We start from the raw sequence: 143,777 nt of genomic DNA on the forward strand, positions 1-143,777 counted from the left end.
CCCGCGCTCATGCACATCCATCAATCTCGGGCTCCGGCGCATATATCACGCGGACGTGATGCGGACTTGGCTATCACTTCAACCCTTTACTTGATGTTCTTAGGATAACCTTATAATCGTAATTAAGGCTGCTTTATATAAAGGTTTTTCTTCCGAACTCTTGGCCTAAAGACTAAAAACGTTACGGTGATAATAGAAATGGTAATGTTATTATCACGTTATTTCCTTGGAATACAGCTTAGGTTTATTAAATGACACCCGCGCTCATGCACATCCATCAATCTCGGGCTCCGGCGCACATATCACGCAGACGTGATGCGGACTTGGCTATCACTTCAACCCTACACTTGATATCCTAGGGTTAACAAATAAATATAATTAAGGCTGCTTAGCATTAGTAGGCTTTTCTATTGAACTCTTAAGCTAGAAGGGACTGACTGGTAAGAAGTGAAGGGTGTTTCGCTGAAAATACAAGCAACGAATATTTATCCACAGTATTTTTTCAAGAATATGGTGACGACACAAATCATGCGTTATACAATTTACAAGTTCACAACACACGCGTTAAATAAGAAAGCTTCAGAATGCTAATAAAATATTTTAATAAAGAAACCAAAATAACATTTATTATTTGGTGATACAGTGTCAATCTGGGATATCTAGCACTATCTGTGTGAAAATTGGAACTAATATTTATTGCATAATGATTTCACTATTAGCTTATAAATTGTAAGTTATTAATAAAAAATACAAATTATTATCACGTAATTTCTTTGAAGAACAGAATTAATCGCTCCTGACACTTGCATCAATCTTGAGTTCCGAGTGCACATATATTGCGTACGTGACGCGGACCTGGCTATCATTTTAAAGGGTTAACTCTCTCTTGAAGAGTCCACGGGATACTCTCAGTAATGCTCTAAGGTTGAGTTGCACCATCTTACTTTAACAGTACCTAACTATAAACATAACAGGTGTTTTTGTTTGGAGTTTGACAGACTTTTGATGTTTGTTAAAGTTAAAGTTAAAGTAAGATGGTGTAACTTAGCCCAAGCTTCAAAGAAGAGAGCTTGCATTGCATTGATTTCATAAACTCAAAGAAACTTTTGTATTAACTTATTCACACAACGCAAGATACAGCTGAAAAAGGTTTACTTTATAAAAATCTTTATAAAATATTGGGACATCGTAAATATTCACCTGTTTTTTTTTGCCACTTAATGGTTTGGATTAATGGACAGTTAATGGTGTCAAACTGGAGATTGAACATTCAACTCCCAGATGGGACACATAAAGTGGTAAAGAGTTCGTATCGGGTTGTTTTCGACTAAAACTTGAAGTATCCTGAATGTCATAAGAAAAATGATTCGTATGGAAGAAACATATTCATTCAGGATAATTAAAGTTTCAGGTACTTCAGTTACTGACGATTCATAAACAATACTCTTAGGGTGAGTTGCATCATCTTACTTTAACTTTGACAAACGTCAAAAATCTGTCAAACTCCATACAAAAAGCACCGGTTATCGTCATAGTTACCGTTAAAGTTAGCTGGTGCAACTCAGCCTTAGTAATTAATAATAGATACGATATCTAATCTAAGATGTAATTATTTTATTTTAGGTGCTTTAAACTAAAATTGAAAGACATGAGTCTTAACGCGACATTTAAGACTGACTTACATTTAGGTGCTTTGATAAAAAAAAAAATGTTTAGATTGCCTAATGGCCGAGCATCTGTTTCAGTTTGACTGTGATGATTTAGAGTGGCAGCCTAATTTGATTCCTAGCCAACTTAATGCACCTAATACACTTAATACATAATACGAGTACGTAGTATTTAACCACATGCTCCCCGCTGCACAAACTAGATTGAAAGTTGCCTCTTATCATACGATGTTTGCCCTACTCCAGCTGAGCGGATACATAGTTTGTCATAATGTGAGCACTGAGCCACGATACAGAGCGGGCACAAAAGGCCCCCCGCCCGATGCGCAGTTGATAACTAACGTCAAACCGGGAGATCATAGTACGTAGCACTACGTGTATGGGTTACGTAGGCTTATCTTCTAGTAGTATTGTAAAGATACCAGCTTCTTCCCGTGCTCTACCTTATTAATTTTTACGTTTTCACTTTACCAACATTAGAAATATGATAGGTTAGCTATACAAACTTTTCATTCCCAATTTCTTTAATTTTTGAGTATTCTAATAGAGATATTGATATCTATCTCAATGCCAACATTAATTATGCCTGATTAGTTCAGCGGCTTAGGCAATTTTAGACAGATAAATTCTATGATAAATAAATAAATAAAATAAAATAAAAATAAAATAAAATAAAATTCATTTATTTCAGGCCAGGGCCCATAAAATTTCAATAATAATAATAATTGCATTAAATAATTAAAATCATATTAAATCAATAAAAATAATAATAATGGAGACAAATAAATTAAATTAAAAATTAAATTGAAAATTAAATTAAACATTAAAATAATAAATAAAATTACAATCTAAATTTAAAACAAATACCTAAATTTAATGAAGATGATGATCAGAATGTATAATATTAGTATACCATTCCCCATAAAGTACCTGTTGTTAAATGTTCGAGTATTTACGGTTACCCCATAAATAAAAATATTTCGTGCACTGGTCAATTATGTTTACCCTCGGGGTTCAAAGATTACGCAATACAAACATCACGCATCAACATTACTTTATAGTTTCAGTTAATTAAATGTTTGTCACCTGTCCACACGAATTAACACTTTACCTCGGCGATACGCCGATCATCTAATGTCTTTTCATGATTTTCAGGGATGTCTTTTAGTAAGAGCTTTTCGTTTTATTGACAACTAGCGACCGCCCGCGACTTCGTACGCGTGGATCCCGTTTTACCCCCTTAGGGGTAGAGTTTCGTAAAATCCTTTCTTAGCGCATGCCTACGTAATAACATCTACCTACATGCCAAATTTCAGCCCGATCCGTCCCGTGGTTTGGGCTGTGCGTTGATAGATCACTATGTCAGTCAGTCAGTCAGACAGTCACCTTTGAGTTTTATATATATATAGATATTAATGTACTTAAAATTAGTGCCTTAATACCGCTCAAAAAAGAGTATTCAGTGTATAATGTAGAGTTTACAAAACATATTGATTGTACAGATATGTAACATTTTCTGGTTTATGGCTTTTGGTTGTTTTATAAATTATAAAAAACTACTTGAAGTATAACTTACCAGTAGAGGTCTACTAAATGTTTCAAATCTTTAAAGCTCTGAAAAAGATGATCCGTCATCCGTGTACATAGTATGGCATGGAATATTGCTATGGGAACGAGAAAGTCCTTGCTCCTTGACTTTACTATCTTTACACGACTCATTCGTTATTGCACTAAATTATAAATTACCAGACGGGTTTGTGGTGCAAAATAAAATGCAATAGCTATATAGAGTGCTTTTAGCTTTTTAAACCTGGGCACTAGATACCTAGGTAAATTTGACTTAAAATTAGGCACAGGTATTCTTCACATAGAGCAGATTTTCGCGACGCCATTAAATATGATAGGTATCGTATCCACAGATGAGTGCGGCGTGGGTTGTTTAACCTCGGCTGAAAGGTAGAGCCATAAACAATGCATTTATATCGTACTATGCTCGAACGTGTCAACAACATTGTTGCGGTAGTAGGGTCCGCTCCAGAGCGCTATTACCGCAGTAATAGTGGTATTAGTGGTACTCTGACTGACTAATATTTATGTCATGTATAGGTGAGTATAGACTAAAGCATTTACTTGTAACAGAACAACGAGCCGCTCTATGAAATGTTATAAGTGTATCATCTATCGCGAACCAAACGTCGTACCTACATTTTATCTGTATTGTACCATTCGTAAGAATGTTACATTACATAGAAATGCTCGAGAAAATGCTCTATTCTCTCACTTTATTTGATAACTGCTAGATACAAAACTACATAAACAGTTCTATAATTAAAACGGGATCATCCTTTACATAGAGTAATAGAATTTTCCATGTGCCGTAATTGTCTTAAAATTTCTCTTTAAATTCCATCATAATAATAAGTCTATTTACTTTTCAAGCAATGATAAACAGCTGGTTTCGGGGAAGGCTCATGTATTTTTAAAGATTCGCAAGTAACTTCTACCTATACTTAGCTTTTATAATTCCTTTAAAATGAACACCACTTAACGAGTTTCTTTTACTAAGTAGGTTCATCGTTACATAGATGATGGGATGGAGGTGCTATTTGAAAACACCTTATAATATCGTAATAGCAAAAATTTTTTGGTTTACGCCATGTATGACAAAATATTACAGACTAGGCATAGTTTTGGCATAGTTTTTAATCTAACTAATCGATTCTGTGTGAATATTAAATGATAACTACATTTTAAGAAGGTTATATGAAAAAATATGGTTAAATCAAGCAAGAGACATTTAGTATAACTATCGGTGATATCAATCTTAAACTCAAGTCCCCAAGATACAGGATTACCTAGTTTGGGGACTACTAGTAAGCTGTATATTGTAATCTTTGGTAATAAAGGTTTTTATTTATTTTATTTATTTATTTATTTATTTATTAATCATATTTTTTCAAATCGGATCTCAGATTTGTTGAGTCATGGATTTTTTTGATATCAGTAACAAATATGATATCTGCAACAGGGCATCGTAGCTGAGGCTGATTATAATCACGCACTCGTGCACCCTGTGATAGTCTAGAATGAACTATTAAAGCTTTTGGTAGGCCACAGTAAGCATCCAACAGTCATGGACCAAAATCGAATGTTGTCTCAGGGAGAGTGCGCGCGCAACACCCGCCCCACGCCGCACCGGTCCCACCGTCCATTGATGATCTTCTTTATCTCGATAATATTGAAATTACTCATATGCAAAAATCGCCCGTATGCACATTTTTGCATCGTATAATGGTTGAAATGAGGTTTAATTGGTGTATTGGGTAGCGAGCAAAGCCAGCAGGGCATGCTAAGAGCGGCTGAGGGCGCTGGCCGGCGTTTCGCTAGGTTTGGGCGTCGCTTCGTCTCGGCTTTCGGCGGGCGGTCGGTGCGCGGCGGCGCGCGGGCGGCCGTGCGCACGCCGCGCGCCACGCACGCTTGAGCGCGACCCAGTCCGCTCTGACGTTTAGCCGAGCCGCCGGTGTCACCCTGTCGCACGGTTTTCTCCGTGCTCGGCACATTTTCTGCGCACTTTGATGTATCGTGACAAGCGTAGAGCGGTCGGTCGGCGTCGCTAGGAGTCGGTCCCCCGGAGGCGGTGCGAGCTAGGCCCGGGCACGCCGGCAGCAGCTGGTGGTGTTTACACGCCGCGCCTGCAGCGCCACCGCCTCTGCCGCGCTCGCCGCTCCCGCTCCGCGCCGTGTGCGCTCGCTCGCTGCAACATACCAACAACCCCTCATTTACTATTCAACGCTGTGAATTTTTAACTTTGCGAACGACCGACCATAGAGGTATTTAAATGCTTACTAAACCCGAATCTCATCAGAAAGAACAGTTGTAGTGCACATTAGTGTCGCAGATCAGAACATACGCATCGAAAACCAAATATTCATAGACCATTCGAGTGATATCACGACTTCATAAATATGGGTGCTAAAGAGAGCGTGGAAGCTGCTAAATTTTCTTCGCAAAATTGGAACAATTTCGAGGTTCGTAGTACCTTTAAATTAATTTGCACATGGAGTGTTTGTTACCCCTCTCCCTCCTCGTGAATGTCTGTCTTATGGACATCTTACCTTTAAATAAGAAATGAGCTAACGTATTGTGAGATTAAATTAAACTTTATGCACATTAAATTTGTGTCAAGCAATAAGTATTATGCATGTTCACATTTTGTTTGAAATAAATTGTTATTGTCATAAAACTGAGAACTTAAACTATCTGTGTACTCATCGAGTGTATGATTTGGTATTAATTAGTGTAATGAAGAACTATAGTTCTATAGTGGCATTCAGGTGGTAGAGACAGTCGCTATATGACTTATCAAATAGGTATAGCGATATACTATATCCGTTAGTACGATCGGTGCACGGAGATGAGAGTATCCTATTACACTAGTCCGCTTATATCTTATTCATTCATAACGATAGTTACAGGACTGCAGTCCTGTGGACAATTCTGTACCTATCAGACGAGAGAAAATGGTAGAATGTAAGGAGTCAATAACAGGGATAACAGCTGCAACTTTAATCAATAACTCCATTCTGGGTCCTGACTCTACCTCGGAAAGGGACGTTTCGATTTACTTGGGACACATTGGCATTTACAAACACATTATCATGTCCATCATTCTGATTCTTGTAAGAGAAAAATCTTAATCGATCGCATAGGTCATAGACTGTTAATGAAAACCCACGGACACACTAGACAATTACGTTATCACCTTGGATGCTAGGAGCTTTATACTCGTATTAAGTGATCGTGATACTGGTTGATATTATATTCGATGCGGCGTGAAGTGTGTGGGTATACCAGTATGCGCGAACCTACGTAGGTCGAATTAGTTCAGTTTGAGCAATCCGTACCTGCAAAGGTAATAAATCATGCTTGATGGTTCAAGGTGCAATGGCAATAAAACGGTCACTGTCCTGAAAAGGTGGGATGCTTATTAGTTCCCCTGACCAATACATGTCACGCGTCAGTTAACTCGTACGGCTTCTAAACCTTATCAAAATATTGAATAGGTTCAAATCGATACGCCTTCTAGGTTCCGCTGTTACTTTTCCGTAATTGATTTTTTTTAAATACTGAAGGGTCAAGAGGAATACGACCATAGTATAATCTATAAATGGGTAAAGATTAAAGAAGTCAAAACCTATTAAAATTGTTGTAGATCTTCAAAAGAACTTATACAGAATCAAGCTATTACTAATACAGTTATAGGTAGCCACCTAGTGAATTATCTAAGAAATCTCGATTCTACATCTATAAATGGTTAAAGATCGTTTGACCTAAATCCCGTTGGCTGTTGCATAGTTTCATAGAAATACTTGGAAAATACCTGCACTTTTCCAATAAATGCTCATTCCTTTAGGATAGAGCGAAGATTGTAATTAAAATTAGATTGTGAAATGTCTTTCGTAGAATTTTAATGACTTGAAAGTTTTATTTTACTTGAAATACAATGCGTAATCTAAAGGCATGACAGTATTAAGATGCTATGAGAATGATAATTAAGTACAAGCATCGGGCATGTTTACTAGTTTTATAAAGATAGCTCGATGATGCCATTTGCATTCGCATTTAGCATTATTTTATAGTTGGCTCTTCTAAGGTGTGCCGGCAGGCGAGACCTGTGAGTCATCAATATAAATCACAATTGTATATATTTTATTCGAGCACAACCTTCCTTCAGTAGACTTTTAGATAGATTTACACCGTTGTGCCTTAAAAGTTTTGTAAATTAGCTAAAAGGTGTACATTTAAGTGTAGTGTCAGGTTTGATGACCTCATTTAGCGCAAACTTTGCGCAAAAGTGTCCTTAATGTAGATGCATGGCAGAACTGCTTAACAAAAACTAAACTAAAATTATTTTACTTACAAATTTAACCATCACTGAAACGCTGTAATTGCACATTGTTATAATAATTGTATCACCTTAATTTGTAAAGTGATGTTTAAATTTTAACTGCATGCTGTTAAATAAAATCACTAAATAATCATTACACTAAAAATTTATACATGTTTACATTAGTTAAGTTTTATTTTAATTAACATTACGACTTTTATTAATGTCACGAGATATTTTTAGAAGATATTTCAGTTACAATTAGTTTTCAATTGTTCAAATATTGCTTAGATTACTAACAAACAACTACAGGCTTAAAATAGTGTACAATAGGTCAAGGTTTTACAATTTGCCTGATATTTAGTGACCGTTTGTCAACAAACAATACCTCATATTTGCAGATTGCGTGTGTTCATTGAAAACAAAACACGAGCTGTGTAACTTTACAATTAGAGATGACGAAATCTGTTTAGTACTAAAAATATTATTTTGGTACTAATGTAACCAGCTTATACGGAAGTAGGTACATAATCTAGTACATATTATTTTATTTGTTTGTACTCCGTAAAAGCCTGTTTTTATAAGGTTCTGAATTAAAGCTCTATCTAAAATAAATACCACGTATTACAAATTACATAAGCTTTGTAATTTTGGTACCTAGATGATTGTGAATTTGTGATAGCCTACAATGGGGTTAACTAAGAAAAATAGTGGTTAAAATTGCTTTTTATTAAAAATGTTTGTTAATCATTTCCAAGTTCTATATTTGTCTGTGTATTGCAGCATGGCGTTGTGAAACATCCATATAGGCACGGAACCCAGCGCTCGCAGAGTCTCAACCGCGGGCACTCTTTCTCGCGCACCGATGGCACCTGGTGACATCACGGGACCGCGGGTCAGTACCCTGGATAACCTTAAAACTACATCTTAATATAACCGTAATATAGTCCAATTTTGCACAGGCGACAGCACAGAAGCAATTTACTGTGGTATCTATCTTAGTTGTTGTAATAGCGGCTATAATGCAAAGTAAACTCAGTCTGATGTGCTACCTACTATTAATACTTGAAGAACTTATGGAAACTTCTGAAAAGCCTGCCACTAACAGGGTTTCCTACTGAACATTAAGAATGGTGTCTTCAAGAAAGGAAAGTTAAGTCATACTTTTAGAGTAACGTAGGCAGCACGGTTTATTCCCGTTGTCCCCACCAGACTTGTACCCACCAATTTAATTCGCTTCAATATTTATTATCAAACAAACATCAATTTACATGATTGCTACAGAACAACTCTTTGATCATTCGGAGAGATTGGTGCATCTACTATTAGACCACCAAAGAACAACGTGGTATAATCAGATTAGACGGCATCTCATGGAATTTTAACATCAGATTTAGATTTAGCTTTATTAACTAACATTTTGTGTAGGTAGAAGTTAATACTGCTTAACATTTACCAAAATATTAAACTGTCTTGGCACACCCACACCATTAGCTTAGCTTTACCTATGAAATTAAACTAAGGAATTTATGTCCTAATACTACGATGAAATGACTTAACTTTAATAATAATGTGAATTTATTTATAAAGGTCATTAGACAAGTTACAAAAACTGTGAAACATCCCACGATCTTGTTATAAAATAAAATAAATATGGTGCATGATTCAAAACGTAGGTAAAAACATAATTTCAGTTTCAAGCATAGGTATCTTCTTTTTCTTCTTTTCGTGTCGACAACAAACCTACACAGTGTCAGCCCGAAACTCCAAAGCATAGGTATTAGAGGCAACCATTCAATGGTTGAACTTCAATATTTAGACATAACACTCATCCCTGTTTTCACCATCAATCCATAATTTTTAAGTGACCCATAACAGGAAATTTGTTTTCTTAGGGGTCACTTAAAAATTAGGGATTGATGGTGAAAACGGGCATCAGTCTACTCGTATTTTCCAATTGAGTTTTGAGTATTTAGGTCCTAAGATTTCAGAATAATTTTGATTGCGAAACTAACACAGCTAATAATTACAGGCAGCATAGTGCAGTGCGCCGAGTGCGGCACGCGCACGATGGGAAACAAGCTCTCGTCGTGCTCCTGCGCGCCCATACTCCGCAAGGCGTACCGCTATGAGGACAGCCCGTGGCAGAACTCGCGCCGCCGCGACGGACATCTGTTGAGGTACTCCAGCCAAACGTGTAGCAGATGGGCAATAGGTTTTTGTAAGGTTCAAGCACGCGCATGATGGGAAGCAAGACAAGCTCTCGTCGTGCTCCTGCGCGCCCATACTCCGCAAGGCGTACCGCTATGAGGACAGCCCGTGGCAGAACTCGCGCCGCCGCGACGGACATCTGTTGAGGTACTCCAGCCAAACGTGTAGCAGATGGGCAATAGGCTTTTGTAAGGTTCAAGCACGCGCATGATGGGAAGCAAGACAAGCTCTCGTCGTGCTCCTGCGCGCCCATACTCCGCAAGGCGTACCGCTATGAGGACAGCCCGTGGCAGAACTCGCGCCGCCGCGACGGACATCTGTTGAGGTATTCCAGCCAAACTTATAGCTGATGGGGAATAGACTTTTATAAGGTTTAAGCACGCACATGATGGGCAACAAGCTCTCGTCGTGCTCTTGCGCGCCCATACTCCGCTATGAGGACAGCCCGTGGCAGAACTCGCGCAGCCGCGACGGATATTTGTTGAGGTACTCCACTACTCCAGCCAAACGTGTAGCAGATGGGTAATAATCTCTTACCCTGTTAAGAATTTTGGAGTTCATGGTCATCAGGGCGTATCGACATGAGGACAGCCCGTGGTTGAAATTGCGCCGCTGGGACGGATGTCTGTTCAGGTAACCTAGCCAACATATAACTGATAGACAAGAAGCTTGTTTCCTCCGCTATGAGGATCAGTGTACCTACCATGAGTTTACGATAAGTGTGCTCGCTAGCGAGTACGTCAAAAATCTCTATGAAGATTTTGTTTCTTGAAAGTAGCCGCTAGGGGCGCTGAAAAATATGTCATACAAGTAATGTCATTTTTTTACGCAGTCGCTAGCGAGCACACCTAACGTAAACTCATGGTAAGCACACAGGTGTTAGGAAATAATGTTACCGAATTTTTCTGTCTGTCCCAATGATGATACATCAAAACTTCATTACATCTCATGGCCACAACTGTAAGAGCTGTGGTGTAAGATAGTAATCAAAACTAGAAAATACTGCAGTTCATGGTGTCGTGCTCTCTGATAACTGCAGTCTACGCTTGGACGTTATGTGTAACGTTAAACGTAGATCTTCCGGACCTTAGTTTTATGATAGAGCTGCCTGTTTTTTTTTATAAAACAATAAATTTTAATACTCGATATCGATTAGAAATTACATATTCATATTGGCTTTAGAACGGAATATAAATCGAAGTATCCTATCCATACCATAGCCGCTACCAACCGTGCGATGTGGAAGTCATTGGGGGAGGCCTATGTTCAGCAGTGGACGTCCTGTGGCTGAAATGATGATGATGATGATGATCCTATCCATTTCTGAGCTGAAAAGCATAGGCAAAATAATCAATCTACCTACCTACCATACACCCTACGGTAAAAAGGTGATTTTCTCCATTTATTAAATATCAGTAGCACATTTTGATTAGATTACCCTAAAACTCTGAGCAGACATCGGTATCAACACATGATCAGACAAAAATGTTCGGATTCATCCAGTGACCCATTTTAGGTACGAAAATAGCTTATGGAGCGAATAAAGTTTTAGAACGTTGTTGGTATACGGTATAATACTCGCAGCATACACGAAACACGACACAAGATTTAATTAATTTTGGTAATTGCAAAATCTACCCTCTCTGTGCTGCAGTTCGTGTTCAATGATAAAAAATGTATGGAATTTCTCATGCGGATTGCACGCCATTCGTGTCGGTAGGACGCCGGAGGACCATTTCGCTCCCAACACACCCACATAGTCACGCGAACAAGAAAATAGCGCAAAAATGTTATTTCGTGAGATTGAATAATATGTTACCAACGAGTTAGGAAACGAAATTAACTTGAACTATAATTTATTGGCTGACCTAATTAATGTAGGTAGGCACTTAGTCGTCTGCGATGAGTGCCAGAAATGAAGTTTTGCGGTACTGAGACGTGGACTTTGATGAATTTAATAATAAAGTGCCAGGTTTTATGAACGGTTTTGCACTTTCAGCACTAATGACAGTGCAACATCGTAGATAGGTTTAATGGAAATTCTTCTTCACCGTATTTAGTTGTTTGGGATTATGATTCTTTCTTATCTTGTACTGTGTCATGTGCAGGTTAATAACTATTTTACATTAGTGGAATTTTGTCACTTAGAAAAAAGGTATACTTGTGGAATTTTGTCACTTAGAAAAAAAGGGTACTTGTTAATAAGATTAATGTTTTCGTTTATAAAGATTTAATCATAAAATGTATTTTTTTTAACAATTAGGTTTTTAAAAGCTCTTTTTTCTCGTAAGCTATTTGACTTGTAATTTTTTACTTTTCGAACAACAACAACAGGGTGGGCTGAGAAGCAGCCGCAGGAACTCGGTTACTTTCACCACATCAGTCCGATCATAGAACGATACACGCTTAGGTTTGTACATGAGGTCCTAGGCCTGGTTCTGATACAGCAATAAATATGCTGTTAATATGGTTGCTGGGCACTTCTCGTACATTTGCATCAAACCGTAAGCGCACGGTTACTGCCTAGTGCCTCGTCATTGAGAACCACTCAGAAACAGCGTAGTCAATTTGATAAAAAGTATAACATTTTTCTGGACCTTAACTCATGGTAACTTTAATTCCAGACTATGGGCGGAAGTGTTCCACGTGTCAGCCAGCGGCGCCGGCACCGTGAAGTGGCAGCAAGTGTCCGAGGACCTGGTGCCCGTCAACATCACCTGCGTCCAGGACTCCCCGGAGTGCGTGTTCCACATCACCGCCTACAACTCGCAGGTCGACAAGATCCTGGACGTGCGACTATTGCAACCTGGTAAGATCATTTTAGAATGTTTTACGCTTTCATGGTCACTAATAATAAAATAATAAATTGACGGGATTGCTACCATGCATATCCATATCCAATGCGTAACCAAATAGAGACAGGTGAGCACGTACCTACGTCAAAAATTTCTACAAAGTGAGCAGGCGGAAGAGTCCCCAATAGTACCTTATTTACGAGCCTCCGATATTTCGGCACTGTTGCAAGCTCCATGATCACGAAGTAACTGGTTACATGTCAAAATCAATTTTTTTTTATTTTTTTTTTAATATTCTCAAAANCCAGCAGTGGACGTCATTTGGCTGAAAAGAAGATGAAGAAGAAGAAGATTATTTTAGAATGTTTGAAGCCTTTATGGTCATTAATAATCATCAGGTCATTTAGTTAGTATCCACTGCAAGAGCACGACTCTCTAATTTACCAGAGGCAAATGGAAGATTTGGCCTACACTCCCAACGCTGGCCAGACGGGTTGGGGAGGCAATAATAATAAATAATTATTGACGGAATTGCTACCATGCATGCATATCCAATGCGTAACCAATTAGAGACAGGTGAGCACGTGACCGAGCGATGCGCCTACGCCAAAATTTCTACAAAGTGAGCAGGCGGAAGAGTCCCCAATAGTACCTTATTTACGAGCCTCCGATATTTCGGCACTGTTGCAAGCTCCATGATCACGAAGTAACTGGTTACATGTCAAAATCAATTTTTTTTATTATTTTTTTAATACTCTCAAAACTAAGGCCCGACGGTATGTCATTAATTCCTGGTCTAAGGGTCGGGCATTGGTCTGGGATGCGACTTGCTGCGACACTCTTGCCCCCTCCCATGTGCCTTCCACGTCGAGGGCTGCAGACGCTTCGGCTGCTTCAGCGGAATCTTTGAAAAAAGCAAATATTCCGCTTTAGACAGCTGCTACCGTTTTGTACCTTTCGGCGTGGAAACGCTGGGACCTTGGGGCCCGGAGGCCAAAAAGCTTTTCACTGAGCTTTCCTCCCGCATCATCGAGGTCACCGGTGACCAGAAGGCCGGGTTCTACCTTGGCCAGCGTTTAAGCCTAGCGATCCAACGCGGAAACGCTGCCAGCCTTTTGGGCACCGCTAACCTCACCGACAGATCTGGGGATAGGGATACTTTTTTAATTTAACTTTTATTTTCCCTTTTTTGTAAATATTGTATTTTTTTGTGTATAGTATAGTTTTTAAGTTTGTAAATTACCTGTACAAATTTAGTTTGTTATTGTTTAATAAAATTGGCAGTTTTGAGAGTATTAAAATTCAAATTAAAATGCAATAATTTATGGCATGGTAGCAATCCCGTCAATAATAAATTATTCCATTTTAGAATGGACTTTAATTCATTCGTTTCAGCAGATTTTAAAGACCTAGTCCTAACTTTTATTATAATCAAAGTTGTAATGGTTAAAAAAACTGATAACATTCTACCTGGCTATCGATGCCGTAGAATGCTAGTCGATAATTTGATTATTTGGTAATTTTGTAATAATTAATTGAACTGTTGTGATAAACCCACCCACAGGAGTGGGTGGGTTTTAGGAAACACAAAAACCTATTATTTAAGCTGGAGGAGTAAACGGGAATATTAGTCGTTTAATCTGTTAATCCTTATAAAACACTGGTTTGCATGACATCAATCATCATAGAACTACCTAAAAGTTAGTGTAATTCCGAAAATGTATCGTAGATACAAGTATTTTACTGCCCTTTTAAAATGTTTCGGTTCCTAGATCTAGTGTAGGCGAAAATGTTAATTCCTTTTACCAGAAATGCTAAATCTCCGAAATAAGTACATGAAATATTAAAATTGTTTAGTTTAATGTTTAAAATATGCCTGTTCTGCAGATCATAAAGTCGCAATGCAGGCGCATGAATCTCAGAATTTACAATACGTACATTCAAAATGAAGAATCTTTAAGATTAATCTATTATTCTGAGCACTATATTGTACAGATATAAAATAGGATAAGATCAGATTTAATATAGCTAGTGGAGTGATGAGGGACCTACATTTACGAGGGCAATTTGAAAGATACTCCGGCAGCCGCTGTAACCCAGTTTTAAATTTACACTGGATAATAACTCGAGTAATCATTCGGAATTTCCAGAATAAAAGTACTTGTTAACTGCGGCATGAGGGAGATACAATGTAGTCTGCATTTGAATCGCGGTACTGCCCTGGATTTTCATATTTGGTAACATGAATGTGACTGGTTTAGGTTCTCAGTACTGGGTAGTTGACATCTCCAATCAAATTAATATTTTTGTGAGCTATTGCAATGCGATTGTACTGGAGGTATGTAGCTGTTATAGCAATATTAGTGTAACCTATGATGGTAGTTGTTTGTCAACTTAATTGACTTATAAAGCAAAGCATAATAATCAATATTACGGCTAATTGGAAAATAACAAGGTTAACAATACAATACAGTTAAAGCGTTTTAGGCAATAGTATCAAATTATCCATTTAATTAGGTATTGATTATATTGGTATTGATTGTAGTGATTTGATTGAGTTTTATCGAGTTTTTAAACTATCTTCTTGTACACACATTGTTACTTCAAGTTGAAAAGAAGATCAACAGCACGAAGAAAATGAACATTAAAGCAAGCACAGCAAAGTATACGAATAGTTTTAGTTGCCAGAGAACTTTTACGAGGTGTAAATAAAGTATGAGCTGGTCGAATCGAAGTGTTGTTTGCAATAGCGTCTCTACCAATCAAACAAAACCTAAAATCTTGCGACCAGCAATAATTGACTTGCGTAGATAAAAAACTTTTTGCCATGAGAAATAAAGCTAGTTAAACACAACACACATTACTACCCAAGATGTTTATTAGTAATAATATTACATAGGATAAGCAATATTGTCTACTTCATAAAATTTTCGGATCTCAAACATTATCTTATTATGGACTTTTATAAAAATTACTTGTTCCTTGATTTTACACTGACTAAAGTAAAGGCTTAGATTGGCATAGGAGACACTGCTACAATTAATTCAACCTTTTAGGCACCCGGATCGGACAAGCCTCAGAATGCTTCGTGTATTGGAAGGACCCCATGACCAACGACACGTGGGGCCTCAACTTCACGTCGCCCATCGACGCCAAGCAATTCAGGGAGTGCTGCGTAAGTTGTCCAGTTACATCATTGATACATAAACAAAGTTAAAACAAATTAATCATCAGAGTGTAAAAATGCATCACGAAGTCTAATCCCCGGTTTCTTTTCATATTAAGTTCATACTTTAGTAGAAAATGAGTACGCTTAAGCTCAAAAATTCAATAAAAGAATCGGGCTTACTGCGTTATGATTTTACAGTTGTTTATTAGAGAGAAAATCTTTAAAAATATGAATTTGCGTAACTGAAGCGCAAAACCACTATGCACTGTACCTACCTAGAAGAAAATCGATTTTGTCATAAACTACCTATTCAATTTTAACCTGTCCAACCAACCAATACCTGAAACTCGGCTTCGTAATTTGTGTTTTACTCAAATGATTTAGATCACAAAAGTATAATATTCATTTTTAACTCGTTTCATTTCTTTAGTTTACCTATTGGCTTTTACCTACACGTATCAGTAATCTGAATTAATTCAGTTGTCTTCATTACTCGACGTCTCATCATTAATCAACAAAATTTTCTCATTTCGTAGTCACCATCGTTTAAATTCTCCCGAAAGGCATCTTCTAGCTACAGCCTAAAGCTGGAACCTCCCGGCAACAAGCAGAAGTTCAAAGCAAAGAGGAAACCACTCTCCACACCAGCTAGTCCGAATCGATCCAGGTATGAAAAATCCTAATTTTTATTCATTTAAGAATAATATACATAAACTAGAAATACTACGGAGAATATTTTTCATATAAAATGTAACTTTTTGACTATTTTAACTGCGGCTTGATGTAAAAGATTAAAAAGTGCCTTACTTATAAAAAAAACACTTGAGTTTTCATGAGTAAATGGATGAATGGTATAAGTAGGTACTTATCGTAGTAATTTAAAGTATTTAAAATAAAGGTTTACAAATGACTAAAAACCCTTGCAATGAGGTCAACTGTTTTCAATTTCATCAAGTCACAGCATCTTATATTCTGTTTTAGCTTGACGTATGGACGCGAACCGCAATGCACCTGCATGACTCAAGAACAGTATGCCAGACTCCGGGCTCAAGATCCTCGCTATCGTAAGTGTCTTGGTTACTTACTTGTCTTGTATACGTTCTCTGTCCTTAACTAAGTGATGTTCATCGTAATAAATGTTTCTTTCTTTCTTTCTTACTTAAAGAGTTGAAGATCGTAGGTACACGTTAGTACCTTATTTCAGGAATACACTTTTCAAGCAACCTACCTGCTAATTATAAAGTAGATATTTTTGTAGACATGCTAAACGCCCGTTTTATACTTTGGCGACGTAATGTGCAGTGAATAGAAAAACACGTCCCATTAGCACCTTTAAAATTACATTTATTTATGGAACAGGTGTATGTTTTATCAGAATTTTTATTGTAACGTCAAAAGTACAGTAAGTATTTAATGTAGCAGGATTTCGTGCAACAACAACATTTACTTAAACACCATGTTGATGACAAGGTGGATCAATCTGATAAAGGTAGCAGGAAGGCGTTGGATTTGGATATAGGCCGCTACCAACCAAATATCTTTGGTTTAGTTCAGCAGTGGACGTGCTGTGCCTGAAATGATGATGATTATTGGTTGTTTCTAAATTTAAATCAATTCAAATCAAAAGTTTTTGCGCTACTTCTACTCAGCACTGGCCCATTTATTGTCCCGAAGCAGTGGTAAGGGTTAATATTGGGACGTGTAAAAGTGCTTTTGAAAAGCCTACTTACAAAAATAAATGAGATTTACGAGTTTTTAAGATCTATTTCCATGAAGTCTTATAAGAATCTACCTTAAATTAAACATGTTTTTTTTACGTAAATGTCGATAAAAGTGTTCAAAACTATTTTCAACCTAACAGGTTCCTCAACTCTTCCTCGCACAACGGCCCGCGCCCTGGAGGCCGAGGCCGGCTCTGCTGGAGGGACGGCCAATCGCGCCGACAAGGTGGCTGCGGCTACGTCATCCACCTCGCTCTACGACAATGTGGCCAACGCTCAGCCATCACACCAGGCCCCGCCTAAACGTAAGTATATGGATAGAGTTGTGACCAATGTTTGAGACCAACGTTGGTGTATTTGCAGATACTGTCAACAGTTCAAAAGCAACTGCAGCAACTTTACATTCGTTATTTTATGGAAAATTCGCTAATGCGAAACCAAAATACTAAGGTCCCATCTTAACGTCATTTTGAAGTTAAGTACATATTAAAGCAGCTGTTACGTCAACCACAAAGATAGATCACAGAAACTAAAGGGAGATGTGATAAGGGGGCGGGGCCGGTGTCGCAGCAATATTCCCAAAAACAAAACACATTGCTGCAGACGTCATAATGTAAACAGTTTACATTGCTTGCGAAGTACTAAAGATTATTCGAACGTTGAGTAGTGATACCGCAATCGATAATGAGCACATATTTTGATTACTTTGTATGTGTCAATTTCTAATGCGACACCGAGTTTCGAACTCAGCGCATTAGTTGGCATCTCTCTATATCTCTATGCAAATAAATCTCCAGTAAAAGCGATTTGTCGTAGCGATTAGTCGTGCGATACCGTCGTAGCTATGTTTTGTTTTAAAGTCAATGACGTCTAGCACTCGAATACCCACCTACCTACCTACTTGAGGACAATGCTGCAACAAACACGGCATGACGCGAATAAGATTTATTGTTCTGTTAAATATTATCTTTATCTATTGTTTCAGCTGCAGCTCGCCAGTCCGAGCAGCAGCCTCCGGCGCGCCCGGCCAAGTCGCAGGAGACGTCTACCATGACTACAAACACTTCCACTGCGCCGAAGACCGTCACCGCTTCGGTTGGCACCCACAGCGGCAGTACTGTAAGTTTTCTATAATTATTTGAGAAATTCTATATGTATAGAATATCTGAGTGGTAAGCTGTTGAGACAAATAAAATAAAATAAAAATAAAATATAAATAAAATGACTGGTACCCTGTCAGTACCATTATATGAAATGTTACTTCGGAATTTCGTCTAAGGTAGGTATTTAGTGAATAAGTACAAGTCGTTACTAAAACCCTGTTTATATTACGAAATATCATTGATAACTACTGACATATCTTTAGCGAAAGAAAAAATGGTTATTAACTAAAACCTTACATTCTCGGAGGAAATACAGGAGAGTGCGGGGGAGCATAATGTAGCCCTAACTATTAGTCTTATACTCGTTACAATGGCAGCTAAAAAAGTTATATTGGTCCCAAGCGTGACTCCAACCCACTTGATTAGTTTACTGAAGATTCAGGTTAGGCGGCCAACAAGGTATTGTAATCAAGAAGTCCACTAACCAGTCCATCGTTATTCAATTCCAGACTACAGAAGAGACTCAGATTGCAGCTGGTGCCAATACAACTCAACACGGGCAAGATCTGAAGTCGGAGGGAGTGCAAGCGGGAGGCACTCTGACCTCCTCGAAGTCCTCGGCTACTTCCACACGCTCGGGCAAAGAACATCTGCAGCACATGCCAAAGAGCGTTGATTATGGCGATGGAAATGAATCGGTAAGCAGTTCTAAATCCTACGAGTACTAATAATTTATAAATGCGAAAGTTTGGATGTCTGGATCTTTGTTACTCTTTCAAGCAAAAACTACTGAACGGATTTTAATTAAACTTTACAGTATTATTATTATAACCCAGAATAACATTATGAGCTATATTTATGACGATCTGTGACAAACGAAATTTCACGCGGGTGAAGCCGCGGGCTAAAGCTAGTTAGGTATAAATAATGCGGGATAAAACCCGGTCAATTAGCTTGCCGAAATGGGAATTGTCGACTGTCTATTACCATTAGATTCGATTGGATAGGCTTTCCCTTAGGTACTTGAAAGTATGTACCAATTTACATTAAAGTCCTTGTTATGACTTTGTTTGCATTACAATCTTTAGTTCTCGAAAATTTAAAAGCTCTCCAGAATTCAGGATTTTTAAAATCACAACGGAAAAGTTCTATATATCACCTCATGGAAAGTGATGATCAGACCGAAAGCACAAAACGAGCTTCACTCAAAATCCTCTACTACAGAGGAACTGGATAAAATACTAGGTAAAACAAGCTTTACAATATTTACATTGTACAATAATACTAACATTTATTGCAGGGTCGAGAGTCAGAGCGGCACTCGGCTCACCACCACAACGTGATCAACAACAACACTTCGGGCTCGCGTCGCACAAAATCTAAGAGCACCGAAGACATGAATATGGGTAAGTTCAATAAAATACATTATATACATTTACTTTGGACCGACGACCTGATAATGGTAGCAGGAAGGCGCTGAATGCAGGCCGCTACCAACCGTGCGATGTGGAAGTCATTGGGGGAGGCCTATGTTCAGCAAAGGACGCCCTGTGGCTGAAATAATGATGACTATGATGATCCAGTTACTTTGTGAATAGTTAAGTAAGTCGCCGGTGAGTGACCTACTCGTCAAATCGACTACCCCTTTTTTGGGAGCACACTCACCTGAAACAGTAGAAAGTCTTGTCTAGATTAGTTTACTACTCGTAAGTGGCATTATAATTGCATCGTTCATGGTAAAACCATAAACAACAAACAACGCGTGATACCTATTTCTTTCTATATCTTACTCGCTACATTTTCTGAGTTGTAACTAAGCTTTTATGTCATGTGCAGCAATGCAAATAAATTCGCACCGATTCGGGTTTCAGTAAAGTAGATAAGGATGGCGGTCAAAGACTTTGCAAATATTAAAGCAGAGACATCCATCCCTCTGGCTCGCATCGCACCTAAATAAGGTTTGAAAATGACAGCGATAATCTCAGGCTCTCAATTCTTAACCATACCATTATCCAGCAACATAGCTAATACTTTTCTTCTAACCGATCGTCTTTGCATTTCAGATTCCAGCACCCTCAAACGCATGCTGAAGCCAATGCCCTCTACCGAGAGCCCCGTGACCTCTCCAGAGATGGGGCGCCGTCGGTATGGGGGCGCGGGGCCCTGCCCCCCATCGTGTGGGGCGCATGGTCACCGCCACCCGCAGCACCCGCATCACGGGCACTACTCGCACATTGTCAATAACAACAGTCGGCAGAGTTCGCAGCGGTATGTAGAAAACATTAATTTGACACTAATTTCAACATTCCACCAGCTCGCACTAAGCGTTTCGATGACTCTTTTATAATGCGAACAGCTAGGGAATGCAATTCGCTGCCTGCTGCTGTCTTTCCTGAACACTATAATCCGAGCCTTTTCAAGGCGAGAGTGAATAGGCACTTACATGGCAGATATGGATCATCCTAGACTGCATATCGCTTAACATTAGGTGCGATTGCGGTCAAATACCTGCCTTGTTTTGCATAAAAAAAAACATTAATTTGGCCACTTTGTTAATAAGTCAGCGTCAAACGTACCTATGGCGGCGTCAACGTCTGAAGGAGACGATAACAGTACATTTTTATAGTAAGCATTGTAACGCAGTCTACGGCGTTTAATAGGAGACCAAAGCATTATACCTACTAACCTCTGCTAGGTTTTATTCTGTTACATAAAGTAAAAAATAAAATATCGTTATCAAATGGGTACGTGTAGGTAAGATTTACAAAAACAATTGCATACCTAAATCAGAAAGATTTTTCATAACTTCAGTGAAATGTCTTAAACGAAACCGTGACGAAAATATCTTACCTTTCAAGTTTTTCGGCAAAAGTCTACGCTTCCAATATACAAAAATGCATCAACTTGATTTGCTTACTCAAAACTATACTAATTCAAAATAGTTACTTGCAAAAATTTGTATTTTAAAGAAGGGATACGAGGATAAGATAGTAAAGCTTAAGTAAGGTAATAATTTAGACCTTCTTTGGTTGAGCACTATAGCTGGAACGTAACTGATGATATGCCGTAACTGACACTAACCAACTATTATATTGTTTTCATTCATAAGGGTTGTTAGACCCCAAAAAAATTTAGCAATCCCTGGTATGTACTATGCAATTTAAATATATGAAATCCGTATCAAATTGATTTGGATTCATTGACAATAATATACTCATATTTTACATTTGATGTAAGTTACTCGTTACATCGTAGGCGTTGGTGTTACCAGTTATTAATTTACGTTCATCGAATTCCCGTCAAGATGTAACTTTACTGGCTCTTCAATTGAAGGGTTATAAAATTTTAACCTTGTTTTTGGATATTCTAAACTGTGGTTGCCCGTACGTGGCCTCCATTTTAGAATCTTGCATCCATCGGCCATTGCAAGCCAGTCGTCCATTGGGGGAGACCTATCTTCGCCAGTTGACGTTCTTTAACTGAAATGATGATATTAATTAATACCTACTCGTTCCCTTAGCCGTGGAGTGGGGGTCGGCGCAGCCCCAAGTGGGTACCCAGGCCGAGGGCTATACCTAGAGTTGGGCGGCGGCGAGCGCGACATGTCCCCGCCGTCTGACAACGTGATGTTCGACAACCAGTGCTACGCCACCACGCCGTCGTCATCCAACGGGAATTCGGATCAAGAGCCTTGCCAGCGCCGCGACCCGAGGCAGCATCATCATGGGGTCCGTATCTATTCTGTTTATTTAAAAGTAGTTTTAGTATAGTTCTTGCAACTCACGAAGGCGAGTGAGCTTTACTTATGTGTGTACGTGTATACGCACATAACGATATTGTAATTTTGTAATGTCTATCAAAACTTTTGAAAAACGAACAGTAGCGAGCCACCACATATGTAAAGCTCACTCGCCTTCGTGAATTGCAACAACTATTCCAGCTGAAGTACAGTCAATCAGTCTCTGGCTGTCAGTGTAAGCTCAAATTATAATTTACGAATTGGTAGCGGACTAGCGGCCTGCATCCAGCGCCTTCCTGCTACCTTTATCAGGTTGTCGGTCCACCTTGTGGGTGGACGTCCCACGCTGCGTTTTCCGGTACGCGGTCTCCATTCCAGAACCTTGCTACCCCATCGGCCGTCAGTTCTGCGTACTATGTGCCCTGCCTATTGCCACTTCAGCTTGCTAATCTGTCGGGCTATGTCAGCGACTTTAGTTCGTAGGTACATAATGTAACTCATTAATAGACGTCGCGTTAAGATCCGTGTCTTACTATTTTAGTTTTACCCAGATTGACTGTCCTTTAGGCTTACATTTTAGGTAAGACTCTCTCGATCCTGGGTTTGATTCCCTGTTAAGAGGCTGAAATTTTAAAATTTATTGGTTTCTAGAAATCGTTCCTATTTTGGTTATGAAATTAAAGGTTTAATTCCAAATTGTTTGTTTGGTGGCAGATGGCTAATACTGAAGGTTTGAAGTCTTAATAAAAGGAAAAATTAGTGGTCAATGAATAGAAATCACACTACTCGAATATCTTGGATAGGTGGTAGGTAGGTACTACAATGAATTGGAAAATGATATGTTTTTAGCTTCGGCGATGGTGATGGCGTTGGTTTGGCTGAAGCTTTACGTCATTCCAAGATAAAATCAATCACGATGATAAGTAGCAAGATTTTTGCAGGAAATGAAATTTAAGCATCAAATACATTATTTTGTTGGTCGTACTATCTTGATGGTCGTCTTCATCTGCACCATTCATGTCACTGGTCTCTATTCTCTAACAGCCGCGTTCTTGGTATACAGGGTGGGTGGGTAACTCTGTATTGGTGCGTGAACAAACAAAAAAGGATTGATTGTACTGTGGTGCTATCCAAAGTGGCCCTAGTGCCTCAACACAATAAAATCTCATACGTGGTGGGTTCTCTGGAGTTCTATATTAAAAAATGTTTGCTAAATAAATATCAAAAAGAACAAGAAGAAAGTACATTTCTACCTACCCTACTTATTGCAAATCAATAAATATTACGAGATGGGTTTGTTTGTTCCACTTGTCAGATGTAAGAACCGCAGTAAACTGCATAACTACATACTAGGTATACAAAGAAGCATGTAGAATTAAAGGTATTTACCTCGAGTCGGGAAACTGATATATCCCACGCACAATAACACAGATGTTGTCGTGGTTGCGGTTAGATGGCCCCGAGAGAAGTCTAGATTGATTTAGAATTGTGCAGTTCTTCAGCGCTCTTGGCAGTGGATATTGTTTCATTACAGGCCCCAGGACTTTATAATTGGAGCGTCAAAACTTATTTTGTGTAAGAAACTAATACAGTTTGTGAGTGATTGTTCTTTATAGAAATTGCGTAAGGGAGACAAATAAATGTCTAAAGGTACGGTACAGGTTGTAATAATAGCCTGTGCATGAAGATAACGTAACAATCAATTTCATTTGAGATCATTTCGCTTTACTCATCTTCAAGAGTAAACAGTTTGCGAATTTGAGAATTTAGGTCCTTCGTACCTTCCTGCGCTGAATTCACTACTTCCCCTTTCATTTTACCTGAATTTATTTACTAATCATAAGTGATTTGTCGCCAGAAGCCCTGCCTCTCGCGTCAGGCGTCCCAGTCAAGCGCCACACCAGCTCCGGGCTCACCAACCTCCCGCCTCCTGCTGGAGTATGAGATGCACCTACGGAACACCCTAGCAAAGGGTATGGACGCCGAGAGTTACAGTCTTCACACATTCGAAGCTCTGCTAAGCCAGAGTATGGAGGACTTGGGTGAGATTCACTTTTTAATAATCCCATGAAACCTACACGAGTAGAAACTTGATTCGCTTACAGAGGATTAGGCGACGTATCCTAGATATTTAAAAAAAGACTACACTTATAAAACACATCTGAAAAAGTAAACACTTGATTAACTGAACATCTTGTTCAGTGAAATAACAAGTACAATGTAAGAGTGGTCACAAATTGACAGATTTTAGCAGGTGCACCAAGTCCGTGACAATCGGCTCGTTTTCTAGATTGCTCTAGCCTTCTCGATTTTTGGAGATGCTGAGTAATTTTCATTGAAGAAGTCAAATCAGGCGTCACCTTTTTTGAACCAGATCCGACAAACCTAATGGTATGTGATCAATAAGGCTTATAGTTACTGTTGTGTAGCACATTTCACAGGACTGGACGTATAATATTCTAAGCTTCATATAATTATCAAACATGTTCCTTCAGGAGTAGCATTATCACTATTTGGACCTCATTTGGACCGGTAGCTGGTAGCCTCACCAGATGTAACGCATCTGCCATATCATAATTAGGTTATTTTTTGTTTTTTGTAACCGTGGTAAAATTATCTAAATTTTTTGGTTCTAGAACGGATAGGATATCTACTCTCACTACAAGAACCTATGAATAACTCGCCTGGTATGTTAAACTAAGTTTTAATAACTTACATAGATGTTGTCACCTTTATATTGTTATTTTTGTATTACATCATAGTGTTTTATGCGCAGAATACAACGACAACATGCCACCTTCGAACCAACGAAGCCCTTACCCATCACGAAGACGTAAGTATATTTTAATATGGATACCAATTATGTCTATTATTAAGAGAAAAATATAGCTAGTTTGTTTCACGTATTCCTCTTTCATGGGCTTTGTACCCATAGGGTGTAAATATGCCTTCCACTGTTATAAATCTGAAGGTGCGTACGGATTGCGCGTACCCTGGTGCGCGTACCCTGGTACGCGTATCCGGAACGCCTAGTCCATACATAACATGGACTGATCCATACATACATGGACTAGGCGTTCCGGATACGCGTAAACTGAGTACGCGTACCAGGGTACGCACCTTGACAGTAGGTACACTGTATCACATCAACCGTTATACTCGTAGGTAGACAGTTGATATGCTCACAGCATGTGTATATTCGTTGCTGATACCTATAAGTAACGAAATGGGAAAATTCTTTGAATTAAAAAATTGGAATACAAAAAACACAATAAAGACAGAAGTTTATTTGTTTGTTCGATTACGAATGTAGCGGATAGACTAAGGTTGAGTTGCAATCCCCTAACTTTGACCGTAACTTTTAGCCTAGGAGCAGACCACCGACTTTTAGTTGGCCAATAGTTGAGCCCAATTTTAATTTGTATGAAGAATCGGCCGATGTCAAATCGGTGTAATGTGCGCACTTCCATACATGCCCATACTGATTAACTGACCGACTAAACTATCGGCCGACAAAAAATCGGTGGTCTGCGCCTAGGCTAACGATAACCGGTGTATTTTGTATGGAGTTTGACAGATTTTTGACGTTTGTCAAAGTTAAAGTAAGATCGTGCAACCCAACCTAACTGTAGGGACGTGGCCAGTATTTTTATGAACTTCACTATGAGTCTTGAGAACTATGAGGTTCACCAAAAAGTTGTAGCAACCAGCACACCTATACACGTCCAGCTGATATAATGATGATGATGATGATAAAGAAAAGATGATATTCTTCAACCAGGACCAGCATCCCAGTGCTCTGGTGGAGGCAGCCGGTCGTCTACGCTGCCGCTGCCGCATCGATTGGGCGTGGAGAGGCAGCACAGCGCTCGTTCTGATCGGGACGGATACTACAGGTAATTTGAACTACAAGAACTCCTTTTATGTTCATCTGATCAATTTCGTTACGGGTCCAATGACAGTTAACTTTCCCCGGGACAAACTTGACCTTCACTGGTTGGGTTTTTATTGGCGGTCAAGCTGTAGATCCTGGTTACACAGGAGTTGCAGCGGTAGGAACGAGAGGTGAGAATAGTCCCGTACAGGTAAATTTACTTAATCACAAAATAATTTTAGCGGATACAACTGTTTGATACATTTTGTTTGTATTATTGAGCTTCTCTTCTATGACTCGTCATATCTGCGACCGAGATGGATGTATTATGATCACCTATTACAGTTTGCCTCTTAGTTCTGCATCTATTAGGTAATGCCGTCTCTATTGGGGGCGATATATTTTAGATCTTGTGGGCTTTGGATGTGCTCACAGTATGAGGATGTGTATTGGGGTTTTGTCCAAAGAAACATGAATTTCATCAGGCATAACTGCTGGTGTTATTCCCACCTCAAGTTCCCACCACTGCAACTTCTGTGTAGTCACTAGCCTAGGATCTACAGCTTGATCGGTAATAAAAATCCAACCAGTGAATGTCAAGATCGGCCCGGGTGAAAGTTGGACTGTCATTGGACCCGCAACGAAATTAATCAGAAGAATTTAGGAGGAGTTCGAAGTTAATTTTCGACTTCCATCCATTGGTACGCGGATGACAGGTGACAAACAAAGGTTTAGTAACCTATTAATAAGAAAAGATATGCACCACGAATAATAAAAATCAATTATGGGAACCTATCTTTTGAGCTATTAGCTACCTGCCAATAATACTTTTTACAAATTCGCTTAAAAGCACGGAATTTTTTTCTTGTCGCGACAAGATCGGTATAATAATTGCAGAAACAAAAATGTAGGTGTTGTATTGAATAAGGATTATGTCACGTTCATGTTTCTAAACTGAACAAACAATTTAATAAACATAAGGGCAAAAAAATCAGGCCCTGTTTGTATTTCAACTATTACAGCTAAGGCTAGAATCTGTGGGCAGTTTAATTTTATCAATAATCAAAAAATATTGTATTAGGAGTTACAACATAAAGTTTTCAAGTAGGTACAAATTACACCGGTCAACAAAAAAAAATTTTTTTTGCGCATGGATTTTACTTATTATATTCTGACTAGCTGACCCGGCGAACTTTATTCCGCCTTAATGGCAATAAATAAGCAGACTTTTTTTTTAATTTCGAACGGGATAAAAAGTATCCTATGTCTTTCTCCTGGCTCTAAACTACCTCCCTGACAATTTTCAGCTAAATCGGTTCAGCCGTTCTTGAGTTATAAGTGGAGTAACTAACACGACTTTCTTTTATATATATAGATTATATAAGCAAATTTATATAAAAAAGTGCGATTACAAATCGAAAATATTTGCTTTTTAAAGAGTTATAGCGATTTGAATTTTCCATCTTCATAGTAGAATGTCTCTAAAGATGCACGTCACATTCTCATTGGGATATATATTTATAGATAATTATGGAAGCTTATTCACAAGAACAAGGGTCACACTTTCATTAAAATATAGTGGGATTTGAGAGACGACGTTACCAAGGCCAGTAAACTGAAAGCATGATAGGGTTAGATTTTTATGAGAAAAATCTTCTATGGAACATGACAGGAAATTAGAACTTTTCATTTTTAATAAATATTTGGACTCTATTTTAAAGGACATTGTCAGAAACCGCCTAAAAAACCGCCAAAAAACATTAACCCATCATAATTATTTTCTATTTTTTTTAATACATTAAGCACCCTTTCGTTCTAATGGACACTTAAGCATTGAAAAATTAAATAAATAAGTCTTTTAACGTTTATTCTATAATACTATTACAACTTCCGGACGTTTTGGTGCGTGGCATGGTCTAAAACCTATCAAGTTCCATAATTTTTGCCGATAAAATCTGTACGAGGCATTACCGTACTTTATTGCTGGGAGTCCATGTATAGTGATGTTCCTGCGGCCATCATAGACAATAAAATATCGATTTTGAAAATAAAATAAATCGATTAAACTGCTTTGAAGACTAGATTTGCGTTAAAAGCTAAAAAGATATTGACANAGGAGTATGACGAATAATTGTACCAAGTTTCGTTAAAATCCGTCGAGTAGTTTTTGTTTCTATAAGGAACATACAGACGGACAGACAGACAGACAGACAAAAATTTTACTGATTGCATTTTTGGCATCAGTATCGATCACTAATCACCCCCTGATAGTTATTTTGAAAATATAGTTCATGTACAGAATTGACCTCTCTACAGATTTATTAAAAGTATAGATTTAATTTTGGTACATCTCGATATGTATTGTCCCAAATCCTTGCTTAATTTTATACCGGGCCCAGAAAAGACATTTCGTCAGAAATTAAAACAAGGAAAATTAACCTTTCTTTCATTGTTAAAATCTCGCAATGAATGTAAAAAGGTCAATCTCAAATCACAAAGAGAAGAAAGCCTTAACAAAACCCCATTGTACTTTTATATACTCTTTGAATCTGAATGTTCAAAGAGCTTTCGATCCAATATCGTTGTCTATCTGAAATGACTTTAGTTAAAGTTCTTTTAATGAAATCACATCAATGTTGATTCCAATCTAAACTAAAATGGAAATATTTACTCGTAGTGAATGAGTTGACTCCAACTGGAGTCTTTGAAGGTTTCCTAAAAGCTGTAGGTAAATGTGAAAAAAATCTCAAGAAAAATGCAGATTACAGTCTCAAGATAATTCATAGACATATTTGTATGTAAAGCATCATTTTCTAACCGATTTATTTGTTTCAGTGACCGCAACGAACTAATGCGAGAGCGTGAGCGGGACCGGGAACGCGAACGTGGCTATTTGAGTGACCACAATACCAGGTTTGTATTTATAAATAAATAAATCAATTAATTTAGTTCCTTTTATCAAAAGACATGACGATTACTTGATATCATCTTTGTTACATCGATTCAAAAAGAATACAGATAGAAAGTACCTATTTAATTGTCTCAAAATATGTGACGATTACATGATAGCACAGTGTACAACAGTGAGACAAAATGGTCTCAATTATTGCAGGAGACCAACAAATCTTGTTATTCTGCTATTATAGCCAAAATACTATTACTTAGGCTGAGTTGCACCATCTTTCTTTAGCTTTGACAAACGTCAAAAATCTGTCAAATTCCATACAAAAAGCACCTGCTATTGTTACGGTTAAAACAAGGTGGTGCAACTCAGCCTTATTATTTTGCACTTTAAATTAAAATTAAATTGGCTAGTGAATAGGAATTTTCATAGTTAAATTGTTCCAGGGATCGCGTCAGAGACCGTGATCAAGGATACTTGAGCGACCACCAGTCAAGGTATGTTAAGTACATACCGTTATTTTTAATACTGATTCCAAGTCAACCACAGACCACTGTTGGAAATCGTATATCTTGATTCCAGCGCACATGTAATGGCGCTATATTTTAGGTACTATATTTTCATTATTATTTTATTGATTTCCAAAAGCAGAGGGAATAATTGCGGTCTGCAAAAAATATTTTATCTATCAAAAAAAGGATGAATGATTTTGTAGGGTAAGGGTGGAACCTAATTACTTAATTGACAAATTAATTTTAGTATAAACATTATGAGAGTAATATGAAATCATATTAACTCGGCGTTCATTGAAATTGGGTCCAGTTAAATAAGGTAAAATTGGCTTTATGAGAATTTTCCGCTCATGAAAACGGGAAGAGTTTGTATGAAGAAGCTCATCTCAAAACATGGGATTTTTTTTAAAATTTGCGTAGGATATGGACACGTCGCTATACACGTCATCAACATTCCAGCATTATTATAGATGGTCTAACTTGGCGCCACTGTGCAAATAAAAGCCTAGTGAAATTCTAGGGCTCCAACGAAGTTTTACCATTTTCATCTTGATGGCTTTCATTATTTGCTACGATTTACACAATAAATCTCACACTGTAACTAGTTTCTGATGAAGGTCATAGTATTACCACGCGTATCTTTAACCGAATGTAACATTCAGGTTTTTAAAAGAAAAGCATAAGATTTTCTTAAAAAGGCAATTACGAATCGGCAATTGTTCTACTAGTAGCTTGTTTTTATTGTTTAAAAAATAATGAATGAATTGGCCGCAATTAACAAATAAGAAGGTGGGACTTTAAGCAACTATATTTTTTCAAGTTATTTAAAAAAAAAAGTTTGAGATGTGACTCTCAATGCTACATTTTTTCAAATTCAAATTCAAACATTTATTGCATAGAATAGGTATTTTACATATGAGGTCTTATAATATAATTTACACAGTGCTTACTATTCTGCTAACATTTTTAGCATGCAAAATGGTCATTAAAAAAGTCATTAATGTTGTAGATACAGCAGTCTATCAGCCAATTTTTGAGATTTCGTATCATTGCATTAGTTGACCCTGTCTTAAATATCTCTGGGATTTTATTATAAATTTTTATGCACATACTGTAGCAGCTTTTTTTGTATAATTACAATTTGGTGCACAAAACAGGGATACACCCATAACATACAAAACGTTCAAAGCAGGTTACACAGTATAACTGTTGCAGCTCCTATAACAAGTGCACACCACGTGCAAATCGAGTTAATCCGCGTGAAATTCAGTTTGACACAGATCGTCGTAAATTAGAGCCTATATGTTATTCTGGGTTATAAACAATAATACTGTAAAGTTTCATCAAAATCCGTTCAGTAGTTTTTGCGTGAAAGAGTAACAAACATCCAGACATCCAAACTTTCGCATTTATAATATTAAGTAGGAAAGTAGGATATATAATTTTAATAACTTAGTAAGTGCGAGTCATCTTAAACTTGAGATCAAAATTTGGGATTGCTAAGTGTAGGCACGTGACTAAGTTTTATTTTGTAGGCACTCGTGTGGAGCTGTATTGTATAATATTAAGTCCTAAGTGTCCTACAATCATAAATATTCCTAGGTATTCTTATATTAAAGAGCCTTTTTGGAATGACTTACCATAATTTAGACTGTTTATTAAACCTACACTTTATAATATCTACACTTGATATCAGGCGTGTTTGAGTATTTTATAAATGAATTCTTTACTACTGGAAAAGTCTCTAATACATTGAAAATGTTTATACGTATATGCTATTTTATTTGAATTAAATTAATATCAAATTCTCTTGAAAAAAGAATTTACTTACATGCTAACATTTCATTACATATTTAAATTTTTTGGACTCCAACTTATTATACTGTAATACATAATATCATAATATTCCTACATATTTTTTATGTAATAGCAATAAATATTCTACTCGTAGGTAGATGAAACAAATATTCGTAATAACTTTAATACAAACTCAAGATCAAAACATTCTAACTAAAATATAGGTATTTTAATGTTAATCAAATTCTTTGCTAGCGGGTCACATTTATAAGTAATAATAATAATTTAATGGGAAAAATGTGATCCCGGGAGGACAATGTTTGACCGGAACGAATTAAGGAGCCTACGCGGAATTCCGATCCCAAAACTTTTAAATGGTCGAAGTTTTATGAAGACCCATTTAGTAGTTATAACAAACAATGTGAAATCAATATGGAATTCATAATTCCATTTTGGATAAACATTCTGGAATTTGCATTTACAGTTAGTTTCAATAACGGAATACTTACCAAAGTAATATACGCTCGCTCACATATTGAATCATTTTGGACCTTTACGAAACCGTTCCATCTTTTTCAGCCTTTAAAATTCAGCGATGGAATATTTCCAGGCAAAGAGAGCCAATTTCGTTCCAATATGTCTACAATCAACAGTGCATCCTTATGCTACTCCGCCCTACTTTGAACAAGACTGCAATTTAAATCTTTCTTAGAACTTCAGCTCTCCGTAGCCTTTATGTACTTTGAACGGTCAGTTTGTATACTACTGTATACTAGCACGATGTTATTATTAATAGGACATAATCTTACTTCCACTAATTCTGAGTTTCTCTCTACGGGAACAACGTTGAATTTTTAATCACGCTGGCTTAATGATCTCGAGTTTAATCTTCCACTTCGCAGATAATCTAATAAGGATAATATCCAAGCACGTATATATTTATAGCCAGAAGCTAAAATTCGGGCTTTACGAGTAGCAACAATGGATTCCGTAACGAAAAACAATTTTGTGCGATGGCTTTGTTTATACCTATAGCTATTGTACAAATCCGTGTAGGTACTTATCTAAATCGTGTTGAATAAGATGAACACGAAACACTTTGTTTATACTTTACTAGCGGCCGCCCGCGACTTCGTACGCGTGAATCCCGTTTTTCCCGCTAATTCCCGTTCCCGTGGGAATTTCGGGAATTCCTTTCTTAGTGCACCTCTACGGTACCTAAGCTACGTCCCTTCCAAATTTCAAGTGCCTACGTTTAGCCGTTTAGGTTGTGCGTTGATCTGTCAGTCAGTCAGTCAGTTTCTCCTTTTATATATTTAGATACGAGTTTAACTGCAATAATGACAAAATACACTACAGTTTATAAGATACTACTGTTCTATAAAGTAGGTAGGTACCTGCATAAAGTTAACATAGGTACTTCCACCCATTTTTGTTCTAACGCCCGTATTCATAAACGATGCTTGCTTAAGTGAAGCCCCAAATTTGCGTTGAATAGCGTTGAATAGAGCTCTGTGATTGGTTTATGTGTCACCCTGTGCGTCCACGAGCACTGTGAGGCCTCATAGTAATGTTATATGAATATGGGCGTAAGACTTCCACGCCTATATGAACACAATGGTCTAGGTTGCTTTACCTCTAAAAGGTTTCTATCCAAGTGTTATCGTAACGTCTGAGTGTGCTAATGCTTATGAGACTAGCGTTAAATCTTCAGGTCAGTCAAACAAATCATTTTGTATGAACATTTCCAGTTTGGTTAAGCAGGACCTTGCAGGCTTGAATCAAATAATCAGACAATCAGGTTGTCCAAGAAAATAAATTATGTTTTACACTGTGAAATAATGAAACCGTTGCGTTCAAGTAACACCTACTTAAAAATAAAACAGAATTCATTATGAAGCTTAGAGACAGAGGCTACAAACATTGCTTCTAAACCATTAATACCTAATTCTTGTTTGCAATGTAAATTACTCTGTTTGTGATCCTCGTTGTTCTTATAAAATTGTCTACTTAGTATGTGTAGGCGGATTAGAATGCGAGAGCAAAGATCGATCTTTAGTATTGAACAAACAGCACAACAGAATCTGCTAAGCCCTTAATGCTCTTTGTAGCAAACTTTTATTTTATTTCCTTCGTCGTCTTATCCATTTATTGTCTTTCGTTTCGTTTAGGACTTTTTCCTCTCCTGTATTTTCTTGTGATTTAATTTCTAAAGGTCTCGAAGGAGTTTTAGATTTCCCACTGGAGTTGCTTGGCTTCCTTCCTCAGCTCACAGGTACAAGTACAATTAATCACTTTCAAACAGAATCCATAAACATTCAAATTGTTCTTTTATTTCTCCTCGGCAGAAGGTTTGCTCGGCGGTGAGAATTAATAATTCAATATTCCAAAATTGTAAACAAAATGGATTCTTGCTTTACTGTTTTTGTAGGTATGTGCATTTAAAAGAAACTAGATAGTGCCTACATAATAATATCAAACTGATTTACCTTTAAATTAAATTCAGATTCAGTATAGGACTCTCGTAAGTTTCTCAAATCATAAGCTAAGTACATTTTCGTACTTTCAATGTTTTTACATAGAGTCCAAACGCAAGTGAAAAGAGTTTATTTTTCCTCCGTAAATGTATACAAATATAGATATTCAGTGAACATTCACCCACTACTTTGTTTACGTGCGGATATCCCGAGTAACCTCATTACCTTTCCTAGGGCATGTCCACATTGGTTTTCTAAAAATAGATTTTTGAAATATTAAGGTAATAATATGACATTCTATCTACCAAACTACTACCATGAAAAAAATAATAATGACAGGATAGACAAGTGAGTGATCTTGAATCCTCATTAGTTTCTCAAATGCTGTCATTCTCAAAACTACGAATTCTCTTCAGAAATGCAAGATCATCATTATTATTTAACTTCGCCATTCGTAACTTGTTGAAAATCGAACAAAGCATGTGCTCGGTGTCCCAGTTGGTAGAAAACATTTTATCGGCAAATGACACTGCAATCGTCTACAAAAGTTCTGACACGAGTCGCCTTTCGCCCTGGTATTGACCGTTACGACTACTTTGTGTGTGCAGTGTCAAGCGCCATTTTATTTTCAAACCGTGATGTTAGTAGTGTCTCTTTAGTGAAACCACATGCTTGGCAGCGTTTTCAGACGCCAGCAAAAGTTCGCTTTGCAAAGTAATATTATAAGGTGGTCAATATTTAAGTTATAACAAGGTAAAATCAAAATAAATAGTATAAGTATTACAGAGTTAGTCATAGACCAAACTAGAAGATAATTTATTAAAACCTTATATGATAAAAAGGTTTTTATAAATTCTCTCTAACTTATTCTCATGCAAGGAAATCTAATTGGCTGTGCTTTAGCTACTTTATATTATAGTAAAAATAGTTTCCTATATAGGTGGTTGCTGTTGTGGACAAGGCTTTACAGGCTTAGCGCAGTCTTGCAGACCGTAGTTAGCATATTATCGTAATAGTTTTCTTTTATGCCTCCCAAGAAAATGGAACGGATAAACGTAATCCGGGATATCCTCGATAATAATACGTATTGGCGTATTAGCACACCTTCTTATCGATTTAGGGCGCTTGAAGTCCACCATCGAGTTTTGAAGGGTTCTATCCTCATAATAATTTGAGCATTACAGACAAAAAGGCAGGAATATATGCAAACGACTATCAGTGTTATAAAAGGGTTGGTTATATTCATAAGACCGTGCAAATATTTGGACGAGGATCGCATAAATTGAAATTGAAATATAAAAACCTAGGTAATCAAATTACCTAATACCCGAACGGTTTCGTATTTTTTAATTAAGGTGACAATATTTTGTTTGAAGAGTATGACTTTATCATGTGACATAATATCGTCCTACTAATCACGGCACAATTATTGAAACGTACCTAATTAATACAAATGATAATGGCCTCTTGTTTCAATTCTAATCACTTGTCGATATAATTAATTCCTAGGTATTAGCAACTGACGGTCAGATAAGCTATGGTTTGTACAATAATAATTTCATTAATATGAAACATACTCAGAGGGAGTATGATAACTGTGATATAACTGTTAACTTGACGTGTAAAAGGTCAATCTCCAAAAATAAATAAAGTAGAAATAAATATCCTTGGACATTTTACACTGTGCTTCTAGTCCCAAACTAAGCAAAGCTTGTACTATGGGTACCAGACAACGGATAAAAACATACTTAAATACTTTTTTTTTGTAAATACATACTTATTATACATAGAAAACACCCAGTCCAATACAAACAATTATTTCATGCACACAAATGTTTAACTTTGTACTGTGCGGGAATCGAACCCACTACCTCCGGAATAGTAGTCGTTTCGAACCGCTACACCAAACGACAATATAGACCAAAAGACCGCAAAGATGTTATGTTATAATAAAAGTCAAGGATCGACTAAATAAAATAGGTTACGATCCCCAACTTTCGAGACCGAATGGGAAGGAGGAAGTTTTTCTAAGTCAACCCTGGTTATATTGATTTTCTATTCAGTTTTTTTCGTGGCGTCGTATCTGAATACCCATGGGCCTAATACCCGGGACAAAATTAGCTAATCGAGTAGCAAGTTATTCTGAGAATATCCTTGAAAGAAGGGTATACAAACCATTTCCAGGCCATCTGCTAAATGGACTTGCGGAAATGAGATATCTTCTCTTAAATGCGGCAACACAGTTTCTGCATTTAGATAGTGACGATGAAATATGTTAAACATGATGTTGGATGAATCTGGCTAGCGTAAGTCACAGTTGAGTAGACCTTTTTTCTCTCGAAAGTGTATAAATAACCATGTTTCATTGTAACTATTTTTGAAATACATTAAATGAACCATAATGACGGAATAAGCACGCCCCAGTAATATTTTTACTTTATTAATATTACTAGCGTTTCAATTATTGAAAGTACACTCGGAATTAAATTAAAACCGTGCCTCCAAGCTATAGAGCCAGTAACGTGACGCGCAATGACACCCGACGGGCTTCGATAAAGGATAATACAATGCTTTTAGTCCGAGGCTCACTCGCATTGATTAAATAAGCGCAGACAGCAGCAGACTGGAGAATCGAACATTCATTGTTTATTTCACACTGTAGTTGCAGTTCAATACTAATTAAAGGTGATGATTGCAAAACTGATTTCCTTGGCTACATTATCAAAAAGGATTAAAGGGAAGTTCTGTAAAAATTAAGTCGCCAAACCTCGCAAGATTATAAAAACTTAGTTCCACGAGATCATCAATGCTAGAAATATTGAACACCTTCTTTCTATTAGGTACCTAGGTAAGTTTTTTTATGTTTTCAATATGTTGCATTAGCATAGGTACCTATCGATATTACCATACCTTTGATCAATCGGAATTAAATTCATTTATTGTCGTTTGGTCCACCCTGATGTATGAAAAAGTGGGTCGCATACCCTGTTGGGTACCCCTAAACTTGTAAAACTTCAAGTTGCTTAGTGTGAGGTGATAGATTAGTCGTGAACTGTGAACATGTGAAGTGGGTGAAGGTTAAAGAATATTTCCCTAAAAAACACAGAGGCCCGGGCATATTCACGAATTATTTATAAGGCAAACAACGTATGGAAAAATTTCCAGTAAGTTGATATTTTCGTAACTAAAGTCTAAGATTCTTTTGAATTTTTGGTATCCTGAATAGACCCAACGTTATGTAGTTCGATTCTGAGGAACAAGGCTTAAAACATACGTATATTATGTGGATGTGTGGTTAGTTTGGATTTGCAATCTTCACTTCATTTGCATGTTGGTTGTTCGAGGTATACTCGTACATAGTGTTAAAATAATAGATCCAAGCCCGCTGTGAATAATCCGACGCGAAACGACGACGCTGCTCTCGACTCGAGTACCACGGATGCGAGACATTGATTGGATGGCTTTTTATTATCGTATCGATTACACGAAACATCGATGGAAATAGAGCGGCACAAGACGAGTAATTTATATCAATAACGTTAAAATCTTCATTAATCACTCGCTTTCTGCTTAATAAATCATTCACGAAATTACATAAAGTACTCAAAGGTTTTGGGGGAGAGAAACGCAAATGGTGTGGCTTCCTAATACATATGATCTATACATATTAATGATGGTAAGCATACTGCGATTCAATAAACATAGACATAGCGGAGTTTCAAGTTCTACTCGTATGTTCGGTGATTTTCGAATGCAACAAATTTTTTGCGCTCGCAGACTTCACTTAATGCATAAGGCATTAGTATTCCATTTATGATAGCTAATTTTAAATATTTCTGCTTTTAGTTTGCTAATAATTCATATTTGATTTTAAAATGAATATTTTTGCTTTAACTTACTCCTAGGATTTATTCGTAATATTTGCATCGGTTTTTTTTGATAAAACAAACCTATCCATCTCTACGAAATAGTGTTCGCACAGAATGTTCACTTAGTTTTCTTTGCATTCATAATAATCAAAATGTTCATCACAGTAAAAATATTCCACGATACTGGATACTAAAAGGTTATGATGCAACTTTCGGAGTAGGCGACGAGAAGATAATGGGTTTTACTTTAGGCTTCATATTACCTTTTGTTCGGTATGATGTGGGATGTTATTTTGATGAACATTATTAATTATTCGGCTAGATTTTAGTACTAATAGCATCATTATAACTATCGATACTTAGCTTTAGATCATGTTTAAACTGTTATTGAGCGTAATTTCGTATTTGCACGTCCTTGAGTATTATGAATCAGTATACAAGTTATATTGGTATTGACAAAAATACGAAAAAGCTCTCGGCAAACATTAATCATAAAATATCATACAAACTGTTGACCCACTAAAGCTAATACAAAGATTGAAGATAGGACTGGTATTCAAGAGACCGTAAACAATTGTACAGATCTACTGAGGTGAGGAAAAATGAAGATAAAAAAAACTATTACAGGTCCTACCTAACTACATTTTGTTAGAAGGAAGTGTGTTTATTTGTGATAGTGATTTATAAAAGTAGTTTATGTACAGGTGTAAGGTCCGCTATATGGTCTGTTCTCTCTAAGATTTTTTTGAAACTAATCCATAATCATAATTAATGCGTCTTCATAAGTGTTTTATTGTCGACGGATGTTGCCTTACGATATCTCGCCATCGACCTCTCGACTACTACCTGAACAGAAAAAAAGAAGAGATGGTGCCTTAGCCACTTACTATACGATAATTATTTTTGCGCAGTTTCGTGAGCGCTTCCCGATGCGCGTCGTGCATCGGCGAATCTGCGCGTGCGGCGTGGTACCGCCACTCTGATGGCTGGCGCGGCGCCCCCGCCCCCGGCCCGCGGCGCTCACCCTGGGACTCCCTGCCCAGCCTGCGGCATGAGGGCAGCTTGAACGACTCTGGCTACCGGAGTAACAGAGCTGACAGTTTTGAACAAAGGTAAGTAAAGCGTTAACCACACCAAAGCGTGCAGATCGCCATCGCAGGCGCCATGAAAGGCCAATGACAGGTCGCCGGAACCATGACAGTTCTCGCGACCTGTCATTTCCCTGTGATCGCGCCATGATCGCGCCGGCGATGGCGACCTGCACGCGTTGGTGTGGTTGAAGCATAAAATAATAAGTTATAGTATATTTGAAGTGTCGAGATATTTCACAGCACGTTAATGCTACTAGCAATGGTTGTGTTGCTCAGGATAATCAAGTAAGCTGGCACGACGATATAAGTCTTCGATTTTTTTTTAGATAATACTTGAAGAAAAATAGTTACATCATGCTAAATGGGATATGTTGTGAAGGCCTATTTTCAACGATACCTACTTATGCTGGTGATAATAAAGTTGTTATAAGCTTTGAGCCTCTCACGTTTAATCACGCGGCTGACAGTACAAATAAAATATTTCATTCAACTGTTTTTCGAACAAAGGACATGTCAATTACCAAGGCTTTTTGCAATTTCTTTGAGGAGGCGAGAGGAAATTTCCTATCATTCGATCTTGAAACTTTTACCAAAACACTCTTGTCTGTTTTGGAGCGTTCCGTTAAAATAATAATAAACTCCATATTCATAACGTAGAGATTTACAATCATGCATACAATGTATTTACCTCTATGCTGCCACGTTGGTGCTCCTGGGACGAACAGACCGGCCATTCCAGGAATCGCTATGAATAAATCTGGTCGAAATAATCGTGCTGACAGTTTTAAATAATGGCTTTGTCAATATCATATTCTTAATCTGAAAATGGTATGGTATATAAAATGGTAAATCGTATGTTACGTTAAAAGCATTTCATAATAATGTACATTTTGTTGGCACGTGAAGCAATTCTTTGTAATTAGGTAATAAACTGAATTCACTCTCAACTAAAACCTATTTTAGGTAACTACACTTTTATTCTGAAAAAGAACTTTGCAAGGAAATATAGCAGAATGTTCACTAAGGCTGAGTTGCACCACCTAACTTTAACCGTTACTATAACGATAACCGGTGTGTTATGTATGGAGTTTGACACATTTTTGACGTTTGCCAAAGTTAAAATGAGATGATGCAACCCAGCCTAAGTAAATAAAATTATGTACCACCTAATAGCGTGTGTTTATTACATGCCTATAAGTATTTACCTCGCTACTCACCCATAAATACTTCAATCGGAGTGATTGATCACTGTTTACGTGTCATCGAACTTAATGAATCATCGTGAAAATTCGTTCCGTTAGCGAGGATAGTATTTTTCTTTTTTTTTTATAAACTACTATCGTGCTCTCAATTTGTTTTTCGATACGACAGCCAAAAATATTTTTCGATAAAAGGTAGGCATTTTTATGTAACATGTCTTTAACCTTTCACNCCTTTCTGTAACCTTTTTCTGTCTCGTGAAACCTAAGTGATCATTCCATTAACAATGCTGTAAGAAAAAGTACAAATTGTCATTTATTGTATACGAAACAGCGCTTAAAACTCGATTCAATTTCAATTATAGCTTCTGTCTCGTGATTGCTCTAAATATTGAAATTCAACCAATCTTTTTCCAAGATTTTATTCCGTTTGTTCCTGAACTTTTTCTTTTTAAAATATACAATTGTTTGTCTTTTGTAATCGATTTAACTTCAGAGAATATTGTGCGGTACTGGAAATAGAAGTTCTTGTGTAACACAACAACATACCCATTTCGTTTTTAATAACTCGCAGTACATTGGTTTCGAACAGTAGATATAGTTCTAAAAGCCAATTACAAAGTTTGATTAAAGGTCCCGCACCGTATAGAAAGTTAACAAGTGTCAGTTGATTGCGCAGTGTGATAAATCATATGGAATTCGTCAACTGAAAACCCTTCTTTTTGTCTAGGTCTGACTCGAATTCAAAGCTTTCAATAACTACGGTCCCCAGCACTGGAGAGAAAAGATCTATTTGAAGGTCGACGCTCTTCGACACAAGCGTTTATTCTAGAATTTTGGAGTAAAACTAAAATAGAAACCTTTTCATGTCTAACGAAATCAGTGTTATCTTACGTTGAATATTCATTCAAATTGTTTTCACTTTTATCTTGATGATGTCTGCCAGAAGAGTAACATTAGGTTTTTGTAAATTTTACCAACGTAGATAACAATAAAAACATAGCGTTACTAATATGTCTATTTGTATAAGAAATTATAATAATACAGTTGAATAATTTGTTGATCAGAGAAATCCACATTGTAGCAAAATTTGACTTTGTCTAGGTATATCTATAAAGCTCACCAACTCACTCACACACTCATCACGAAATTTCAGAAACTACAAGTGCTAGGAGTCTCAAATTTTGCATGGGGGTTCCTTACAAATGGATACTAATATTTTAAAATGTATTGGCATCTAAGTACCTAGTCTATGTCATTATTATTTAGTAGTTTAGTTCAAATGACGAATAAAGTGTTTTCATTGAAACATTGCCTTGTTCTAGGGGCGTGTTCGACCGGCAAGACAGCGTTCGTTCAGAGTACACGAGCGACCGTGAGTCCGGCAGATACGGGATCGTGCAGCAGGCGTCCATCGACAGCACCGACTCCAGGATCTGCTACCTGACCTCCAGTGAGGTAAGGAATACTCAATGCTATGTTAACCTTCTCAATCCAGACCTGAAAGTATCTTTATGGCAAAGGGTAATAGTAATTAGTGGCACGTGCCATCCAATACATGGTTCATTATTCTCAGGTGAAAATTACTGTCACCTTTGAAACGTTTTACATTTGTTTGAGGTCAAAAACTATGAAAAATTTAAACTTACTGTTTTTGATAATTACTTTTAGAATACGCCTGATTAGCAAAAAGTATCAGAAAAGTTTTGAATTCTTTGTATGGTCTCTAATATCTTCAATGTTAGTAGTTTTATTTCTCTTAACTACGAATACTATACCTAAGGAACGGCAAAATTTTTGTATTGCTTCATTACAAAAAGTATTTTCAGCATTAAGAAATAAGTGCCGAGTATAAAAAAAACGTTACAGTTACTAGTCATTTGCTCGGAATAGTGTTCTGAGTCCAATTGCCAGCCCGAATCTCCCAGCCTAATAGTCCGCGTCGTGGGAAACTACAATATGGTTAAGGTTCCCGTTTCACTTTACGCACATTTCAGGCTAAAGGTTTTTCTTAGGGTTACTTTCAGGTGGGAAAAAGCGGGACTTTCTTAAGAGGGAAACCTTCCTCTTAAATATACGTCTCCTAATCCAAAACGAATCAATTTAAAGACGTTTTCAAGATATATATCACTGCATGTTTATGATTTTGTATGTTTAAAATGATCAACTTAACTCAAAAGATATTTTTTCTCATAAACTAACGCCCGTATTCACAAACACTACTATGAGGTCTCACAGTGCGCGTGGACGCATAGGGTGACACGTGAACCAATCACAGAGCTGTATTTAATGCTGTGCATTCAATTTGCTGCTTCACTTAAGCAAGCATCGTTTGTGAATACGGGCGTAAGTATTAAAGAAAATATTTGCGCCTGTGTTGCTCAATAAACAAAGTCTCATTGTATCATTTATTAGCTACAGGAAAATATACAGGACTCTTGAGACTTGAATATACTTACACTTGATCGCGTTCTATTATCTCCTCTTAAATTCCAACAGTTTCATCTGGAAGGAAAAAAAGCAAGCTTTTAACTACAAACGAAGGCGAAGATTAGGGATTCACCAATGTAAACTCTTATGTTTTTGTTTCGCTACTATAAAAACAAAGTGTAACGAGAATAGTAGTAAAAGTGGGAAACGTGTCTGTTCACAGTTCTCTCGAGAGTAAAGTCAAAGTCAAAATTTGTATAGACTATTTAAATAGTACTTACAAATCGTCAAATATTTTGCTCTTAAGGAGCCTCTACATATCTCGTAATCTTTTTACCCTACCAGCGCTTCAAGACCAACATTTGGCAAGTGCTGAGAAGACGCGCTGCAACAAACTCAGACACCACTGTCTGCCAGTTCATATAACTTCTTCTTCTTATCGGGTCGACAACAAACCTACACAGTGTCAGCCCAAAACTCCGCTACAAGAGTGGCGTTGTCAGCAGCATTAATTAAATCCTCCTGCGTTCAGTTGCTCTGGCACATGTGCTTCATCGACTGGGGAATAAAACCGCACCTGCACTCCATGTTTGAGCCATCCAAGAATCCCCACCTGACCAGATTGTCCTTACTACCGCCAACCTGCGTCCGAAGTCTATTTAAAGACTTCCAGCTCATGTCCAGGTGGAGGACTCTCAGACATATGGACAAAAGGCAGCAATATAACTTAACTACTCTACATGACTTGCTCATTTCGATCGTGAAACTTATAAGAACTGTGTACAGTCGACAGCACATCAGACTATACATTTTTGTTGCAAAATAACACCTGTTCCAAGGACATAAGATGCCACAGTGTACGAATATACCTGCGTCTATACTTATAATAGTGTGTGTGAGTTTTCCTCCCTAGCAAAAATGATTCAATACAGCGATCACGTTTAAGAAGTAATACAACTTATTGTATCGATGGCTGCGATGGGTTGTTACTCACTTACTCAATTTGTGCCCTTTCCCCTTTAACTGTGTACTTATCTTGAAGCAAAAGTAGAAAAGTATTTCTTTCAAGTATTAGGTATGTTACCTTTCAAACAACGCGGTTGTTACCAAAATATGAAACTTTTGAAAATGGTTTTTATGAAACAGCACACTAATTCAAACGAGAGGTATCAACACTATCAACCATTTTCCATTTTGAAGTATATTACAATTTTCACTACCGTGTTAAGGGATATATTAAAAACAGGCGCTGTCATATACCCGCAAAAAGTACAAATAGGGTATTATGTCCATTTCTACGTTGAAACCGTCCTTTTGTAGCGAAGGTCGGTCTTTTGGCACAACCGAGCGCCGCGGGTGGTAATATTATTTTCTTCATACAATGCTCCTAGTAAAATTATGAATATCAATTTTGGGCCACTGGAAATACACTTCCTTTATACAATGTGAGCTGTTCTTAAAACTATTTTATGTTTTTTTTGTGTATAGTATGAAATAACAGCCACACGATGCGCTGAAAGCTTTTTCTTCGCCAATAGGTTTTTTGACACCAATCAATCGTTATAATCTTGATTTGATCTTTAACTGAATCTTTAGATGATAGACGAAAAAACGATGGCTCCCCCAACATCGACAATTTCAAAGTACCCTAATATAAAATATCCGATTAAGCTAAAATTCTAATTTCCCTCCCTCGCCGCTTTGACACAGCACTGAGGTACTTGTTTTTCTAGCGCCAATCTAATCAGAATTCTAATTGAGAACCTAGTTGAGGTCCCACAAGCTTCCGATAATACCTGACTTACAAAACCCATCGTGCCGCAGCTGCAGGGAAATTGCAGTTTCGGGTTAACTCTCTCACACTGCCGTTCGCCTGCATACACTCGAACTATGCGAACACAGGATTAATTAATTTGAAGTGTCGAGTTACGCTGTGAAATGATTTATTAGTACTAGCGATGCACCCATTGTAGAGCCAAGAACTACGAGACTATTGGTTTTCTGAATAAAGCCACCCTTTTGTTGGAACGACATAACAGAGCCAATGGAATCTCCACACGTCTTGGCCGATGCGATTTAAAACGTACTCGCACACCTTTTTTGAAGATACGTGACACGTGTGCTAACGTTCCGATAAAGCTGTGCTGATGTTTGTGCTTATAGAACGCTTACATTATACTCGCAAAGTCGGAAATTGAGTCTGTTAGGTGTTTTTGTTAAAATGAGTCGCACGTATAAGGAAAGTTAAAACATTGCTTATTTCAATAAGGCATTTTTTGAAGTCAAAGATTTTTACATTTACATGGAAGATATTTATGTTTTGGCACAACTTATGAGTTAAAATATTTTAATAAAACAAAAAAAAATGTTTTCCCAAACTTTGAACAGATGGGCGGTAAAATTCGTAGTCCAGTTGACTGTCGTAATGGGTATACCAATTCGTATATGTTCCTAGAAGGTACATGAGATAAACAACTGATCAAATAGGTACCAACTTTTATATCATGTTCAAGATTACTAAGAAAACTAGAACGCTCTACCGATAAAATGCTCTAATGCTCCATCTATTAAAATTTCTATTTTTATTCAAGCTCTATCCTTTTAACTGTGTTTCGTAGCAAATCATTTTCTAATAATTACGAACTGAAATACTATTAATTAAATATTTTTAAAGAATTTAAAATTGTAATTTGAATAGATAGGTAACAAAGCAAACCATTAGCAAACATTTTAAATAAACAAATCTTAACACTGTCTAGACTCTCTACCTACGTACTTTTCCATAATTAGCTAATTGGCTAGCAAGAGTTAGCTATATCACTACATTTTTTAGCTATTGATTTTTTCTTAGAAATGGCTTTCTATGTATATTTTAGGAGAACTACACTCAGCGGCACAGAATTTGGCCCAAGCCTAAACAACCAGATATGAGGCCAAATAGGCGTTGTATACCTAAGTTTCGTGTGACGTGTTAACAGAACATTTGTTTTTGTTAATTTAAGAGGCTAGATTTATAAAAAAATGCGTCTATTTAACTTTTTTGACTCTAGAAACGCATTTCGTTGCTGGAGCGTAAAGAGTACGGGTAAGTTTAAATTCGATATTAAATGTTGTAAGGGTTTGGCATTTCGTTTTTTGTTTTTAAATTAATCTTAGGGTTATTCTCGTTTCCATAATTTGAGAATAATGCTCATTACTCCAGCTCAAGTTGCTCAAATAGTGTTGCTTAGAAGTCAAGGGCGTATGCAACGGGAGATGGCTGAAACTTTCAATTCATGGCGGACAAACTTAATACGTTGAGTGCGAAACCAGGTCTATAGACCTTGTGTACGTCTCGCTTACCGTGCGGCTAAGAAAATTATAGTCTTTCTTGTCGTGCGAAAGGCATAACTTCAATTGGGTCCGGTGTAGGAAAGTGATGAATATATGTCTATGATGTATTCTTAAAATAGAATCCAATGATGTACCTACCTTAATACCAGGTTTTTAGACCTGGTACCGCACGGAAGTAATAAAATGTCTTCACAATGCGAAACCAGGTCGAAGCACCTTGTACCCTGCGCACCTGGTACCGCACCCCACGCTAGCTTCGTGCAGCCAGTGTTGCCTCGCATTCGTAAGAAACGCACATGTCGACATGGCGTCAAGAGAAACAAACAAAATCAAAACTGCAAATTGGTTATAATTTAATTTGCTACACGATTGATAATTTAAATAATGTTTTTCGTGACAAACATTTGAAGTTGTAACTAAATGTTATTAAATAATATGTTTTCTTTAAATATAGCTTATTTAAGTATTTATGCACGTATGTCTTATTNAACTTCTCCGATACCTACGCGAAGTACTACTTACGCTTTCTAGAGAACATGCAAATTGGACGTTAGACTAATGGAGTAAACTCTTTATGAAAACTGTCTGTTTGCGTAGTAACTCTTCTCCGCACCTTCTCTATACACTTCCACGGCCGTCTGGAGCTCTTAAGGTGACTCTGCAATTACGAACCATAGAACTTTACTCCATTAGCCTTGCGTCCAATTTGCATGTTCTCTAGAAAACGTAAGGCGCACTTCGCGAAGGTATCGGAGAAGTTCTGGTTCTCGAGCTGGTCTTCGAGTATGCAAGTTATGATCCTCCATCCTTCTTCTTAGGTATTGTGTGCTCACTGACATTCACTGGGCTTGCTGTTTGTAAACGCTGGCGTATCTCAAACGTAGTGAGAGCCCGATTTCTTGATATTGCAAGCACGATAATCGGGTCATCGCGGGCTGATTTACACCTTAATTCCCCATTTCTCGGTCTTTTTGTGTAAAAGGCGGTCTAGTCATGCCTTTTTAACGTATATCTTAAGTTTGTCCGCCATGAATTGAAAGTTTCAGCCATCTCCCGTTGCATACGCCCTTGACTTCTAAGCAACACTATTTGAGCAACTTGAGCTGGAGTAATGGGCATTATTCTCAAATTATGGAAACGAGAATATCCCTAAGATTAATTTAAAAACAAAAAACGAAACGCCAAACCCTTACAACATTTAATATCGAATTTAAACTTACCCGTACTCTTTACGCTCCAACAACGAAATGCGTTTCTAGACTCAAAAAAGTTAAACAGACGCATTTTTTTATAAATCTAGCATCTTAAAATAACAAAAACAAATGTTCTGTTAACATGTCACACGAAACTTAGGTATACAACACCTATTTGGCCTCATATCTGGGTGTTTAGGCTTGGGCCAAATTCCGTGCCGCTGAGTGTATATCAGTGTTGAGCGTAGCGCGAATTGGAATATAAGAAACTGTCCTTGTTAGGTATATTCTAAGTATGCAATGTATAAGTATCAGGTACTGTATGTAGCAAACAGGCCTTGCAAAACGGCTTACCTATTGTCGCTCCGAAGCGAAGGCCGCGGGCTCGCGGGCGCTCGGCAGCGCTCGGCCGGGCCTGCGCACCGCGCCGCGTCGCTGCGCCCACCTCCTCCAATCGTATCCTGGACATAGCATCAAAAATATTATTTTGAGGTTAACTTCTCCCACTTTCAATACAATGAAAAAACAATCGTGGGACCCAAACGCTTAGATACCTCCAAACACAGCCGTGTCGAATGTCGCGAAAGAGAACGTTAAACCGAAAACTGAGACGATTTGTTTGTGTAAATACAAAGCTTTTACTGTCAAGTGCACGGACAAAGAAGATTCGCATCGTCCCCGCTACGATTACCTCCTGTAATTGAATCCATGGTTGTTGCAGCTAAGACTGTCCTGAACTGTTGTGAATATAAACACTTTTTAACATATCCAATGTGTCAAAGTGAAGTCAATTCTAGGCCTATGTAAAGTGAATTGTTGACATACAATCAATCCGTACTTCCTCTACAATAATTATTGAAATTAGACAAATTTTATCTATTAGAGTTCCTGCTTGTAAATCGCTTGATCCACCTGTGATATTTCTTATTGTTAATAAATGTTTTAGTGTGACTTCTAAAGCTGCCAATGTTTATAAAAACGCAACTCTTAGAGTGATAAATGTTATATTATTGTAATAGTATATTTATCTAAGTTATCGAAAGAGATTGAATAATCAAGTAAAGACTTTGCATAAAGATATTTGCTGTTGTTAGAGAAAAGAATAGATTCTTATATTGAATAAATATATATTTGATAATAATAACAATACTAATTAAGAACTGAAGATTTGAAGAATAAAACATGATGCTATAAATCTGCATGGGGGCCATCAAATCAAAGCATGCGGTGTTTCTGAAGGTATTTATTAATTAGGCATAAGAACACAAATAGTACCTATATTCCTCGCTATTCTTTAATTAGCTTTTTCCATAGTAAATGTTGCAGGGATGTTGTGAAAACCGTGATTATTACTGATATTGTCTGTGCCTATTTTGGTTAGTTTGCGTTGGTAGTTTCATTATAATTTCAGTGTGGGTTGGCACAACAAACAGCGTTCCTTATTCACAAGATCCATATGTATGCATAACTTATATTGTTGGCTGGTTGGTACATTTTAGAACATCATGCTCTGACAATATCCCAGTGACATAAAATAAGACTAATGAATCAGAATACGTAAATCCATTAGAGAAAACTTAAGTAGAGCAAGAAAGAACGGATTATTTTAATAATGTAGATAATAATATGGTAACGACTAGGGTGGTAATTAAATTAATAAGTGTTCTTAAATTCATAAAAAATAATATTCTTTTTTCAGGTGAAACGTTACTTATTCCAAATAATACTTTAGAATAGGTTGAGTAACTTATTATCAATTTCAAATATTTTAAAATCAGATGTTTTTCTTAAATGACTTAGTAAACATTCCATATTTTATAAAAAAAATATTCTTTGGAATTATTTTTAAATTATCGAAATCTGATATACTTTTACGTGCCGTAAAGTCAAAGTTATTATTTTTGCACTAACGTATTCTCATAATTAGACTGAAGATTTCAAAATTCACCGACTCCTCAAAATCAGTTTTCTTGGTCATTTCTATTTATGGCTCTACTTAGGTAATCATACTATGCAAGGGCATTTCTTAAATAAAGCCACAAATGTAGGCCAAGGCTCTCCCTCTTCCGGGGGTTGCAGGAGTAAACAAAGCGGGTGCTGAGGGAATGTAATAGGCCCTCATTTTAAGCCCTCTATATCGAGCGAGCAATGATACTTCTTCTTGGAAAAATAACTGCATGGATTGTGGTGGGGTTTATAATGAAAATGCAAAGCCTTCCTTGCATATTTTTTGGTGAATTATACATTTGCGTGTTTTCAATGAAAATAAAATACCCTTGCTTTATTCTACTGTGTATTTAAACTCAGCTATAAAATGTACCATTATAAACATAAACACATCGTCGGACTAATTTTCAAACTGCTTATGTCCATTTGTGCAAACTTTACAGGAAGAAATAAAAACTGTTTATTTTTCATACTTAAGATACTAATTGAAATACAATGCAGCAGTTTGAAAATTAGGCTGACGACATTAAAAAAATAATAATATGGTGATACGGGGACATGGGGTTAATAATTTTCTCATTAGAATTTCTAGATGAATATTTTGAGATAATTGATTGCGGTTTTCCTAAATAACTACAATGACCTCAAAAGCTTTAAGCTCGATTAATATAAAATGAAGCAAACTCGCTAGCCTCCAATTAATTACTCTTCGTCTATGTCTAAGTATATAACTCCTATTGCATAGAAACTAAGTGAGTTAACTAAATTATCAAGACCGGGCGCTTTTAGTTCACAAGTAGGTCGTCTAAAGTGTATTTTATTAATTTGCGATCGATCTCCATTATTACTCTGAAGTGGGACAATATCCGGTATCCATCCAACCTTATAGCCTTTTCCTTTGTAGGTACATACCAGCAATTTATTGCCATAAGCTTTGTTTTCCAGGAAATGTAATTTTCATGTTTCAGTAGCTTAGTCACTGATAAGTATGAAGTTTCCGCATTCATTTCTCAGAAGAGTTTATTTCAGACATTTTATTTGTACGATTTGGCTACTCTGTATCCTTGTTTCATATCTATACAGTGTGCTTTTGGATCTACATCGGGGGGCATAAACATAATAATACTCGTAATACAAACATCTCTACATGAAATTGAGTTTACGATGTTCATTTGAAAGTATGTATAACAATAAGTTTAAATGTTACTGAAATTGCAATTATCTTGCTATGGCATTACTTAATAGGTTTATAAGAGAGTTCCCATTGCACTGCATATTACATAACGCTATCACACTTATAAGTCGAACTTTAATTTAAATAATCGTACTTTACGTTCATAAAAAGCCAATCTCCATAAAAACAAAGTTTTAAATAGGTAAAAGTTGAAGCATTTTCGGAAGGTTTTATACAAGTTGTACAAGATACGACAGTTTAAAGTTGTTTATGAACAGGATCCGAAATTGGTAATGACTTGACGAGATGCCTCGCCACCCGCGCCCGTCGGCTCGTACAAATCGTTTTACAAACACGTGGGGGAGGGATCGATGTTAGAACTTTTACATTTTTATACACATTTTTTAGAAAGAATATTAGTAAAGTAAATACATAACCCCTCGTGGCAAGCTAGATAAATGTGTTAGTGTTATGTTCTTAGAATCTGACACGTAACCGGCTGTTTCACATTTAAATAGTTGTTACATTTTAAATTCGTCATTTGTGCAAGTAAGGGCCGATTTTTCAATCGTCAAATATCTTTTATCTGAAGAATAAACTTGTCATTTTGACATATTTTCCATACTGAAACTGTCAATGTGCCAAACTTATTCTTCAGTTAAAAGTTATCCGACGATTGAAAAATCAGCCCTAAGTTGTTTAAATTATGAGCTACTTTTAAAAATGGCGTCAATTAGAATTCTAATTAGATTAATGCTGCACCGAACTGTCTGAAACCCGCTTTAGAGTTTCAGCTTTTCTTGAGACGCTCAAGTTTAATCTACAATCAAGTCGAAATTCAATTCTGTAACTGACCTTAATTTTGAAATTCATCAGCATAAGTAATATGTTCGACTTGGAATCGAGTTCTGAGCTAAGTTTCTTATATGAAACTTTCTTATAGCAATGTGGATAGACCTGTCATAAATAGCTAAGTAAATAATTTTAGGGTTCAGGGTTAAGTTAATACATACATAAATAAATTTATATCCATTTATAGTCTACTTTTATCACATCTTATGTAAAGAACTTTCATCTAGCTACCGATATAAGTACTATAATGTACTTGTGGCTGTTTACATGAAGCTTAACAATATACAAACATATTTTCTCAGTAGCAAGAGATCTTTTTGTAAGAAAAACCCAAACAGATTTTAGTTTGTCGCAGAAAAAACTAGCACAGATCCCTTGGGAATCGTGTAAATTCCCTGTATAATCGATAAGTCTGTGTTACACGGGAATAATGTTAAAGGGTTTCCAGAAGCGGATCAATAGTTTCTGAAATACTTTACTAAGAAATTGTACATTCAAGTATTAACAAAACAGATATTAAAAGTATCAAGTACTCATAATAATTTGTTTTCTCAACAATCGAAATTGATTTAGAAAAATGAGTCGATTTAATAACTTAATCTCTATTTAAAGCCTACAAGATTTGTTTAATTCCATGAAAATTACCTAAATCCGTGTTAAAGTAATTATAAAAAGGCGAGGCAAGGCAATCTTTTAATTATTTATTACTTTTATCCGTGATCCCACTGGGTAATGAAGAGTCTGCGCTCTAAGCTTATTATGATAACAGCCGTCTTGGGCGTTTTATCAACTTTAAGACATAATTAAGGAAAAAAAAACATGCTAAATCTCACTTTCCTGTAACCTTCAATCCCACTTGATTTGCTTTGTAAACAACAATACGAAATTGCGATCAATGTTGTATGGTCAAATAATCTTTAAAAACAATTTGCCACCGTTTCATTAAGAATAAGGTAGGTATATATGTATATGGTGTGTGTGTTATCCAATAATCCATTAATCAGATTATATTATGTATGTATAAAATACTCGGAACATCGTCATTAATTACGATTTCGTAGTAATCCGTATTAATAGATGAATAGAACGAAGGAAAAAGATTTTTCTGAGTATCCCGTTGTTATGCACAAGAAGACTTCTTAAGAGCCATACATTCTAGTCACTTACAAAAACTATTGTTGCAATGTCGAGAATGCTTTAGTGCATTAAGTTCGCCTTATGTATAAATTTATCATCATCATCATCAACAGCCCTTTACAGTCCACTGCTGGACTATGAGCCTCCTCCACTATAGTGGAGGGTTTTGCCATAATCTCCACGCTTGGCAGGCGGCATTTATCTGGCATTCAAATTTTTAATAAAAAATAAATAAAATAATAAATGTCCGTTAAGAGAAAAGGAATAGTAGTATTATCAAGCTCGTATTCGTAGTTATTTTTAGTGTTGATAATTAAGGATATAGTCCAGCGCCCCACTGAAACCTTAATGCGAACCGGGTGTTTATTGACATTAAAAGGTGTCGCTCCCCAAAATAAATAATTCGTCTTATTTGTCGTCGCCGCCCCCCATTTCCTTGTAACGGGATCCTAAAGGTCTAATGTTTATTCTTGGACCACCGCGAGCCACCGCATGGCCAGTCTAAATTGTGTCAGGGTCGGCCTATCGATCCCGCTTCTTTCGCGTCACCCGACCCACCCTGTATGGACTAAGAGCGGTCCAACAAAACAAAGCAAAGTGTTGTCGGGAACCGCATGCGATTTCTTTGAATCCTCTTTTGACAGCATCTCCACACGTGTCTTTTGTCTTTTTAATTTAAAAATCAGCCGCAAGTTTTTTAAAATCAAAACATGCAGCAAATTATCTGCTCTACCATCAGATTTGAATCTATTAATAGCGGTCAAAGACTTGTTGATGACACCAAATAAAACGGTTCGTTATTAAAACGAAGAATTTTAATTATTGAAAGTATTTTTTGTCTTCCAAGAAACAGCTTTTGTCACCTCTGAAACAGTGAAACACATTTTCGTTTATGAATTTAAACCTGAAAATATGCCGCTAATTACAATCATCGCCGTGCAGAAACCTGTTTATTTTACATTTTCTTTTCCTGCAAAATAATGATAAACTCGAATTAAATTTGGATGTGTCTGCTCTGCCCCTCGGCCCGGTATTTGCAATCAGCTCCTAAACCAACAAACCAAATTGAACGTGTGAAATCACTGAGTGAGCATCGTAAATCCCGTTTCGCTTATTGGTTTGAGCAAATGTTTTATACGCCCAAGTTCGGTTAATTAAGACGGACGACAATGTATTTATTCCAAACCTATTTTGACTAAAAATTTTAAAAAATAAAGGTTACTGCTTGTTTGTGGTGCAAAAATTTTGCTAGCAATGTGTTTAATACACAATACATATTGAGATCAGATAATACTTAATAATACTCGGAAATGTCTGCTCTTAAAGTTTTGGGCTGCTTTGTTTTCTCTAAGTAAACTTTTGCTATTACATCCTCTTAACAAAGTAATTTCTATGTAATTTAAATATAGCGAAAGCCGGAATAATAGACCACAGTTCCACGTATTAAACACGGAAGATCTACACAAATTATATCTATGTTGGAATTGAACATACAATAAATAGTTAGTCCGAAGCTGTTACGTCACTGTATCGGTATACTACGGTTATACAGTGGGGACAACATCGTCACTGGTAACTAAATTATTCTGTTCAGCTGTGCGCGTAAATGTCCGGGCCAGTGAATATCCGTACTGGTTCTGATTTAGTGCTAACTCCAATATTCTTAGTATCCCCAAGACGTTACTGATGTTAGTGGCCGGCTTTATGGAATGCGAGTTTATGTTCACTTAGTTCAAATAACATTTGGGAAGGTCTCTTTAAATAAGTAAGAAGTTAGGTTTAACTTTTTTTGTCATGAAATACTTTCATGATCGAATAACGTATATCTAAGGCTAGGTTGCACCATCTTACTTTGACTTTAACAAACGTCAAAAATCTGTCAAACTCCATTTATAAAACACCGGTTATCGTTATAGACTAGTATATTATCTGTGTTTATAGTTACGGGGTCAAAGTTAGGTGGTGCATCTCAGCCTAAGTTGCAACAATTTAAAAGTTTAACTACCTACGAGTGTGGTATTGTCTACCTACTATATTTAGGTTCGTTTATGTCATTGTCTCTTGATTTACCAAAGCAACCAACCAAAACCAAACCAAAGCATTTACATTCCATGTTCGTGCTGGGAGCGAACTATATCTCACTGGAACAAAACAACTGACAAATTACGTCGCGATAATGTCTATTGCGGCCGTTTGGGATAATTAGTGGACGGCAAAGGAGTATTCGAATGGACTGCGTGTTAAATAGATGAATATAAGTTGTAGAAGCAATAAAGGACTTTATTTATTTTTATATTTTTTACTCTTTATTGTATAGTATGTTTGTATAAACTGACAATGAAAAAAATTTATACTGTTTTTCTTCTAATTAAACTACCAAAAGTTTAAAAAAGCACTCTGATTAATTCGCAAAAATTTAATTAGGAGTTTTAAAACGTCTAGTTTGTATAACATTTTTATTTACGGCTGTCTTTGAGTCTATAGTAACTCTAAATTAAAGCTGAGTTGTACCACCTAACTTTGACCGTAACTACCTACTTTGACGATAACCGGTGTCTTTTGTATGGAGTTTGAAAGATTTTTGACGTTTGTCAAAGTTAAAGTAAGATGGTGCAACCCAGCCTAAGTATCATAATTTTTCTAAACACGTTAGCATTTGATTTTATTCCAGTAGTATAAAATAAACAACAGTGCTCGATAAAATATAGCATAGTAGGTAAACCTTACAACACCAGCTTAAAGCTTTAGCTGAAATTTTCAGCTTAAAGCTACGTTGGATCGAGCTTTAATGACATTATAACTCTCTAAGTAGCAGTTAGAGGCTTCCAGCGCATAACCGGTGTGCAGATAAAAAGTTAATATATCCAGATACTATAAAATTCCAATTCTGCTTCGGCTACCCACGCTATCACGAAAACGAGATATCAGATTATAACTTTATATAACTTTGTTTAAGTTATAATAACTTGTCTTGGTTTACTGTTCCCGTTCACTTCAAACATTCCCAGTAGGCAAATTCTAAAATTATAACCCACTTACTAAGGTTTACATTATCTATAATAAATGCTTTTGTTTCTATTCTATTTTAGGGACAAAGGTGCAAGGAAGCCTCCGAAATTACTTTCTTAATAATATTTCCTTAGGAATGTCCCCAGTTTGTACGCGTAATTAGTAATAGCCTTTTCGGGACTTTCAGTATTATAATTAAGAAGTTATGTTCTATTAAGTGAGTACAAAAGCTTTTGGATATCATTTTCAAATAATACCGAGTATGAGATACTCACAATTTAGAATTCCAGTAAATTGTACTCGTAAATGTATATTCAGTTGAAACTTGTTTCGTAAATGTAGAACAATTCGTTAGCAAATTAAAACGTACAGCTATGGTACGGCTAATTTAATGATTGTATCTTGTAAGAAAAAGGAATCATGACACCATCATGACGTATGGCTAAAATATTCCGAGTGTCAGTCTGAACCCTTTGTATCCCAAAACGATCAGAAAACGTAACGTCTCTCATACCCTAGACGCATGAACGTCATATAAAGAATAAATAAGTCAAACAAAACAGTTTCAAGACAAACATAAAACATTTTTCATCGGTGGCTGGATAAATGGGTGGGAAAACGGCTCAACATGATGTATTTCCGCAGGAAACATGTTATACGGCGAAGACAGGGTATATCTTGTAGGTAATGTGTACGCTATTTGCAATGAAAGCCTTTGGAGAGGGATTTAATAGTGCTATTTCTCACTTCTAACGAGATCCCTTAGCTTCATGGAAAAAATACATAAACATATAATAAAACTACTAGTGTAGTTTTGGACTAAATCAGTAAAAGGGTCAAAGTAATAGTCCAAAAATATCGTTTCTCCTTTTTCTTGTGATTAATTTCTTTGCTAATGACTGCTGACTGGGATAAACTTGGCCTTCACTGGTTGTATTTTTATATTTGCGGTCAAGTTCCAGATTTTGGCTACACAAGTGATCGCAATAGGTAGATGTCTTAAGTAATCTAAAAGTAATGTTAACATGAACACGAAGATATTCTCTAAAATGACTCATAGGACAAAGACAAAGTGACTTTGGAGTCATAACATCTTAAGTGAAACATAAGACGAGATGCGTTGAACCAAAATGACGTGTAATATATTGAGAAAATCACAGCTTTTAATGTGTGTTTAGAATATTGGGCATTCATATGTGATCTAATTGATGTCACCTTCAGTTTCACCTAAACTATATTTTTCTGTAGGTGTAGAGTACTGTAGGTACTATCTTCTCAATTCACACAAGAAATATGAAACATAACGTAGGGTAACACGAATTATTAAGAAGCCATAAGCCAAACAAACATAGGCTGACGTTTTTCGACATTATTTACGAACTCTATCGGCTTACGTCGTGCGTCCTTCTAGGTTTTCTTCCTTTACATAAATTATTAACACACCAGACAGGTCCAAGATGGGTGAAAATGACTTTTTTGGATGCTCATTTTAGACATAGCATTTTAAAAGTTTTTGTACATTTTTGTAGGCTTGTTATTGTTACATGAAAACTTGTATGAGTTTACCCGTTTTAGTAACCTTTATTAACCGTAATGATAGATTTTAATAAGTATACTTTGGTTGTTACAGGTAAGTTAATAAACAAGAATTGTATGCGCTTTTCGGCAACAACAGGTAAGTGATTGTATAAGCTATAAATTTTCAGGTTGAAAAGGCTGAAGTAGGTAATTCATATTGAATTTATGATGTTAATATTCCTGAAAGAACAAAGGTAAGTAATAAATAAGTAGTCTGTTTAGAAACATGCTTCTTTAATTTTGATACTAGAATTGAAAATGAATTTAGGAATGGTTGACTCATTTTTAACTTCTACTCTCTCAAATAATTTATAAGAGCGCCCGAGCACAATATTGAGCTATAAATGTGACATTTAAGAAACATTTTTGTAGCTGGCATGTGACATTTTAATATATTCGTATCTGCGTCCATATCAGTTGTGTTTTCATAAATGCCTGCGAGGGAAAACATAAATCTCCATCGCTCATAATTCATCTACTTAATAACACGCAAGAGGCATATTCATAACTTTAATATGGACAAACAACGGACCAAGTGCGTGCCAAACAAAACACATGTAGACATGAGTACCTTGTAATGTATAAGTTAATGGCCTCGAGAAAAATAAATGCCCAAAGGAAGTAAGTTTACAGCTCTTTGACATTGTTTAAGTTAATATTTTAAGAGCGCATTTTTTAATTTACTTCTAGATTTGGAAATACTAATATGTATAACATTTGGCTTGCTTATCGTTGTTAGTGTGTTGCAAGACTTATTTTATCAGCTAGTTTACATATTTCATACTTGAAAGACTAAGTAATACTTTTAGTGAAGAAATAAAATTCATTTAGGCTGGGTTGCACCACCTATCTTTGACCGTAACTATGACGATAACCGGTGTTTTTTGTATGGAGTTTGACATATTTTCGAAGTTTGTAAAAGTTAAAGTAAGATGGTGCAACCCAGCCTTACTCATTTAGGATGTGCAACTGGCTGTATCTAAAATGAATGACATTTATTTCGGCTTATTTATTTCGTTATTCAATTCAGTTTGTCCCATTGAAGAATAACTTGTTCGGAAATTAAACCAATGAAGCCTTAATCAATTTCGTAATGGAACGTCCAAATTCAGCTTCTCTAAACAAAATGTCATCTGAACATTCAGAGCACATCGCAGTACAGTTAACAGGCTCTCACTTTGATTTTGTGCGTCATTCCTTTGATATTAAATTTGGCTTCGTCACGTAACGGCGAGCGTTCTGCCGCCCCCGCTGGCACTGATTGCACGGCGGCCGCCCAGCGCCCAGGCCGCAGCCCGGCACTACGCCGCTCCAGCCCGGACGCTGAGAGCCGCCGCTACGTGAATGCAATAAAGCTGTCCTGCTCAACGAAACAGTAATGGATTTCAGCGCTTGTGTTAAAGCCATACAGGCCACTCTACTTGATCCATACAGTGACGTCGAGGGCGGGCGGCGCGGGGCGCGCGCCTCACGCCTGCGCCTCGCTCCCAGCGCCATATTATTCTCTTGTAACGTACTCTCGCTTCGTTTGCTCGGTCAATTATCTTCACCGTATTGAAGCTACGATATAACGCGACATAATTCCCGTTACAATTCTAATAAAAAAACACCGCTTTTCACGACTCGAGAAAATTTCCTCAGGTTATTGTTGCCTGAGTCAATACAGGAGATATTAATTGTACGTGAAGTTAAATTAATCACGTTTGCTAATATAAGCGTGGTAGCACCTTTGATCTGAGTTTTGTTCGGGAAAATTCTGAGTGGCAGGAATGTAATTAAATTGATGACGATGTTCAGTCAGAGAAGCGGCAATAATTTATGATTCATTAACTTCACCGTGTACGTACTTTTAGCGACTTTGACAACATGATGACATGTTATCGCGAGGATGTAACTTTATGAAAGACGCGAAGCAATTACAGGAAAAATATTTAATTGAGCTTGATATGCAGCCCTCCAATAATGGACATTGATATTATTATAATAACGCGCCTCGCAAAAGTTTTAACAGCATGATATAGGCCGTAAGAACAGACAATGCATGGTGATTTTCTACTTCATTCGAAATGAAACTTCTTTATTTGATTTAGACCAAAATTTTGAACGCCGAAAAATAAAAAGGTAGCAGCACTCACCTCAAGGGACTCTTTACACGTCTTCTTAACTCTTGAGGCCTAGTGCTTCGAGAGGAAAATATGGTAGCGGGAAGAACCCGGAAACAAACTATTACCTACTTACTTTTAGTTATCACGATAATATTTATACTCTTTCATAAAATTTAAAGTATTTTTATGAATCTCAAAGTAGAGATAATTTATAAAATTGACGAAAGATAACAATATTTATAACTAAAGAAAAACTTGTCTCATTACCAGCTATTATGTAAGAAAAAACAGCAAAAAAAGTACAAATTGGCACCAGACTACATTATCCCTTGAACCTTTAAATTAACATTTGAAGGAATCATGGACGACATGGACGTTTTTGGGATTCAAATCGTATAGTTTTATGCAGAAAGCGGCCATTCGCGCGTAAATCAAAGTTTTGTAGCTGTTCTTCATTAGAAATACATACACACAAGGCTCAAAGCGAAAGCTCGTCTGAATCTGGCGGACTGCGCTAAGCTATTTATTCACCAGCAGGCTTCAAGTGCCCGAAATGCCGCAATCAGCATCTAAAGGCCGGATTGCTCGAAAATAGGTTAGAAGGCTATGGAGTGAGCTAAGTAAAATGGACCGCTCTGCCGCTTGGCTCATAGTAAATATTTTGTACAAGCTTGAATAGTGGTTCAATGTACGTACTCGCTATTATGATCCACGCTTCCTTTGACAGACATCTTTAACAAAAGCCAAATACGAGAGGGTTCTATCACTTTATGATACACAGCTGCAGCTCTCTTTACAAATCAAGAAAGAAAATTCAACCTCAAATTTAATCGTTTGAATTCTAACGCGCAGTTTAAAAATAGTTTGAAATGAATGGAACTGTAACAGAAATGATATACATAATATCAGTTTTACTGTTTGTACCTACTTATTGTTTTCGTCACAGTTGTGTTGCAAAAATTTGCGAAAAAGAAAAATCAAGACATGCCTATTGATGTAGTGCTAATAAAACGGATCTAACTACATAATAAACAGTTTTTAAAGGCCTATTTAAGTACACCAACAACATAACATATAAAAAATTACAAAACAACTTATAAATTAACTGCTCTCAAAAAATAATGTGCTCATTTAGCTATATCACAAACAAAATAAATAAGGAATAATAGCATAACATTATTATACCAGTATGTCATCAGTGGTAAATAGGTACATATATGAATGATGTTTAATTTTACTGATGATAGAAAGTGTTTATTTTTTGTAGCAAAATATTTGAAGAGCGGTAGATGTTTTTTAAAAATCTCAAGTAAACTACAGAGGCTTAATGTCATTTACCCATTGCCGGTATTGATTGTGAAAACGCAAGCCGTTTCTCGCAGACGACTGAGTGATTATTATTATTGGAAAAGTGTTAGGTCTCTTCGCTAGAAAACGTAATTATAAACTCAACATTCAGTTCTGTGTTTTGCATTTGTTTGATTCAACGTTACACGGAACTGTTGGGTATTCAGTTCTATTCGTAGAACTGTAGGTAAACCGCTTAACCTATGCTGTAGCATTTGTAAGGGGTTTGTTTCGAGGAACCTGGTGTTTATTTATTTAGTCAGACCATTAAGTAGTTATGAACTGAACTTGTTACTATTTATAATATGAATATCCAAACAGAAAAACAGCTTAAGGTATTCACTTTATAGAATTGGTTGTGCATATTTATTTTCCAAATGAAGCTTGAACATTAGATTTTTGAAACAATGCCATTCAAAAGCAAATCCGTAGTGTTTACAAAAATACCGCGGCGGCGTTATTTTGTTTCCATTAAGTTAAGACAAACATTTTCAACCTTATGGAAAAGGATGTTTGTACAATACAAATACACCCCGGTGGAACCGCTATAAGTTTCTACATATTCACCCAAGTAAATTCTTTCAAAGTAAGTAGGTACGCGAAATAATAATATGCTTACTTTTTTGCGATTCTTTTAATTCCACGCGGGGAAAGCTGGGGGCAGAAGCTAGCAATAAAGAAAACTTACAAATTTAATGGAAGATTTAAATGTTCTTGGTTGGTGAAATTACTCCTACTCTATTTATGTATTAAATTATGAATCTATCTATTCTACACTAATATTATAAAGCGGAAAGATTTGATTATGTGTTTATATTGAATAGATATCTGAACTACTAGAACGATTTGAATAATTATTTCATAATTAGAATCCTACATTATTTCTGATCAATGATCGAACGTAGGCGGTACGAAATGCGCCGGGTGAGCTAGTTGTTAATAACATAGAAATCGGGTATTTTCATCAATAACTCGATGCTATGGATGAACACGTTTTAAATACATATACCATTCTTGAAATATAAATACTACCCGCCACTGACAGAAATACCATCGAAAATAAAAGATCTTCCGAGACATATTACAGGATCTTCTAGCAGACGTAAATTTTCACTTGGCTGGCTTCATTGGCAAGTTTTCAAATGAAATGTGTTAAAATTGAAAAAACTTTGCGAAATGGGTGCATATTTAAACTGTTTTATGCACGTTGGGGTCTACAAAGCTTAAAGAAGTATTTATTCCGTAAATTGTTCTGTCCTTTCTAAATATTTCCGCAAAAAATACTATCGTATGCCGTTATCATCTCGAATTATACAGTCGCCATAAAAGGTGCCATTACATCGGCCGCTCTGCCATTCTACAATTAGCTAGCCGAAAAGTGAGCAAAAATCTAGATAAAATATATTTCACTAAGCGATTACGACCTCGTGCCAGTAATAGGGCCAATAATGACAGTACTAATTTATTCCTTAAGTATTCCGATTACAGCTGACTAATTTTAACGAGGCCCACCAGTAAGACTGAAAAGATTATTATTAAATATCGTTTCTCCTTCTTACTTAATTTAACGATAAAATGTAACTGTATTAGGTATTCCATTAACGTAAACAAGCTGTGTAAATTTGACAAAAACGACAACATCTCGATTACAGAAATAATGAACCAACAACGATAGGCTACAGATTTTATTGCAAATTAAAATGTAGATAGGTAAAACAATCCTAACCGAAATTGGTTTGTAGATTGGGTTACGCCGGCTAATTGGCAGGGTGTGTGAGCCACTCTAACCGGCACCCAGCTACAGGCTAATTGTGTAAATACCTACCACATGCACACATAAGTACTCGATACGTGGATAGAACTACATAGTGTTGTTGCTCTGCATTGTACGAGTATTAGCGTATTTATCACAAAACTATTTTTCGAATAATTTACCTTTCCAATTTGTCTTAATGGTTATAGATATTGTCTAGAGACATTGACCTTAGATAAACTGGCGAAAAAGAAGACACGATTATTAAACCATTTGTATAGAGTCATGAAAATATTTGTATAAAAAGTTTCAGCGCTCATAGTTACAGAAATTGTTTTACTCGTGATTTTACAAACTGTCTCGCTTAGAATATAAGCAAAGAATAGATATAATAACTCTATTGTACTGGTTGTTGGAAAGAATAAAGAAAAAACTCTGTAGCTTAAACAAAAAGGGTGAAAATGATACGTCCCATCAAGCCCTTGAGGTCAGTCCTAAGCCACATTATCAAGCTACACTAAATGAGTTTACAATGGTGAGCATTATACTCCTTATTCCCACAAACCCCTTTGTTCGACCCGTACTTATCATCGTATTAAAGTCTTTCATACTTTTCCGCACATAATCCATACCATTTCTTATAGTGTCTTAAAATATCTGATATTTTTTCAACGTTTAGTCTGAATAAAAATACTATCTTACACTTGAATTGGCTTATACAGAATGTAAGATATAGAACATGATAATCATGTAATGAATTTGCTCCTTAGGTTTTTCCTACATTTATCAAAGCCGAAGCTTTTAATATTTTAATTTATTTTCCTACTATAAAGCTTCAATACAGTATCAAAGCTAATCAAACGGTTAAACATTTTGCCAAAATAAAGGAGTATTTTTAAAAACAAATCATATTTTTAGTGTGATGAGTTTTCTTGGAAAATTCAATTTTCAATAAGGAAACCCAGGCTTTACTTAACTGTCAATAAATAATCTGTCTTAAACTTTCTGTTTAATATCTTATTATACAGTAAAATTGTATAAGAAATAACGCGCATGTTACCACACAAGAAAATCAAAATACGATAAGTAGCTAATCTTTTTGAAAGCTTGTATAAATATTGTTTGGTCGCAACACGGGACATTCGGCTCGCCCTAATATTACACAGGCTCCCTTCGCAGACACATTACCCGCTTCATCGCACATTCCACTATCTGTTATCAAAACATAAAAAATGTATTGCCCCGAGGTAGTAACATATTTTCATATTTTCCCCGAAGACACCGATTAAAAATGATGAACGATTATGACTCTCGTTCTTGAGATATTTATCAAAACACGTAATGTCGATATCACAAGCGGAAAACGTGATATCAATCAATAATAATCTGATGGCGTGCCCTGGATTTCAAGATAACCGCATAAAGTGTATCCATGTTGCAAGCTTTTTCATGCTTTTTTTCTTTTCCATCGTAACGAGATGGGAGGAATATTTTCTGCGCCAGATATATCCTAGCATCGCTTGACAGCTGTGCGATAACACACTGTACTATGTTGTGTGTTATCAGATTAAAGAAAGCGTAGTGAAACCTTATTTAGTTGTCAAAGTACAGTATGATCATAGCCACAACTTTGTTCACCTAAAACTTAATACATTGTAGGTATGTATGACGATTAACATTCACGAGATAGGACGTGACTTATGACAATATTAAATTAATTATTAATCTCTGGGTACCTTGCGTGTCTCGAAAGTTATGAGAGTTTCAACTATTTCCAAATTCTTGTCAATGTATTCGAAATCAATGCCTCTAAGCCGCTGGTAAGCTGGTTTAGAACTGCGTACCTACTGAAGGTTATTACAGTAACTTTGAATTCACTTTACTATTCAAAATGTGTCCCAGCCTACCAACTTGATTGATATTTACTAAATTAATATTCTAAATTCATTTCAATAGAAATCAAACCTTGGAATTAATCTAAACGCCGCGCTGTGTCACAATTTCAGTCCATCAATAAAAAACTTAAGTTCAACTCGTTTCACAAAACTGATGGTTGCAAAAGCAAGTAGGTTCCTATTAATAGAAAATAGGCATAGAGGACGCCATTGACCTTGAGCCATTCCAGTTTCTAAACTTAAACGTATCGGCGTACATAGACATAAAACAATCAAAGGCCAAATCAACTTGAGGAAATTCACCAATGTTATCGATAAATAACATACAATTTACGAGTATTTTTTGTAGAGCTGAAATGTATGTGTCGAAGTTTGTTTAGAAAAATATATCGAGTGGACCCTTCCTTAATTTTTCAACAATAAATTAAACCCTGGCTTGATATATTAGTAGGTGGGCGAAGCGAGGCACACGGGCGCCGCCCGCCCGCAGGCGCGCGTGCTCCGATTCCGCCCGAGGACTTACGATCGTTTCACTCCGATTCGTAACGAAGTTCGACGATCGCAAGCACCCGCCGTCGACGCGTGTTGGCCAGTCGCTGCGGGGGCCGCCAGGGCGTTGAGTCGCTTCACTGTGCCCGGTGCTCGGTTATGTAACTCAAAAAAACTTATTTATTTATTAACATAAACAAATCGACCCACCAAAAATCGGACCCACAGTACTGCTGGACATTCACTGAACAATGAACTAAAAACTACTTTTATTATGTGTAGAAGTGATGTGTACGCCTATCCTCGCGGCAATACCACGTCGGAACAGGTTTATCATTTCGTTTGAAAAATTCAATTGAAATGTCTACGCAATCTTTCGTATATCCAATAACAGGAATACCAACCCGAGTTTTGTGTTGACCGATAGGCAATATATGGATTTCAAAGCTTTTGTTGCTAAGACAGTTTGCTCGTGTTTACTCTGTGTTTAATTTGTTAAGGTTGTTTTATGATTGGATTGTGATTATAGTCATGATTGAAAATGAATGGAATTAGTTTATCGAACAGAGATGCATCTAGGTTGTCGGTAGAAAGTTTTAGCTTGAGTTGTGTTTCTAATTAAAAGAACAAATAGAACAAAACCAATAGGAATTTGGCGCAATGCAGGACGCTGGATGAAAACGTCCACGCAGTTTGCGGTGACTCATTCCGAATCCATAATTGCTTAGTCGATTCAATATGCGATGCAATTTCGACGAGAATAACATTGTGTTGGGACTTATTATCAGATTGTAATCAGTTTACTTGTCTGAAAGCTGATTAATCAATGTTTAACAAAAGTAACGAACCGTCAATGTGTACAATGTCTTGTTAACTAGCATTATTTCTATAATAACACAATTCTTAACGATGTTTTATATTCAGCATGTTATAATAGTGTTAGTTAGTTTTTTTTACTGACAATTGACTAATTGTTTTCTTTGATGCAAATCAAGTCGAGTATCATCATAATAAGATTCAAAAGGTAATCAAACTTAGGTAATTAAAATGCATTTATGAATTATATTAAAGGTTTTTCCAATTAAGGCAAATCTATTGTTTAACCTCCATCAGATTATTTGTGGAAATCATTGGTAGATTCAGACGACTTTGGATTAATTTCCACCATTAATTTGCCTTTTGTCCTGAATAATCTGCGAGGATAACAGCTGGCGTTTATACTTCGTATTATTGTGTACAGCTATAGCTTTGACGGATGTTGTTAAAGATCTTATTGGTAATTAATGTTTTTATGGTACAGTCATAAAGTTAGTATGCCCGTTATCATCGATTAATTAATCTTTTTAGTTTGCTAAGTATACCTTAATCTATTCTTGAAATTTTTGGCACAAATGTTTTAGTATTTTATAGCCACTCTTACAAATAACAATAAAATATCAAAGCTTTTTTGAATTGTGTAAATGAAATCACTCAAAAGATACGATTGTAACAAATTTAATTGCTTAATCTTAAGAAAAATTACACCATTTATCATTTACCGCGACAAACTCGATAGAGGCAAAAATAGCAATCTGGAAAGGTTAAACGATAGCAATTTTTCAGTTCCAGTGGGAAATTAAAATCCATTAAGCGTCGGCCTCAACTTATTTGCCAGTTTGCGACTGACTTGCCTATAATCGTCCCATCTTGTACACGGTATGTCGTAATTAAATGCAAATCAAAATGTGAGACGTCTCGTGTAGACATTATGTTCGCTCAACCTGATTTGACTCGCTTGATTGTTGTCTTCGTTTGTACTCGTGACATGTTGAGCGGAGAATTAATACGATATATGAAGACAGTTCTAGAATATACGTATAAGATTCTTGCTAGAGCAGTACTTAACCTTTTCTAAACTGAAAATAGGGGCAATACTAAAAGTAGTTGCACATTTTACGCCATTCCGAAAGCACTTAGTGGCTCTTCATATACGATATAGCGCGGCTTGCGTAAGAATGTTACTTTTCACTAAAACAGTTTCTTGCAAAGAAAAATTTTATGCAAAATGTGTCGGAAAAGAGTTATGCATTCAAAACATTCATTGTTAAATTACAATTTCTTCAAAAGTTCTGTGCCAATTTTAAAAGTTTGCTACAGTTGTTGGCAGAAGCTTTCAACTCTTCATGCACTGCTAGTTATTTAATATACTCAACTATATCTTAAAGTTCTGCATACTGAGATATGTTTTAGGGTACCGTACGAAATGATACTACAGTCCCGTTATATCCGTGGCTTAACTCTGTTAAATAATTGTGATTAGCAATAGTTAAAGTGAAAATAATATAATGGAAAATATTAAGATTACGAACTTGAATAAAAAAGGTTTTCTTGTTGATTGCTTTTGATTGATTTGTCGATCCTATTGCATCCCTAATTTGTATATGTATTAGTGAAATGCCACTGTACTTGGATAAAAAATAAGTAGCAATGAAACTGATGGTGTTATTTTTATGTTGTTAAGCCTTATTTAACATTATAGCCACTTTACTTATATTATAAACTAGCTTTCTGTCTGCGGCTTCGCCCGGGGTTTCCGCCCGAAATTATTCGAATTTTTCTCGCCGTAAAAACAATCCTTGGACTTCAACGAACATTTTAAAAGAAGAATTGGTAAAATTGGTCCAGGCGTTGTTGAGTTATGCTCTTACCAACACATATGCGGGTGTCTATGGGCGACGGTAATCACTTACCATCAGGTGATCCGTTTGCTCGTTTGCCTCCTATCACATAAAAAAAAATAAAAAAATTTGCGATTCATAATTTTTATATTATAGATTATATCTATACGGAACTCTACCCCAACACGCAACTGACTGGTTATTCTTTTGCTCAAAAGAAAAACCAACTCAACTTAATTCAGCAATGTGGAACTGAATATTATTATAAAGTTAAATAATGCATGAAAGTTCTTGCTTCTAGTTCTTCAATTCAAAATCAAAACTATCTTGGAACTATTTGCTGATAATCACAAAGCAATATGCCGATATTGATATACATTCCGCAAACTCTACCACGGTGTTATGAGATTTTGAGTGTCTGAGAAACCATTATTAATCAAAAGCCTTGTTATCATAAAGCACTTATAATAGTCACTTTCAAACCCCTAAGGTATAATATTTCATTTTAACTGTAAAAAAATGCGTAACAATAAAATGTTTACGTTAAGGCTTTAAATCGCATTTGAATTTTTTACATGGCTTCTCAAGAGTCCGACAAAACACAAAATTCAAAAGATGTGGGAGAATCGGAAAGACGGTTTGCTCATCAGCGTAATTTTGAGGACCAGATCAGATTACACGACTCGTTATAAAATGAGGTTTTACAACTGTTATAGGTCGTCAAGTTTAAGCTCGTTTCCGCCTTTGTGATGGCATTAGTAAGATCGTTTCGGACATTCTAAAGTTCTATTGTTTCTATTACCGTCGTTATATAAAACGGTCGATTTCGGGAACAGTATTCTGTGAATGCGGCCCAAACTTTTATATGTATTATATTAGGGATGTTCGTAGTATCGTCGGACCAAACGTGATGTCGCTTTGGTGCGGTTTTTCACGCCCTACTTCACATGGGGAAGTTCGCGCTGCTATTAGCGTAATTAAAACACGACCATGGTACAAAAAGATACTCATCTGTCATATGTGTCCAACTTACAAGTAATGCCGTCCGCTTCACGGAAACTTCAAGATGGGAAAGTAAAGCGAATAGCTTATTAATCATCCTTTTGTTGGGTAAAGGTCTTCATTATTGTAATTGAGTTAGCGCTCCAGTGACATGGGTGAGACAGAGCTAAACGAATGTGATTTCTTTATTTGGTTTTCTATAGAAGTAATAAGTTCGATTTCCATTCACGAACCAATAGATCTATAAACTGTTTGTTTAATACATATAAAGCTATACTCCCTCTGTATCAGAGCTAATGATACCTACTACGCATTATCAGCGTTCAATTATGACATGCACATATTTATCTACGAACCCTTGTCCACAATATTATCTATTATAAAAATGGTGGTTATATAAAACCGTCCGTTTGTTTTGAAAAAGTCACAGCTGACAATTATTATTTTTATCGGACAGCTTGTTAACGTCTCTCCCGGGAAAAGCCACTTCAAATGCAGACCGTGCCGATTTCATCAGCTCCTCTATTTATATCGTGATTTTATATACAATTTATCTTATCATCCTTTCGTTTGACTAATTGGCTACATCCATCTGGTTTTTCGTAAGCTAGAAATGTTGTCTCATTCAAACTCGTGAGAATTTAGGCTTTCGCAGAAACTACTTTTGTCAGAACAAAAAATAAAATACTAAAAGGAAAATAGTCAAAGTAATAATAAAATATATCCCGTAAAGTCGTTAATTTGGCTCTGTCAACTTTATCTTATGTTACTAGGTTGCTATTACGAGTAAAACTACTTTTAGACATGGCTTAATCAAGGAAAAAATTAACACGAAGCCACTGTTTGATCCCACCGCAGCGACTTGTATGCTTAAGGAAAAAAATATGACAGATTAATATTATATTTGGGTGTATACTTGTAATACTTACTTTTGTGAGCATTAAGGGAATAAAAATAAGTAATCACAAAAAGTTTTTTTACAAAATAAAAAGATAATGGATGAGAAAGGAGACACCATCGATTTGAAGTTAATACATGTAGAAGATGTCCAAAGTGCCGAACAAGGCTTTGTAATATCATTATGCCAGCGATATATCATATCGTTATGTGCCTCCTTTCAAAGTTGAGTCTGTAGTTCGATGGGCTCGCCCCTGGCTAGTCATGTGGGTCAAACTCATAAACTAGTGCTGCCGTCTATAACGACTCTTTTGGGTCTTACCTAGCTTGATCGAGTATTAAACAGTTTTGCATAACTTGTCGTTTGTTTTGTTTAGAATACAATTGTTCGTAGTTCAATTTGATGAAAATTCCTGAATGAAGAGGTTTGTTGATAGAGCTTTGTAGTTTAGCTAGATGAAAATACATGGTTGAATGAGGAAAATGTCATGGTTCTTAAGTTGGTACTTCTAATAAATAAGCTACTTTATTTATTATAAATAGTTATCAGCTTTTTTGTGATATGATTTTTTAATTTCCCCACAGCTTTTAATTTTATACATACTAAGAGTACTATACGTATAGTAGTACGTTTACAATATTTATAATACTTATTTTCAAGGTTTTATTAGTCAATACTTCAGTCAAACTCTAGCTTTGGATCTTGGAAGACTACCAAAGACCATTAGCTTATTCATCACTATTTTCGTAAAGCTTTTCAGTTTCCCTGCCCCATTAATCAAATATTACAGGATTTCCTGTTTACACGTTGACAGGCAATAGGTTAACTTGCATCAAAATAAATGTATTATACCCATGAACGTCTTACAACGGAAATATGAAATCAATTTGTACTCCTGGCGCGCTACCAGCGAAACGGCAAACAACCCGGACAACAGGTAGAGACCATAATTCAAGCTAAACTTTTCTTACACAGAACTTATGAAGTTTAAAAACATCCATTATATGCGTTTCTTATCGCTCGAGCTAACTTTCTTGTTTATCAATCTGTTCTTGAGTTATCTGAACTATAAAGTGTCCCTTTTGGATTTAGTGCTAGCTGTATTTATTAGTACCTATTGCATAACTTGGGTAATCTACATAAACTGTCTTAGCAACATTAAGCTGAAGTAACACCTCAATTATAGCTACCATGATAAAACATAGCAATTAGTAAGAGCAAATACGTATTACCAAAACCACTCCAAGTGTTCAAAGCAAATTCTGTTAATATAGTCAAGTAATATAATGAAGTGATAAAAAGTGCTACCAAAATGACTTAGTGGATTAACTAGTACAAATGTAAGCCGTAGCGGGCCTGTAAACGAAGAGCTTGGAAGAGTGAAGGAGAGGCAGCGGTGTAGGCACGTGATGAGGTGACGCACGCGCGCCGGCCGCCGACGCCGCTCCTCGCCAATGATGGTGGAGACGCACCGCGCGCCGCCGCCCCGCTGCGCGCGCGCGCCCGAGCCCCGCGCCAAGCCCGCCTCCGTGTCCGCGCCCCCCTCGCTCGCCGGCAGCGGCACCGTCATGCACCTGCGCCGCCGCCGGCACAAGACGGTCCACTTCGGCGAGAACCTCCTGATGCAGGTCTGCGCCGACCGGGCCCACCTGGCGGCTCTCGGCGCGCGCATCCCCGACGTCTCCTTCTGCCACAAGGCGCACACCGGCCTCCGCAAGGGAGACGCCCGCTTCTGCTGTGTCGCCCACCACTGCTGTCTCGCCGCCGGAGCCCTCGTCGCCTTGACCTCCAACGGGAAACCCAAACCGCGGAGAGAGCGCAGCGGAGACTCACACTCGAGCGGCGGCGAAACCGCGGACAAGGGAGAGGGCGGCGGCAACCCGGCTGCTAAGGAGCCGAAACGTAAAACTAAGCATCATCACCACCACCACCACCATCATAAAATTCACAACTGTCCATATCACGACGTCGCTCCGCCGCCGGAGGAGGAGCCGGACGAGAAAGCTATCGTCCCGAAGAAAACCGTTTCGCCTTATCTCTATATACCTAGTAAATTAGAGCCGAATGTGCAGCAGTTGTTCAGTTTTATTGAGAGCGTGCTGAGCGCGTGGGCCGCGGAGGAGGGCCTGACCAGCACGGGCGAGTACTCGGAGCCGGACGAGCGCGTGGTGCGCCGCCGCAAGCTCAACAAGTACAAGCGGCGCACCGACGTGCTCAACATCCGAAGAATAGTCTACGAGGTGTCCATTTTACAAGGCGCGAAGCTACTCGGCAACGTGAGATTTCGACACTATCATTGGAAAGGAACTGCGCAGACGTGCAATGAAGCCTTTCTTAGGAAGGTAAGATTATTACGAACGCTTTATCGTCTACGCCTCCTTTTGTAATTTAGGTAATAAAGAAAACATAATTACCGATTTACATAACATATAACAAAACAAGCAAGTTGTACAGTCGCGGAATGAAAAGGTTCGTCACCTTAGTGTCGGTTTTCGCTTGCACTAGGTACTGTAAGAGTCAAACCTGCCAACATAACAGTGCAAGAAACAGTGCTGCTAACATTGAAATAAATATGACGTTTGCTAACGAATAAGGTTTTGCTTGTTTATTTTTCTATCCCATCAGTGCAATGCAATGGTGACATTGACCAATTGACAATAGTTTTTTTTTTATTTAATAGAAATAATAATGGCAGTTAGAACCAACAAGAAGGTTTTAGTTTATCAATCATAATAATCTTCTTGACAAGATAAATCGTCAAACAACTTTGATCTGAATAATTTTGAACTTTACTGACGAACAGTTAAAGATTATTTTCTCTAACTCAAGATTATTCTGTAACATAGTTTCAAAAGGTAATATGTGCGTAATTCGTTGAAGGAATCAATTTGAAATCTGACGAACCTTTTCATTCCGTGACTGTACATTTAATAATAAAATCAGGTCGTTAGAAATGTTTCAAGAGCTAAGCATACGCTCACGACGTACTTTGTACTGAAGTACCCTCGTCTTAACATTACACGAAGCTACGGTTACGAAATTTGAGGGCAACCAAAGTTTTCCTTGATGAGCTTCCTTTAGCTAAATTAGAAATCTCTTTAGAGGCACTAATAAGTTTGCCTTTATTATCTTATCACCATTAGGCAAGTCATGAGATAGTAGACATAATTGAATATTCGAGAGAATATATTACGGGATAATATTTTATGACGCTATGTTAATTATGATATTGTTTCATCTTGAATTCATATGAAAGTATACACGAGTAAGCACCTTAATATTTCTTTCAGTTTAGTAAAAAATCTACCAACATTCTACCAATACATGTTTCAATACACACGTAGGTAGGTACTTAGTTGCTTGTAGATAAATTACATGAAATAGTTTGATTAATTAAGGCATGCGCGTAGATCTAAACAAAGACCTGAGCTTCAAATAAATCCACTGTCTGCCATTGTGGCATTAACAATAACCCCCCACAATAAGTAAGTCGGAGATAAAAAGCCCGTAGAAGGTAGATAACATTTTGACCTTATTTTAGTTTCCTCCCCGGGAAACTGCAATTTCCTTTTTTGCTAATGAGGCCTTTTATTTTTCTCTCTGTTAGAGTGTATAAATATTTGCCCTACATTCTTTATTTGCTAGATGTATTAATTGCTTTCGTAAACCTTCAAAGTACTAACGAAGTCGTTGTTATGCTAATGCCCACTCATTGTAAGAACTCGATTTTTGTTATTACAAAGCTTAAAGAAACAAATTTATATCTGGCTTCATAATTTTGTTCTGAACTCGAAAGTACTGCTACTGCCACTTGTTAAGTAGCAAAAAAGCATTTTACAAAGTCGGAAAAAAGTCACGTTATTCACATACATTACCTCGTAACAATGACAAAGTTATATACAGTTTTAAAGAATGTTACAAATTCATTTCGCACTTAGCTTCTAATTCTACTTTATAATATCTTTCGTGACTTTTCGGTTTTATTCTAGCTACTTAACAGATATAAGAGCCAATCATGTTAAGCGGCGAAGCATATTTCAGTTTTGGGAACAGATAGCTCCGCGGCGGGCAAAGTTTCACGAAGACTGGATGATTTGCAAAAGTAAAATGTTCCGTGACTAACAGTTTCCGTGCAGGTATGATGGCGGATACATTAGCTCGCGGCAGCTTAACGATCCCAATGTAAAAGTTTGTTTCAGAACTACGATTCCTCGTTAACTAAGCGGGCTCAGTATTATACCTGTAAATTTCCGTGTGGCTCGGAGGTGCCAACAGCGATTAATATTAAATGCAATATAATTTAGCAAGACCCTTCGTGTGGCAGCTTTCAAACTCCAACCAGAATGTAATACCTACCGTTTGACAAGTTTTATTTGCTTCCACTGGCAACATTTCACTAGAACACTTTATTAAATTGCTGGTTTCAATATGTCGTAGGTTTGTCAATATTAATGAGAATATAGAATGTCCCTTAATCGTTGATTTTCTCGTTGAATCCAACATACAGACATTTTTGAACAGATTTATAACTACGTAGATAATAATACAACAGAAAGAAATATGTTTTACCCGTCTGCGCGACGCAAAGGAGTGGTGTGTTTTTTGATTATTTTGAAACATATTTTTAAACAAATACTTAATTTTGAATCGTACTGTTATTAAAGTCGCATCCGTACTTCGTTTAACTTGAATTTCAAACCATTAATATTACATTCTCGGAATAAACTATGCAAGTAATAACTAAGGAAATGAAACTAAAATGAGACGCAAAGTATTTAACTAACCTTTTTATCCCTCAGTTTGTTTTCAGCGGAATTTAATTTGCTCTTTGATGAAAATCTTGGCTAGAAAAATGTTTCAAAGATGCACTACCAACCTGATACCTCAAGTACAGTTGCAAAAAAGAACAAAGGATTAAAGTTGAGACCGTCGGATTCTTGAAGATTAAGGCTTGATTTTGCTTCCTTCTTTCTTATGCTTGCACATCCTGTGTTTTATAAATTTTATAATGTAAGTAATATGAATGTGCCGTGAATTCTTTTTTCCGTGAAAAGCGGAAGCGAGGGCGCACGGCGGGCTGAAGGGCCATCGAGCCGAGGGCCTCCGAGTCGCATGCGCCTCAAAGCAACTCTTTCCTTGTTGCATTGTGTCGTGATCAAAAGCGCAAGAGACACCGGCATATATTTCTCATAAAATTAAGATTTACATGCGGAAAATGCAAATGGAAATGCAAATACTTGAGATCCTGTTTTGAAAAGAATAAGGAAGGTAGTAAAACATTTCGTGCATTAAATATTCGTACCGTCTCGTTTATCACAAACGCGACAGTAAAAACTTTTTGATTACTTAAGTGCGATAAATCATAAAGTTGGCCCCTACCCGTATTATCGTTTTAAAGACCATAATTTGAATTCCCTTAAAAGTATTTCAATAATATGTAATTCACGATTCACGCTGTGACAGATTTTTTAGGTTTCAGCTTAAAAGATTTGCTTTGAAAACTTGTTTACCAAACAAGTTTTCAAAGAGATCTAAAAAGCATTAGACCGGTATCATGTTATGAAACTGATGAGGCTCGTGTTAAGTTACCTCCAGCATGCAAATGTCTTGAATTTTTAATTACTTTATTTTAAAAGGATTTCGAGAAAATAAATTCTCGGTAGAGTAATGAAAGTCTCGTTTAACACTCGTTCCTGTGCTTTGCGCACCTCCGCTGAGGGACGGAACAATTTTCCGAGGTGGAGTGGGGGGAGGGGGGTCGCGTTACACAGTATGAATGTGCTAAGCATAACTAAACGTAAAGTTGTTACACGCGACAGGGCTAAAATGACGTCTGGCTCCCGACGTATTTCAACCGTCATATTATTATAGCGACTATTTCGCTTGTAGAACGATTCTTTCGCACCTTGAGCTGTAAAATTTTACAGGATTTTCTTAAGTCGTAACTTTAAGAACCAAAAACAGTTTTATATCTCTGTTTGCTAGGAGTTGCCATTTGAAAGCAAGCGAAACAGAAGAAAGAAAAACTAAACGGTCCTTAATGATGATAATAATGTCAAGGTTTAGGAAGTAAGTCAGTACATATTATCTGATCTCTTTGATGAAACTTTAATTGAAATGCATTAAGACCAAAAAACTCTTTGAGGTCGTGGATAGAATTAAAGTAAAATCTACTAAGCAGTAAACAAATTTGCTCACGGTTCGGATAACACGTTTTACTGAGCTTAAACGTCTTTCTACAAACCTTAATTCAAACTGAGACGGTACAAAAACCGGCTAAGTTGGAGTTACTATGAAGAGAGTTCCGTACATTTTAATATTTCTAGGTAGCAGTTAATTTATGTTATCTTGCAGTCAATACCGAAAAATGAGGATTTCTGAAAGTTAACTTCCCTTTGTCTTCGCTGTAAACATCTTTTTACTGTTCTTTTCCATCATTTACACAAAATAAATTTCTCAGTGAAGTAGTTTTTAAATGCCAGAATTTCTACGGAACGGAAATCAGATTAAAAATGGCAGTGACATCGAACGGAATTATTTTTATAACTACCTAACTTGTACGGAACCCTGACACTGGCTGCCTTGGACCAGATGAAAAGCACTTTCAAAATTATTTGTGCGCCCGCCAATTTTACAACCATGCTCATTTCTCAATTCAAATTAATTAGGAACTTTGCTCAGGGTGCTGTTGGCGGTAGGATTGCCGATCAACTCGCAAACTTGGTACGGGTAATGGTTGATTTGCGGTGCGAAATGTACAAACAAACGCAGAGGAACACGCCTGTAGCCGGCAGCAATTAATAGCCGTGTATGTACAGTCGAACATCTAATTTTATGTATACTTTTGTTGCAAAATCGCACTTAACACAATAGTAAGATGTTATAGTCCTTACCATAATATGCCGTAGGCTAGGTCAGCGTCTAATAGTTCGTGACACCCAAAGTAATCAATAAGTTCGCAACACACCTTTGTTACAATTGGTTTTTTTTTTAATATGATCTTTTGTTATGCCTCGCAAAAGGTGCTATTGGATTACTCCAGTTGCAAGACGGTGTGCTATTTTTTGGATATAAGTTGGATTACATTCTATTTGTTGAATTCCTTTAGGTGATTTATAATATAGGTGATGAATTTTTGAAAGCTTTTGATGGTCTCTTCTTTTTTAATTAAATCTGTAAGATTATATGGTTCGACATTGAGCATGGAGGAAGTAATTTCGTGATTTTGTCGTTGTATTACAAATCGGGGACATTGTGTTAATAGGTGCTTCCACGTTTGAGAGGTTTGGTCATAGGGACAATTCTCATCGGCGACGATGTGAAAGCGGTGCAAATATGATTTGTGATAACCGTGATTGGTTAACACTCGCGAAATTTGGCCGAACGATCTTAGTGAACTCCTGCAAGCTGTTATATGTAGGCAGAAGAGATCGTGTATGGACATAGGTGTTGGGGTCCATATAAAGATTTTCGGCCAAGTCAATTGGAATGGTTGTGTTGTCAACTTTTTAGCTACTTTGGGTGTCACGAAGTATATGACGCTGACTGTACATACACATACACATACAGTATCAATACAGGTTTAACGATATGTCGAGTATAGCTACTATAAATTGTGCCGCGTATAACATTTATAATTTAATATTACACGAACAAAGCTTACCGAGAAAAACTAATTGTTATGAAATCGTATTCCAACAAACTACGGATTTAATAGAGCAAATTGTACGCTTTCAGATGGCATTAAAATCAATACTTAATTATTCGGTGTGTTGAATAGGGGCGCAAAGAGGAACGTTATTATGAAGCACCTAATTAAATTAGTAGCATCGCTGTATTTCCGTTTATTATTATTTTGATTATTTTCAGCTCAAGCTTAATTCCCTGAAGTCTTTCTTTAAGTTAAAACCATCGCGTTTGACTACGAACACAAAAGATATTGAGTAGCGAATATAAAAAAATAGTTCGTTCGTTCGTTTCAGCTGAAAGACGTCCACTGCTGGACAAAGGCCTCCCCCAAGGATTCAGTAAAAAAATCGTTATTATTTTTATTATTTTGTTATTAAAATCGTTATTTAAAATAATGTTCTTTTGTACATTAATAAACATAGACATTATGACCGTGACCGTCTATTCCCTGTCTACACCGTGACCTGTCTTTGACCGTCTATTTGTTTTGTCACCTGATCTTAAAGGTTAATTAATGGATATTAAGTTACCTTTTAATATTGAAACCCACACCGCATGAGAGTGTTGCTGACATAATTATATTTATATCGGAGACACAAAAAGTTTCTGAACGTCTATCAGAGATATTTTCAGCAACTAAGAGCGTTGAGAAAAATGTGTATAAGTTACTTTGTGATGAGATACACAAGCTTGAAATGTTACTTATGTAGGTACTAAAGATTCACAGATAATTTAATGGGTATTATTTTTGAAGATCCACCCTCCCCAACTCGACTAGTCAGGCAGCATGGAGAATTGGAGAGTGTAAGCCAAATCCTCAATTTGCTGCTGAATTAAAGAGAGTCTTGCTCCTGCAGACCAAATGATCTGATGATGTTTACTATCGGACTCCTGCAATATAAACCAAATGACCTGATGATGTTTATTATTGTCGTAGATATCGGATGACGATCGCATGTCGCTGACGACGGCAGTGTCGGACGAAGAGGACCCCGGCGAAAGCGCGATGAACTCTCCCTACAAGGGCAAGCAGACCGGCGCCGCCGCCGCGTCTTTCAACTGCACTGGTGCCGTCAGGAAAGCTGGGTAAGTCTTATTTTTAAGGCACTGAATTTACACATCAGCAGTTGCATCTTCTCGGCCACACACATTGCGATAAAATTCGGGCGACAGCGTAGTACTTCTGACAGTTCAAATTGAAAAAAAGCACCGAAATATACGCGACTACTTGGCTACACATTGCAATAGTGCGAATCTTCGAGATATTGCCATATTGTGTGTGGCCTTGCTTTGCCTCTAGTCTACTTTACAATTAATACAAGGAATATAGGTAGGTACATACCAGTATGAAAGAATACAGTAACAACAGGTTACTTTAAATAGCATTACTACTGTAGAAAATAATGTGTAAAATTACTTATTCTCTAAGGGATTGATGTCTAGAAACTTTTAGAACTTAGCAAAGTTGGTAAGTACTAATATGTTCATACTAGCGGCCGCCCGCGACTTCGTACGCGTGAATTCCATTTTTCCCGCTAATTCCCGTTCCCGTGGGAATTTCGGGAATTCCTTTCTTAGTGCACCTCTACGGTACCTAAGCTACGTCCCTTCTAAATTTCAAGTGCCTACGTTTAGCCGTTTAGGCTGTGCGTTGATCTGTCAGTCAGTCAGTCAGTTTCTCCTTTTATATATTTAGATACTATTATTCTGTAATAACACCAAAAAGTCGTAAATCAGATTTGCTGTCGTAGGTACTAAGAACTAATGATTACTTAAATTACGGACGTTAACATCTTTCTATATTATTATTATTATTTCGATAGTAACACCTCAAGCAACTTAATATTCTCAATTCACAGCCCAGCTTTAATTAAATACTTAACTTTTATAGCCAAATTCACATTTACGATGAAACACAATAGCGATTCAACGCAGCATGCTACTTTCAGTATCAAAGCCTATGAACACTTTTAACTTTTAAATGGTGACTGTATTTCGAATAGTATTAAAAAGTCCACTGTAAATTCCGCAGATATTGTTCACAACCCGCAAGGTAATATTTTATAGACTCGCTTTTATAAGTTGAAGCTCAGAGTTTTAAGTTAAATATTGACTAAATTGTGCAATTTCAGTTAGAATGCGTTCGTAGAAATCACTAGAGGTATTTTTCATAGCTGTTTGAATAAGATATAAATCATAATTTTCAAACCCTTTTCAGAACATCGTAGATTTGCTGAATTTTTCACATAATATCTAAATTATCTATTGTGAACGTATAATACCTACATACATTGGTTTGTTCAATTTACCCTGTCACCTGTATAAATATTGAAATACCTCCACAAAAGCGTATTAGAATTTCAATAGCCTATACATTAGAATTAGAATCATCGTATAACAATACATGGTCCATTCGAAGGACCTATTTTAATTTGTCTTTTCCTTTGAGGGTATCCCTAGGATCATGAGTCCCCTTGTTTATCACATTATTATGGGATATGGCAGGGACCAACTGACACGCTATAACGAATTTATTGCCGATAATTAAATAATATTCTCCACGAATAAAATCAACTCCGCATTGATAAAACTACCAACCAACATTATTCGAGATAATGGGTTATCCATTATGGCTTTTAAAAAAGGCTCTTTGGTAATATTATCCCATCCCCCACGCCCTGGTGCATTTTCACGCTCGTATGAAAGCAAACAAAAAGTTGAATAAAATTCTTCTCTCTCTGAAGATTTAAAATAAATGTAAGTGAAACAAGAACCGAAGGAAATAAAGGCGATGTCGTATACCGTCAACGAGTTTCTGTTAGAAAAAGCTTACGGCGTCCTTTATGTTCCTTGAGGCTACAATTTCTCTTCCATGAATCCCAAATGACCGGAGGGAAATCTTAGCCATGACCCATTCAACGGGGTTGTAAAAGTCAGGTAAGTATGAGAAGTCTGGGGGAGAGACACTTCAGCGAGGCTCCGCAAACTTTTCAGATAAAATACTTTTAACTGAACCACGTTCGACATCAATTATTTTATCATGACTCGCTAGAGTACTTACATAGAGTATTGGATTTGACTTAAAAGCCCAAACTGGGAAAGCCCTTTTGTCGGAATTTTGATTAAGTTTGTTCGTCCTATTGGCAATTAATTTTCTATAACTTAAATTAATATAAGCGAGTCAGCGTCCCGGTAAACTGTAAGTTCAGCGGTTGCCTAACTTTTAATAAATCAAGCTTATTCACCGTGCTTATTCAGATTAGTAATTAATTTGTGCATTAAAGGGTACTATAATATATGCGTGACATTCATTCTGGGGTTTGATTAATCGCTGTTCTCTTTACCTTACGCCCAGTAAGCTGTAATTTCGTGAATAATGGCAAAGTAAATCAAGATATAAATCACATTCCAGCAAAAATACTATTTTCTTTTAATACTTCTGATGTTATAAGAGTATATTTTCTCTTTCTCATAATAAATAACGGATATCCCGCCCAATTGGTAAACAATAACCTACCTACCGATTTTTCCTATATAATATGGAAAATATATGTTTTATGTATGAGTGTCATTTAAAATTTTCAGACTACACGATCATTGCAGCTTGCCAAAGCATTTTCCCGCAATTTGGTTTGAAAAATAGCAGGTATTTTGCGTAGAGTTTTCATCCCGCAAATTTACCACATTATTTTGCGTAATAACGCGTAAGCTTTATGCAAATTTTTACTTAGCTTACCAAAATACTGATGAAAGGCAAAACGGCTCAATGCTACCAAAATTTGTTACTTCAATAAAACACTCGAATTTATGTATCGAAGGATGCCAAAGGATAATTTTATCTATTTCGTTTCTCCAATAATCATGGAAACAACCGACTTATACAACTTGTTGAATAATGATCAGATATTGGCTGTATTTATTCCAAGGGTTTCTGGTTATCTAATTTTATTTGCAATCCGCTCTTCGTTTAATTTTAAAGGAATTTCAAGACTGACGCTGAAACTAAAGGTAAGTTTAAAAAAGCAAAGTAAGCTCTCTCTTTGTAATCAAGTGATTGCAATGGCGTAGGTACTCCACTGTAGATCGCTTTTGCGAATCACCTTATTTTATAACCCGAAATCTTTTCTACAAAAACGGTAATTGAAACAGTTTTTGCGTAGTTGTAGTTTTCAATAATTTAATCAACAAGAATTTTAATTAAATGTAATACGTACTTTTTCACTAAATTTATTTATAGCATTATGGTGAGATTAGTTATGGTGTTTACGTCGTAGTCGATGTCAAAATTATATCACTTTTTCAAATTTTGACATCTTACGATGTCGTACACAAAACGATAAAAATTTTAGTAAACATTGGTGATTCATCCAATGTTATAGCAGCTTCAAACACATAATGTTCACACGTTTACTATGTCTAACAGTGAATCATCAATTTCTACAATTTTCCATGTAAGAACCGATTTCAAAGTGTCCAAGGAGAAAGGACAAAAACGAGCGCCAACTCCGGTGAACGTTATTATATGGGCGATGGAAATCCTTGGCAAAAGGACGCGGGGAGTCCCCATCCACAAAATACGGTCCCTCATAAAGAAACACTTCGTGCTGCCTTGCAGAAAAAGTGATGTCGACAAGAAAATTGACATGACCGTTATGTTCGCAGTTTACTTTGGCATCCTCGAGAAAGCGAATAATTTATTCTATCTGAAAAGAACGGACGTCCTATTGAACGAATCAAAGACGAAATTAACGAGCTGATATTTCGTGATTTACATAAGTATTTGTCGATACGGCTAAACATTGTAAAATATGCTAAACAATGAATAAAAATCGTATTTGTCCTACTTTTCGTTATTTCTTCATTACATTTCCTCTCCTTCATGAATAAGAACAGATGCTTAGGGTGTGTTTTGTCAGTAAATTAATTACTCTTACCTTAGTTTCACAATCGGGTATTGTTATTTGATTAATTGTTTAGATAGCGCTAATTTTATGTATGAACATATTAGTATTTACGCAATCGGTTAGGTGTTGGTTCATTTAATTCAGTTTCAAGTAGATTCAATTACTGTAATTTAGTAATCAACGTAACACATCTGTTATTTAAACAATTTTCCGCGTAAATACATCGAATTTGAAACTGAGCTGAAACCAGAGTGAAACCCTTGATTTTAATTCTTATTATAATAATTTCGAGTAAAATCAAGGAAGATTGTTTCATAGGAAACAAATGAAATAATTACATTATCCTACTTATTTTATCCAGGGTTTACGTATTAAAATTCTTATTGAAATACTTCAATAAATAACGTTATTAATTTGTCACACTTTAAATAAGTTGGATTAAGTATTGACCGTTGTTACTTGTTATGGGTACCTACTCGTTAGATACTTTTACATAATTATACCAATCTTACATATACCAATGATTTACTCGCAATAAAATTAAATAAACTTTAAGAAAATTTCATTCTCCGCACAGATTTTTGAGCGTGAAGAAGTGGTTGCTCCGCAAGAAGCATCAGATAGAGCTGGCCCGCAAGCGCGGCTGGAAAGGCTACTGGGTCTGCCTCAAAGGCACCACACTCCTTTTCTACCCGTGCGATTCCCGCGAGGGCCGGTCAGTCGAAGCAGCACCGAAGCACCTGATCATAGTCGACGGAGCAATAATGCAGCCGATTCCAGAACACCCCAAAAGGGACTACATTTTCTGCCTGAGCACCGCATTCGGTGACGCCTACCTGTTTCAGGCACCTTGTCAGGTAAGCACAACTTTTAATAATATCGAGGGTCAGTTTCGCCGGTTTGGATAAAGTTTCAGACAGCTGACATGTAACGGTTTACAAATACAGTACAATTTACCGGTGTCTTAAGTTAAGCCAGATATTTATTTGTCTCTAACTCTGGATTTGTTTAACAAAAATGTTAAGTTAATCTGGCAGATACGTTATGATAATTTAAGCTATCAGGCACTTTATTAGCAAGCGATGAAATAGGCCCAACTCATATTTGACATCAAAGATTCATGCTTGAAATAAATTTATTTGTTTGGAAGACAGATGGAACAATAAAATGTATTTCCACCAAAGTGATACCATGATTTTTAGAATCAGATGTATAAAATATTATACAAATTCTCTGAAACTGAGTTAAAGCAGCATACATATTATAATTATCTTTTCTGAGATACAAACTGAAATCATTTAAAGCCACATTCCTGTTTAACTTATTTTGCTCTGAAACTTTTTGTATTATTGGTATTAAATTTAACTTAGTAATGATATTGCTCGCTATATTTGCCGTGGTTCAAAACTTTGGGCAGAGCGGTCGAAGTTATATCTCCCATGCTCAGTCAACTTTGACGTCAATGGCTAGTTAGGCAATGCATTCCCGTTCCCCTTTACACTAAACTTGATAGTTTAAAACTATTGCCGTGGTTTGGAAGTATTTACCTATTCCACATTTGGTACGTCAGTTTAAACTGTTGTACAACTAACCAGCCAACCAACAGATTGTACAATTCCCATCGGAGCAATGTATTGCTGCACTATGATAGAGTTATTTCCGTAGGTGGAGTTGGAAAATTGGGTGAACAGTATACATAGTGCCTGCGCCGCGGCATTCGCTCGCCACCGCGGGAAAACTGGGACACTTCATCTGCTCCAGGAAGAAATATACCGCCTCGAGAAAGCCATCGAATCTGTGAGTACTTTACTTTTTATAAACATTTGCTGTAATCATCGTGGAAGTTCGAAATAGGAAAAGTTTATTTAACTTCATATTTTTCCAACATTGCTAATCCATCGGTATTTACTTTTAACTTCTGGAAAGATCGAAAGGATTCTTAAAGTTTATTTTTATTGTGTTCCAATATCCGAGATCTATTAATTTGTAAGCTTGGATTATATTTCGATAACCAGGCGATAACAATAAGTGTATGTAATAAAGTTATATGAACTTGGTTTACAATTCTCACTATCCAAAGTTACACATGCCATTATTACTGTTCCGTTATTATGTTGGTATGAGTTCGTCATAGTTTATCGTCACTAACAATTTGAGCCAAAGTCAATATAGCTGGAAATGAAAACGTGCTGAAACAAGAATACTCACTGAGATATTATGCACAGCTCGACCCTAACTGCTGCGCATCGCGCATCGGTCTGAACTAACAGAGGCATTGTTTGACTGGCACGAATCTCTAACTACCTTTGCAAATCTATCTCTTCACGACGCTCGACTCTATGCCAACCTCGCAAGGGTCAATTTCAAATGTTCCCCGTTTCTCATTGCACGCCATAAACCTTCGAGTACAACGTAGCGAGGCGAAAAGCATTCCCCATTTATGCAGATAAATTTATTGCTTGTACCAAGCTCGTCGTGAATATGTTTACGGGCGAGAACTTCTTTCGACCCCCTCCCTCACCAAAAATTGCTGTCGCATCCACGTTCATTTTAATAAAATTTGCAAGTACAGCGGCAAAATAAGGTTTCGTTCCATCAAAACAGGACGGGAAGAAAATTTACATGATCCTATGTAGAGCGTCACAATCGCTTATGCAACTCTCGAGATTAGATCGCGGCCTCGTATCGAACGCATTCCATCAGATAACGATTCCTATTCCAGTTCTATTTCCAGCACTCCAGCAGGGTAATTTACATAGGTATCACAAATCATACACAGATAACACAATAAGGTGGAAACCAACGTTATCTGTTATTTTCATGATTAATATTTTAATAAATCGAGCGCATATTTACCTAATTAGTTTTACTGATTAATCCATTGATACAGGCAGCCGTTCATTTTCTCGCTATAGTGCTTTTGTTAATTGGAACCATCCATTAATCAAGTACTAGTACCGATGTAATTTAATAATGTATTATCGTGTATTATTGAGGATTATCAGATACCTGTAATAATACTTATTTATGTTTTTCATTAGATATACATGATGTGGGTGTGGTAATCCGAAAAAAATATGCTCAATTGCTTATGCGTGAAGTAGTAAAGAACTTTATATATTTTTAAGAATAAAGTACTTCTTAAACAATGTAAATACATACCATGTCTCTTGATCCACATATCTTAAATACATTCGTTTGTTTCAAGTGGATTTATACTAGACCTTATATCCACTTATGTTGGTCCTTCTATCCAGGTTACAGATTAAATTACAGGACCTTAATCAAGTTATCCGACTGAATAGTTAAATTAACTGAAGCATTCGTCAAACGCAAGTGCCCTCAAAGACGTGATAGGCATAATATAGCCATCGCAACGCAGGCCTTGTGCGGTCGGTAGCAAATCGCGCCAATTTCGACCCCGCCGGGTGACCGCAGCACGCATCAAAGCCTTTGTGGCCGCTACCTACAGCCATCTACAACACATCCACCGCACACCATACATGCCTCGTCGACCGCGCTAACTACCCGGTGTAAATAAGGGAAACCGACACGTCCTATCTAATTCGAAACGGCATTTAACAATGACAAGTATTTACAACTAGGTACTTACTTTCCCGGGTCGTCGGCAACTTTGTTTAAAGTAGGTATAGTTCCATTCGAAACAATCGAGGAAAACCGCCGAAGTACACCTACGAAGTTACACACGTATTCTGATAAAGAAAGTTGTATAACTTTATTACATAATTCGAAACAGACGTTGTGTGGAGGAAATCACACCAATTTCGGGCCCGCCCTAAGTGACCTTAGCACGCTTCAGAGCTCTTGCGGCCGTGATACGTGAAACTACCCGGTGTATGAGGAAAACTCTAATAAGATAACTGCTGTGCGGCATATTGATACGAACAATGCAGACTTTTTGTCGATATAACAACAATGTTGAGACAACATTAACAGATTGCTTAGTATGGCGATAATTTTCTTTTACACAATATAATTTAAAATGGTCTGGGTTAGCTATCCATAGAGGCACTTGTAAGTACCAGCTGTCATTGAATCCTGTCTTTCACAACTGTGAACAATTACTACTACTAGAGAGTTCTTAAATACGGCAAGGGGCACTATTTGCTAAAGATTTTATTTAAAATTAAACGTTTTAACACTTTACAAATACTTTACTATAATCACTATCGACTCAATAATAAAACAGCAATCAAGAATTTTAAATGGCTTTAGGAACTGTAAAGCATCCTACTTATAGTAGACTGCACTAACTCAATGGAACATTCATAAAACAAAGACATATTGCCGGCATTGTTACTTGCACATAATCAATCCTCGTCGATACTAGTTCGTGGAGACTGACCGCAACGCGAATCAAAGCCTTTGAGGGCACTACAACTACAACGCAACCACACTAACTAGCCACGTAAATACAGACCAATACCATATCGAAATGATAACGAAGTTACGAACAAAGTTGAGGTAAACGAATTTAAATTCTGCAGCAAAATTCAAAGTAGCGTAATTAAGGTGGGACCACATGGTCGTAGTTAGAAACAATCTATTTTATCACGCGCGATAGTTATCGCAGGCAGGTGGGCACGCGCCTATTAATATTCATGGGGACGTCAACCCGCGTCCGAGTGTCGGGATATTCAAAACAAGTTACAAGGAACGCATGCCTGATCAATGTTTCAACGAAAAGTTGGACACCACTGACGAGTGGTGATTAGAGATGTAAAATGACTGAATCTGAACGGTCACGGCTGTCATAAACCATAAATAATCGGTCATTAACAGTCAAATTTAGTCAATTTGACTCAAATATTAGTGTACCAAACATGCAATTTTAAATTAAAGATCATAATTAAAAAATAAAACTATTTTTTAATTATGAGAGAATAAGACGGCATCAAAGTTAACATACGGGGCGATGCAACATTCCCATTTCGCATATTAGTGCACTGATCGAGATGTACTTATTTTTTCAATTTAGAAATGGTAAATGTTTAATTGTAATAATTAAAAACCACTTTTTTGATTCAATATGGAAGTAGGTACTAAACATTTACTGAAATCAAACTGATTTAATATGATCATTTTTGACCTTTAATGACCAGTTTTTGACCAATTTGGCTGTAAACGACGGTTAGTCTAATTCCGCAACTATAGTCATTTTCAACACTAGTGGTGACTGTGAATAACGGGATCCCTAGCCTTCTAGTCTGAAATGGTTTGCATTGTTGCGTAATTAAGCCCGTGATAGTTTCACTGAGTTTGAAAGTTAGTTTTGAAACGAGTATTTTTTCAGCGAACCCGTTTGGCTGATGCTTGGATTGTTTCGACATCACGTTTTTGAAATATCCGTCGAAAACAGATACATTTTCATGTACTATGTATAGATTTTTTCGTTAGCAACTTACTTACCTACCTACTTGCGGTTATTTTTGTAAAAGCTGTGAAGTTTGTATTTACTATTAATAAGGTTCTTAAAATACCATTATTCCGCAATACCTACTCAGAAGGAAGTGAAATAGAAGCTGAAATTTTATTATATTTTCCTGTTTTTCCTATACCTATTTAGAATTTTCTTGTTAAATTACAGTCGAATGATCACGTTTATTTACGAATAAATTGTACCTTTAAGTACCTTTAACACCCTCATATAAGTTGTAATGTAAGTTACATAGTAATAAAGAATAGAGAATGAACCTTTTGTCCATGGGATATCACATACCATTAAGGTTTACCGTGAAAAATGGAAGATCTAACGTCACTAAATAACCATTAACTCCATACAGGATCACAAGCTAAAACATATGGCCGACCTGCAGCAGTCCGTGGTATCAGACCCAGAGACGCGTGCGCAACTCGCGGTGCAGATGTTACAGTGGGAAGAGAATCTTGAGAGGCTGCACTGTGAACAGTTCCGTCTCAGGTGCTACATGGCCAGTCTTCAGAGTGGCGAACTTCCTAATCCCAAGGTAAGTTATTAGAACAATTTGTTATTTTTAGAGTCGTCGAAATTATTCTTCTAATTATGAGATTTCCCCAAATGCTGCATGAAAAGATTGCTCCCAATTCAACTTCAGTCGACAAATCGATACTTCTGCCGAGCGATATGATGGACGGGAAAAAATAAGTCTAGTTTAACAACTTCCAAATAATTATCTTCCCATCTTTATCCCGTCTTCGGACTTATCAGTCGACTTATTTTATTATACCCGACGTTTCGCACAATCGCCTCGCCAATAATGACTTCCGGTAATATGGGAATCTATAATTTATCACGCGGGAATAAGGCGAGGGTGCGTCAATCGTGAAATGATTTCATCAAGGCTACTGAGAAAGGAAATTTGTGGTACCGCTATCAAATTGACAGTTCCGCTGACCTCCCGCCTCCCGGCTGGGGCCAGAATCTGTTACGTCACGCGACCCATGTCACGACACGTCATAAATGGCTTCCCAACACACGAATAATGAAATTGTCTACGATTTTCTCGGAAATAGGTTTGATCAACGGATATTCCAATATCCTTTCGCCTTTACCTGCTATTTTTAGAATAAACTCAATTTGGCGTGAGTCATTAAACTGGGGCTTTTTGCATATGTCGGCTTAGGGTAAATTCTTTTTGGGCTATAATGTATTNATGTGTATTTGGAGGGCATGCCCCTTAATGCCAGACTTGAGTGAAGGTCGTCCTGTTTTGGGGTGTTAAGAGGCTTACTTGAATTGTAAATTTAATGAGATGTGCTAAAGGAGGGGTTTTTTGCAGAGTCTCCTCACACACGTGTCCCGTGGTACGAAGAGTACCCTGAACAAGCTGGGCGTGTTCACCGTGTCGTCTTTCCACGCGTTCATCTGCGCTCGCTCGCCGTCGCTCCTCAACAATTTGCTGGCTGGCCGTGGTGCCACAAAACGGCGGGCGCCCAACCTTTCCCGATCCAACTCTGGGTCCAGCAGGCGATCTATGCAGGTTAGTCCAATCACCAAGACATTTCAAAGAAACCTTTTTAGATATTTTGACTGTAAATAGCAGTAAAAAGATGTTGTAGTGTTTGAAATCCCATATTAAAGCAGAAAAATGTGCGATCAAAGTTTTGAAGGCACACGAACGTAGTCGCAAGAGTCCACAAGTAGTACACAGGTTTTTTCTGTCTGTCTATTAATTCTAGTAGGTAGGTCACAAGCATAATTTTAATCTACAATATACTAGAAACCACGCCTAAAGCCAATTAATCCATTGTAATCCAATATACCTATTACTCTTTGCGATTTATCATAATAGCGTACAATTCTGCTTATTAATTACTCCATAATTTAATATTGAAGACCGTCAAAGGATTCGCTGCAATTCATTACGAGCTAAAAGCTTATCCGGTCAGTAGTATTTGATTTCGCAGTAAATAATACGTGAAATTATTACTTTGAATTAATAATTTCCGCTCGAGAACCGAATCATACATTAATACCCTTTTAATAATAACTAGCTGACCCGGCGAACTTTGTTCCGCCTTAATGGCAATAAATAAGCAGACTTTTTTTTTAATTTCGAACGGGATAAAAAGTATCCTATGTCCTTCTCCTGGCTCTAAACTACCTCCCTGACAATTTTCAGCTAAATCGGTTCAGCCGTTCTTGAGTTATAAGCGAATTAACTAACACGACTTTCTTTTATATATATAGATGATGTGTAATATTTGAACTTATTTTAATTTCTACTACTGACTTCCATTTTCTAGAAACTCCAAAGAGTATTTGTATAAGTCATAGCCCTATTGCATTTATTAAAAGAAAAGTTTGTGTATAGTACCAAAAATGTACATAATAATTTAGTAAATGTACCTTTTTCATTTAATTTCTAAAGAAAGTAATTAGGATCAGGTGATCAAACACACCACGTGACCAGAATACTTTCCTACAGCACGGTAGGTATTACCGTGCCTACAGTAAGTACTCCGGGAAATTTGTTTTTAAATGTTTGTGTTATGCACAAAAAATGTAGGGTCAAAGTATGAAACAGCGATAGCGAAATATTCCCATCGGGATCGGATATACGCCGACGGACCGTGTTCAAGCTTACGCGCAGCTCTGTAAAAGACTTCCTGCATGAAAATCAAATCGGTGTAAACAATTTGCGATTGAGAAATCACGTCACGTCCACTCGTAGCCCATCCAATCGGATCCGGGCTGTGATGCGAAATCACAATCTGCAAGTAAGCTGACACGACGAGCTAGATAGCCTGGCTTAAAAGTTTAGGTATACGATATTTTAAAGCGTACGGATGCCCTTTTTATCAAAACCCAGTCCACGAATGTAATAAATCAGTCTCCTCCAACAACACGACTGTTTAAACTCATTTCTTGGTACCGAGAAAATTTATAGGCTTCCAATATTATTACCTTAATGGAAAATTCCATGAACTTCGTTTCACAGACTATTAAAATTTCTTAATATGTTTGCAATCATCCAGGGATTATCTTGAAGAAGTGAGACGTTACCAACCCCGTGTATCTGGAGCACATGTTGATAGTCCCCTGGGAAACCAACTGTAAAATCCGGGTATCGGAATTCTCGACCCGAGATTGTCGGGATTTTGAAAAGTAATTCCAATCTCAATTGAGGAATTTCGTTTGGGATCACGAATATCAAAAAGTAATATAATATTTTATNTTTTTTATTGCTTCAAATACTTTAATTCTACACTCGACACAATGGGAGAGATGATGGAGATCAATGAACAATTAATAAAATATGTGTATCAATACTAGTTAGTTTCTTAAAAATAATTATTTCAGGTAAATTCTGAAGACTCGGTAACCATTTCTAATAAATATGTTTCAGTGTTGAATATGTATTAATGAAAGGTCAAGTTCAATCAAAGACAGGAGTAATTAATTTATGAATTGAATAGTAAGTCCAACCTTTTAAATGTTTTTAAAAGGTTGTAGCAGTTTACAGTGAAATTCTTGAATCTTTTGTTACGTTATTTGCCAGGATACACCGTCACAAGTGGGTAGGTACTTCGCTGGGAGTTGTCCGGACGCCACGTTCAATTAGTGAGCTAAAATCAAATTGGAAATGCCAAAGTAGCGTGGCGCGGTCCCTAATCTGGCTCGAAGGTATTTCTGTCACGAAAAGACACTATTAATCGCAGGCCGTTGGATGGTACCGATTGCTAGTCATTAAGTGCCTTAAGTTTTAGAAACTCCGTAAGCATATTAGAGTAGAATTCCTGTTATTTTCTCTCCCAAAGCTTTGTCGCATTTATTTTGAATATGTCTTTGCCAATAAAGTTTTGATTTATTTTCGAAATACCAATTTATTTATTTATTTAAAGACTTTATTGCACACACAACAATGTTCTGTACAAAAAGGCGAGCTTAATGCCATACGTCATTCTCTACCAGCTGACCTTGAAAATGACCAATGTCTCTTGAAAACCCGTATTGTACTCCGGTGATCCCTTTGTATGCTTTTGCAACATTCGTTTTCGCTATCCCACCTTTGTTATGCTCGGATCACTCGTCAGCCAAAACATCGATATAATATTTCAAAAGATCTCAACGATTATTTACTTTAGTAAGTAATTGAAATTCAAATCAGTCTACTACTCAAGAAGATTACAGAGTATAAACTGCCGATAGCCACTTAACATTTTAACTAACTGTATATCTACGGCTGCCCGCATCAGTCGATACAACGGAACACCTTTACATATTTATAAGCACAAATCAGCATGCCCTGAACTGAATAAGTCAACATCCCAAAATCAATATCGATACAAAAGTTCGTTTCCTGAATAACTTGTTTCTTATTTGTGGCATTTGATTTGAATAAATTGTTTTACTGTGTGAACTCGACCGAGAGAGATCTGAAAGCAATATAGTCTGATTACTTATGTTAAATTATGCATCAAAACAAAAGTGTAGGCGTAGGCTGTTAGCCGTGCCTAGCCTTCACACAGAAACAAGAAACTCAGTTAAGTTCTTAGTTTATCGTATTAACAATTATGAAGTACGCTTGCTCTACACCCTCCAGCTACCTCTAAGACTTTGGAGCTAAAGGATATCTCGAGTTAACTCGTAATCTATGCGGGTTGTGAGAACGTGATACTAAATGGAGGAGGGCATGGAGGTTGCTTAAATTTAAAACTCTGTCGTTAATTCAATTCACCCATTTTGGAATGAAAAACGTATCAGATTTATAAATAAGCTTCGTAACATTTAATCCTAGATCGAACGGACACAATCTACGGATTGATATTGACGTTTGTTTTGTGCAAAAAGTGTTTACCCGGAATTAATCCTGAATTCAGCGAGCTTTTACGCTGCAAGCTGTAATTTGTGTATCAAATATTTAACGGGCTGGACTTTCGTGTTCAGAGCATTGAACAAAATTCTTTTCGGAAATGTGATACACCGATATACAAATATTTCTCCGCAAACGGAATTCTTCAGGCATTTATTTTTTTTCACATGAATTATTAGCTACCAAAACTTTAATTGATTTAAAAACTAACCATTATTTATCTCCTGTTTTTGTAAAAAACCTACAAAGTGTTTTTAAATCTCTTAGGTACCTATCATTGGATTAAAGGAATTTCGTTTCTGGTCCCTTTGAGAATAAGCAACTCAACAGTAGATGCGCATTCGAAGACAGTCATGTCTACGATTGCTATGCTCTTGCAACGAAAATATTACTCTGATGTGCTGTCAACAGTACAATAAAACAAAACCACTCCTCCAGATGTCGCGCGACGACGGCGAGGCGGCTGTCCGCGTGTCTCTTCCCGAGGGCACCACGGCTACGGTGGGAGTGCGTGAAGGCATGTCGGTGGAAGAATTCCTGGCTGCAGCTTGCGCGCGCCGATCGCTCAACGCGTTGGAGCACTTCGTGCGCGTCAAGAAACGCCGGGACATGGAAGACCATAACTACTTCGTGCCTCACCGCAGCGATCTCATCGAGACTTACGTAAGTTTTCACTCCATTTTCAGTCCACTGCAACAATGATTAATATCCCTTTTGCACCTGGCTTCAAGGAAATCGTTTTTAAATTCCATAATGAATGAAAGAAATCGAATCAAAGATGCTGAAGTACCGATATTTTTTATTTGCATAGCTTCAAATCAATTCTCCTATTGCAGCAGTTTTAAAAGCATTGCAAAAGCACAACAATCGCCATAATATGATAAAATAATCACTATTGCATATTAAGAAGGGTCTAGCTTCATATCTTTTTACCTACAACAGGCACAAGAAACGAATGCGAATTTTATCGCGGTCGTTTAGGCGAATTTGTGTATCAAAATGCGATCGAGTACTACAACTATTACTGTAACATTACTTTTTTAAATATGATTCCGTCCTTCGTGTTCGTCGAGCCTTTGATTCAATCAAGCCTTAGTAGACGCCTATAGAATCTCACAAAGTCTAATACCAGGATTGTGTTCTCCTTTGCTAATTAAATAGGAATCACGATAAAAGAAAAATGCTTTAATCTACATTTAGGCTGGGTTGCACCATCTTACTTGGACTGTAACTAACGTCAAAAATCTGTCAAACTCCATACAAAAATCACCGGTTATCGTTATAGTTACAGTCAAAGTTTGATGGTGCAACTTCGCCTTAGGCTGGGCTGCACCATCTTATTTTAACTTTGACAAACGTCAAAAATCTGTCAAATTCCATACAAAAAACACCGGTTGTCGTCATAGTTACGGTCAAAGTTAGGTGGTGCAACTCAGCCTTAATAGAGTAAATCTTCCTAAAAGTTGCACTAACATTTATTATACCCGTAACTTTAACAATAACCGGTGCTTTTTGTATGGAGTTTGACAGATTTTTGACGTTTGTCAATGTTAAAGTAAGATGGTGCAACCCAGCCTTAATCTTGTATGAATTAACCACACGACACGATGCTCAGCCTAATTTGTCTAAGATTTTTTTTAACAAAGTCCTCATATATAACAAATTATTTGTATATATCCCATGGACATTTGTTCAGGATAAAAGTATATGAACTGAAGGTTCATGTTTCAATAAAGGAGAACATCGCGAATAGGTATATTATAGATATTGTAGGGTTTTCAAAAGATTTATGGTGGCAGGATGACTCGCCATAAGACACTTGGGAACCCTCTTGACTGTTGCAATAAAGTTCTTCACAACGAATGTTTAAATCAATTTGAAGACTTCCAATTAAAGTATTTAAAAGTCTGTAAAAGCAGATGAATAACTTAATCCTTTCCTAAAACTAGAACCAAAAGGCAGCGCTGTTACTCGGTTAGTTTGTTCAAACTGAAAGATTGAACATAAAACGAACTTTCCACTCCTTTATACAAAAAAAACACATTGCATATTACAGTAGATAAAATTGAAAAGTATGAGCGAGGGTTGTACAGGAAATAGGGATAGTGGATATTTATTAAACATTAAACACACATCAATAATATTGACTGGCATTTTGTGCCACCCTCGAAGTGCTCAATAAAGTATGCACATGGCCACGGTACACAAATTTATCTCCGTAGATAAGCGGTAAACACCTGCCATCCATCCCTTGTTGTGTGAAGATTGATATCGTTGTCATAAAGTGGTCCTAACACCAATAATTGACCAACAACAAACAAATTTACTATAGTTACTGAGGCAAAATGTTATTAAACACGCAATATCATAATAATGTTTCACAGCATCCACACAAATATTTAAAAAAAAAACTGTAGGCGAGTATACGTAGTACTTTGTTCAGTTAATTGAAACAAATGAGTTTAAATTTATGATCATGAACGCTTAAGCTGGCATGTTAAATTCGACTAAATAGAGAATTAGTAGAGTGATCGTAACGATACCGTCTCTCTGAAAACAGGGCGAGTAATTAAGTTAATGACGGTGCCTTGTAGTCGACAAAACCCCTGTGGAGCGATTTCTTTAAAAAAGCGCAAAATTAGCATTTTGTAGAGAAACCTGGAGACAACGCGGAATGTTCCGCCGCGGTGCGTGTTAAATTACAATATTAAGCGAAACACAGGGCAGAACGTGCCGCAATTTTTTTAATTAAACCCTCCCAAAGAACATTCACGGAAGCAAGTCAATGTAAAAATATAAATGTTTTGTGACCGAGATTCCGGTGAGAAGGGTCTGACAGCGAGTACCTCCGCTGCGTCACAGATTGTATATGCTGGACTGCAGAGGGCTATCACAAAGTTCTGCCGCTGTTGCTAAAACAACGAGGAAGGAATGTAAAATTCCTCTGAGCAAGTTATTTTTACTTCATTTACTAAGTCAATAAAAAGTTCAATATTTAACTTAGCATTCCAGCGGACATGGTAGCGAGTGCTCTTCGTTGATTTCGAGATAGACTACTACGAGTAGTATTTCAGTGCGTCGAGATTTGCCTTTGATTGAGGTCTGACAGAAAAAGATTCCCTTTGATTTGGATTTATTGTACCTTGAAAAGCGGTACTATTCTTTAGAGTGGATCGACTGTTGAAGTTACATACTTTTTTCGACATTATGAAACTATAGCACTTTTATATTTTTTTGAGACGAGGCTTCCTTTGTGTAGATATAATAATATACAGTTGCGTGCTGTCATAAAACTTTCCTTCGATGTCGAAACTTTAGGCGTTTATCGCGTTTTATTGCGATGCAGAAGTCGTATTTGTGTCTTGGGACTTATCTCGGTTAAAAATGTTGTTGTTAACCTGACCGCAGTAAAGCAGAATTTATCTTTAGCGAGTCAAGTCGGCCATTATGTCGGGGCGAGAACGCCCAACTATCCGGCGTAAACCCGGCGGAGGGCCGTGGTCTAATCCCTATCATCAATTTTCGACCTCCCTCGCACCATGTGGACAAACTGTCAGTTTATCTCCTTCAAGTGATCATGACTGTATATTTCACATTACCCTACCGCTGTCAACGAACCCCGGCTCTACAATGCTATACATCCAATCCTGTCGACCACGTCCATAATTTACGAACCTATTGACATTTTGCCGATATGTGAAAAGTCAATCGAATGCCATATTGAGTTCGAGCAAAGGGCAAACATTTATACCAGTCTTTATTTAACTTAGCTTTGCAATACACACCTCAGTTACACATCAAAATAAAAGGTAAGGGAAAATTCTTTCAAATTAATTTACTGGTGAAAAGCCGTTTTGTTTGAAGGCCATTTTTTAAATCGTAAGCCATTAATTAATTACTCGCAAGTAATTCATTTTAAAATGGCTTACAATGGCGTCCCCTTTTAAGTTTTGACCAATTTAAAAGCACTTTGATTTTTGCGGCATATTGTAATCATTTTTCCATTATTAGGCAAGTCTTGGGATATCTATTAGTAGAAGTATCCGATTTTTTTTTTACAAATGACTTAATTTTATTTAAATAATAGGAACATATTATTAAGTTCCTTTGTTGAATTATGTTATCGCGAGTAAAAATGAAAACTGTTTCATTTTTACTCGTAACATAAAAAGTATCAAAAGTAATTCTACTATGTAGGTAAATTCTCGATGGAAAATGTTCGCATCACTGAGATAAATATACATACGACCGTTAATTAAAACATGCATGGTCCATTACGTGTAACGAAACACGCTGCAATGTGCGCTACATTGGTTCCAGTGTTTTAAATAGGAAACAAGTATTTTATTTATGCTATCAACATTTAAGATAAGTAGGTACGAGTATATTTAAACATGCTTAATTTGAGTTTAAATTAATATCTGTATGTAATAAGTAGGTAGGTACGATAAAAGATATACCTACATTCTTTAATTCTCATCCGGGTATAAACAAATGAAGGAAGTTTCTCATATAATTTAAACATGGAAATGGAGTTATTTTATCTCTGAAAAGAAATAATTAAGGTTTGTTGTGAGTGTACGACTGTTCCATGTATACAAACATATAAAAAACCAGTATCTCTAAGAAGAATTAATTGATATCCGCACCAATAAAATAAAAACTTCCATTTTCAATTTCATGGAAACCCTAATATTTCGTGTTTGCTTTTACATGGAAAAGTGATAACTTTAATGACAGGAAAGTAATCCTTGATACTAATTGGGGGCCGATGAAAAAAAGTGAATTGCATTTAACTCCCAGTTCGAGTTTAACTAAAGGAGTTAATTAATGAGATTTCTGAACAATTTTCCCTCTTTCGGAGTCACGCGCTAACCGTGTCATTCCAGTTGTTGTGCAAAATGCCCGCTCGTTAAATTAAAAGGTTATCATCAGGCCGTTTTAAAAATATTAATGATTTTAATAAAGCGATTATGGACCGAAGGAATTTAATTGCAGTGCCAGATAATTCTGGGTACAATTCCACCCAAAATGTTGCTACGAGTATACTCTACCAACGATGTAATAAATGATACATACTTATATTTTTAGCTAGTCTTGGAACACAAAATGAACTAAGTCATGCGATCCTGCTATTTGATAATAATCATAATGGTAGAATTACAACGTTACACCGTTCTTGCTTAGCTTACAAAGTATGTACCTACTTATTTAATAAGATAAGGTAGATACATAATACGTCAGATATGATTATACCACATAGTTGACGGCTCTTAACCCATNTTAAATGAGGGACGATCTCTTGACGCAAAGAAATCAAGTTCATTAATGAGGACATAGAATTATGTTATAAATCTTTCTTTTATTTTCCTTTATCGTCCATCGGATTTTTCTGTGAAGAAATGATGTAACTTCCCGCATTCTCCCTCCCTCATCGTAAGGATTAGTACAATAGCCTGTAAGACATAAATCATTGTCTGGAAAAACCGATTAGTTTGTGAGATCTTAAGTTGAATTCTTGTTTGAAGTTCTTGTTCGAATTAGGTAGCTAAAAGTCAAACTCAAGTTAGTAATTTAAAAGTAGAGTCTTGCAAAAATAGTCTTTTGAACGCCACTAACGAAAAAATCGGGACATTACACTCGAAGTATTTCAATTAGACGAAAGAAAGTTTTTCTGACATCCTAATTAGGGGTGTAATTTAGCTATGACTGCTATATTTGACAATTATTTTCTCGCTAGCTTCGACCTTGTTGAAGGGTATTCTACCCTCAACGATCCCTCGTTAGTTTGGTCATAGAATAATAATAAGTACTACGTACAGAAGTTTTACTTCGCGAAGGTATTTAAAAAAATGTATGCTCAATGTCATTAACAATATGGTGTAATTTAGCCTGTCTCAAGAGTCAAGCACCATTTTGTTGACAAACGTCAGTGATCGGCACTGCGCCGAAGCTATAGGGCTGACTTCGGTAAAATGATGAGACGTGAGGTGCCAAACTGCGGAAAATGGCGGAGGAAATATAATTATGATTTAGCGTGAATTATCATGAATAATATTAACTACTTATTTACCTTTCAGTGTCTTGAGGCAACTTAAAAAAGTACATTCTGTGTTTTTATTATTATTTAGGCAGTTAAGTACTGCACAGTATTTAGTACACCATTTTCTTTATATTCTTCCATCATACACAAGAATACGCGTGCGTGAGTTAATGTTCGCTCGTATGTGAGGCCTTGTCGAATAGTATCCTGTAGGTGGGCCATCGTGCGTGTTTTGTTTTCGATGTAAACTCGCGGAGATGAACAGGACTGGTTTGGTGCTCGATTTTCACTTAGGTACAATGTTTAAACAAGTGTTTTTAGATGTTGATTATTTTTTTTATTACCTTGATGCAGTTGCACACACACGAAGTGGTGGAGGTGTGCGCCAAGATCCTGTACCAGGTGGAACTCCAGCGAACCACCCTCGAGCAAATGTGGGGCTTCAGCGTGGAGGCCGAGCTCATCGAGAACGCTGAGAGGCAGGACGAGCTGTGCTGCTACGTCAGCAGGGTTGAGGACAAGAGCGTTGCTATGCAGAACGGTAAGTCATCTTCTCTAAATGCAGAATACATGCAGAATTTGAATCCTTAAACCTAATTGACAGTAACACAAGATTTTTAGTAGTTCTTACATATTATGTTGGCGAAAAAGTGACCGTCATAGCTCGAAAGAAACTCGAATGGCCGGACCGTCACACTAGTCTTCGCAACTTATAGTTGCTTTGCAATTTGTGGTGACCATACTAGTAAAGATTCAAAATGTCAAACAAAAGTCCGATCCGTGTATCTGCTCTCATGAAAGTTTGACTTTACCAAGGAATGTAATTATTGAATCCCATCAAGCTGTAAAAGAAAATACAATATTTTTCTATTGATACAAAAATCACATCAAGTTATTCAGCCAATATCTGAGTCGCACAAGCTATTTCCCGCGCCCATCGAACGCGTCTCCGCAAACGTACAGCGGCTGACATTGCGGCACTGCCATTCCATTTATAAGATGACTCTTGAAATCACCTCCACATAATACGTCTATACGTTTAAAAGCATTCTACGCTAGTTTGGAGCGAGAAAAAGTCAAGGAGAAAGGATTGTGGATTTGATACACGAAATACACACGTTTATTTTCTCAACAATAATAATGTCTTGGTATTTTCACAGTTAGATTTCACAACTTCAATTACAGTTATCATCTAAGCTAAGCTTAGATTTATATCATCTAAGACACAACATTTGTATCACCATCAAAGTTTCACAGTTTGTACATTTAGTTCGTCCCAGTTGGCATGAAACATTACAGCAATGACGCTACTCTGCCAACTCGCACAGTCAGATTTGAGGGGTTTTAACGCAGTCTATTTCCAAATGGACGATCAGCGCGGTTAACTTTGACAAATGAATCCCCCTAATCGTTTGACTGCATTCATAACATGATTAGAGGTTTACCGAGCCGGGAAAGTTATCCGATAGTGGAATATACTGTAAAGTGCCCACTCAGCCCTCATTAATCAAAAAGGTTTTTGATAAAAACTAATACATTTACTTAAAATTACGTTCATTATTTTAGCATTGAATCTTTTACACAATGGCATCAGTTGATTAAAAGTTCTTGCTTGAATAACTGTTCTTAAAACTTCATAAAACATACGTATTCGCTGTAAAAAAGATGTTAAATCCGCTATCAAAAGTCTGGCAGATAAAGCTGGATGTTTTTGTAATATTCTGACAATGGGCATAGAACAAAAGTTTGACGAGTGAAATTACTTCACTTTATCTCCCTGCTCTGTAATCAATACGGTATCGGTTTGCGTACCTGTTAGCTGGTGTTTTTAATCTCCTTTGTTTCTTTTCGCTTCCTGCTTAGGCGAGGCAAAAAGTAATCATTCCAGCAACAATTTGTTTTCTGCGCCAGGCATAATCAAAGGCGACGAGATAATGGTGATCAACGGAGCGATCGTATCTGACCTAGATATGATGTACTTGGAAAGCGTGCTGCAAGAGGAGCTCTCTCTCGTCATGATGATGAGGTAAGCGCTGCGCTTTTTAATTTCTACCTGTGCATGCAATAAATACTAACCGTAAAGCAATAAATGTAAATTAAGTTTCGAGTACTCTGAAAACCCCGACCGTTACACTAATTAACTGATGGAATAACTCACAAAACATTTCGACGAATTCATTATAAAGTCTCTGTTCCGACGACATCGGGATCAAATGGGACACGGTTTATTTTATTTAAATGTTAATGAGAATTGATCGATCGTCAACCGAGTTAACCGGTGCCCGTTAATCAGTGGACCCTCGCGGCGCATTCGTTACCATTGGATTAGAATAAATCGCGGGAGACAAAAATGTCGGTTGGAAAGCTGCGGAACAGGAAGAAGGCAGGCTGGCACCTAATAAAGCGGAAGTTGGAGCGTCGGGAGCCTAGGCGGAGGTTGCTCATCGACATTTCCCCTCATACACCTGACCTTTCGCGCGACAAGTTTGCCCAAGCGCTAGCGGCGACCTACATACTCCTCGCCATGAGCCGGGCCGGCTCGGCGCTGCCAACTGCAACGTAACAGATAACTTCATAATCGAAGTGCTGCGGTTTAATGGGAATAACCAACAAGCTGCTAAAAGTTTGCTGTTTGTTTTACTTATCGAAAGCTTAGAAATCGTATCAGATGGTGTATATTTTGCTCGAAGAATTCTGTTATCCACATTTCAACTCTTGTTGAATAGTCACTTTCTGGAATTCCTATTGGCATACCTAAATATAAATCTCATTTGAACAATTCGCGACTTAATTTACGAGTTCCACGACATTGCTTGGGTTTAGATTTAATGAGTAACAATAAATCAGTCTTCAAATTGTTTTCGATATAAATAACTTACCTTTGAAAATTGCTTTAACAACCTTGAATTAATGATATCGGGACTTATTAAAGAAAACGTAGCTTCTTAACGGTTGGATACCGTAATTCTGAATTTTGTAGAATAGAAACTAATTCGTGTAAAGACGGACAATGATATCGGCGTCGAAGGTAATAAATAACCTAGAATGAGGGTCGAGCGATCTATCTTCCATAAACACCTACCCGCATTACTTAAGTTAATCCGTGATCATTTCGCATGCGATTATTCTAAAAGGTCGTCAATTCAGTAATAAAAACGTACGTGGTATAATGTAATCGTTTTAACCACAGTGCTATTAGAAGCGTCAAAAACGGTAAAGAACAAGAAGACATCCTTTACTTCCCGTTACATTTTATGACCACATAAAGCGTTGTGTCTACCATGCTAATAACAATGTAGTATCCTCTCCGCCCTTCGAACACAAAATTGCCTGTCATTTTCGCACGAAATTAATAACGTCTGCAACACGAACTTTTACAATTTGCTTGTGAAAAATTGGCTGCGACATACACGTAACGGATTTGCGAAATACGGTTACGGAAATTGGATCAATATTGATGTGCTTGCTTATTTTTTAACAAATCTAATACTTTTTTATTCATAATACTCGTAATTGTTCAATTAATTCTAGTAGAACATTTGAAACAAATTCCGAGAGATTTTGAATAACACATGAATGTAAATTGAATTGAAATTGTGTTTCGAAACTACACAATTTTGAGTTAAATAAACTCTTCAGTCAGAATCATTGAAATCATTAACACGAGTAACTTTATTAAAATCCAATACTTTTATGCCCGAACGCTTGCAATAATTTTCCATCGATTTTTCTTTTTTGCTTTCATTTTAAAAAGCTACATCCGATCGCATTCTGGGCCAACTTTTTCATAAAACTAATTGTGCTAGAGGCAGGTAAAGAGTTTTGTATGTAACGAAGGCAAACTCTTAACTTATACGGAACAAGCATTCGGATGCATTTTTTCGAATGCTACAATTTTCCGCTCGAATTGGGACTCGTACTTCATTTAGCGTCGCCTCGCTTTCACGCGTTTACACGTGGGCTATATTTAATCCTGAATGTAGTTATTATAGTGGACTGGACAGGTGACACACTTTAGCTCCCCGGGGTGGCAACACTAGCTCACCGCGGCCATTGTGAGCGTCCGCAATTGAGCCACTCGACGTCACGCGCGTGAATTAATGTTCCCCAACAAATGTCATCTCGAAACAAGCACCCGCGACGCGATATTATTGTTGTTGTGAGTTGATTCATCTTTCCGTTCGTATTAACCGTTCCGGTTTTAGACGCCTCGCTCATTGTCTCGTTACGGTGAAGTTAAGTTTGCAGGAATAATTAAGGTGATGCTAACATCGGAGTTTCACCCTCATCGTCGAGACAAAAGACTGAGTTGTCTAATTCTATTCATAATCCTGAAAGCGTAATCCTATCGTGTATTTTCAACTGGCATCTCGTTGAAGGCTCGCGGGGCCTCGTCACGCTGCAATTGCCAATGCCTTGTGACATTTTCTCCCTTATTCAACGTCACGTACCTACCTGCACGAAAGCCAGACAAAACATAAGCTCATTTGTGCTCACATTCGAATGCTGAGAGTGTGCTTTGTGTAAAGTGAACACGAACACACTCGTCCATTCTTTTCACCGAAAAAGTGTGGAAAAATTCTCCACCCAATTTCTATTTTATCGGCGACCGAGGTGATCAATTCGCGTCATAGTATCTTCATTTATCGTACATACCTAATGCATTAACAACTGTTTGCCATCAGCAGCCCCCGTCCCATTATTTGGCTGCGACAAATAACTCCCCCTCTCCTTAGTTTCATAGCTATTTGTTATTCTAATGAAACACTATTAACAGTTACAGTAGGTTCTATGTATGTGTTTAACCATTACTTAAATAATGGATAAAATATGAGCAATTGTGTACTTGATGCGATTAAAACTTTCCTTAGGTAGTTCATGTTTTTCGGCTCCGATACGAAATTGTTGCTCGACTACAAATTTAACCTCATAACTCATATCCATTAATATTGTAGAGGTTCGACCTCAAATGTAAGTTACGTAAAAATTTTGAGCCTAAGCAATATTTAACGTAGCGTGCAAACAATGAAAAATGCTTGACTGTTTACACTTGTAGGCTTTTAGCTTAAAACAATCACGGCTGCGATTAAAACTGTGATTATTTTCTTGAAACGTGGGAGCACAAGCCATAAAAATATTTTTTATAATTAAAACGCAGTTTTGTTTCATAATAAAGTGCTCTATGAGGTCTATAAATTACCAAAGGAATATAAAAATATCACAATTGTATAGCTAGCTTCTGCGTAGATTTAAATCAGCTAAGAAAGTTCTTCCATCAAAAAAATCGAATATGCCTAACGAGGCCCACGCACGTTTTGATGTGCAACGCTGATACTTCCAGCACATACCTACTTGTAATGTCTCCCTTCCGTGTCAAAGTCTTAAGTACCAACTACAGAAGAAACTTGAAAAGAAATTGCAACTTTACACGGTGAAAAATACTTTGTTCAAATGCTCATAATCCTCTGTAAAGTTCGTAGCAAACTACGAAGATACTTGTCGTAGCACGCTACGAAAAATAATTCAAAACTCATTCTCAACATGTTACCTGCAAGTTGCACGGTATCGCATTAAAATGCAATGTCAACTTATATCGTCTTTGCATATTCATAATTTCTACAGAGACAATGCCTATAGTCATGAATACAGGTTTTACATAATTCATTCTATGTGGAGTTTTGTATAATATGTAAATTAAAGATAAAAAGTGGGTATACGAATAAAACCCATATTTAAGATGCTGTATTTTCCGTCCATTTATTTTGAATTAAAAGTTTGAACTAAAATAAAGTTTATCGCCGTGCGCTATGCTTTCACACTACGACATTTCTACGTGCTACGACTACGAAAATTGCTACGAACATTTTTCACTAATAAGTTTTGGAATGAAATAAAGTTGTGTATGTAACAAGTACACCACCCGTCATTTGGGTATTCCCACCTTCCCTCGACAGACTTCATTTGAGGGATGGGAATGTTCGCGTCATCTTTCCCCAATTGCGAGTTCGGGGAAAGGTTAAAAAGGATTTCTATTTCCAGTAACAAAATTTTGTCAGGCAATGTCTTTAAACACGTTAATTGTTGCCTTGTGTATTACTTGTGTAGTACTTAGCAACGTTCATTTCATAAGCTTCTTTTTCTTACCTTACTCTTTGTCCAGCATAGTTTTAAACTGACCAATAATACCAGATCGTCCCGCACTGAGCCGCCTGAACTGACCGGCATGATGAGGGCTGCGACCGACGACATCATAGATTCCCTGGTGTGCCCACCACCGCCCAGCGAGCCGCCGGTCATCTCCGACGACATGATCTCTGGACTCATCGTGCCCGCACCAGCTTGGAGTAAGTGTTTTGATGTATTACTTACTTGCATTACTAACGCCCGTATTCAAAAACGATGCGTGCTTAAGTGAAGCAGCAAATAAAACGCACAGCGTTGAACAGAGCTCTGTGATTGGTTCGTGTGTCACCCTGTGCGTCCACGCGCACTATGAGATCTCATAGTAATGTTTGTGAATACGGACGTAAGCTTTTATGTAGTTATTACGATTTTTGAATGTTGCACTGAAATGAAATATTTTAACTCGTGTTTGTGTTCGGATATTGCATTAAAATGTGTTTTTTTTTGCTAGCGAGCGAGACAATCGGTAACTCTATAACGTATTTTTAATGAAAGATCGAATTTAAAAACATCATATTCTTCATGATGGCAAGGCAGTTTTCACTAAGATACTAAAGCTAAGCTAGGTAATTATGTCGAGTACTCCCATAGGAGTAGCAGGTCTAACTAATATAGGTCATGATGTGATGTTTGAGATGAAAATAGAAACATTATACGATAAATAAACAACAATGCTAGTAACATTGGAATATCGCGTGCGTCAAGCACTAAAATAGGCACACATTTACCTAAAAACAATTGAACAAAGTTATGTCAACATCTCTGTTAATGTTTCCATTTTAAACGTATACCAATATTATCCCAGTTTTATTAAATTGAGTTGTTGAATTGGATTGCCAAAACGACAGGTATCAGCGAGTAACCGTCACGCGCAGCAGTCACGTCAAATGGTAACGAGCGCTTGCTCGTTATGAAAATAACGTTTCAGAGTTATGAATACATCACCGATCCAAGCAATAAATAACGGAACTTCACGCACCATCATTCCATCGACGCGCTAATTGAATTGCAATTTGCGATACCGCTTCGGTTACGCATATTAATACTATCCTGTTACCAATTAACGTGATTCCGCAAAATGAATGCTAGTAAATATTTAAGAACCAAGGTTTTTCAAGCCAGGGAATATATTACAGATTCAAGTACTTTATTCAAATGTAGGCCCTTTTCAGGGCACTTAAACACGACCCAAATATGTATAGCTTACCCTAAAATAGAACAAAACCCTAAGTAGATACTAACAAAAGTTTGTTGTAAAGTAAGAGATGACAACTTTCTATTAAGAATGTAGGCAATCTAAGTACAAAAATACGATTTATGAGTTACCCCAAATTAAATACCTATACCACAGAATAATAATAAGCAACTAATTTGCTAACACGGTAACGGTGCTTAATTTTCATTCATCACTTCAAACCACATTCACAATACTATTCATTCAACACAAAATACGTACGCTATTGCTTGCCGGAAAACTTTTAATTAATGATGTCTTCAAGAAAATCACATTGAGCTTAATTCGTTTCGTGTTTTCTATTTTCTATGTCCCTGCCCTACTGGCCTCGTTGCCACGAAGATGACTTTACGAAACGTTTTAACCGCGAGCTGTATACAGGGTAGCAATACCCACAGCCCCCACCAATACAAATAAAGGTGTTGCTGTGTCATACGGATCATTATTCATAATTTATGGCTTTCACCCATTAACCTACGTGATGGTTTATAGCTGTAAAACAACAATGTCAATAAATCCAAGAGCTCACCCCTTTTTTTGCTAAAATAACGACGTTTTTTTTTTCGTAACAAGCAGCGTTTCAGTCTACGGTATTATTGTATCACTTGGCATCGTTTCCGAATCTCAAATCTACATTGGATCTGAATTATGGCTGTCAGCCAGTTATATATTTTGTGCATCGTGAATTACAAAATATCACTTCCCGTTCTGCGGACTATCGATCTTAGCTATGAACACAATACAAATAGAATTTAGAACTTCGGACTCCTCCTATGTTCTTCCGATCAATTTCGTTGCGGGTCCAATGACAGTTTAACTTTCCCCCCGGACAAACTTGACCTTTACTTGTTGGGTTTTTATTGGCGGTCAAGCTGTAGATGCACAGTTGCAGCGGTGGGAACGAGAGGTGGGAATAGTCCCGAAAATACAAATAGAATGGAAAAGAATACAATAGAATAGAGTTAACTTTAATTGAAAGCGGTGGTACTTAATAAGATAGCTCAATTATTATTTTCCGTCATGGAATAACTCGTACAATTTATTAATATAAGCTCAAATAATATACTGAACAATGTCTAATTTGGCACGCTCTTGTTTATTACACTCAGCGTTTATGACCGGCACAGACTCGCAGTGAGCTGCGTCAACATCCAACAATTACAATAAGTATATAGGTACTCGTAATAGTATGTAGTATACATGTCTGTCTATGTACTGCGACCGATTTTACCCACACTATGTGAGAAGGTTGACTTGACTGATATTAACTTGTCGCACGAACGTTGTCAGAATCATTTAAAGCTGAAATGTTGGATGCGTTATTAACTTTGTGACTCGGCGAAATGTTTATTGACACACAGTTATGTATTGAGTGACATTCAAACCGTTCCCTACATCATTCTGCCTTGACATACAGATGGAATGTACTTTGTAACAGAATTCCTTTGACACAATAAACGGAAAAGCACCAGATAAAATGAAAATTTTCAGCCTTTTTCATCGTGCAATGTTACCCAATTTAACTCTCCGAAATAAACATTTACCTACTTACCCAAACGTAAGGCCGCTTTATAAATCTTATTCAAAGAAAGTCAAGCCGCTCGTCCTTAAGAAATAAATAAATTTTGACTAATTTCTTTGCAATGTTTTTTGGCTCTTTCTCTTCGTTATTTCTGGCGGGTACTAGTGCCTAATCTAATTCATTATTTATAGTCAACGGTGTGGAAATTGCTTTGGTCTTGGTAAGTCCAGAGTGATTTATTCCGGCCCTGGCATTTGTGCAACATGAGAGGCAATTATGCCGGCGTATTGAGTCGACATGTAGTTGTTTTTTGTTTTATGAGAACCTATACGGAATCGACTCGACGAGCCTCCATGGGCGCGGCTCGGAACAATGGCGCCTCTCTCGGCCGCAAACACGTTATTTTCACCTAACGAGACGTCTGTTTTTTCTCCTAATGACGCGTATTCAATATGTGACCCGAAAATGTTTTCATTTCACTTTGCACCTTTATTTGAATTTCAATATTTCACTTTGTTTTCGTTCGTTATCTTTCATACTCATTGTTAGGATTCTTTTGTGATGACGTTATTCGAGCGGTATTTCCGTTATTCAAATTTTTATATTTAACAAAAAAAAGTCCGATCTGGACAATTACTTCGGGTACATAATAATATTCGTTGCCAAAAATGTACAGAAAGTCAGCGCCCAATTCGCAAATTAGCGCTATTTAACGTCAAGCCTTGGAGTTGGCTATTTTATACTTGACCGCGAATAAGTATTTGAATGGAGCGAAAAGAACCGTAGTTGAATAAAGTGTTGTGCTAATTTCAAAACAGAAATACCCGTCCTTCAAATAAAGGCCGTGACCCAACCCCGGGCTGTTTGCGGCCGCCGTGTTGACTAGCGCGACCAAAAACTCATTGTGTGACTTCATGTCATAAAACGACCGCCGTGAAAGTTCCACCATCAACGTTGTTATTTCCTCGGATGATATTGAAAACTCTTATGTTTTTAATTCCGTGTTATTGGAATCTTACAAGGACGGTAATATCTAGGTTGAAGTTGTAAAGGACGCGGGCAACTTAAAATGAGGCCTATTGAGGGGGTCAGGGTGCGAAACTTTTTCACTCAATGTGTTTTTGGTAAATGCCTAACCTACTTAACGTAGAATTAATTGTGATTGATTGAGCTTTAATATTTAATAGAAAATTTTAAATAAAATGACGATAATGAGCTAAGAATGCACCAAAACTATTTGTGGCGTTAACCTTCCGTTACGAAGTAGATAATATACTCTGTGCCGTAACGTTACATTCCGTAGTACATTACCTACGTAGGTATACTTTTTGATATGAAAATATAGGTTAGTTTTACTATAGGAATAGACACACAGGAGCTTTACTCTTGTTGACTAGTTTTGCCAGGGATAGAGTAATGGCATTATTGACCAACTGGACCGAAGTTCATTTTATTAACATGCTGAATTTTGAGCTCTTGCCAGTGTAGCTTTATTTATTTCTCCACGTAAATCTAATCTATGAACATAAACCTATTTTCAACTGGATGTTTTGAATGTTCGCAATTTTCGGTCCAATATCTCACTTTTGAAACAAAGATAAATATTTACAATAAATCTTTGGACAATTTCACACAGCGCCAGCTAGCCCCAAAGTAAGCAACTTAATGCTTGTGTTATGGGTGCTAACTTAACGGATATACTACTTATATACTTTTTTTTAAATACATACATATTATACATAGTCACACCCAGACCCGTCACAGAAATTAAAATTCATCATTTCAATTTCTGCCCGGCCGGGAATCGAACCCGGGACCTCTCGGCATAGTAGTCCGTTCTGAACCACTACACCAAACGGCCGACAATAATAGTAGCTTTACATTATTTAAGATCGTTTGCTGGTTTATTTTTACAAAACATGATTATTTATTTTATTAATATCTACCTACATCCCTTTTTTTCCTCTATTGACAATGATTATGGAACTTTTTTTGTTTCTTTTGACTTGGGTGTACTACCTACGTGAAAAGTAATTAGCTACCCATTATTTTAATCCTAAGACAAATACCGTTCTTAGTAAAAGAAATTAAGAATAAGTAAGAATGCTTTGGGACGAAAATAGCTCCATTAACGTCTATTAGTACGTAATGAAGCAACAACAATCTGTTTCCAACTTGAATGCCTTTTAACATCGCTAGATTAGAACATCTAAATAATGGATGACAAAATAAAATGGTTCTATATGCAAAAGGTTCGTGCAATATCCGAATACTGATTTAAAATATCTACGGGTCTACTCCCAAATCGATTTCTATATATCACCACGGTAAGTCCCTTTCATTCATGGCAGAATCTTGTGAGTGAACGCGACCTGAATATATTGAAATCGAGTTGCGTAGTAGGGGCGATGGTCAACAGGTAATTTTTTACAGGTAAGGAGTTATACAGCCCCGAAACAGACGGTCATGGCGGGGACTCGGTGAATGCAGGCCCGCCCAAAGTCAGCTCGCGGACGAATTCGTTTGAAATTGAAAACCTTCTAAAGGTAAGATTTACTGTAAGTAGTTATCATTTATCATAGTATGGTTATAGTGTTGTACTTTTTCCCCGTCCGTTAAACTGCCATTAAAGTTATTTTTAGCCTGAAATAGCACATTTTTCCGAGTAAAACGATCAATTTATTATACAGCACATGATATCCGTAACAACCATAATCTTTTTTATACCTGCGCCGCGATCTAATAAAATAAATTAGTTCGCTACCCTTTCTCACATGCACGACCGCGACTTAATTCTAGATTCAATTATCCATCTCTCTGCGACCATTCCACGTTTTATTTCGTTACGATACCCGCATGGTAATGTCTCCCTTGAAAATAATAATCGTCTCTGGCGAATCAAATGGGGTACGCGCAATTTAATGCCGTTCCCCTATTATTATACCTGTCCTGTAGATCGTATCCAATCTCCTTTGTGGCCACCTATAGACACGGAACGTTTATCAGAACCCCTTTGTCTGCCTAAACCTCACTTTCTGTCTAACCCAGTACAAATGTTTTTAATTGCTTCAACTTCAACCGGTTCCTTTAAGTAATTAAAGAGTTATAGCCGCCATTTCCCTACCTGGGGATTCGAACAACCTATTTGGAAGTCAATTGTAGGTAAATCATTGTTATTTGTAAAATGCTAAATGCAAATTGTGGTCGGCCGGGGATCCTTAGAGACAAATTAAACCAATTCATAACTGAATGAGGAGCATTTCGGAAGCTGTCTTTATTCTTTTGTCTATTTTTGGGGAATCCACAGGTGTACCTTTTCTGAACGCGATTAGTGTTGGCGGATCTTAGGGTGAAAACCCTAAATGGGTCGACCTTAAACTGTAATAAGGGTAGGGAGAGCAATCACGCATGGATATCACGTGGGTGCTTAATGAATGTCGTGTTGTTGGCGAGCGAAAGCGATCGCTCATTTAGCACACGTAATCACGTACATTTTATTACAAGGGCTCCAATAAATTTCTGTATGGTTTACGTCGTTCTGTAATCAGATTAAATTAATCAAAATGTCACTTACCTACCTTTGTACTTTAAATGATAAACTTTACTGACGTAAACGTGACAACGTATGCGTAAGGTGTTGTGTTAAATAAATAAAAGTATTTATAAATACTTAAGTAATACTACTAAATAGCAGACTGATACTAATTAGGTTAACTAAATAATTTGATTAAACCGAGCACGTTAGGCTTGTTAGTAGTCCCGCCTGCCAATCTGTTTAGGCCGGCGTGTTTGGCGATGGCAGTAGCTCCCCATGTGTTTGAGAAAGGTGTGTTGTTAATCAAGCTGTAGGTATACGATAATGTTAGCCTCCTTACGCTGTGCAAGATAGATTGGATGGGCTTCGTGTTTACTTATCCCCTTCTTTCGTGTCGAAGGTTTGCTATTAACTAAATGGATATCGACCATTTTTGCGGCTTTATTTCATTTTCGAACTGCTGCTACCTGTTCTTGTAATCTTGTTACAATGAACAGATGAGATCTCCCATTGGTTGAGAGTTCACGAGAACACGTATACGATCTTAACGTTTTATGTGCGAAAGCCCATTAAACTCTGTCGTATAAACTAATCCAAGGAACGTACGTGACTTGTGTATTTGTTTTTTGCTAATAGGCTATTTGACTTATTTTATACCTCAAGTTTCAAAGTATATTAAGAAGGTACTACTAAAAATTGTATGCGATTGTATTGATATGATATGATATTGATATGATATGAGCTATCACGTCATAATCCTACCTGCTAGCCTGTTACCAGTGTTTCCTGTAGAGTAGGTATGTGGCAATGAAGCAAAAGTGAGAAAATTAAAAATCATTCCTTCCCAACCCGTTTGACCAGCATAAGAAGTGTAAGGCCAATTCATCTGACTCAGGTAAACTAGGAGGGACAGAATCTATACCTTATTATTTTGCCGTTTTGATATTTTTATGTCTATTTTGTATGGTTTTCAATACAGTATATTCCATCTATCTTTGATTGTTATATAGAGCGCAGAACAGGTGACCGGCTGGTGCCGATCGCCGGCGGACACCCGCCGCGGGAGCCCAACAGGCAGCGTGGTCAGTGCCGCGGCTGGGACGCCCTCCCGGCACATGTCTGATGCCGACAAACTGAAGAAGGTCCTGCTGGAACTGGTGGACACTGAGCGCGCTTATGTTAAGGTCAGTACTTGGTACTTTGACTGCACAATACAATAGGTTACATGTAATGACACCTACTCCTCGTTTGTAAAACTGTTTTGACATTTTCGCAAATGAAAATACACCGTTCACTCTATTTGCTGTGCATTAAGTTTGCCGTTTGTAACACATCTTTTATGCAATAAAGTTTTAAACAAATACTTAAATACTTAAGTATGTGGAAAAAATATATTGTACGTAAGATAAAGTTCGTTGAATATCTTGCACAGCATCGTGGTTACAATTAAGTAGTATAGACGTAATTAATGCATATCAGGTAGATCGCAGGTTCGCCCAAACGGAAACAGATCGGCAGATAAAATTAATTTTGATGGACTTCGCACTCCAAATAAATATTCATTGAGCCGAAAACTTCTGATGGATTTATAAAACGTATTTAAAACTTGGTAAAACCCAAGCGAAACTGGACGCACCTGCGACAATCTGCCATTTGTGGATTAGAATATTCATATTTAATTATTAGGCGCCGAAATGGGTTGAGTGGCTGAAAAGTGTTACCTACAAGGAAGTCTTAATGAATCGATTGTTTGCAGCACCTGAACAACTTACTGGAGAACTACTTGGAGCCGCTGAAGAAGGAAACTTTTTTATCAAACGCCGAGATCAACGCCCTATTTGGAAACATTCAGGAGATTGTGACTTTCCAAAGGCAGTTCCTGCAAAACTTAGAGGAAGCGCTCGAGGCTGAGCCAAACTTCCACCACTTTGAATTCTCAAATCAATTTAAAGTTAGTATTTTGGTTAAAGTTATTGTTATTCTGTTTTTGGACCGCGTTGTCATACTGCGTTTGATTTCAGAATATACTCTTCGCGGTTGGAAATGCATTCTTGTACTACGTCAACCACTTCAAATTATACAGCTCTTTCTGTGCCAGTCACAGCAAGGCTCAGAAAGTCTTGCATCCGAGTAAGTGTATCTTCAACATACATTTCTGTTCCTTTCTTGAAAATACATAACTCACAATGGTCTCTACTGTCGCAGATGAAGGAAACCAAGCATTGCAAGAGTTCTTGGCGGCCAGGAATCCAAAGCAGCAGCACTCGTCAACACTCGAGTCGTACCTTATCAAACCTATTCAACGGATACTAAAATATCCCTTATTACTTCAACAACTGAGAAATTTGACTGATGCTAATTCTGAAGAACACCTCCATTTAGTAGGTCAGTAACAAAAATGATGAGCTGTTTAAAATTCTATACTCAATTTACCGTGCTACATATTTTATTCAATACATTTTGTATTCTGTGCAGAGGCTCTCAAGGGAATGGAGAAAGTTGCTGAACATATAAATGAGATGCAACGAATACATGAAGAATATGGTGCTATCTTTGATCACTTGTTTAGGCAACACCAGAAGTCTTGCAAGCAACCTATAGATCTAAGTCCTGGTAAGATTATTATTTAAGACGTTATTAATTAGTAATTTCGTTTAGTAGAAAAATTAACCTTGCTTTTTTCGTTTTCAGGTGATTTGTTATACTACGGTGGAGTAGAATGGTTAAATATTTCAGACTTTTTAGGAAAAATAAAGAAAGGATTGGAACTGCACGCTATGTGCTTTGTATTTAAATCAGCTGTTGTCTTCCTGTGCAAAGAAAGACTGAGACAAAAGAAGAAGTTGATGGTGGGTAGTCTATGCATAGTATTTGAATAACAAGACTCAGTTAATACGAATCTAAATTAAACTTAAGATTCGCTGCTTAGTTCAGATATACTTAGCGTGATGGACTTTATCAAGACTTCCATATTTTCTCTAGTACCTTATTAACAAACCGTTCCCGGTAATTGAACAAGTTTCGTGCTTGAACTTTGCGCAACTTACAAAAAGTAATTCCAAATTTCAAGAAAAATATTAATCCAGTCACCTTTGTGGATTAAAAGTTTATTTTAGTAAGAGCCTTAACAACCCCCATCTGCTAGTCATGGCATATTAATTTTCGCATATAGCAAGTTTGATTTGAAACGAAATCCTATCTAACTTTTGTTTTTCATATTACTCGTAATTATAACGATTAGCTTTGCCTCTGTCAGAGAACAATCGTACTTAACAATTTAATTTTCTAATTTATCCGTTCAAACCGGTTTGTCAGATGATGAATTACTGCGGTTAGTTCAATTCAAACTACGAAATATTTGCTATTCGTTTCCAATTCAATAAAGTTGCAAACCAAAGAGTCATAATAGCTCAGCAATCACGATATGAAATCCACATCAAAATATATTTTGTACACGTACAGTCACAAATTATATTATTATTTGTCGTTTTAAACCTGGTGGTCCACGTTGACCCGGAACTAGCGTGCCCAAACAAATATTTCGACAACCCAGGACAGATTGTCCTGGCGCCGCAGAACGAGGAGAGCCGACCCCAAATAAGAGAAAGGCTATGGCAAAGAAGAAAATTAACCGAAATTTTCCTTTTTCTTCATCTAGGGTGTGTCATCAAAGAACAACTCGAACGAAGTAGAGATCATCAGGTACCAGGTCTTGATCCCGGTGACTGAGGTCCAGGTGCGCGCGTCCTCTGCCAAAGACATGGACAGCCACTTCTTGTGGGAGCTGATACATCTGAGGAGCCAGCTGCAGCGCCGCTCCGAGAAGGTCTACGTGCTGTCCAACAGGTGAGTTTTTACCACTTTCATACTTTTTATTTTTTCTACAGACAGCTTAAAACCAATTTGTTCAACTCTACATCATATTAGATTCTATTTATTGATAAAATTTAAAGTGCTCTCATACGAGATTTGTAGGAATCTGACGTAGTTAGTTGACAACCTCACGTTATCCTTAAAACAGACGGAGTTTACAATTTCACGTCGACATTAGACTACAAACGAAATTATTTAGTTAAACTCAAATCTATTTGCAAAATGGTCCCTTGCATAAGACTGTCTTCCACGTCATTTTTGCATCTTTCTTTGGTTTCAGCTTTCGTTAAAAAATATTCATAGTTAATATCGTAGCTATCACACAAAAAGACAAGACATAATAAATGAAAATAAAGTGTTTTATGAATATTAGGTATACTTGAGATAAATATCCAAGTAAAGGATATAGGTATCTACTTCAGCTTGATCCATCAAGAGCAGTCAGTAACATGTCCTCGTAACAAAGAATAATATAAATGATCCCATTTTTCCGGGAAGTCCCTAGTTCCGACTTTTACAAATCACGCTCATTTTTGGCAGCTACTCTATAAGTCAATGGCTCCAAGCGATGGCGTGGTCGTTAGCCATAATTATGCCGATCGTATCGACAATTATTAACTTCGCTACAATATACTTCGAAAACAACGTAGTTAACTAACTCGTGATTTCTTAATATTGCCATAAACTCGGAGCTTTTTCAAACGACTAACCAAACTACTAAAATAAAACTCATAATTTGATCGTTTGTTATTTTTATTAGCCACGATAACGCTTGCGGTTTCAATGAATGTCAGCAGTTTATAGGCTATAGCAGTAATTACGCCAATGCCCTAAATCCGTTGTTTAACAGTTCCGTCGCAGTAAAAGCAAAGTAAAAGTAAAAAGTATTTATTTGCCAACAAAGGGTTTACAGTCTGTTTTTCTAGCGGCTGCTGCACTAAGCTGTGCTTATGTCGCGGCAGTCTTAAGTAACACAGGATTAACAATATTGCTAACATAATAATACAGTCGAAATACCTTTGTTTTTGTACAAGCAGCACGGCGGACTTCCGCAACGCGTTCCTGAAGACTATCAGGCAGATTATTAGGGAGTCGGTTCGGAACATGTCCCTGCCCACCTCGAGACCCGCGCCGGCCCCACCTCGGGCGCCACACACCCTGGAGCGCGACCGGGAGAGGCCCAAGCATCAGGTGAGATGCACTGTGAGTCAATGAACAATACTTACCTACTCGTACACAGCAGATCCTTTGGATCTTTACCGAGACACATTTGGAGGCCGGAGAGATCAACACTGAGTAGTACGAAAACATTTTTTTCATAAGGCAGACAACAAATAAATCGTAAGTCATTGGATCAGCTTACCAGATTGACTTTTGAAGTTAACTATGAATAGAACTTGCAAACGTTATGTAAGTGTACGGAGCCACAAGCACAGCTAGTTAATAAATGATTTTTTTTTTATTCTAGGTGCAAGTGATGCAGGGCTCTCAAACTCTGGGCAAGACAAAGAAACCAAAGACAAGTGGACAACGGCTATCGGCAGGCAATATCGAGGTAAAATGAAATCCTAGTTCAGAACACTTGCTACGGAACTATACAATTTGGATGCTGATTTTGTACGTAATACATTTCAGGTTGGTGATCTCTCGCGTGAGAACTCGCAAGACGCAGACGAACCTCCGCCACCGCCTCCAGAAGAAGAACCTGCTTTCAGGCACCGAAGCAAAACATTAGGTGACACTGCTGGTAAGAGACACTAACATCAATAGCCTTCCTACTAACGAATTAATCAAATACATGGATATCATTCCTTTCATTAAACATATCTGTTTAGTGCTTGATCCTTAACATAGCTTGAAATATAATTTAACAAAATGAGTCACTCTAATACTTGACGCGAAGTATTTAAAACTTTTCCAAACGTAAAGTATTAGAGTGCTCTGGACCATAGTAGTCCTGTAACACCTGCACCGCTAATAGCCGTTAATCGTAATGTACGTGATGGTGGCGCATGACTAACACTAACACGAGCCTCCCCACTCCCCCCCACGACAGAGACTAGCGTGAAGCGAGCGCCGCCGCCGCCTCCCCCAGACACCGACAAGTCGGACCTCGGCTCCAAGTCCGAGGGCGAGGACGAGCCGCCCCAGCCGCCTGCCAAACGAGGGTTAGGCAGAACTCCCAACCACCTCACGCTAAGGTACCAACATATGTATGGGTTACCGCTACAAAAGTACAGCAAACACACCATACCTACACCAACGCTGATTGGCACCAGACTCATCACATTCTATCGAAACTCTAAATTCGCGTAGGTCTGCTTGTTTTACTCATACATATGTCAACAGTTTATGCACGACCTATATTTAAACAAACAATAATGCGGGATTTGCATTTTACAGCACGACGTCGACTCTGAGTGCCGGCAGCACGGGCAGCCAAGCTAGACTCATCCAATCCTCGCATCAACCAACCCAGTACCAACCCACGATGGTCAAAGAACTAGGTAAGCATGAATCTCAATCTCTGAAATCGTCTCCCGAGAAAAAGAGCAGCTCGAGCCAGGAGAGGAAGATCAAAGTAATACGCTCCTGCAGCGGCAGCAGCATCAATAGAGACAAGTCTCCCAACAGGTCTATAGATCGTCAGTCACCTGAGAGAGATCGCGTCAGCAAAGTAATTGTTTGCAAATCTCCCAACAAGTCTAGCCTGAAACAAACCAAGACTATGCATCGCTCTCCGAGAGGCAGCTTTGATCAGTCAAAGTCCCCGCGTGGATCTATCGATAAGTCGCGATCACCCCAACAGAGTTTTGATGGATCGAGGTCCCCGCGTGGAAGTATCATGAAATCTCGCGAGAATAGCGTTGATAGATCCAGGTCGCCAAAGCCTGCCCCGAAAAAGGGAATCATGCGAACACCTCAGGCTAGCTTCGACCGATCGCCCTGCAAATCGCCTAATGTTAGCCGCCGGTCATCCAAATCTAGCGGTGAGAAACTAGCAAGACTTGGCACTAATTCTTTGGATAGGATGACTCATTACTCCCAACTGGCCAAAGCCGAGGATAAGGCTATGAAGATGGGGATTGTGGTATCTAAGTCTACCGAGTCAATTACTAAGGCTATTGAGCACCCGACTTGCGTGCAATGTTACCTGTCTGGGAAAAGGCAGGCTAAAACCTCCTAGCATAGGGGGAAGGGCAAGTCCCCCAAATCTAGAAGGAAGACGCTAGCTTCGCAGTCCCGCATTCCTGACAGGAACACTTCATCTGACCGCAGCAGCATCGAAACTCTAGAGGACATTGCCCATGACCGTGGAACTTGCACTTCCACACGTCACACCGAACGAAGCGAATTCGATCAAATACATGTTTAAACATATTATTGTACCTGCTAATTACTTTTTATTATTTAACATTAACCTAACTTGAGCGAGAAAAAGTAGGCACTTACATAAAATAAGATCTATCACATTGTGATTTATTTATGTATATTTATCATCTAATATAACATGGTGGAGACTTTGTCTAAACCATTGCTAAAAGGAATTGATTAGTGAAAATGACGATACTTTGATGATGGTCAAATTACTGTTTATTGACTTTTTTCATTATAAGTTGATTAAAGTTATTGATATTTACTTAATTCCATAATTTGTACGCAAAGGATTCATAAAATGTTTAATTTAAAAACCAGATTTCATTATGAATCAACCCAACGTTCAAATTATGTATACGTTAATTAAATGTTTTAAAATTTTAACCTATATTCAAATTATGATGAAATGAATCCAATATTTAATGTGTAGAATCGTATTGTACTTAATATAACAACTACACATTCTTAAAATACTTAGTTGTGTAATTTCATAGGTAGATGAATAATAACAACCATATTGCGTATAAATAAACTAATGTTAGATAATCCAAGTGCTAAGTTTTATATAATAATGGCTGTGGAATTGTACTGATGTTAATCCTTAATCACCTTCGTAATAGTATCTCTCTCGTTAATTTCATCGACTGTTATTATACATACATCCCGATAGATTAATGTAATTATGATTACGTATGTAGATGGCCATGGATTTGTACCATTAAGTCTTCCATTTCAAACTATCTATTGTTAATGATACTATATTTATTTCTCGCGTAATATTGATTATTCTTCATCTGCTCAATTTAGGATTAAGTTGTCTGTTTACTTGACACTATTGTTTCAACCTCGACTATTATAACACCAACATCTAGAGAAGTAACGTTCTAGCTTAGCATTGGGATTACATCCAAAAATCGCGCTAAACAATTTTATTGCAAATGGTTGTTAAATAGCGTCAATAGTGAGTCTCGTATGCTGTCTGTTAATTAAAAACATATAAAAATTAACTTAAAATGAATGTCGTAATAGATTTCAGCAAATAAATGTTTCAAGATGTATCCCTTATGCAGTCTGGGTACTGTTTAATTAATCGCTTATAGTAATAAACGTATAATAAACATAGTATATCAATCAGTAATGCATGATGCTATAAACAATATAACATAGTTTTAAAGTAATATGCTAAATCGTTTTAAATAGGCTATAAACATGATACACACACTTAAATAAACATAATATTATGTAATATCCACATTATATCTATAGAATAAAGTAGGAAAACTTCTTCGCTCACGTAGTGCTTCAATTAGGTGTGCACTATTTCTCTGTGGACTTAGGTAATGCACTCACCTCTAATCTACACTGATAGACGATGACGGTCGGGATACCTGACGCTGCACCTAGGTAATAGTAAATAGAGGAGGCCCCGAGCGATCGACGGTTACGGGTAAGAATGCGCCCACCGCTTGAATGTTCGATGACCGCGTTGCCTCGGAACCATGACCAGCCCGCCCGCCCAGGCCGATCCGCCCCCGCCTCCCGCTGCGCACGATTTCTACCTGTACTTTTAGTACGATTTATCAAATTACGATAACTACAACTTATTCGACCCTTTCAAACCGATAAGTTTCTTCTTTTTTTTTCTTGTGCTACTCTATGATGTTACTCAATGTAGAGTTCAACCAACGTAGCAGTAGAAAAAACGGAACCTATTGGTTTGAAAGTGTGTAATAATCGTAATCTTGAAATTCGTACTAAGAGTACACGACGTCGGCCCTACGACGACGTTCATCAAACATTCAACTCTTTGCTCGCGCCCGTGACCACCTGGCGAATCGGTAGAGTGCAAACCGCCATCATTCCAAATTGTTCCGGCGCATCGCGCGATTCGAAGATTGAATTTAAAGAGTTCGGTGTTTGGTGTGTTGTAGGATCGCCCGTGTGGAAACCGCGCGACATGGGGGGCGAGGGGGGCGGGGCGGGGGCCGCGGCTCCCCCTGCGCCCACCACGCTGCCGCGCTCGCAGCGCCCGGCGCCCCGCGCGCACCTCTCCGCCAGCCGCAAGTCGCTGGCGCCGGACCACCGCCACTAGCCGCCGACACCACGGTACTACCCCCTCAGCTGCAGCCTATGTGACGGCAGCCACTCCGTAAATACCGAGGCTGCACACGCACGACATGAAAATCCCAATCAAAACAAATGTGAGCCAAATCAACAACGCTGACAACAACAGCAGAAGACAGCAACTCTAAAACTCATATACCAACGTGAGCATGTTATGAACTGTGTGCCTACCATGAGTTTACGTTAGGTGTGCTCGCTAGCGACTGCGTAAAAAAATGACATTTAAATGTATGACATATTGTGCAGCGCCCCTAGCGGCTACTTTCAAGAAATAAAATCTTCATATAATTTTTTGACGTATTCGCTAGCGAGCTCACCTAACGTAAACTCATGGTAGGCACACTGAAAAATCAAAATATTACCGCTGCAATATGAGATAGCAAAAAACTTAACGTTACACATATCAACGCTATAGGCAGCTAGTTCCGTGTATCGTTTTGACAATTTCCTATCACTGTCGTGTTTGTGGAGTCAGGAAAATTTACAGGAGTGGACTGTTCAGTTATGTAGGCTAGTGTTGGCTGTCACACTTTTTTGCCCTTGTACGGCGCTGTCACTCGCGTGCTCCCCGCGTATCCAGAACCCGGATCGCCACCACGTGTGCCCCCGCTCCCGACACTTCCCTGACCCGACCGCTTTGCTGGAAGCCCGGAGGAAGAAGATACGTCACCGCACGTCGGTTCACTGTATCGCTCGACAACTTTGTTTAAAAGCTCAAATAGATAAATCTATCCAATACCCCACGAAGCTCAAACAGCTCATGTGTTTAGTTTCCGAACGTATAAGCGTGCGGCTCTAATGTGAGGTACTTATACGTAACGGTATGATAATATTACGTTTAAAACCATTCTGTGGCACCTATTTAATGAAATAGATGAACGATTACTTCTGTACTCAGAAGATCATGTTAAAAGTTGTGTTATTACAAGTCCAATTAATGAATGTCTCTTATTGTAGAACAGATGAGATCTGTAATGAGTATAAGTGTTGTCATCCGTGTACAGTCCGCGTTTGAAGCCAGGTTCCAAAGAAATTCATGTGCCACAACCCGAACTGCACCTCGTTCTTCCATATTCTATGTAAATTATCTATTATCTTCTTACACCCGTTGAAACTATACTTTAGTTAATAGATGTTAAATTTTATTTACACTCTGGACCTACGATGATTGAAGCGTAAGGTCTTTTCTAATGATGCAAATGACAATATCAATAGTAAAATTTTCAAATTCACCAAATTTTAATTACTACCCCTAGTTGTTTCAGTTTTTGCACCTACTTGCAGCCGTCTATTCTAACCACTAAAGGCGTAATACAGGAAATTTGTTTTATAAACAACTCCAAATCCGCATTTAGGAGGTGTTGCTATGAATCATTTTTAATTTTAAAATTATTGTAACTACTCCAAGGAAAACTAGTAAAAATATTGTCACAATCTTATGAATATTTGGTAATATGACAATAGAAAGCCTAGTGCGACTTTAGTGTTAGATAGATACCTAAACCCTTTCCTAGAGTAATAATTTTAATCCATCGATTAGGTAAACGTTTTACCCGTTTTTCTGCAATTATTTAGATTAATTTGTATGGATTAAAATTATTAGAAATCATTTGATATGTTTTATAATTCACTGAAACGACTATTTCCTTTGAACTTTTCATTAATTTCTGCACTTATTTATATCTGTTATTTGGACGCTCGAATTATGTCTTTGTGCCAAATTAGGTACCCTGTACACCTGTGCTTGTATACTCATCGACATACTGAATAAATATATCGTGAGAGTAGTTAGCTGTAATGTATTTAAGTTTCATTTCGTCATGTTGGCAATGCAATATTCACTACCCTATAGTTCAAAATGCACTCACCTTATGGACAAGTACACTAGGTAGTTTTGATAATAATTTCTCTTCGTGATCAAATTCGAAAGTTCTATCATAGGCTAGGCGAATGATATAACATGTAATCCTACATGATTGGGTTTATTATTTACCGGAAGATATTATATTATAGTTATATGATAGTTTTGTTACTGGTAGTATTGTGTGGTATTGTTTATGACATTAGCGATTCATGAATTGAATGCAGCGATACATTTCAAATACTTTTGCATAATTTTGGTGTTCAATGCTCTACATAACTATAGACATCGATTGTAAAAATTGAAGCAATGACAACAAATCTGCAATTTATTGGTTTCCGGTAGACTTTGGTGAGGGCTGTGTGTTTTCTACAAAAAAATAAATCCCTTAGAAAAAAAATACTGACTTCTTTATAAATTCCTCTAATGTTAGATCTTATTCAGTTTCTTTATTTAGACAACTGGTAGATTGTTAAATGGATACGCAGATTTGTTGGGGTTGATTCAAACAAGGACAAGCTTGCTGCTTCGATCAAACACATATCACCAACGTGGCACAAGCAAATTCAAACTTACTAATGTCGCAAACGATATTTCACTAGCATTTACCGGTACACCTGATATTAATATATTTATACGGTATCTAGATTATGTAATTATTTATTATTATGACCACACATAATATATATTTTGAATTTTACGTATTGATTAAAGATTGTTTTGTGATTTATCGAAATAAAACCTGTTTATTAATATACATATGTTAAAATATTCGAATTTAATAATTACGAACTTATACAATCGATTTATAGATATTATTATACTAAGAAAATATAATTAATAAAATGAATAAACAAATATGAGTGAAAAGTGAAATGAAGGATGAGCTCATTAATTGCGATTGTATTTCATACTTCAATGACATTTGAAAAGTAATGTAGGGAAATGAATGAATATTTAGAAAGACTTATTGAAGTAAAATACGAAGGTAACTAATGTTATAATAAGTATTGAACTTTTATAATTTCACGTTGTATAGTTTGCGACTTGTGTTGATTTAAAGGTTGATTTTATGGTCTCTGATGTATTATATAGTTAAATATAAACTTTCCTGTAAAATATGTTGGTAAATAAATAATTGATTGTCAAACTACTCCCCATGATGTGGTATGCTGTACACCTCACCATACACTCTCAAAGCTATATGTTTAAAACCATAGAAGCAACTTTTTAAGTATGTAAGTAAAATTGTCATAAAAAACTTATTTAAACTCTCAATTTTGTTTCATAAAATACCAAAACTGATATTTGTGTTTGTTACTAAGGTTCGTTTTTGTCTTATCGAAACGCCTAAATTAAAAGTGCCTTCACAATGTTTTGGACGAAAAGAGCACCGAACATTTCAACATTATTCCTACACTTGTATAGGTATTCTTACACTTTGGTGAGGCGCGAACACACATGGCCGTAGTTTGTCAAATAATATAAAATACCAAATAAATACTGAATCTTAGTGTCCTTTAGTGGCTTCCAACACGATTACTATAATTTTACAATTGATGTATGTAGTATCCATTGTTTTCCTATGTATTGATAAGTTACATTTTTGTGACACATATGGAAATTACTTTTTATTGCTTATGAATAAACATAAATAAAAAAATGCTTATCTTTTAACTACCTTAACGCTGGGACCTCTTTAGTTATAAGCCACTCCTGAAAAGTGTTTCAAATACAGCTTGCTTAGCAACTTGTTAAGTCATCGAATCAAAGATTATGCCGTGGATTATGTTTGAAAATATTTATCTGAGACTGTAACAACTTCAGTTTTCGGAAAATCAGGTTGATTCAAACCTGGAATGTCTTAACCAAACTAGAAGAAAACTCTACACTACCAGACTGTGTGAGACACACAGAAATCAAATCCAAAACTTCTGAGCCAGAGACGTTGTCTAGTGATGCGTATGAGAATACTAGGTTTAATTAGGAAAAAATAAAGAGGTAATAAAGAAAACCCATCTAAGTATATGTGTTTATTAAATCGTACATCGACGTCGATAAATCAAACATTTCAGTGTTTTCGGATTCGAAACCTTAAAATTTGCTAAGAAAACAGTTGATCTAGATTGATATGAGTGAAACATTCAAAATATAATTAACTATTTACAAGGTTAATAATTATTATAACTAGATAGGTACATAATAAATTTTTCATTCATAATTTTGTTCAGTACTTCACTGTCTCAACAAATTTACATAATACTTATTTCTCTAAATTTTGTTGGCCTAATCCTTAATTCTGATGAGAATTTATCAAATTTTAGATTTAGTTTCCTGGTGTTTTTTTTTTGTCTACAATATTATCATACTTTTAGATGAATTGATTAAAGCCGAATATTAAAAATAAAAATTGTTTACTATTCCTTACGTGGAGTTCCTAATCATTAGAAAATACGACAGTATAAGTACCTAGAATTATTATGAGAGATATGGAAGTTTTTGGAGCAATAGAGACAAAATAAAATTATTCAATAAGAGTTATTTCAGGGAGTTTATCTACTATATCTCATTCAATACAATAACTGAAAAGGAAGCATATTAATTAAATTATACCTTAAGAGCAAGATTTAATACGGAGATGAAATGTGATAGTCGGTCGGGAAGCTCTATTTGTCGAACATCTAGACAATAATCATAATTTAATTACCGTCTTTACATCTCCCTACAGTAAAATTATGTTTCTAATACTTTTAAACAAATAACAATAGGACTATCTAGGGAAATATATATCGTTATGATATACATATAATGTGGCACAGACTACTTTTTACTTTATTATCGTAATGACCAAGTATGGCTTGGGTACATGCGACAGCACATCAAGCTTAACACTGTGGCTTCTTATGTAGAGGTGATAAGAGCTATTTTGCAACAAAAATGTGTAGTCCGATGTGCTATTGCTGTACGAAGAAGCTGTATCTGCCACCCAGACAATGCGTCAACGCACTAGGTATATCTTAAATCGGCCCCGTGGCAGATCCAGCTTATAAAAAGTAATAATTTAGTGCTGAATATCTTTAAACCTACAAATACGGAAGAATCGTTAACAATTATTAATATTATTTTTGACTAGATTTTACAATTAACTTACAAAAAATCTAATGAAACGAAAAGTTACAATTTATTTATCAATAAAGAAACCTATAGTAAGTCGCTAAAACACTCTGAAAGGAAACCGACTACTTAATTATACAGTCACTTACGTGGAATGTCAGTGCACACCACAATTACATAATTTAATTATATTTATAAATATTTTGTATGTTATGTAACCGTAAAGGTTATTATTAAATAACTTTTATTTCAAGTTCATTATTATTTAATTTATAAATGAAAATATTCGGTTCAAAAGAAGTTTCATTACGCTATTATATTATGGTGTTTCCTCAAATTATGCTAGAATAAAATTCATTCATCCTAATTTCATATCATATTAAATACGTAAGGCACTCCATTAATTTTGCTGGTTTTTTGTCGAAAGAGATCGAAAATACTGACACACACAGGATTTTTATAAAAATGAAGACCAATGGAAGTTCAAGTAAGTATATTCACGCACCGCACTTTTAAAACACGTGATCTATTTAAGCTCAAATAAATTAATTTAATATTAAATAGACATACACATTCCTATCCGTTTTGTAGAATTATCTATAATATTAATAAAAGTTACACACACAGTAAATTTGCTTTGATTGAAAGGATCTATAGATTTAGTTACAGCACTGCAACAGTGGTCGAAAGGTATAGCTATCATTGTGGTGAATACATTTCGTTGTAGGGGATTGGTTAATATATTTTACTTGTCAAATTAATAAAATGTTGAACAGAGAGTAAGTACAGTTAGGTACGTAAATTTTTACCGTTGGATAATGTTAGCCTAGATGTTACATGTACATGCTTCATGACACGCTAAGTGGCACAATGGACTCAATATATTATAGCAATAAAATAAGAAATAAAAGAACAACAAAGAACAGTAACCCCTACAAAATAATATATATCACAGATAACTAATAAGAACTCATAATATTAGGTAACTACTTTAATTCATTGCGTAGATATTTAACACGTTTTAGATCATCTATACATGTAACAAACAACTTAACATTTCCTAAAGGTTAACACATTTATGTTGCTGATGCATTTAACAACACAGTATGTGGGATTTGTTATTTTATGTGTTTGTTAAAGATTGTATTGAAATAAAATCGCAACAAACACTTTTACATTTACATTGTTGGACCCCTAAATATTTTAATCAAAAAGCTTTTTATTCATAAGTAATCTTTTTAAAAATTTATCAAATTTAACTACCTAAATACCTACATACATTATGACTTGTTTCTTTACTTTCGGAAAATTTTGAATGTTTACTCCGCGCGGCGTCTGTGGAGCCCCCTAGCAAGTGAAGGATGCAAGACTAATTTATACTTTTAAAAACTTTAGCTTTTAAAATTACATACTTTTATTTATACCTACCTACATATGTAGGTACATTATTTTTATCATATAAAAATGGTTACCAATTCTCTGGAATCCTAAATGTGTAAAAATACATTTACGACTAAGTCATTTTGCATTTATTGAGGAATCGATTTTGTACGGGTATGACTTCAAGTAGGTACCTAATTAGTTATTACGTACTAGGCATTTGTAGTTATCAGTTTAGCTGTTATTGGAGATCTGTTAAGTTTGTTTTAGATTTTACACGTTCTCACTAGGCGTAAGTATTTTATTTCTCCAGCGTACCTAATACATGATTTTTCTGTGTCAAATTGTGTGTTAAGTACAAACTTTAATATTTCGTTGAGGTGTTTGCATGTGATGCTCTCGAAGGTGTTGTATATTTTTCTAAACGTTGGTCCCTATAATTGCTATTGTAATGAGATGTGCTCCACAGGGGCGCGTGCGCAGCGGGACGCCGCGCTGCGGCCGGGTTCTTCGAATAAAGGCACATTGACTCGTGAATCATTTTGTATCCTATGCAATGCAGTACCAACATTTCCACATCTTCCTATACACTTTCTCTTTAGGATCACTCTAAAACTAGTTAAAATGATTAACTAATTAATAATCTACTTTATAATGTATATAAATAAAATGTCACACCACTATTCATCCGATCGTATTTTCGTACACATTAGCAAATTTTGGTATCACATCCTAAAGTTCTACGTTGAACTTCTCGTAGCTACTCTTTTGGCAACATGGTGGTGGAACTAAACATTGTCTAATTAGCTAAGGCGTTGTCGCCTGGAATTAGCACTAGGACGAAGACAATACTGTTATCAGTAGTTGTCTTCGCATTTGATTTCCCGCGAGGCGGGTTGAGAGGACCACTGCGGTTCAGGAGGCGCGTCCCAGTCGGCGAACGACTCGTATGAGAAGTTGTCAGTGGCCTCCTCCAGCGCGACCTCTGCGCGGCTAAAAGCTTCCGCGAACTTCCCAATTTCGGTCGAACCGAAAGCTTGTTGGAAGGCGGGCAGTGGCACCACGGGTGGGCGCTTTTCCTCGGGCGGTGTGCGCCGAGGCTCAACGAAAAAGCGATCTCGAGCCGGCATCGCTGGCTCCGCCGCTACGCTCGCTGCCGGTTCGGGCTTGACAGGAGCTCTCACGCCGTTCTCCCTGCTGTAAGGTTCTTCGTAAGCTCTAAAGGGGGTCGACCTACCGTCCTGTAAGCAAGCTTGATTCTGGGCGGCATGATGGGGACCCTAAAAAGTTAAAGGAACATTTGTTTATAATTAATAATACGGATTAAAATATATTTAAAGTTTTTGAGTAGTCTGTCTATACCTTCATAGGGCGACAGTCGGAAGGATAGCGCATGTGTTCACGTGAGCAGGAGCTGCGTGCCGCCCAGCTGCCGGCGACTGCGTTCGATCCGCCCCAGCCTCCTCCGCCCAAAGCGCCCATCTGGAAACCATACGTGTTCATTACATTTACTTAATAATGGTTGCTATTTTTAGTCGTCATATTTTGTTAACTGAATAATGTTACTGTCGTAGTGCTTCTCTGATAACATAATAAATAAAAAATTTGAAGGTGACCGAAAATGTACAAGCCCACCCGTACAAAATAGACGACGCCGCGTGCCATCAGTTTGCTTGTGACAACGGATGTAGCAACACAACCGAAACGTCAAGTATTACATTTAATGGGTAAGGCTTGTTTGTTGAAATTACCACCAATTTTCCGTCAAAACAATATTATATGACATGTCATCGCATCTATACTATTTACAAATGTCACTTCATCAATTATTATACAAAACACAATAACAATTACACTTGCCATTGAAATAACGAGGCGTCAAAATTGGACATCAAACTAAAACTAATTAAGTGGTTAATTGATTTTAATAATGTCGCAGTTACACTATGCGTGAACTTAATCGAACACAAGCGCGAACATGCGCACTGAAGTATGGGCGACACACGTCGAAACGAACTGAACTGCTTGTTTACACTGGTTCGATTAAGTTCGTGCATAGTGTAACTGCGCCGTAACAATACCTGATAGTGCGGCCACATTTGCGGCTCGCAGTACGCGGGACCGCGGCCGTTCATCCCACATTCTAATGGCGGCTGAAAATTACAATAGCACCAATCAGACCCTTGAAGCTTAAGTTAATTAATACATGAGATAACTGATACGGATGTGGAGGGTTAATTGCGATTTTATCATGAGATTTTCATGAAAGATTAGAGAATTGACTAGATCAGACGAGACGAGACAACGTGAAAAATATCATACTTAGTTATTTTGTGTCTCATAAATCTCAATTTTCTGATAAGATTTATAAAACTAAAAAGAATAATAATAGGTACTACTTCGTCAATTTTATGTAAGTATAAGCATAAAAATTATGAGTGAACATAATAATAGAGTATTATATTATCTGTGATAATAATCTCATAAACTTTTGCATTTAAAATATGAATAAGTTTATTAGAATAAATAAGCTCAACAAGAACGTGTACCTATATCAAATTTATATCGTAACGCAAACCGCCGCGAAAAACTCCCGCTATAATATAAAAGACTTAAACGCGAGCGTTTGCGTTATAAAAACGTGAAGGCATCGAGTCGGAACGTTCCAATCTGGCGATTCCTTACGCGAGTTTATCATTGATTAGGTGACGTCGATGGCGCGAAACGTGTGTTCGGCCGGTATCGATTCAGACTGTAAGCGAGACGCGGTGGGCGGCATGGCTTCCACCTACAAACTGCCGCATTCTCGAGTCCAACTTTTGAAAGTGAATAAAAAAGGTTGGACTTAGTATTTCAGGCAGTTTTGTATCGTATGATATTGTTATGGGCGTTTATTAAGTAGAAAAGTTCTTTGAATCTTCAAATATGGCTTTAGACGTTCACTTAAGTATTGAAACTACTGCGTGAACAAAATGTATAGTAACTTGACGAAAAACTTTTACATTATAATATCACTTCATTTAAAATCAATTGTATATTTTTAAAGTTATATATGAAACTGTAACCGTCAACCGTCAACACAGAATAAATAATAGTAGTACCTACCGTCAGTTAACTTTTAACTGAAGAATAAAACGAACGTTTAACAATTTTTTCCATGCAGTAGGTATCTGTCAGTACGTCAAACTTTTGCGGATGAAAATATCTGGTGAATTTTAATGCTATTTGTTGCTAACTGAAAGCAAAATTATTTTATATATTGAAACTTGTTGTACAACAAGTATACGTATAAAGTGCGTTTAACTTGCTTCTTAGTTCGACATTAGGTCCTTTATAGTACTTATGGAACACACATAAAAGAGTTTTATAGTCTACTAATAGTAAACAACAACCTGAGTGTACCCACTGACACATGGTTCACGCGTCAGTTAACGTAGCCATTTATTTTTAGCGATGGGTGACACGTCAATGTCGTCTCAAAGTTAGTAGTCGAGTGAGTGATACCCATAATAAAATTATTTTTGGAATTGCCACGAAATTAATCATTTGTTCACCGGTCAGCTGAATGAAAAAAGTTTCTGTTTTTGAATAGAGTTGAAATATTTTAATTAGTTATAGAAAATGTTTTATTTGGCAAGTCTTTGTAAATAAAGAGAATAAAGGAAAAAAATAAACCTCATTATAAATACGGATTTTCATGACCACCGCGCGCAATAGTCCAGTCATTATAGTAAGTTCACCTCGGAATTCGAGATACCCAGCTGTAAGTCTGTAAATACGTGTATATTGACACCCTAAAAGTTGTCTCAAAACCTACATATGGTAGGGTGTAAGCAACTATTAAATTTCAAGGTCAACGGTCACAAAAATCGTTTATTTGCGCTTTTTTTAGAAATATCTCATTTCCTGTGGGTTTTTTGCTATTTGTATTTATTATCAATATTGTAGAATACTAAATTCTCTACAAATTTTGTTTAAAAACTTTTTTTATACGGTGAACCGTTTTCGAGATAGAGGGCGGAGAGCGCGCGGTCACTGCATCACTTCAGGTCTACTTAAGCGGTTTAGATTTTTCATACAAAAGGATTTTCCCGCTAATTCCTGTGGGAATTTCGGGAATTCCTTGTTGTAACTAAGCTTTGAGTTTACTAAGGTACCTACATGCCAAATTTCAAGCGTCTAACTTCCGTTAAGCGTTTAGATTTTTCATACAAAAGGATTTTCCCGCTAATTCCTGTTCCCGTGGGAATTCCTAAGTATACTATAACCTGCCCAGGNCCTTGGTAGGGTTGCCAGATACTCCTTGTTTTTATGAAGCTGTAGCGTCTTATTCAGCCATAATAGTTGCTATTTTGCAGCACAATGTTATGGATTGGATGCTGACTGTACAACCCACGCTATTCATTATATGATACTTTTCTCTTTTGTTTTTATTAAAATAATTCCATTAGTGTTTAACTTAACTAGGTATATGCGGTCATCATAGTTACTTAATATTGTTTTATGATAAAAATTCGAACGTTTTAAAATAAGTAATATCCTTACATTATGCATGCCAATTAATTTAAATATTCGCCGTTAGATCCTGCTAGATGGTAACCCTATATTTTCACGGATAAATCTGTATTACCTACGTGTACAGGGAAAGACAAAAGGTAGTTTGGTTGCTAACGTAAGCCAAGCTTCAAAATATTTATATTTTGTTTTTTATCATGTTCAATTGTTCAACCCTGATGATTAACCCACGTATTTGATTAATGAACACTTTACCGAGTCTACATCGCAGCATCATTATAATTATTTTGGTGTCCAAATCTTTCATTCACGCCTGCATCTCATGGCGAGTGAAAGAGATAGGTATAGCAATCGACGAATCAATTTTCTGAAGTAGGGCTTCGGAGAAAACCTTTAACCTTTGTGTAATAGATCTTTCTAGCATCGTTCGTTCTCGTTTCAGCCGAAGACGTCCACTGCTGGACAAAGGCTTTCCCCAAGGATTTCTACAAAGACCGGTCCTGCGCCGCTCGCATCCAGGCACCTCCCGCGACCTTCACCAGATCGTCGGTCCACCTAGTGGGAGGCCTGCCCACGCTCCGTCTTCCGGCTCGTGGTCGCCACGGTCGCCACTACACGACACGTCGTTCTAGCATAGTCTGTATAGAATGCCGAAAGAGAAAGAGACCAAAAATTACTACCATCTATAATTTTGAGAACCCTGATTTTGTGCCAACAAACCAGGTAGGGTTTCTTCAGTAATAAATTTCAAAATTCTCTATCTCTCCTATCACGCCGTGTTAGACAGCAACGCCGGCTCATAAATTGTGAGGCCTTTTCTCCGCAAAAACGTATTTTCGACTTCATTTTATTCTCACGTGAGCTTCAGGATTCAGGTTCTCACGTGAGCATCAGGGTGAGTGAGAGAGAACATGCAGTAACTTTGTAATAACCCATAAGAATAGAAAAAGTTAGGGGTTGCCAAATAACTTCATACTTTCTAGAGCTTAATAAAAGTTTTAAGTTAGTCACTAAAAGTTGGAAAGAAAAGTTTGAGATATTATCTCATTTGTATATGTTATGTTGGTAGGAAAAACAGTAAATTTTATTTTCGTTAAAATAAATGACGTATTTTTCAGGCCGCCGCCAACCGGCCATTGTGGAAATCATTGGGGGAGCCCATGTTCAGCAGTGGACGTCCTATGGCTGAAATGATGATGATGATGAAATGTATTTTTAAAATTATCGCCTTTTAAGAGTCGTGTCTAATAAAGAAATGAAACATTTATTCCGCGTGTATTTGTACACGCGAGATGAATAAGATATATGAATGAGCCATAAAAAAAAATATTTTCCTTGACTCAAAGTTGCTGCCAGACTCGTATTTAATTATTTATAACACGTCGTAGCAATTAAAGCGTCAACCGTTTGTTTTGGTTTTAGTTGCCTGCATGTGCTTGCTTAATTTATTTAATGTCTTAACGCCGGGTGCATTTTGCATTGTGATAATAGCATAACTAGGATCTACACGGCTGAGCCGGCGATTTATGTGTCGTAAAGAGAGCTCTGTGTTAAAAAGCTCGTTATTTTATTTTTTTAAATTCTTGCGTATTATTTCAAATCGTTTCATGAATATCATACCGAGGTGGTGATTTTTATTAACTTTTCTTATAGAAAATAGTTTTAGTATGAAATCTCTTCTTACTAACTTTTTATTTTACTGCGAATTTGTAGATATCGATTAAAAATACTTTAGTTAGATAAAGATAATTATTGTTAAGTTTTCCCAAATTCCAACCAATAATTTTTCTTAAAATAAAAATTTTCATGCTGAAAAACTTTTGCAATGCTAAAAATAGTAGGATATACCTACCTAGCAGATTCAAAAATAGTAAACAAAAGAAAAACATAAATTGTTTTTGGTTTTAAAACAGATACAAAAATGGTAAACATAAGAAAAACGTCGTAGTTAATAGCGTCGGTAGTCATGATGAACTCCAGTGCCGAGGGAACCGGCGCCGATCGATGGACGTCACTCCGTGCACCGACGACCGGCGTGCATCGCGGCGCTAACGGTGCGCCCGTCATCGTTTACATCGGTACGGTGCACCGCTACAAAGAATTGTCTGGCCAAAAAAGTGCCTTGCCAACAACATAAATAAATATAAATTACTTTGAGCAAGATAATGACAATTCAATCTCTGTTGTAGCAGAGTTTTTATCATCTTACTAGCTGACCCGGCGAACTTTGTTCCGCCTTAATGGCAATAAATAAACAGACTTTTTTTTTTAAATTTCGAACGGGATAAAAAGTATCCTATGTCCTTCTCCTGGCTCTAAACTACCTCCCTGACAATTTTCAGCTAAATCGGTTCAGCCGTTCTTGAGTTATAAGTGGAGTAACTAACACGACTTTCTTTTATATATATAGATTTACAAGACAAGACATTAAAAATCATTTATGTTATGTTATTTTATCTACCTCAAGATAGGAATTTAAATACTATATTTTTGGACACCTCTAGCCCAAACATGACACTTTATTATGTCTTTCTGATCCGTTGTAAGCATTTTCGTCATAAAATAGCGTCATCTATTGCAACTGCATTTGAAGCGTCAAGGTTAGCTGTAGCTACCTATGCCTTCGTCTGAACAAAATCATAATTTCTGTACCTACACTTTTTTGTCTTTAAAAGAACGTATTTACAATTACGAGACCTATATGTACGACTTGCAAATGTTTGTGGGCATCAAAGCATTATAAATAATTTTATTGCAAATGCCAATAATGAATACATACCTTGTTTCAGATTTTAGAATACCTATCAAAGATAAGATAAGAAAAGGTAAGATATAGTTCGGAGGGCGAGAGGCCGATCGATGCCTGTCATTCTTTCAACTGCCGCCTTCGTCGCGCCTTTCTTGGCCTACGAGGTAATGATTTAAATTAAATACTTACTAAAATGTTATATTTTTCGGCTGTAAACTAATTCTTATTAATTAACATTACACTATTTATTCCTTTTAAAGATCGTGCGAAATGACCAAGCTCTAACATTTTAACTGTTTCGAAATAGACGTACGTTTGGAAGATAATAACCAGTTACCATTATTTTCTCATGTCACTGCACGAGATTTAGTGTTACTTTCTATTAATGAAATAAGTCCTCGAGGGACCACCTTATGAACATACATAATACTAGATAAAGTATACCTATTGTTTTTACTTAGTTAGACATTTATCTTACCTATCGTGATTAATGTTATTATGTTTTTCTTTTTATACTTAGAAAACCACTTTTGAGGTATTTACTATTTTTCCAGTGACATGCACAACTTTGCACCTTACGGCAATCGACAAATCTAACTCCGTGTCATGCAGATCCTAATTCAATCCGCGTGAATAAAACATCGTTTCTGAATGACATTCCCACGACAGACGAATCAATCCTGGTTTCGGCAAATCGCGCGGAGGAGAAAACTTTCGTCCGTATTGAAACGTATCGCTTCCGAAGTTCGTTCAAGTTACTTCGTTACTCCAATTTGCCGTGCCGGCAAACAGGTTGCGCTACGTGTCTGTCTATGGCGCTACGGATCTGTCTGCTACGGCGATTACTGGACGAAAAGTTTCAACTTTTGATCAATTACTTTTGAGTTTAATATTTTACGGGCGCGTTAACCCCTGAACGCGATTATGTCGTCTTTTGTTTAATACACGTGAATATCTACTTGCTTATTACTTTACACGCCCTAAATTTTAAAAAGTTTAATATAGAGCAATATGAGACGGGACCGGTTAATGCAATATTTCATAACTAAATTATTTACATAACTTATCCGAAGACTGACAAGCAATAAATTAAGGTAACCGCGATTTATCAATTCGCGTGCACATGATCTAAATTTTGCTGTCTTTACCTGATCTTTGCAAACTCGAAATTATAATAAAATGGCACTCAATCAAAGTTCTCATCCATATATCAGTGGCGATCACAAAACGTTTCGAGTGAGTGAACTTTGCGAAGTCGTTAACCTCGTCTCTGCGCCGGACCCGGACCGGTCGCGTGCGGAAACAGCTGAATCTGTACTGGCACGAACAATTAATAAACGCGTGATATGTTTATTGAGCCTATGAAACGTATTGATCCTAAAAACATCAAAAATTTTGTTGAATAAAATAAATTTCGCTTAAGATTTGTATATCATAAACACTCGCCCAAAACAGGTTGGCAGTAACTGACAAGAATACGCCTTTGAATTTATATTATCAACAGACGCGCTGCCGGTAGTCATAGCAATGCGTAAAGCCACGTTCAGACAGCGCCTTATACCGGTAAAGGCTTTACACATCGTCTCGCCCGTTACACGTCGCTAAACATTTGCATTCCTGTCTTCTAGCACTGCTTTATCCAGGCTGTACAACCCTAAAAATGTTTGCGACATCTACGTGATCACAAATCCGCATACACGGCTAGTTGTTCCTACGTGCACACGAACTATCGAGCGAGGCGGCCACGTGACTTATCGATCAGCGCGCCCACGACACTCGGAAAAATCAACCGCTGACAGCTTTCATAGGGCACCTCCACCTCTCAGGGCCGCCCGCGCGCGCCGCCCGCCCTACCCCGCCCTCATTAGCGCCTTTGTGCCGCTCACTTGTCTTGTAATATGACGCCGTAATGATACCACTTTCGACTCGATTATTTGTCAACGTTCTCTGTAGTTAAGTGTCTGGTTCGGACAGTGAGTAGCGCCGGAACTAATTTGTTATTGTTTATTAATTTAATATTTTTATAGTTTATGCCGTTACGTTGTTAAGTTTTTAAGGCCTTTTTAGTAGAGATAATTTTTTTATTATAATTTTTTGAAAAAGTTAAAAGAACAGTTAATCAATGTCCCATAAAGGTACCCGAATTTAAACAGTAAAATTAATACATAATCTTAACTGAATGTACAATTTTGAACTGTAATAATTATAATTACCATCAATTAAATTTTTCCCTATTCAAATATTTCAAGAAAAAACTAATTTAAAATAGTAATGAAATAGTCCTAAATAGGTACTACCATCACGCCATTACTTCATTATCTAACACTAAAATGAATGTCAATGTACGCGCCACGGCCGAACGCAATCGATTCAACATTGATATTCAGCGGCAAACTTTCCGCGCACATTTTCAACTTGAACTGAATGAAAATCATTTCAACCGCTCAAATGTAAGGAATGTTTCGCATCGCATCCTCGCGTGGCTGCCGACTCAATTTAACCTCTATTCGGAGTGCGCATGATTGATGTTAGAATGCGACGAAGGCTCGTTTCGCCGCCGACTGTCCTGTGACACTGACCTACATAATTTATACTGGCCTTTTCACTCGGAGTTATCGTATTATATTTTCGTAATGCAATAAAGTTTCGACGATTAAGCCGTGCGCTTGGCTGAATTTTTACGTCGTGCACTGTTATCGTAGACGTAGAGTTTTATGTTTACTTTTAGTTGGAGAAGTTTGTTGTGTGATGCCAGTATGATACTAACAGAATTTAGGTACTCAACAATGTTGATTAATGATGTAAGCGTTAACTAATGATGGTCTAAAACTTTGTAGACTTGACTAGATATTGTGTATACTACCCGTAGTAAGTTTCTATATTATTCTAGTTACCTAGTCAAACTTTAGTTGCTATTATATCAACTCATATTTAGGAGGACTTTATAAGGTGGCAATTTTTTAGACAGATTGAGGCCCTTTATTGCAAACGACATAAAATTGACAAATTAGTGCTATAATTTTCTTAGACAGTCTTATCGTTAGGAAGCGCTCTCTTTCAAGCAACTCTGGGGGAAGACAGTTGTTTGAAACATAACTGGGAAGCGGTGATTTAGTTTAATTTTTACTTGTTAAAAATAAAGTTTGCTTGGAAGAGCAAGCAACCCTGGGGGAGGACAGTTGTTTATAACGCAACTGCAAAGCGGTGATTGCTATAATATTTGACTAAAATAAAGTTTCAAAGTTAGGAACTTACCGTAGGCGGATGCGGCAGGTGTTGTGCTGGAATGAGCGGCCGCTCGCGACGGGCGACCGCGCGGCGCACGCGCGTCTCCTTTGACGCGTACGCGCCGTATTCTGCAAACAACAACCTGTATCAGACATAGAATACAATAGAATGGACTTTATACTTAACACAGTGAGCACAATTTATAAACAATAACTACACAAAGAAAAAGAAAGAAAATTAGTAGGTAACTGCGCCAATAGCCTCAGCTCAGCATTTATACATGCTCGTAAGGGCATGTCAAGAAGCTGGTCTAGATACTTTCTAGTTTCTTCACAACTTTCAGATCATACATGAGTACCTTCTTCTATGAGACTTACGCCCGTATTCCCAAACGATGCTTTCTTATGTGAAGCAGCAAATCGAACGCACAGCGTTGAATAGAGCTCTGTGATTGGTTCGTGTGTCACCCTGTGCGTCCACGTGCACTGTGAGACCTCATAGATTACTTTTTATAAACATTAGTTTGTGAATACGGGCGTTAGTACTCAACCTTCATTGAAGGTTGGATTTCATTGAAGGCCAAACTCTAGATCCCTGCTATCTAAGTATAGGAGATGCAGATATCTCAGGGACGACACTTATCCGCACTGACTGGGTTTCTTTGGAGGCCAAACTGTAGATCCTTGCTACCTATAGGATACTGCATACATCTCAGGGGTGACATCGCACTGGTTGGGTTTCATTGGTAGGAATGAGAATCCCGATATAATTCTAAGAATAATATCAGTTTATCGTCATCATCTGAACCATCTAAACGTTGATAAACTGGAGAGTAAAGTCTACAACGAATAGTCCACAAAAATTAGCATGCTTATAAATTTGCTCGTGTTCTTTCTAGCTAAAATATGTATGTCAGCAAACTTTTCAATTTAAACTAAAGATCGTATATCTGTTTTTGGGTACTCGTCATGGGTCAACTAGTCGTATACAGACTATAGACCTCGCCCATCGACAAGCTAGTGACGCCTGCATCAAATTGCCCCCAACAACCTTAATCAAGTTGCTCGTCCGTAGCATAGTAGGTACGTAACGTAGGTACTATTACCTCAAGGTTACTGAGAGAGAACAGTAAAGCTAATATTATAATCTGAATTCGATTCCAACAAAAGTACGGTCTTTCAACTACCAAATACCAAAATAACTGAGATTATCGTATCTTTAGCAAGAGGTATAACTGCTTCTTTTATAAAACCCCAACAATGATTAAATCAGAAAAATCCCTAACTCAATAACAGAAAGTTACAATGTAAACCCAAACAAATAAACTTATAAGTATTAAGGCGTTAAGTACGTTATGGTTTATTAATAAACGCCCATGAAATATTCATGAGTAAACAATATGAATAATGCATTTGCACTTCGTATTTAATGAAAGTATTCCCAACGCTATCTGGTAATGGTAACTTGTATAATAAAATTGTATGAGCATCTTACAAGATGAAGTGATAATTAAAATAGAGCTAGTATGTTTTCAATGTAATGTGGTCCATCATGTTCCTAAACGACGTCAATGATAATCGCTTATGCAACAAATAAAAGAACATTTCACACGATAGTAAAATACTTAATTTCTCACAATGTTGCAACAATGCGTCATAATAAAATTGTGAAATTATTTCAATAATTGGGAAACAAGTATGCTAGTAACTAAGGGTCTCTAGACAACGTAATCCTATCATATTTTGTAATCGTTTTGCTTTTAGTTATACAGTTAGTTGAAAACAGAAGTTTACATTAAATTATTACCAAAAGATAGACGCTCAGAACGGTTTTCAAAATCACATTCAACTTGATATTCAGTAAAAAAGTAGCTTTAACTTAGTAGCAATACATAATCCAACAAGTTTATTAGGTAGGTACTACGTCTCTACGCAAAAAGTAACTACGAACAATATGTGCATGAGTATCAATAAATTAACCTACATGTTGCAGTAAGTAACTCAGCGTAAGTAAATTCAAGTGAAACGTTGGATATTTGTCAACAATAATACAGTAGAGATGTTATTATTACGTTCCAATGAAATTGTTTACAATTGAATCACTCATCGAAGCGGGGATATGTCAACATGTTTAATTATAGCGCTGTCACAGCCATATGTAAACAATATACAACAATAGAATCGTCATACCGGATTTTGTATGTTATTTTGCTAACTGGGAATGACAGCTTGTTATTTTATAGGCTTAGTTACTTGCTGGTTATTTTCACAAATGAAATACTAGCGAGAGCCTGCGGCGTTTTCCCTGTGATAACATATTTTCTACTTCGCTTCAGGGGCTGGGTTTCCAGATTTTCTTTAGTATATTTCCAGGATTTGCAACAATTTTCTTTATCCTCTAACTTTCTTGTTAAGCAAAAATAAAAAGCTTTTTGAAAGTTCAAGGGTTAATCTGCATATAAAAGACATATCCCGCTAGTAAAACTGATAAACGTACCAGTAAATACAATTTCATTAAGAAAAAATTTCGCGTGAAACCCTGAAAGTCCAATCCAACATTTCAAATGTCCATAATCATTTCCATAATTTCATAAGGGTGCGAAAATCCTTTAATCGCAAATCTAACTGGAAAACATCTCGGCGAAATAAAATTGAAATGGTAGAGCGGGAAGATAAATATTTTGTAAATCCCGTCTCGCACCTCCTTAACGCCTTCCTCGGGATAAAATTAAAATACAAATTGTTATCTGTCGCGGGAAATTGTGCGAAAAAATTCATCTACATATTCATTAATCGCTGACCTGACGAGGCGCCTGTCCAGGCGCAGGATTGAGCCCTAATGTCGTTAAATTATTGTCCCCGTCGCTTAAAAAGGAAAAGATTGTTACCTCGGCTACCAGCAGTTTTGTAAAAAACTTTTCGTAAGGTTTCCCTTGCAAACTTCGTACGTAACAAAATTGTGTTACTAACAGAGAGGAATATAATAATGGAAAGTTTTTTACGGCTTGAATAACTTTCCGTGTTCATGTAACCTTCAATTAAGAAGAAAGGGTCTGTAACCTACAGTTGACTGAAAACGTATTATTTAAAATTGTGATGCAAATAGCTTGGAAAATGTGGAAATTTCATCATTTTTCATTGTAATTTTATTTGTTTTAAATTTTTGTCTATTAATAATTTTTACAAGTTTACACCTATCGATATTGAGCATGTAAGAGCCTGAAAAGTACTTGAAAATAATTTAAACCGTGTAAGTACTTGGAGACTCATAATTTTCACGGCTTGAACACACGCACTAATTAATAACGCGTGTGTGCAGCTTGACCTGTTTCTTTATCGACTGAGACCCACCCGCTAATATCATTAGCGATTGCGAACTTCAGTATAATTCACGTAGCATACAGAAGCAAGTTTGCAGTGAATCGCAACGCGGGCGTTAGTACCCCGGTCAATATGTAGAGTGGCGAGAGCGCGATCAATCGAGTTGCGGGGGCGCGACCACCTGTTGCGTCCCCCGCCTCCCCTCGGCATCGACACGTGACGTAGTCGAGAAATCCAGCCAAACGTAAACATTAATTCTTACTTCATTCTTCATTGTTCAGATTGTCGCTTGCGCCACGCGCATTCCGATCTCTGGCGTATTGGTAAACAAATTTCAGACGCAGACGCGCGCGATTCGAACAACTTTAGCAAGTATGTGGACGGAAAACTAGTACAGGGCTAGTAATTTAATTATGTTGAGGAATTAGGACTGCTTGCGACGGACTGTTTTTCATATGTCGCGTTTTGTAGATTCGTTGCTACAAAAATACAGTTTTCAGTTTCTTTTTCAAGCTGAAATATGAAAACTCATTTCCTTTTTCAATTTTTTTCCAAATACACCGGTTGTTATCTTTTGTGGACACGAATTATTTTAATTGGGAAAGTGTTCAAAATATTTTAAAAATTCAGCATTATTTGTTGTCAAAATATTATCAATTGACTGTTTTATGTACTGGCAGAGGTTATCTTTATTTAGTTTTACAGCTTGTTTCCTGAAAACTGTGCAGTTGCAAGTTTGTAACGACTTTGAAAGTCATAAACAAACTCTCCGATAAAGATAACGTTGGAAATTTCAACGTACATGGATGTAACATGCGTTTCTTGCAGTTTCCTATTTTGAAACAACTTATTTATGCTATATGCTAATCCTAATATCAAAAGAAAGTGAATATATTCCACTAGCGGCCGCCCGCGACTTCGTACGCGTGAATATCATTAATCATTTTTCCCGCTAATTCCCGTTCCCGTGGGAATTTCAGGAATTCCTTTCTTAGTGCACCTCTACGGTACCTAAGCTACGTCCCTTCCAAATTTCAAGTGCCTACGTTTAGCCGTTTAGGCTGTGCGTTGATCTGTCAGTCAGTCAGTCAGTTTCTCCTTTTATATATTTAGATGAATAGCCTTCATTTTCTTCTCAAATGCTGTGGCAGGAACTCTACATTAAAGTTACATCTTTAAATGAATAAATCAATAGTTTATTGCATCCCATGATCTTCTGAAAAGTCCTGAAAAAATAGTAAAAGCAATAGTAATACCAACCCATAGGCAACACATGTTCATTGTGGTGCGGGTGGTGCGCGGGGTAGTCGTAGCGGTAGTATCTCGCGTAGGGGTCCTGCGCGTGCGGCGGGTAGAAGGCGTGCGCGAAGGGCGCGTGCGGCGGCGGCGCGTACCCGTAGCCCTCCCAGCCCGCGTAGGCCACGCCGTGCCCGCGGTACTCCCCGTAGTTGCAGCAGTCCATCGCTCACGCGCCCGGAAGACCGCCCGCCCGGCCTGGCCATCCTCGGCGCGCCGCGCACCGCCACATCACTCGGCTTCCTTCACCTACACGACCTAAACATTCCGAAAGTTTCAAAGTCAAAAACCGGAAGAGTTCGACGAGATCGCGGCGGGAAACGAGCGCGAGGGCGACGTTAGCTAGCGAAAAGAGGTCGGTCGAGTTTGCCGGCGACGGCGGATCGTATGGAGTGGCGGCAGCGGGGCGCGGGCCGCGAGGGAGGGGCGACGCCCGCTCGCCGGCGGCTCGGCGCAGCGCGGCGCTCGACGGACGCCGACTGAAGGCGCCTTGGAATCGATACGCCGCCGCCGCCACCGCCCGCCGCCGCCCGCCGCCCGCCGCCGCACGCCGCCCGCCGCGCCGCTACCTGCCTGCGCCCGTATTGCGCGCGAACTTTGTCTTCCCCGACGGAATTTTATATTTAGAACCATGGTGAAACGATTGATCGATACTTTGCACTATTAATTAAGACACACTTTCACTCTATGGCAAATACAGTTTGAATGGAGAGACACGATGTTTGTTTAGATGGAATTCATGAAGCGATCGGGTGCTGAAAAATAAAATTTGTCGGTGATGCAACTTTTGAATTAACGAACATAACTTTTTTCGCGTTGCGGTCGCATCGATGACTTGGTTAGAGGTAGTCTAATAACATCTTTACGGATAGTCGCGAAGTTTTATCGAATTGCGCGTAGGCGGCAGTGACCCATATCGCTGTAGTCATGTGGCGCAGCCCGCGCCCTTCGTCCTTCGCACCATTTAACATTCCCGCGAAGTTTTTAAATAAGTATTTGTTAAAATTATTAAACACCACACAAATCTTATGTAGAGTATGGGAAAGCTCGAGTACATCTTAATTAACTGAACATTTCAACGGTTACAAACAGTCCCAGGATGATAATTGAATATCTACTTATCTATCAGTCTCTGCTGTAAGAATAATAACTAAAGCGAAATCAATAACAAATAATTAATATCCATTTTCTAGATTTTTATATAAATGTATGGAAAAAAATAATAAAAACTATTTAAACCTTTTATTTAATAAGTTTTATTCAGAATTGACAGCTCGTTGTTCAAAGCGCAGCTAGTTTGAGTTTATCAAAAATCTTTGGAAAAACAAAAGAATTCTAGAGTATTCCTGAAACATTTATCCCTATGCCTACATATTGGCCTATGTTTAGCGAGGGCATACCAACGCGTAGTGATAACCTCGGCAGCTTCACATTTCAATGGAGATGTTCTATCGCATATCAAACACAGGTCATCCTGGGAACCCTTCAATTGTTCAAACATCGATTACATAAATTAACTATGCAGTATTGAAGTCAGAATTGGTAATATCTTTTCAGTGTGCTACCGTATTGACAATAGAACTTATCCTAACTAAACATCGCTTATAAATATTAATATAGTCTTGTGCGCACTTTGTGCTAGAACTACGAGTAGACACTTAATAAAATATGATTTTGCGAGTGTACTTAGAGTTTGTTCACGGAGTTATGAAACCAAATCGCTGTTTGAAGAAGTTTTCAGTGCGCTTGCGCACAAACGAGTGGTTTGAACGATTTGCGCGAAACTAGCTGTCACTAGGTAACTTTGTGTTCGTTGTAGAAGTGTTTACATTTAGTAGAGTCACAACTTTTAGGGGTTTATTATAGAAAGTTAAACGGCGTTGAACACTTTGACATTAGTATGGGAATGACATTTTAAACGTGTTTAACTTCTGTATATGTTTATAATAACACCATTAAAGTATGTCATTTTTGTTTTTGTTTCTAGTACCTACGTCAACAAAAAAAAAACAATATTACACAAAAAGTGAACATGGTAAAGTTTAGACTGTAGGCACATTTTGTTTGAAAATGTGAGATTGCGAACTCAAAGATAATGATATATTATTTTAAGTTTGTTGAATGTTAGTAGGAGGTTACTAATCCCTCGAGATAGAGCCTAATAAGGTGATCATTTGCGCGTAATTAGGCGACATTATGAACAATGCGATTTGAATTTCAATTAGACGTTCACATGATAATTGACTATTAGCGATCCATTACAGCAAATACTAATCTTGGAGATGAAGTGTACATTGGATTAGGCTTAATTAATAAGTTGGTATAGGTACACGGTATATTAGAAGGAATTACATTGAAAAATATACTTTTGCTATTTTTAACTATTGTAAGAGCGCTTTTCACCTGTAAGCCTGATTTATAATAAAACACTTTGAAAATGTTATGAACTCTAGGTACTCCTTAGTCATGTTAAATAACTTTAATTAACGTACCTAATCTTTAAGTGTAAAATAACTTTAGAAAGGTCAGATACAGAAAACATAGAGTTCAAACGCTCTACCTTAACTAGTACTTCCACATAGGCACATGCATGGGCATTTTAAGTAACTTCAGTGTTCCATTAACGTAATGAGGTCATCCTACATGTGTACGAGTATAGGCCGCTGAATTAAAGCCTATACCTACGTATCGACAACGCTTT

General features: G+C 37.1%; 2 protein-coding genes across 10 annotated transcripts; one reads left to right on the top strand and one right to left on the bottom strand.

Moving 5' to 3' along the window:
* The first annotated feature begins 5,122 nt into the window (after window positions 1–5,122).
* Window positions 5,123–119,811, top strand: sif (guanine nucleotide exchange factor still life). 9 transcript variants are annotated; one of them, XM_028319079.1, is made up of 43 exons: window positions 5,123–5,695; window positions 8,338–8,449; window positions 9,587–9,734; window positions 12,390–12,574; window positions 15,617–15,735; window positions 16,266–16,396; window positions 16,711–16,793; window positions 17,591–17,755; window positions 18,436–18,569; window positions 19,063–19,251; window positions 19,854–19,959; window positions 20,617–20,821; window positions 22,074–22,281; window positions 24,151–24,334; window positions 25,069–25,125; window positions 26,074–26,188; window positions 29,002–29,079; window positions 29,515–29,565; window positions 38,635–38,835; window positions 41,339–41,471; window positions 77,439–77,587; window positions 81,983–82,262; window positions 83,071–83,202; window positions 87,210–87,392; window positions 88,185–88,385; window positions 92,160–92,384; window positions 98,119–98,305; window positions 99,676–99,790; window positions 103,954–104,108; window positions 109,137–109,249; window positions 111,249–111,422; window positions 111,995–112,189; window positions 112,260–112,368; window positions 112,444–112,623; window positions 112,714–112,851; window positions 112,930–113,087; window positions 113,897–114,084; window positions 115,149–115,302; window positions 115,580–115,666; window positions 115,747–115,858; window positions 116,168–116,312; window positions 116,515–116,618; window positions 119,421–119,811. In XM_028319079.1, exons 3-43 carry the CDS (start codon window positions 9,625–9,627, stop codon window positions 119,579–119,581), a joined length of 6,099 nt encoding a protein of 2,032 aa, XP_028174880.1. In that variant the 5' UTR covers window positions 5,123–5,695; window positions 8,338–8,449; window positions 9,587–9,624; the 3' UTR covers window positions 119,582–119,811. The 9 variants fall into 9 exon arrangements, with proteins under 9 accessions (XP_028174880.1, XP_028174877.1, XP_028174876.1 ...); XM_028319076.1 differs by lacking the exons at window positions 5,123–5,695; window positions 8,338–8,449; window positions 9,587–9,734 and adding an exon at window positions 24,929–24,979 and having other exon boundaries at window positions 12,394–12,574; window positions 115,146–115,314; XM_028319075.1 differs by lacking the exons at window positions 5,123–5,695; window positions 8,338–8,449; window positions 9,587–9,734; window positions 119,421–119,811 and adding an exon at window positions 24,929–24,979 and having other exon boundaries at window positions 12,394–12,574; window positions 115,146–115,314; window positions 116,168–116,279; window positions 116,515–117,542.
* A 3,894-nt stretch (window positions 119,812–123,705) lies between these two features.
* LOC114363390 (uncharacterized) lies at window positions 123,706–141,538 on the bottom strand. The gene is made up of 5 exons (XM_028319087.1): window positions 141,041–141,538; window positions 136,488–136,588; window positions 128,050–128,121; window positions 127,331–127,450; window positions 123,706–127,248 (listed from the first exon to the last, which is right to left on the bottom strand). The coding sequence occupies exons 1-5, from the start codon at window positions 141,240–141,242 to the stop codon at window positions 126,826–126,828; spliced, it is 918 nt and encodes a 305-aa protein (XP_028174888.1). The 5' UTR covers window positions 141,243–141,538; the 3' UTR covers window positions 123,706–126,825.
* Between the last annotated feature and the right edge of the window lie 2,239 nt (window positions 141,539–143,777).

Source organism: Ostrinia furnacalis, unplaced genomic scaffold, assembly GCF_004193835.3.
Source record: "Ostrinia furnacalis isolate ACB-3 unplaced genomic scaffold, ASM419383v2 OfSCF7086, whole genome shotgun sequence".
Lineage (NCBI taxonomy): Eukaryota > Metazoa > Arthropoda > Insecta > Lepidoptera > Crambidae > Ostrinia > Ostrinia furnacalis.

Bases quoted from the DNA above. Each gene is read 5' to 3' on its own strand.
- sif (XM_028319071.1), top strand. From the start codon at position 15,667: ATGACCAACGACACGTGGGGCCTCAACTTCACGTCGCCCATCGACGCC. The intron at 24,335-24,928 runs GTGAGATTCACT...TTTTGGTTCTAG, and splicing joins CCAGAGTATGGAGGACTTGG to AACGGATAGGATATCTACTC. The intron at 92,385-98,118 runs GTAAGTTTTCAC...ACCTTGATGCAG, and splicing joins GCGATCTCATCGAGACTTAC to TTGCACACACACGAAGTGGT.
- LOC114363390 (XM_028319087.1), bottom strand. From the start codon at position 141,242: ATGGACTGCTGCAACTACGGGGAGTACCGCGGGCACGGCGTGGCCTAC. The intron at 128,122-136,487 runs GTAAGTTCCTAA...TGTAATTTTCAG, and splicing joins ACCTGCCGCATCCGCCTACG to CCGCCATTAGAATGTGGGAT. The intron at 127,249-127,330 runs GTATAGACAGAC...TTAACTTTTTAG, and splicing joins CCGACTGTCGCCCTATGAAG to GGTCCCCATCATGCCGCCCA.